At 54.9% G+C, this 142042-nt stretch overlaps 1 protein-coding gene across 1 annotated transcript; it reads right to left on the bottom strand.

Annotated features, from left to right (window-relative positions):
* Positions 1 to 53326: 53326 nt before the first annotated feature.
* Positions 53327 to 124843, bottom strand: BMP7 (bone morphogenetic protein 7; the record flags this gene model as incomplete). The annotated part of the gene is made up of 7 exons (XM_080716140.1): positions 53327 to 53476; positions 57033 to 57143; positions 59494 to 59570; positions 66385 to 66582; positions 78205 to 78353; positions 98307 to 98499; positions 124435 to 124843. The coding sequence occupies 7 exons, from the start codon at positions 124841 to 124843 to the stop codon at positions 53327 to 53329; spliced, it is 1287 nt and encodes a 428-aa protein (XP_080572266.1).
* Positions 124844 to 142042: the final 17199 nt, after the last annotated feature.

Here is a 142042-nt window from a genome sequence, read left to right as displayed (position 1 = left end):
GTATTTGTCTGGACAGCCCGCGGCCTCCTCAGCTGACCACGAAGGCACCATGTCAACGCGGGCCTGGCCTCACGAGGTGGCCAGATTTGGCGGGATGGTGCATGTGTAGAAAGCGGCTCAGAGCCCACCCACCAGCAGCAGCACTCATCCCCCGCGTGTTCCCGGGTCTCCCAGCATCGGCTCCCAGGGGGCCGGGGCACGCGGCCGAGGACTTCACCCTGCGGTCTGGAAGGACGCCGTCTAACCTGATAAGGCCGCTGCCTCGTTTGAACGTCTTACTCCAACAAAATTAATTCAAATTAAAAGGAAAAAAAAAAAAAAGAGCACTGTGGAAGACGAGGAGAGGGACGGAGACTTCGAGTCACGATAGCCCTCCTCGCCCACCCACCAGGGCCCCACCTGTCCTCACATTTGCCCTCACTTGGCCCAGATAGGGAGCGTGGATCTGGGAGTTAGGGTTTGCGCGGCGTCCCCTGAAGGGCGTGGGTATGGAGGCTCAGAGTGACGGCATTGAATCAGAGGGATCTAACCTCATGAGTGGTGAGCCCACTGAAATGGATTGACTGGGTGGTAACCCGGGGGTGTGGCTAGAGTCAGAGGGTCACCGGGGGTGTGACCTCGGGGATGCGGATGTGTCCATGGGCCTCCTTCTCACTAACGCTGCCTCCAGTCTCCATGACGTGAGCGGACCCCTTGTTCTTTCTCTCTCTCTCTCTTTCTCTTTCTCTCTCTCTCTCTCTGTCTCTCTCTCTCTTCCTTTCAAATCTCTTTCTTTCTCTGCTTCCCACACCATGCCCTGAGCGTCATCTGCCCTCACATGGACTGAATCCTCTGAAACCTCCAGAACTGTGAGCAAATAAATCTCCCTTCCTCTAAGATGTGGTCGTCAAGTCACAGCCATTTGAGAATGTGACTGAAGCGGGTGGCCACCCTGCAGGACAGGAACTGGGTTCCCTGGGGCACAGGCCACGTGTCCTCGAAGGCAAGACCGTGACAGCGTGGTCCCCCTCGTCCTGGACACCTGGCCTCCTCTCTCAGCACCGGGGAGCCTGCAGATCGGCCTCATCTCCTGCTTGAGCTGCCAGCCCAGTCCCCCTTTTCCTGAGCATAACGGGCTGTGGCCAGGGAAGCCCATCACCCCATCCAAGGTCTCAGACCCAGGTCAGGAGGTTGGGAGTCTAGGCCAGGGCAGGGGCAGGCTGGTGTTTGGGAAACCTTCTCCCAGATGCAATCAGTTGGCAGAAAAAAGACACATTTTGTTTAGTCTTTTCCTGGCCCGGAGGCCTGGTGTTTAATAAAGCCCGGAGCCAGCCCCGAGGGGGGCCGCCTTTTATGGGCCCCCGCCCCCCAGGTGGCGCTTGACCCAGGGCAGTCGATTTGAATTTCCTTCCCGGGCCTTTTCCATCAGAAGAGGAGATGCAGGACTTGGCCTCCTCCCCAGGACTCCTAAGCAATTTCCAGCTTGGTATCTCACCCTGGCAAGAGGAGAAGATGTTTGTCCACCCCACCAAACACACACACACACACACACACACACACACACACACACACACACACACCATTCACTGACAACTGCAGTCTGATTCCCGTCCCTTTGGGCCCCAGGTGAGCACGGGATTGAAGCCCAGCCAGTCAGATCTCTTCCCTGAAAAGCATCCTCTGGTACTCAGGGTAGAAGGCAGCCCCGAGAGGGGGCTGAGGCCTTACGAAGTCAAGGAAAGCCGTCATTCTAGAAAGAAAAGGAGGGCAGTGCGCAGAGAGGCATTGAGTCTGGGTGCCTTGGCCAGGCTAGCCCCATCTGCTGCCCAGGTCCACACAGCACCAGCCCCGTCCAGCTGGGGCTGCCAGGGGTCGAGGTCCGGCTCGGTGGCCTTTGCCGTGCTCTGGACACACAGGCCTCCGGCCCCGCAGCTCTCACGGGCTGGCCCTGGGTGCAGACCACTCACTCCCGCGCACCCACCACCTCTCCATCTTCAAGGCCGCTGAAGAGACTGGGTTCCAGCAGACCTGTGTCTCCCACAGCTCCACATGGCAAAACCTGAAGGGGCCAGGTTCCTCCTGCTGCCCCCAACTTCTGGAAACTTCAGGAAGGTGGCGCTCTTTTTAACCTCTCGCCTCTGGCTCCCCACCTCCCCAGGCAGGCCTCCCTCTTCTGCCGATGACTGCGGCACCAAGTCTGGAGTCAGTGTGGGAACTTGGTGATTCACCCATCCCCGGATGGCCCCGTCGCCGCTTATTAGCTTCACGGTCCCCTCCCAGAGCCAGCGCGGAGCCAGCCCCCCGCCACTCCCAATGACAGAGGGCCTGCAGCCCCAATGGCGCTGGGCACTGAACACCGACACATCCAACCCCTGAGCCACACACACACCCTTCCTTTTTATTTTGAAACAAGTCCTCTCTAAGTTGCTGAGGCTGGCTTCAAACCTGTGATCCTCCTATTTCAGCCTCCCAAGTACTGGGATTACAGGCATGTACCCCCACACTGGTGGTGTGTGCTAGTTTTTTTTTTTTTTTTTTTTTTTTTTGCAGTACTGGGGATGGAACCCAGGGCATTCTACCTCCAAGCAACACCCCCATATCAGGGTAGTGGCAGACCCAGGCCCACCGGGCCATGCAGTCAGAGCCCGCCTATCTTCAGATGGGGAATCTCCGGTGGGGTGGGGTGGGGGTCTGACAGGTTGGGTCCCTCCCCACAGGGGCGGGACCTTAGAAAAGGAGGAGGCTCTGCTGGGCGATATCTCCAGGCAGGTGATGTCAAGAGAGGGGCTGTGTTCCTATGCGTAGCCCCACCCACAAGACGTAAACCTTAAGAGGAAGGGTATTTCCTTTCCAGCGGCGGAGGGGCTGGCAGGTCTCCAGGAGCAGTCCAGCCCCTATCCCTGAGAGAAGACCACATTAAAATTATTTTCCGTACCGGTCTTTCTCGCCTTTTTCTGCGCCAAAACCTAACATCTGGTGCAAAACCCAGGACGATTACTTTATTTTATTTTAATTTAATATAATTTTTAATTTTTTAAAAAAAATTTCCTGCCGCCGCTGTCGGGGCATGCTCTGGGTGGCCTTGGCAGAAACCTCCTCCTGGATCTGCAGGGGTGCTCAATGGGCTGGGACCGCTCCCAGCGTCCCAGCGGGTGGTGGCCCCACCCGCTGCTCCAGGCCACCACTGCCGCCCCCTGCCTGCCAGACTGGAGACCATAAGCCACCTTCCCTGGCCCGCGCTCTCTGGCCATCTTCCCAGCCCTGTGCTCTCTTCCTGAGAGCCGGCGGCCATCTTCCCGGACCCAGCCCCACGCTCTCCGGGAGAGCCAGTGGCCATCTTCCTGGCCCCGAGCTCTGCCTGAGAGTGGTGGCCATCTTCCCCAGCCCCAGCCCCACGCTCTCCCTGAGAGCCGGCAGCCAGCTTCCCCCGACATACCCGACACACGCTCAGAGCCGGTGGCCATCTCACCACCTAGCCAAGCCCCGGTGGCCATCTCAAAGCACATCCAGCCCTGATTCCACCCAACGGCTCCACAGTGTGCCCCCCCCACCCCGCCCTCGGCTCAGCGCCTTGGTTCCAGTCAGCACTGGCTGATAACACTACACTGCGGTAAGCTTCCCCTTCCTTGGACAAGCAGGTTCCGGCTTTTAGCCTCTTCCGGACTTGGGCTCACGGCTGTTAAATAAACCCAAATATTTGGTGTCCAAGTTCTCCAAGGGTAGCCAGGCTGCCCTACGGCTGTGTAAAGGGAATGGAGACATCCTTCTCTAACACAACCACGCTGTTTCCGGACATTAGGCAGGATCTTGGGACGCCAAATTCCTGTTTTCGTGCTCACCCGCTAACCAGTCATGGGGGGAAGCCAGCCATTAAAAATAGACTCCCAATCCGCACTAGGGCATATTCTGATTAATCTCCAGACTCTAGGTTTATCCGGGGAACTGTGCCCCTAGCGGCTCATATTTTTCTGCACAAAAGTCTGGCCCACTTATGAGTTGGGTAATCGTTCTCGGTGGCCTGAGATGGGGACGTTAGATCTTAAAATGTTGACTGATCTCAGTAACTTTTGCAAATGGGCAGGTAAATGGTCAGAAGTTCTGTACGTACAGGCTTTTCTGTGCATGCGTTCCCGGCTTTCCCTTTCCACCCCTCCTGACTCTACTGCTTGAGTTATGCTGGCTGGAGATTCCCGTCAGCCGCAGCTGCCATCTTGGTCACCATGTGGCAACTCACAGGCGCCACCTGGTGCCCTTTCTGGGTCACAGGCCTGCTATTCTGCTAACTCAAGGTCCCCATTCTGTGATGACATGTGGATTCTGGAGTCTGACCTGGCCAAGTTGCAGGCCCCATTTCCTGATGACCCTGACCCACAAGATCTCTCCTTACCACCGTGGTCGTCATCTTATTCCAGGGCAGCCTCCCATTCTAACCCACTTCTTTCTCCCCCACCTTTCTCCCTTAAGGGACCAACCCTTACCTCCCCCTCGCCTACCCCCTTAGGTCACCCTACCCATTCTAGAGACCCCCACCTTCTCTCTCCGCCCCACTTCATGAGGTGGCTGGTGCAGAAGGCGTGGTCCGGGTCCATGTTCCTTTTTCCCTTCCTGACCTTGCTCCACTTCAAAAGAGACTGGGCTCTTTTTCTGCCAATCCCTCTGGTTTTATTAAGGAATTCCAACACATTGTACAAGCATATGATTTAACTTGGCGGGATCTTCATGGCATTTTAACCTCCTCTTTAACTGCAGACAAACGAGATCGTATTCTTAAGGCTGCCAGGGAACAGGCCGATCAGGCTCACCTGACCAATCCACAGCTCCCTACCGGAACAGCTGCAGTTCCTTTTGAGGATCCCCACTGGGATTATGATGACAGGGGTGAGGGAATAAAGAAGAAAAAATCACATGATACTATGTCTTCAAGCTGAGCCCAGGGTAACTCTCCAGGGAGCGGGTAAGCCAATCTCCTTCTTGATTGATACAAAAGCTACCTACTCTGTCCTCCCTTCCTTCTCAGGACCTAGTTTCCCTTCCCAAATCAAGGTTCAGGGGATTGACGGCATGCTCTCTTGCCCACAAACTACAGGCCCCCTTTTATGTGATTTAGAGACCTTTATGGTTAAACATCCATTCCTGATTATCCCTTCATGTTCTACCCCCCTTTTAGGTAGAGACTTTTTAACCAAAATTGGGGCTGAACTCCCATTTAATTTCCCCACAGCTTCTGTTTCCTTTAATATAATTTTAATGGCCGCAGCTACAGTTGATGACCGGGAGGCCAAACCTCCCCTCCCAATAGATTTGGTTGACCCTATAGTATGGGACACCAGCACCCCAGCTGTGGCAACCCACCACACCTTGGTCTGGACTGTCCTACGTGACCCCACTATTTTCCCTGCCTGCTCCCAGTTTCCCATATCCCTCCTTCACTGACGTGGGCTTAAACCCATTATTTCTCATCTCCGGGCCCAGGGACTGCTTATCCCTACTAACCCCCTTATAACACCCCCATTCTCTCAGTTAAAAAGCCTAATGGGACCTATAATGATGCAGTGGTCCCAATCCACCCAGGTGTCCCTAATCCCTGTACCCTCCTATCTCAGATTCCCCCAATACCACCCACTTTTCAGTTCTTGACTTAAAGGATGTGTTTTATACAATTTCTCTGCATCTTGAGTCGTTCCCCCTTTTTGCCTTCCCTTGGGAGGACCTCGATGCCCAGGTTGCTCAACATCTAGCCTGGACCGTCCTCCCCCAGGGTTTTTGAGTTAGCCCACACCTCTTTGGACAGGCTCTAGCACAGGACCTCCTCCAGTGCCCCTTGGAGCCTAGCTCTCTGTTACAATATGTAGATGACCTTTTACTTTTTAGTCCCTCCCTAGAAGTGTCCAAATGGCACACTGCCCGTCTCCTTAATTTTCTTTGAAGCAGGGGTTACAGGGTGGCCCCACATAAAGCCCAGTTATCAGTGCCTGAGGTGCGGTATCTAGGCCTACATCTCAGCTCAAACACCCGAGGACTAACTGTTGACCGGGTCAAGGCCTTACGAGACTTGCAGCTGCCCACCTCAGCTGACCAGATCCAAGAGCTGTGATAATTGTGGCCTGAACTCCTGCCACTAGCTCTGGCCTGTGTCAGGCCCACCCCTCGAAGCCCCTTTGAATTGCTGTATGGTTGCCCTTTCCTGCTTAATCGCGCTCTCCCTTCGGATCACCCTCCTTTGGCTTCCTATCTTCCTTACTTGTGTTTACTCAGGCACCTTCTTAGGGAACATGCTGACCGGTATCTTCCCCAACCCAGGACTGAAAAAGCAGCTCCACCCCCTACAGTCAAGGCCCTTAAGCCAGGGGATCAAGTCCTCCTCAAGTCGCTGCAACCAAAGCATCTCCAACCACGGTGGACTGGGCCCTTCACAGTGATCCTCACCACACCTACCGCAGCCAAACTGCTGGGGGACCCCAACTGGCATCATCTTACCCGGCTAAAAAGGGCTCCGTTACAACAGTCCCATGACACATTCTCTTGCACAGTGCTGTGGCCTTCTAAGCTTCGTTTTTCTCGGCATAATTCTCTTTGATGTTTTATTTTAGCAGATCCACTTGTTCACATACTATGGTGCTCTCCCTCTTTAGATGCCATACTGCCATAACTCCTCCTCTGCTAAAGTCTCCTCGAGCACACATCACCAAGCTGTCCAGGGTAACCTGTGACTCACGGCACAGCCATGCTCCCACCTGCCCACTTCTGGAGGACCCGACCTCTCCTGCCCGAGGGGCCCCCTCATAGCACCCCTTGACAGCAGGAAGTAGTTTAAGATTCAAATCTCTGCCCATTATCACCAAAAGGCCGGGATGACAGGTTGGGTCCCTCCCCACAGGGGCAGGACCTTAGAAAAGGAGGAGACTCTGCTGGGCGATATCGTGAGGCAGGCGACGTTGCGAGGGGGCGGCGTTCCTATGCATAGCCCCACCCACAAGACGTAAACCTTAAAAGGAAGGGCATTTCCTCTCCAGTGGCACAGGGGCTCGGAGGTATCCAGGAGCGGTCCAGCCCCTACCCCCGAGAGAAGACCGCATTAAGATTCTTTTCCGTGCCCAGTCTCTCTTGCCTTTTTCTGCACCAAAACCTAACAGGGTCCTCCCAGCAGAGGAGTGGGGGGCCACACTGAGGCTGTGTCAACATCCTCTGGACGCCCCAGCATTTATGTCTCTGTGGGTGCAGGGCAGGCGTAGGTGGCCCTGGTGTGGATGGGCAGGTCCTGCAAGGCTGGTGTCGGTGCAGGGGGAGATCTCACCCTCCCATCATGGGCACCTCACCTGGGAGCAATTTGTTAGGACCCTGAGGGCTCCCCCTCTGCACCGGGAGTAAGCAGGATGAGAGTGTGAGTGGGGGCAGAGGTGTGGGGGTATCTGCAGACCCTCAGCGGGGAGGTTTGCAGCAGGCTGGCTGCCCAAGGGCCGGAGCTCAGACAGAGGCCTCCAGGGGACACTGTCCTGGCCCCACAGAGCCTGGGCTCTGTTAGCATCTCGCAGCTGCATCTGGGACAGTCGGTGGCTTTAGGGAGGGCTCTTTCTCCCTTTAGTCTTCTTTGACTTATTTTGGTTTTAATTTGAGTAACAAAGGGACATAAAAGGCTGTTCTTTTGTATCCTACAGAAGGCGGTGGCAAATCTCCCACCCCCGGGGCGGCTGGGACACTTCATGGAAGAGTCTGGGTTAATTGTGAGCATCTGTCCCTCAAAGCCAGGAGGCCCAGGGCCGGGCACACGCCCTTCTCCCAGCCTGTCACCCAGGGTGGTGATGGCATCTTTTGAAAGATGGTCACAGGGGAACCTCACTTGTCTCTGGGGTGAGACCCCAGCATGGAGGGATACAGGTCAGTGGTCCTGCACAAAAGGGCTCAGAAGACAGACAACGGGGGGCTCGAATGGTTCAAAGGCACATCAAGAATGGGGGGTGTTCACTAAGCGTCTGCTACATGTATCCGTGCCTTCCTGGAAAGTCTTCTCTCTGGATACTCTGGGTTGCAAACAACAGCTACCTCTACGCCTATCAGCAGAGAATGATTTATCAGTATCATATAAACTCCAGCTGGGAAGCCACTCATGTCGCCCCTGGCCAGCTCCCATAGTTCTCTACGCGCTGGGCCCACTCACGGGACCTGGCTCATTTTCTTCTGGAATCAGATCAGATGGCTGGGTGTTCTTTTTAAAATTTTTTTTATCCTACTCAGCACCTTGTAAAATAAGTCTAGTTAGGCTAGAAGTCAATAATGAGTAGGCTTTTGGCTACAAAGAGAAGACCTTCCACTAGAGATGGTGTGTGTGTGTGTGTGTGTGTGTGTGTGTGTGTGTGTGTTACTGGGGATTGAACCCAGGGATGTTCTATCACTGAGCTACACTCCCAGCCCTATTCTACTTTTTTTTAATTATTTTGAGATAGGACTTCATTAAGTTGTTGAGGGCCTTGCTAAATTGCTGGTCTCAAACCTTCGATCCTCTTGTCTCAGCCTCCCAACTACTGGGATCACAGGCTTGCACCACCTTGGGCAGCTACAGATGTTTTAAGTATTGCAGAAGGCTTGGTCCTTGGAGGACAAGAGGCAGAGGCTGGAAGAGGATGTAGCGGGTCTCTATTCACCAGCGAGGCCCAGAGAGCGAAGCTGCAGGCCTGAGCCCTGAATGGCGTCATCATAAAGACCATGTACCCCAGCGGGACAGGTTTGGATCGGATCAGTAGCAGGCAGGGCTATGGCTACGGGGGCTCGGTCAGGTTTTATTTCTGCTTCCTGAGCTAGATTCCTGTACCAGCCTCCGCGTGGCCGGGGCTGGGCGGCACCATCTTGGGCTTGACGTGGCTGGGACCGGGTGGCGCCATCTTGGTGGACTTAGCTGCCGAGAGAGGCCCTGCGTTGCTCACCTTGGAGAGGGGCCGGATTCTCCTATCTTGTCCCCAGCCTTTTAGCCAAGAGTCATCTTCAAGGACACGGCCGGGCCACCTCACACCTCGCTTGTTAAACAGCCACATCATTGGCTTCAACGGCATCTAAACCCAAGACCAGGAGCCGAAATGACTTACTCCACGGTCCTTTACAGAAAAAGCTGGCCGAGCCTGGATTACAGCAATGGAGGCCGCCACACAGCTTCAGAGGAGGCCGCCCTGAGCGCCTGACCTGCCCAGGGAGAGGGGGATGAGGGCGGGGGGGCAGGGGTGCGGCACGGCTCCCCTGGCCACCCCGTCCGAAGCTCCTGGGCTCTGTGGCTCCCGCCTGCAGAGAGGCAAGACGTCACTGTGTCCAGGATTAAACCCGGCCACAGACCTCGAGTCCCTGGTACAAGGTGGCTCTCGGCTGCTCTGTCCCCTCCAGAACCTTCTAACGGCGTTGATGCCATTAGACCCCCCCAAAGAGACAGCCCCGGGGATTTGTGGTTTGCAATTAGAACCAATACAGTGGTCTGTGCTCACAAAAGACAAACAGCCGAGCTAGCACTGTGTGTGTGTGTGTGTGTGTGTGTGTGTGTGTGTGTGTGTGTGTGTAGGAGCTTCCTTAGAATTAAAGAGCCGTCAGAAGAGTCCAGCGGAGAGTTGAGCAACCCGGCGAGCGTGGGTGGCTTTTCTCGGAGGCGTTAGGATCTGGGGGCGTCCCGCTCGCTGAGGCCCCCGCTGTGGGCTGCAAGTTCAGGCGGGGGAGTGGACGGGCAGCGGTGCCCAGGACACCCATGGTGAGGAGCAGGGAAGGCTGGGCCCCCACCACGTGTCTCTGGGGCCTCTTTCAAGATCACGGCCACCCGTATTATGAAAGGAAATAGCTACCGGGCAAAAGGCTCTTTATTAAACCATTTATTTTCCAAACAGTCAAGAGTGCATGTATTGGAACGATCTGGACTCACTGCCGGGGCCAGAGAGCAAGCGACACACGGACAGCAGGAAGGTGGGTCCACAGGCCGCGCGGCCATCTGCCCGTCCTGCCTGCACTGGGGTGGGAGCCCGCCTCCCCCAGGCTCTGTTTCCCTCCCTGTGCGATGGGGTCAGAACAGCACTGCCTCCCAGGACTGTCGAGGACACCGGGGGACAGTGAAAGCTTGAGCTTGCAGTCTGGCCTGGTGGCGCACGCCCGTGATCCCAGTGTGCAGGGGGAGGCTGAGACAGGAGGACTGCAGATTCAAGGCTAGCCTCCGCAACTTAGAGAGAATCTCAGGACCTTAGCAACTCTGCTTCAAAATAAAATAAGAAGTAGGAGCCGGGCGTGGTGGCGCACACTTGTACTCCCAGCATTCGGGAGGATCACAGTTCAAGGCCAGCCTCAGCTACTCAGTGAGGCCCTCTGCAACTCAGTGAGACCCTGTTTCAAAATAAAGAATAAAAAATAGGGCTGGGGGTGTGGCTCGGAGGTCAAATGCCCCTGGGTTCCATCCCCAGCACTGCAAAAAAAAAAAAAACAAAAAAAAACAAAAACTAATAATAATGAGGAGGAGGAAGCCGGGCGCGGTGGCACACGCCTGTAATCTCCTCACTTGAGAGGCAGAGACAGGAGGATCGCGCAGGTTCAAAGCCATCTGCACTGGCTTAAGAGACCCTATTTCCAAATAAAAATATTTTAAAAAATAGGTCTGGGAGTGTAGCCCGGAGGTAGAAGAGCTTCCAGGAACCTTAGTACCACCAATAAAATAAAATAAAATAAAATAATAATAAGGAGGAGGGTGGGGAGGAGGAAGGACGGGAGGAGACTAAACACTGCTGCCCACCATGCGTCCAGTATAACCCAGCACCAGCACCTTCTCAGTGAGCGAACGATTCCACGTCTAGTATGGAAGCCCCAGCCCTCAAGGCTGGCGTCAATCTGTTTTTCAGCAAAGACCACGACTTAGAAAGGCGAAGTCGTTGTCCCGAGGCCCCACAGCGGGGCGGGGCGCTGCCTGGGTCTGTGGCCCTGGACAGCAGCCGCTGGACCCCAGGCCCCTTCGCCCGGACAGTGACCAGGGCCAGCGGGGCGTCTGAGGACAGAGGCGGCGCAGGGGACCCCGGGTCAGAGCGGGAAGAGGCGGCCAGCAGAGGGCAGCCCCCGCCTGCGAGGGAGGAGCCGGAGGGCGCCGGGACCGGGAGCGCAGACCAGGGCCCGGAGGGTGCCCACAGGGCCCGGAGCCCGCAAGGCAGGGCCCTCGGTCTGTCTCTGACTTCCTGGGTCTCTCCATGTGTCTCAACTTTTGTCTCTGTATCTCTCTCTCAATTTCTCTGTCTCCCCATATCTCTCCGCCTCAGTTCCTCCCTCTGTCCCTGTCCCCCCACCCCGCCTCTTCCCACGCGCATCTGTCCGGTCCCCACATCTCTGCACGGCCCCCCTACCCTGAACTCTACAATGAGCAGCGGAGACCCCGGCCGAGAACATCCACGGAGCCCAGCGCCGGCGGCCTCCACGCCAGCCCCGGTGGATGGTGTCGGGGCCCGCGGCGTCCACGAGGGCCCCACTCAGCTGCTGGGCCCGCCCTGCGCTCCCCCCCCCCAAGCCTCCTTTGCTTCTGATGGGGTGGGAGGGGGGCTGGAGTCCAGGGCTGTGCACCTGTGCCCTGGAATCCTCTGGAAGCAGAGAAGCCCCCTGAAAAGTCTCCTGTGCCATGTTTGTCTCCATAGGCCAGGCGTCTACCCGAGGAGCGCCAGGAGGGCAGCTCTGCACTCACCTGTCCCGTCGGTGGCAGGAGCAGCTCCGGGGCCTGAGCACTGAGCACTGAGCACCCCTTGGCTTGTGGCTGTGGGTGCTGAGGACCGTGAGCATGTGGAGACTGTCGTGGGAGGGCGGCTCCCCCAGCCGGGCCCCCGAAGTGGTCCCAAACTCAGAAGGGTAGAGTCACGCGGGCTCGCGTGACCACGCAGTGTCCCTCGTCAGGCTGGGCCAGACCCCGGGCGGGCCGCACGCCTCAGTCTCCTCCGCAGCAAGTCCACTCCACTCCAGGACCCCTCACCAGAATAAAAGTCCCTCCTGCTTGGAGCACCAGGGTAAACAGAAAGGGAGGCGGGGTGCAGGCAGGGGCTGGGGTCAGGCAGGGCGGGCTGTGCATCTGGGCTGCACGAAGGGGAGCCGCTCCGCGGACCTTCCCTCACCCACAAGGCGGCGTCATAATGCCCGCTCCATGGGCCACGTGGATCAATGGCTTGATCAGAACCGAGGCCAGCCCCCCCACCCGCTCCGCCTTCGCAGATGGGTGTGTGGCGGTTTGACACGTCCACCTGGTGAGGGCCCGGCCCAGGTTACTCGCCGGCACACCCAGGTGTTGTGGGGAAGCTGCTCTGTAGCTGTGATTCAAGCCCGCAATCAGCTGGCTTTAAGAAAAGGGGGTTGTCCTGGGTGAACGGCTGGGCCTGGCCCAATCAGGGGAAGGCCTTCACCACGGAGCTGAGGCTCCTTAAAGACACCCGCCCTGCTTAGAGCCCCAGGTTCCCGACCAGCCTTCCCAGGACCCCACAGTGGCCCAGGCCAATGGCTTACAATGAGTCCCTACCACAGACTCCGCCCTGCAGTTTCTCTGGTGATTCGAGGGTGTTGGGCAGGCTGTTGAGCCTCAGTTTCCCCAGCTGTGTAACAAAAGTAACAGTGTCACCTGCGTCTCACTGAAGACAGGTGCGCTCTTCAAACGCAGCGCGTGGTCAGTCCCCGGAACCCGGGCTCCTGTCTGACCCCGGCCGCAGCACTCCACCTGGACCCCCTCCACCTGCCTTCTGCACAATGGCCTCCATCTTTCAGAGCATTCCTCCCTGTCGCCTCCTCCCCTAACTGCTGCAGCGCCCGCCCGGATGCTCCACTATGCCGCCGCCTCCCTGGGTCCCTGTGCTTGGCACCAACAGTCACGTCCCAGCCGAAGGGGTGATTGGCTGGACCTGCGTAGAGACTGACGGGGTTCCTCGCTGATTGCCTCGTTCCCCCCCTCAACGGCTTCTCAACCTCTCTATCAGCACCTCGCAGCCTGTCCTCCTCCTCCTCCTCCTCCTCCTCCTCCTCCTCCTCCTCCTCCTCCTCTTCCTCCTCCTCCTCCTCCTCCTCCTCTTCCTCCTCTTCCTCCTCCTCCTCCTCCTCCTCCTCCTTCTCTTCTTCTTTTTCCTTTTTGCAGAACTGGGGACAGAACCCAGGGTTATTCTACCCTGAGCTACACCTTATTCTTATTCTTTAATTTGAAACCGGGTCTCACTAAGTTGCGGAGGGCCTCACTAAGCAGCTGAGGCTGGCCGCCAACCACGATCCTCCTGTCTCAGCCTCCCGAATGCTGGGATTACGAGCGTGTGCCCCCACGCCCGGCTAGCAGCATCTCCTCTTTCCTCTAGAGATTTGCTGCCACTCGGTTACAAAGGCCGCCGTGTCCCACGTGTCTGGTCCCTTCTGCGTGTCTGACCACGTCATCCAGAAAGAGGGCAGGTCTCCTCCTGCCCTGTAAGTGCCGTCCTTGTCCTTCTGTCCTTGCCCTGATTCTCACAGCCCGCTCCAGAACCCACAGCGCGGTACCCGCAGAGCTTGTTAGCTGATGGGGTCTCTGCCCCGCCGTGGCACGCTGGGCTCACCCTTTACCAGGCCCCGAGGCCCAAGCTGGGAGACCTAATGCAGGTGCGCAGTTCCTGTGTCCTTCCAGAGCCCTCCCATCTCCTCCCCACCCGGAGCGCCCGAGCCCCGGAGACAGAGGTCTGAACCATCCCGGCACGGCCCACCTGCCGCAGGTACGAGCGCAGAAGTGGGGCGCCCAGACCTTCCAGCCGGTCTCAGACAACCCTACAAAACAGTTCCCCAAACTCAGGACTAGTGGCCGCGACACCAAGTTCCCGAGTCAGGGCAGGACCTGCTCTCGGCATCACACGGGCGCCAGGCAAATTGGATTGGTTGCGTCTTGGCAAAGTGGCACACCCCTTTGGTGTTGGTACGTACCAAATACTGAAGGGCTACAGTGACTCTGACAATTACTCACTGTTTATCAGAAACGCGGCGTGAGCTAGGAATCCAGTGTCTTTACTTCGTGCTAAAAAAAAAAAAAAGTGCTTTGTTTATCTGGAAATGGAGTTGAATCCAAGGCCCATATTTTTATTTGCCAATCTGTCAGCTCTCAATGGGCCAGACCCGCTACACATGTATCAAGGATTATGGAGAGTTTGGGGAGAGTGTGAAAGCAGGCACGAGCCCGCGTGGCTGCCCTGGACACCTGCTCGGACTCTGTCCACTGCAGAGGAGGCGAAGGCAGCTGGGGAGTCACGCAGGCTGTCCTGTTGTAATTGAGAGATAGCCGGGCTGGTGGCGCACGCTCGTAATCCCAGCACTGGGGAGTTGAACAGGAGGACCGCCGGTCACGGCCAGCCTCAGCTACTTAGCGAGGGCCTTTGCAACTCAGTGAGACTCTGTTTCAAAACATAAAAAGACTAAAAAATAGAACTGAGGGTGTAGCTTGGAGGTAGAATGCTCCTGGGTTCCACCCCCAATACTGCAAAAAAAAATAATAATAATTGAGAGATAATCTGCATGCCGTAATGTTTATCCTAGTCCTATATTTTATTCTGTGTGCGTGTGTGTGTGTGTGTGTGTGTGTGTGTGTGTGTGTTACTGGGGATAGAACCCAGGGGCTTTCTACCTCCGGGCTACACTCCCAGACCTATTTTTATATTTTATTTAGAAACAGGGTCTCACTAAGTTGCTGAGAGCCTCACTAAGTAGCTGAGGTTGGCTTCGAACCTGTGCGATCCTCCTGTCTCAGCCTCCCAAGTGCGGGGATTACCAGCGTGCGCCACCATGCTTGGCTAACAAATGGCAATTTTAAGCCACAAAATTTACGGTCTCTTGTTACACAGTATTGAAAACGATGAACCCTCTGTAGCCTCAAGTTTGGGTGCCCTCTCTGCACGCCCCGCGTCCCCACCGTCCTGTGCCCCTTTAACAGACACCACCCCGAGCATATCTGAGGCGTCTCGGCCCCTGGCGCTGTCCTAGGCCCCTGGACACAGGGAGCCACTGACAGCAAGAGACCCTGGCCTGGGGGGAGTGAAGGGCCTCAGCTCTCAATGCGGCGCCAGCGGGAGCCGGAGGCAGGGCGGGCTGGCCCGGGTGCACCCGCCGCCGCCAGCCAGTGAACGAGGGCTTCAGGAACAGAACGCTCCCTTTGAGGATTAGGTGCCAACAGGAGGCCTTTGTGTCGAGGAACATTTAAGATTATTGCCGGGGCGAAAGGAGAGAAAGCGGTCGGACCCTGGCAGGACCGCGCTGTGGAAATCCGGATTATCTGAGACACTGTTGTGGCTTTTGTTTTAAAGTCGCTGGCAAATAAGGCCTCGTCGCCCTGACTCTGCGGAACGTCCACCCGATTTGTGAGGCGGCCCTCGGACTCTGGTTTCGGGGCAGGTGATCCTCCGGAGATACGCAGGGGCTGTTAGATCCTGGCTCGGGGAGGCTTAGCGCCCGGCTCCTCCAGGACAATACTCGGTGCTTTCAGACAGAGTGAAGCCCGGAAGCTCAGAAGCATCAGAAGCTCAGGGGTTCTCTTAGAAGCAGACCCCGTGCCGGGCGCGGTGGCGCACGCTTGTCATCATGGTACTTGTTTTTTGTGTGTGTGTATGGTACTGGGGGTGGAACCCAGAGGCTTTCTACCTCCGGGCTATACTCCCAGACCTTTCTTATATTTTATTTGGAAACAGGGTCTCGCTAAGTTGCTGAGATCCTCACTAAGTAGCTGAGGCTGGCTTCAAACCCGTGCGATCCTCCTGTCTCAGCCTCCCAAGCGCGGGGATTACAAGCGTGCGCCACCACGCCCGGCATATCATTACGGTACTTAAAAGGCCGAGACAGGAAGATCGCGGGTTCGCAGCCAGCCTCAGCTACTTAGGTCCTTTCACAACTTAGTGAGACCCCGTTTCAAAATAAAGAAGAAAAATAGGGCTGGAAATGTAGCTCAGAGGTACGATGCCCCTGGGTTCTATTCCCAGTGCTGCAAATAAATAAATAAATAAACAAACAAATAAATAAATAAAATGCTATTGAGCCCGATCTGGTGGTGCATGCTAGTAATCCCAGTACTTGGGAGGTTGAGATAGGAGGAGCGCAGGTTTGAGGACAACCTCAGCAAGTAGTGAGACTCTCATGAACCTAGGGGAACCCTGATGAGGCTGCGGATGTAACTCGGAGGTAAAACGCCCGAGTTCGACCCCCAGTAGCACACACGCATGTGCGCGCGCGTACACACACACACACACACAAGCTGCGGAGGCACATGCTCTTTATCTGGTACGTGGAAAGCTGAGACAGGAGGCCCACAGTTCCACAGACCCCCAGTACCACACACACAAAAGCAGCAGACCCCGTGGCCTGCTCTTCTCTTCCACAGCAGAGCTGGTACAGAGGCCTCCGCAGGGCCTGGCACACCCGAGCAAGCTCCTGCCGCCGCGCCGTTGCATGGCCGCCTCTGCAGGGCTTTGCTCCCCAGTGCCCACTTGGACTCGGTCGCTCTTTCTGACTTGTGCTCAAAACACATCTCCCAGAGAGGCCCCCGGACACTTCCGTGCCCGTCTTCCTCTCCTCCTCTCACGCTGGGGATAGAGTCCGGGGCATCCTACCTCTGAGCTATACCTCAAATACACCCTTTGTGTGTGTATACGTGTGCGCATGCACGCGTGCGCGCACGCGTGCACGCGCATGTGTGTGTGTGTATATATAATTTGTGTGTGTGGTACTAGGGATGGAACCCAGGGGCCTTCTATCTTTGGGTTATACTCCCAGACCTATTTTATATTTTATTTGGAAACAGGGTCTCACTAAGTTGCTGAGAGCCTCACTAAGTAGCTGAGGCTGGCTTCAAACCTGTGCGATTTTCCTGTCTCAGCCTCCCAAGTGCGGGGATTACAAGTGTGCACCACCACGCCCAGTGTTATTTATTTATTTATTGCGGTACTGGGGATGGAACCCAGGGACATCCTACTTCCGAGCTACCCTCCCAGCACTATTTTTCCCCTTCCTGTGGTCTGCAGGTGTCATTCTTCGCTCACCATAGACAAGAACCCGGTAAGGAAACGCCGAGTTTCTTCTCAAGAAACTCCGTTTCATCTTTGATGAAACACTGGGTTTCTTCTCAAGAACCCCCCCCCCCCCCCGTTTCAATAGGGTCTCACTGAGTTGCGAAGGGCCTTGCTACGAAGCTGAGGGTGATCCTCCTGTCTCCACCTCCCGAGTGCTGGGATGACAAGCATGCGCCACCACGCCTGGCTTGACGCCCACTTTACAGATAGGGAAACTGAGGCCTACAGAGAGAGCGTGGTTAAGCACCTCTTCCCCAACGTGCTCTTACCCAAGGGGCCACAGGCCAGCACAGGCTCCAGGGCGGAATGGGGCCCACCTACGGCTCAGAGAAGCAGCCTCGTTGCACCCCAAGAACGAGGCCGGGTGGAGAAATGAGCTTAGCTATTTTAACAAAAACCTTCCCCGGCGTGGCAGGGGCAGAATTCTGCTGGGTTCCTCTCTGCACACTGCTAGTCTGCAGGGATCCTCGGACTCTCCGACACCTCTCCCATCCCAGGTGTAACGGTGGAAATTCTCCCTCTGCTAACATATTCCTGCTTTATCTTCTCCAACTCCAGCCCTGGGCAGCTCTGCTGGGCAACCTACCGGCCGAGCACCACAGAGCTGAGAAGACCCCACGGTCCTGCGAGGCGCCTGCTGCCTGCCTCCAGGGAGCCGGCCCTTCTGCCCGCCTCGTTATTTCCAGGCACATGTCCTGAGAGCATCCATGGAAGGGGCTGGCAAAGTCCCTGTGGTTCTTTCGCGATGCTGGTTTTGGGGTTGGCCTGACCGCAAGGCTCCTTCTAGATTCGCAGTAAAATCTGACCTTTGGTTCAACTCGTGAGGCTCACAAGGGCCCGGGGCGGCCCGAGGCTGCTCAGGGTGAGGCCTCCAGTCCTGCCCTGTGATCTCAGTGCCCCCTCCCAGTCCCTGCGGAGCCGTGGTGGCAGCTGTGAGGCTGGAGTGGCTGAGGCTTCTCTACAAGGAGCAGACCCCAGCACGGGGAGGGGTACGCAGGGCCGTGGAGCTCCCGAGGCCAGTGGGGCTGGAGGTCCAGGCCCCAGTGCGCGGTAACAGGCGGGCTGGAGCTTTGGTCTGCCGGGGTCCTCTGCAGCCTGCCCCCGCTGGCTTCTAATTGGAGCAGCAGCTTGAGCTCTCTGAAGCACCTGCTGGCCTGCAAGGTGGGGTTAGGACCACCCACTCCAGGGTTTCTGTGAGGATGGAGAGTCAGGTGCTATCAGCTCAAATCATCCTGCGGGCGTGGACACGGGGAGAACCAGGCCCGGCCCAGCAAGGAGCGTGTGGGTCCCAGTTCTGGTACTAAGGACTCAGGGGAAACGCTCTGGAAAACAGGAGTCATATCCTCTACCCATGAGCAGCGCAGCTGGAGAGAGGCCTGGATCACTTAGCCAGGGGCGGGGCTCAGGTCATCCCCAATCCACCCAGGGCACCGCCAAGGACCAGTCAGGCCCGGATCCCTCCCCTGCTCACAGAAGATCAGGAAGCGCCCCTGGGGAGCAACTCCCCACCTGCTGGCCTCTGATGACGGACTCAACCAGGCCAGGATGTGCAGTTGTTTCCGGGGCAGATCTCAGGCTCCTTCCCTGGCTGCCAGGGCTGAAGTTCTTAGCTGATGGCCGGTCCAAGCTCTGCCCTGGGCCTCTCAGTGAATGTGGGGTCCAAATGTAATTGGGTGGCATGCATTATTACGTTTGTGTTTGTGTGTGGTACTGGGGGTTAAACTCAGGGGCATTCTACCTTCAAGCTACACCCCCAGCCCTATTTTTTTTTTAATTTTTGTTTTCAAACAGGGTCTTGGTTGATGAGAGTCTCACTACTTGCTGAGGCCGTCCTTGAACCTGCAATCCTCCTGTCTCAGCCTCCCAAGGACTGGGATAACAAGCGTGCACCATCACACCCGGATGACTGGGTGTCACATATTTTGACAGTCCCAGTCGGGTCGGGGTGCACAGACTAGGCGTCTCAGGTCCCAGCAGGCCTGTGGCTATGGCAGGCTTTTGAGCATTCCGTACCTAGGCCAGCTCACATTTCTCTTGTGAGAAATGCAACTCAAATGTGACCCTTTTGCTTAAAAGAATAGTGAAGGTTCCAGCTACCTTATGAAGAGAGCTAATTTTTTCCAGACGGTGTGCTAAGAATTTTAAAGCTGTTAACCCATCGTAAACCCATTTAGCCTTTTAACGTAAGCGCCTCAGTTCGGATCAAGTCCAATAAGAGCAACAGAAAAAACCACACTATCAAAAGAATTTAAAATTCAGAGGTGAGCCGGGTGTGGTGGCACACGCTTGTAATCCCCGTGCTTGAGAGGCTAACACAGGAGGATCGCACAGGTTCGAAGCCAGCCTCGGCTACTTAGTGAGGCTTTCGGCAACTAGTGAGACTGTTTCCAAATAAAATATAAAATAGGTCTAGGAGTATAGCCTGGAGGTAGAAAGCCCCTGGGTTCCGCCCCAGTACCACCAAAATAAATAAATAAATAAATAAATAAATAAATAAATAAATATAAAATTCAGAGGTGAACCCGGGCATGGGGGCGCACGCTTGTCATCCCAGCATTCAGGAGGCTGAGACCGGAGAATCGCGGTTCACGGCCAGTCTCAGCTAGTTAGTGAGGCCCTCTGCAACTCAGTGAGACCCGGTTTCAAAATAAAGAATAAAAAATAGGACAGGGGGTGTAGCTCGGAGGTCAAATGCCCCTGGGTTCCATCCCCAGACCCGCAAAAAAAAAAAAAAAGAAAAGAAATAAATAAATAAAATTCAGAGGTGATCCAGGTTGAGGCTGGGACTGGGGACCCACGCTTCCTCCTACCATACGTGCTCTCCACAATCATAGCCGCCCCTGTGGTCCGAGATGCCTGCCGGAGATCCAGCCATCGCAAAATCATCACGGCCAGCCAAATCAAAACGGCAGCGAAGAAAGACAGCTTCTCTCTCCTCTTTAAGGAAACTTCCTGCAAATTGCAAGTGCATATTTTTTTTGGGCCCCAGATAAAGTACACGTTGTCCAGTTAGATACGGACTTCACATCTAACACAAATCATACTCAGCATCCCCAAACGTGCGTGTGTGTGTGTGTGCGTGTGTGTGCGTGTGTGTGTGTGTGTGTTATTGGGGACTGAACTTGAGCATTCTACCTCTAAGCTACATCCTCAGCCCTATTTTATTTTTGTCTTGAAAGAGAGTCCCACTAGGTTGCTCAGAGTCTCACTACTTGCTGAGGCTGTCCTCGAACCTGTGATCCTCCTGTCTCAGCCTCCCAAGTACTGAAATTATAGGTGTGCGCCACCACGCCTGGCTTGCAACATAGTTTTTATTGTATTTGCTCATTAATTTAAAAAGATTCAGAGATTTTCCTGCGAAGGAAGAAGGGAGATGCTAATCGTAGGGAGTGATAATTAGCAGGTTGGCCTCATTTTAGACACATTTGAATACCTTAAGACTGAAGACCTTACCAAGGTCACTCAACTGACCGCTGCCCCTCCAGCCTGTACAATAGCGTCCATAGTAGATAATTTCTTTTTTACTTTCATTTTTTTTTTTGGTACTAAAGATTGAACCCAGGGTTATTCTACCTCCAAACTACACCCCAGCCCTTTTTATTTATTTTATTTTGAAATAGAATCTAAGTTGCTGAGGCTGGCCTTGAACCTGCGCCCCTCCTATCTCAGCTTACAGACATGCGCCGCCATGCCCGGCAGATAGTTCTATTTAATCAGACTTCATCAATGCCAATCAGATGATTAGGGTCTGATGATTGGCAAACCCAATTTTTTGAAAATCTAACATCCAGACAAATTGAGGGTTCTAACGTCAGCAGTGTGTAAAGCATGCTAATGATTGTATCAAATGTGGGAAAACACAGGCCAAAATTAAAAAAAAAAGTATAAACTACACAGACTCTGCCATCAACGAGAAGCAAGGCCCGTTTGTGCAGATCAGCAGTCGTACTGGAGAGGAAAAAAGCCCATGGCCTGTTCCGGAAGCCAACCTCACTCAGATGATCAAACAGGAAAATGGAGGGAGCGTACGAGAGTGGCTGAGGGGCCGCGGGGGCGCGGAGGGGATGCTGAAGTCAGTGAGAATACACGCGGAGGCGTCTGGGAGCCAAAAGCTGCGAGCTGGGGTCTGCGGGTCGAGGAGATCGGGCGCGACGCCACCCTGCCGTGTCCGTGAACCCTTGCATCGAGGGGGAATGGCCTTGGGAGTGAGAAAACCCTCCAAGAGAAATAGTATTTGTCTCCGTGGTTGTAAAAGTTAATAACCCTCTCCCCACGCCAAACCACGGCATCCTAAGCCAGAGGAAGGGAAATCGGAAACGTGTCATTTGGAAGCCGGGCTTCACTCCGACGACGACCGGGCTCCCCGGCAGAGCGGCCAGGGGCGGTCCTTGGGCAGGCCTGGGAGCCGAGGGCCCTGACTGCCCGGAGAAACTTTCTGAAACTCCACAGCACGCTCCGACTTCCTCCTGCTGGGACCGGCTGCTCACAAAGGCGTGACTTCATCTAATGCCAACAATGAAACAGAGCTGATAGACATCTAGGCCTCCATGGGACCGAGGAGTCAGCCAGATGTCAGGGGAACTGGACGAGCGGCTGGGGGAACCCCTTTCCGTGGGAACGGCCGCCAGGGTCACTGAACTGTGCAGGTGAAGAAAGCTGAAACCCGATCAGGTGGGAGGGGACGTCATGATTGACTAGTTATGTCTGCTGCGGGCAGAGAGGGTGTGGGGGAGCCTGCTGTCCCTCGTTTTCTGACCATGAACTTGGCTCGCAGCTGCTTTAGAGAGGAAGTAAAGGAGGCTGAGAAGTGAGCTGCCCTCGGTCTTGGGCAGCCAAGTGCGACAGAGCAGCCGGCAACCCCAATGTCTACCTCTGTCTTCCTGTGACCATCAGCATCCCAGGTTGGCAATTGGGGTTTTCACAAAAGTAATGGCCCACGGTCATTCACACTCCTCCCGGGAGGGGCCCCTGCCTATCCAAGAGGCTTTTCCCATTTTCTGGAGATCGGGGCGTGACAGATTAAAAGATGGAGGTGGCCAGGCGTGGCGATGCATGCCTATAATTCCAGCACTAGGGAGCCTAAGACAGGATGTTCACAGGGTAGAGGCCGGAGCATGGTAACTTAGTGAGACCCTGTTTCAAAATATAAAATAAAAAGGGCTGGGAGTAGAATGGCCCGGGATTAAATCAGTGTAACATGTGCATACACACACACACACACACACACACACACACACACACACACACACAGGTTCATGGTCTTGGCCAGTGGACAACAATAGTCAGTGCAAGCCTATATGCTCCTGAAACAACCCATAAAGCACTGTGGCTTCACACAGCCTGGCAGACTGAAGAACAGCTCCCAGAGGACCACATCCGAATTTTGGGACCCACGAATACAACACCCCACACAGCAAAGGGGACTTTGCAGCTATCAAGAGATTAAAGATTTTTAAATGGAAAGGTCTTCCAAACTCATCTGGACCTCTTATAAGGGTCTTGTAAGAGGGAGGAGGCAGGAGGGTCAGTGTCCAGGGACAGGGTGGTGGACGCAGAGGAAGACGGGAATGTGCAAGGGCTGTGCTCTGGCTCTGGAGCTGGGGAGGGAGCCGAGGAGCACAGGAGGCTTTTAGAACTGGGGAAGGCGAGGCTCTCTCCTTGAGCGTCTAGTGGGGAGGCCAGCCCTGCCCACCCCTGGACTTGGGACCTAAAGAACTATACGAGAATCCACGCGCCGTGTTAAGCCACCAAGCTTGTGATTTGTTGCAGCAGCTGCTGCATACTGATACTCACGGTACAAGCTGGCTCCTGGTTCACATGACGGTCTTGGGAAGGGAGGCTGTTTTCCATGTTGGGATCCTAGGGTTCTGCCGACCCAGGGCCTTCAGGCAGCGCATGTGTAGAAAAGAGGCCCTCAGGCGATTCCAGGTAGCCAGGTTTGGGCATGACTTCCTCTCTCCTCTGTATCCGGGAAGCCAGCCGCACACACCGTCAGGCAGCAAGGGTCTCCTGGGAGCCCAAGAGGAAAACCAAACACCTGCTCATCCACCCTGCCCACGCTCCATCTCCTTTCCCTACCTGGCCACCGCCCCCTTCCCTAATTCTTAAGCAAGCCTGGCTGGGGGTCCAGCTCGCCCTCCACCAGCTATGAGCAATTCTCTGGGCCTCTGTGACCCCTGGATCCTTGTCTATACAGTGGGGAGAGGGGCAACCAATTGTTGCGGTTGTGAGTATAGGATAGCATACCGCTGTTGCAGGCACACTAGTATATATAGGTCTGGATGTTTAAGCAGAGGGTGGGGTACAAAATTAAAAAAATATTTCCCAAAGGCTTTTAGCCTGGGCGGGTCCTCAGAATCACCCGCATGTGATTTCTGCACAGGGCATGATTCTGCAGTTGGGTCATTACTGCTCCGTGGGAAGCCATGCCCTGGGAATCCAACACCTGCTCCCAAGAAGGGACCCGGCCTCTGTCCTGTAAGACTCGGCATCTTTCCCACAAGCGTTTACAATGTCAGTCTGAGTGCAGGAAGCTAGTTACAAAGGGCCGTACACCGTATAATTCCATTCACAGTAGAAACTCAGAAGAGGAGCCCGGTGTGGTGGTGCACACCTGTAATCCCAGTACCTGAGAGGCTGAGGTGGGAAGGTCACAGGTTCAAGGGCAGCCTCTGCAACTTACCGAGACCTTTAGCCACTCAGTGAGACCTCGTTTCAAAATAAAAATAAAAAGGGCCAGGGTGTAGCTCAGAGGTAGAATGCCCCTGAGTTCAATCTCCAGTACCACCACCACCACAACAAAGGAAATTTAGAATTGGTAAATTCATTCAGGCACACAGCAGGGTAGAAGATGCCAGGGCTGGGGCAGAAGGGGGTTCTGCCCTGTAAGCACAGGTTTTCTACTGGATAATGAGAATATTTGGAGTTAGCAAGAGGTGGTGGCTGAAGCGGGGCGTGGTGGCGCACGCTTGTGATCCCAGTATTTGGGAGGCTGAGACAGGAGGGTCACAGGTTCACGGGCAGCCTCGGCTTCTTAGTACGTCCACAATTTAGTGAGACTCTGTTTCAAAATGAAAAATAAAATAGGGCTGGAGGTATAGCTGGGAGATAGAATGCCCCTGGGTTTAGTAGAATGTCCCATTATCTAAAAAAAATAAAAATAAAAATAAAGAAAGAAGGCATATTTGCATGTAAAATACGCATACCCTCCCAAAGAGGTAGTGTGTTCGTTTACGTGTTACTGGGATTGAACTCAGGGACATTCTATCTTTGAGCTATACCCCCACCTGTTTGATTTTTTATTTTGAAACACGCTCTCACTAAGTTGCTGAGGCTGGCCGCGAACATGTGATCCTCCTGTCTCAGCCTCCCAAGGGCTGGGATTACAAGAGTGCACCACCAGGGGGCGCTAACTCCCGCAGACTTTTCAAATCATGCATCAGCTAGATGAAGTGTTAATACATTGCCCCCCCATCGGTCCTCTAGTACCCGATACAATATTAGTGCTATACAAATAGTTGTTACACTGTATTGTTTAGGGAATAACCATAAGGAAAAAGGTCTTTACACATCCAGGACAGATGCAATTTCCCCCCCAGATCCTTTCAGTGGATGGGTTGGGATCTCAAAGATTTGGAATCCAGAGCCACAGCGGCCACTGTGCTTGGAGCGGGATGAATGAGGACTGTACTCTGAGGTCGGTCACCGCACATTCCGGCGACATCTGCTCAGAATGGGCGTCTTTCAGACCCCGTTTCGCGTCTCCCCGCCACCCGGGCCACAAGGCTTCCTGTCACTGGCCCTGCCACCAAGGCCCTCTCCTGCCCACCCTGCCCCCAAAGGCCCTGTTGGTGGGAGATCCAGCCCCAGCTCCTCGCGGCACGGCGCCTTTCCCGACTAGCCTAAAAAATCGTCATCCTCCCAGTTCTTTGTGACTACGCAGCCTGTACCATCGTGCAAAAATAAATAAATAAATTAAAAGTACCTTGTTTGCTCCGGTTTCTTTTCTGTCTTGCTATTTGGGAAGCCACCACCATGATGCAGGTCTTCCTGCGCCACACGCCTGCCCAGAGCTCAGCGCACAGTGGGTCTCAAATAATGAGTCAGCCGTTGGTAAAGGCAACAGAGCCGATCTGGCCCGCCAAACTGAAAAGAGATACTATCAGGCCCTTGTTTAAAAAATCAAAAACCAAAAAACTTGTTAGTCATGCATGGTGGTGGTAATCCCTCACTCGGGAGGCTGAGGCAGGAGGATCGTGGTTCGCGTACAGCCTCAGCTACTGAGTGAGGCCCTCCGCAACTTTGCAGGACCTTGTTTCAAAATGGAGAATAAAAAATAGGGCTGGGGGTACAGCTTGGAGGTAGAATGCCGCTGGGTTCAATCCCCAGTAGCACAAAAAAAAAAAAAAAAAAAAAGAAAAGAAAAAGAAACTAGACCCTAGAGCACACAAAACAGCCATTTCCCCCAACATGGAGTGCTCTAGACTCGGCTCCAATTAGCCAGGCCGCTGGGGTGGGGGGCACGGGGACCCCAGGATGCACACCCCCTCTGGCCTCGTGCCTCCCCTTCCTGCTGCTTGAATGTCTGCCCCCACCCTGGATATTCCCACCCTCACCTCTGCCCACGTTTCTCCAGAGAGGTCAAAATGGGACAAGAAGCGGAAATCGGCCGTGGCCAGTCTCCAGCCCGCGCCACCGAGGCCGGCAGAAAGCCGGTGTTTGTTCATCACAAGCCAATCTGCAACTGGAGGCTGGATACCAGCACCAAGTGGAAAAAAGCAGGCTGACCGCAAAAGTATTATTTTATAAATAAGACCCTTCAGTAGTGGCTAATTGGATGCACATTTTGAAGATCTGGCAAACATTAAAACTATCCTAACTCAACCGACCGGTTGGGTTCCTGTTACAACAGTGGCCATTTTGTTGTTGTTGTTGTTGTATTCTTGTTTTTATTTTTGTTTTTGTTTTCTGGCGACATCAGGCCCCGGTTTGAAAATGCTAGCTTGGAGACTTGCTTGATTTTTTTTTCCCTTAGGGAAGCCACTTCTCCAGTTCCATCTTCTTCTTCTTTTTTTTAAGCCTAAGGAAAAATTGATTGAGTGTATGTTTCATGACTCCATAAATCACTTGACAGACCCCAATCTCCGAATCACGCCAGACACGAGTCTGTGGATGCAAACGGCCCGTTTGAGCAACCAGTCAGCTGCTTCTATGTCTGCCAAAAGCCGCGTGCTCCTACTCTGCGTCGGCGCACACTGAGGGGGTTCCATCCAATCCGTGGTCCTACATCCCGGAGGAAGCTAAGCCCGCAAGAGCTGGAAGTAGAAGAGGATGTTCAAGACGACAGCATCCCTCCTCCGTCTCCATGGAGACGGGTCCCAGGACCTCCCCTCGGGTACCAAAACCAGAGGATGCACCACTGGCTTATATAGAGCAGACAACATTTGCATAGAGCAAACACATCCTTTCCCACATGGACATCACCTCCAGATGACTTATTGTGCTCACTGACAACGTAAATGCCGTGTAAGTAGTTGTTGTGATGTGTGGTTTAGAGGATAATGAGAAGAAACAACGTGTGCGCATCCTCAGAACAGATGCAACCGCTTCCCATTGTCTGACCCGCAGTTGGCCGCACCTGGGGACGGGACAGGCGGGTAGACCTCCCCGGGGAAGTGCAAAGCATGCTTCTAACGGACACACCTGTAAGTCCACACCTTTCTTGTCGATACACAATCCAAGACCAAACTGGAGGCTCCGGAGGCTTGTGCTCTGCAGTCTGAAGACAGAGGCAGGACCTTCCTATGCCTGCTACAGATGGGCGACTGGACGAAGGGGTTGCGGGTGTGGCCAGACTGTCAGGTGGGACAGAGGCTGGCTCCGGTGACGGCTTGTGGGTGGCCAGCAAGAGCCTTAGCTCCAAGCCTCCTGGACAGCCACCAATGCCGGGTGTTCCCAGGCAGGGCATTACAGGTGTTAACCACTCTTGCCCCAGGGAGAGCAAGGCTGGGGGGTGGGGAAGCCAGGGGCCCATTGGAGAGGAGAGGACCAGGCTGAGCCAGAGAGGCGGGCAGAATAAAGGAGAAGGTGTTCGTGCCCCCAGGTCATGGTTCTCGGGGGCTCGTGTCTTTGATTCCAAGGAATAAGGATAACCATGGTTAAAACGTGTGGAGGACTCTGTGCTACACATTAGGATCCCGCTGGCTGCACAGGACGCCCTGGGACGGAGTTACGGTGATTAAACCCAGCTCACAGCTAGGAAAACCAAATTTCTCCTGGTGCCTTCGACTTCTTCACCAATGAGCTTGAGAGAGTAGAAGAAGAAGAAAAAGACATTGGCCGGGGCCTCGGGGGTGGGAGGGGTTCCCTCAAGCTAGGGAGAAGCGTGCTTTCTTTGAAGTTTTATTTTCAGATTGATTTGTATTTTACACTCTGTTCTATATTATTTCCCAGTTTGTTTTTGCTGTAAACATGACGTTTAAGCCAGGCGTGGTGGCGCACGCTTGTAATCCCAGCACTCGGGAGGCTGAGACAGGACGATCGGGGGTCGTGGACAGCCTCAGCTGCTTAGTGAGGCCCTTTGGAACTCAGTGAGACCCTGTTTCAAAATAAAGAATAAAAAATAGGGCTGGGGGTGTAGCTCAGAGGTAGAATGCCCCTGGGTTCCATCCCCAGACACACACACACGCGCACACACACACACACACACACACACACACAATGACATTTACAGTCATCAGTAAAACTTCACAAACTTACCCCCAGAAAACTTGTAATCGAATTACTCCTCTCCCACCGGGCATGGTGGTGCATGCCTGTAATCCTAGTACTCAGGAGGCTGAGACAGAAGGATGTAGGTTCAAGGCTAGTCTCAGTAATTTAGGAAGACCTTCAGCAGCCTAGCAAGATCTTGATTCAAAATAAAAAGTAAAATAGGGCCAGGGGTTTAGCTCAGAGGTGGAACGCCTCTGGGTTCAACTTCCATTATCAAACAAACAAAAAACAAAACAACAAGCCAACTCCCCTCAGAGGATGAGACTTGTTTCTTCTGGGGCTTTGTCAACCACAGCCCACTGACTTGTGTTTGAAACTGAATGTGCTACAATTTAAGAGGTCTGATTGGAGAGTGGGCTTCCGAGCTGGTGGCTTTTGTCCCTCTGTTTTTTGTACTGTTAAGTTTACACACACAAAAACAGACTTTTAAGTTCTCTTAAACAATGGTTCCATCATGGCCACAGGCGGCGGCAGCGGCCCTTTTGGGCTCGGCACGAGTTCCACATAAAGTACTGCACTCCCCACCACTCCCTACTGTCTCCTACCCAGCCTGTGTTACCGGCTGAGTTATTCATCCGGACCCTGAACAGTGGAGTATGTACTGTACCTTGGAAGTATTGGTATTTGGAGTGCGAAATGCTGAAAAACCTGAGCGACTCCCCTGAGAAGACAGAGAGGCCCGACAGAAAAAAAATGTCCACTAACAAATAAGCCCACGGGGCTGTGTCCACGGGGAGGGAGAAAAGTTGTGCGCTGTTCACTGGAGACTTTTAATTTTCCCGTCCACCTCTGGTTCTGCTCAGAGTGATGTATTGGAGAAGCTCGTTTCCTTTGGTTAAAAAAAAAAAATCAGAAAGCAAAAGAAAACGGCGGTGCTCAGAAACACGCGGAGGGATGGCGGGTGCGAGGGGTCGGGAGCCTCGGAAGGGAACGGTTTAATTGCTTCCTTCCCCGGGACACTTGGATTCTAAGAAAGTATCCGCCCCCACCACTCTCCAAAACGATACAATACATCACTTGAAAGCGACCGGGGATCAACACGTTGTTAACTGTTTGATCTTGCAAGTCAGAATTAATGATAGGTATTTTGCACAATGGGGGAAAACCGAATGTTAAGAGCCCATTTACACTAACTGAAGACATCCCTGCACCGGGCGGCTTGCGTCGGCGGTGTTTCCTGCGGCACAGCTGGTCCACGTTTGCTAGTCTGCGGGTGGGTGGCAGCAACCGGTAATCGGAGCCAGACCGAGGGTGTGGGGAGCTGAGGGGCCGGGGGGTCAGGAACCCTCCAATAGAAAACCCCACGGAACGACTAGAAGGGGTCCCGGCTGCACGCCCGCAGAGCTTCGGGGAGAGCTGGGCGTGGTTCCTTTCTCTGCAAACTGGACGTCATTTCTTCATTCATTCATTCATTGTAAAGATGCATACAGACCCTGGGCTCAGAGACTCATTCAGAGGAGACCATATGGATGGAGTTCCCACACTCGGGAATCCTACATTCTGGGCAAAACAAACAAACAAACAAACAAAAACAAACAACAAAACCTTTAACCAGTAAGGAGACAGATTAACACATAGGAAAAGTCAGATGGCAATATCACCGAGATATTTAGACGGGGGTCAGGGAAAGCCAGGCATGGTGGCTTGTAATCCCAGTACTTGGGCGGCTGAGACAGGATCGCAGGTTCATGGCCAGCCTCAGCAATTGTGTGAGGCCCTCCGCCACTTAGTGAGACCCTGTTTCAAAATAAAGAGTAAAAATTTGAAAATTGGGCTGGGGGGTATAGCTTGGAGGTAGACTGCCTCTGGGTTCCATCCCCAGTACCATAAAAACACAAACAAACAAACAAACAAACAAACAAAACATTTCTTTTTGTTCTGGATGGAGAATCAGTGGTAGACACCAGCGGGGGCTGTGAGGCCAGGCACAGGATCCTGCATCGGCCGGGCTGGGGGAGGACTAGCTGGGACCAGGCGGGTGGCCAGGGCCAGCAGCAGTGGCTGAGGGTTGGGACCAGGCTGAGGCTGAGGGTCACATAAGCCTCAAGTTGAAGGTGGAAGGAAGGGCTGCTCTTGACTCGGAATCGACACGAAGACCCGCCCACCATTACTGATGGCTCCTTTGACCTCAGGATCCGGCGCGCCTGGCTTTTGAAAACATTGCATTGGAATGAGCGGTGTCTTTAGATTCGTTTTAGTCTGGAGTCTGCGGGTAACAAAATTCGCCCCCGCCAAGCTCAGTCAATCCTGGGGAGATGTCCAGAGAGGAGCTTGAAGAATTCTGCGGCACCTCTACCCACAAGTTCTGGTTTCTTCCGGTCAAATTCTCAGAGGAGTCTCTGATTGGCCCAGCACAGGTCACATGTCTCCCCTGAGCCAATCAGCTGTAGCAGTAAGGCACCAATGTGGCTGCCCAGGGGCCACCCTCCTGGGGCGACAGTTCTCCCAGGAGAGGCATGGGCTGGGAAGGGCGTGCTCCAAATGCCCTCTCTTCTTATAGCAGAAGCCTCTGCTTACAAGCGCTTAGGAAGGGCCGGCATGGCGCACCCCTGGTTCTTAGGCATCAGGTTCACTCTGCCTGCCCCCCAACCAAAGCAGTTTTCTGGAGAGAATGGGGGCTTCTTGTCCAGCTCAGCTTCCCAAGCTGAGCGCCCGGACTGTGCAGGGCAGCCCTCACCACAGAGCCCGGCTCCAGAGGTCAGTGTGCTCACATGGACAGATGCTGGTCTGGAATCACCAGGCCTCATCTCACTTGGACCGAAGACCCAGAAATCTGTCTCCCTGTTGTATTCCTGAAGTTTACCCACAAATCAGCATTTTACTAGATAAGAAAGAGGGACTGCTGAAATAGTCGGGTGTGGTGGTGCATGCCTGTAATCCTAGCATTTGGGAGGCTGAGACAGGAGGATTGTGGTTCAAGGACAGCCTCAGCTACTACTTAGTGAGGCCCTTGCAACTCAGTGAGACCCATTTTTTAAAAAAATAGAGCTGAGGGTGTAGCTCGAAGGTAGAATGCCCCTGGGTTCCAACCCTAGTACTGAAAAAAAAAAAAAAAAAAGAAAAAAAAAGAAAAAGAAAAGAAATAAGGACTGTCTTCTTACAAAGAGAGGTTATAGTAAAAATATCTTAAATAAGACCTACATCTATAGGGCCTTCATGTTGTGCCGGACATGGGGCCCCAAAATACGGCACGCCATCCTCACGCCTATCCGGTCCGGACAGAGGATGAGGAAAACCAGGCTGAGAGAGGTCGCACCACTTGCCCAAGGCCGCGCAGCCTCTGTTTGGGGGCAGGACTGGATCCCAGGCAATCTGGCTCCCACCCCTGAGCTGTTACTCAAAACAATATGAAGTCTAAAGTTATAAGATTATATTTATATTTTCTCTGGGACACACTTTAATGACCTTCATTATTAAGTAGGAAGAAGAATGTGCCACGTAAGTTTTTTACTTTGCCCGAGTTGACGTGAGTAAAGGACTCCCCGCTCCTCTGGCCCTTCTTCCGTCTCCAGGCCTTCATTTCCTCTTAGCTCTCCAGCGCCCTATAAACCAGGACGGGGTTCACGGCGGGGCTCCTGCTCAGCCTCGCAGGCGGGGAGCCGCGTGCATCCCGAGGGCCTGCCCTGTCCCCGACCCCACGTGCCGAGCTCCAAGGAGGCCAGGCCGGACGCAGTGGGGTCCTGAGCAGCTGTGGACAGGCGCAAGGGACATGGGAGGGTGGGGCCCAGGTGCAGGCCAGATGCGGCCAGGGAGCCCGCACCACATCAAAGTGGCCGAGGCCAGGCCGGAGTGGAAGAGCACGGATTAGTGACCAAAACCTCCGCTCTGCAGAGCCAGCAGGGGACGCGCACGGTGAGCAGCCTGGCCTGGCGCGATGCTGAGGGCTTGGGGGGCCTCCGGCCTCCGGTGTGTCTGAGCCGAGGCCCGGGGCGCGTTGCAACAGACTTAGGAGTGTGGCCTGGACCAACACTCCAGGGCTCAAACAGCAGCTCCCCGATCCCTGGGCTCTGTCGCCTCTCTGAGCCTCAGTTTGCCTCTGTCTAAAATGGGGCTGGTAAGCCGGGCATGGTGGCGCACGCTTGTAATCCCAGTACTTGGGAGGCTGAGACAGGAGGATCGCACAGGTTCGAAGCCAGCTTCAGCTACTTAGTGAGGCTCTCAGCAACTTAATGAGACCCTGTTTCCAAATGAAATATAAATTAGGTCTGGGAGTATGGCCTGGAGGTAGAAAGCCCTGGGTTCCATGCCCAGTACCACAATAAAATTAAATTAAATTAAATTAAATGGGGCTAGTAATATCTACGTTACAAATATTGGAGCATAGAATGTGTTTATCACACCATGTGGTACACAGCAAGCGCTCCATAAATGCTCTCCGAGTGCCCATATATCCCAGCCTCTGCCCTGCCCTGAACCTACATTCTGCCCCTTCCAGCATCCCCATGGCCATGACGGGCCCCCAAGCACAACCTGCATGGCTGTCTCCTCTCCCACGCACCCGGCCTGGCATGCATCTCGGTCGAGGGGCAGCTGCACCTCACCCTGGTTCGGGCCGCCCCCATGGGCACCAGCTCCCTGCAGCCGAGCGGACCCTGGCCCCATCCCACTCTGACCTCTGCACTTGGGCCTGGGCAGGGGATGCGCCCTCCCCACACCCCTGCACCTGTATCAGGTAAATAGCAGAGACAGACACTGGTGGAGCAGGTAAAGACTCGATACGTTCTGCAGGTCCAGGGCCAGCGCGGAGCAGAGCCGGCCACCTCCGCCCAGGCCAGGGGCAGCTGGGGGGCAGATACACCTGCTGCTGTCTTGGGAGGCTGAGATCACAGGTTGCCGCCAGCCTCAGCAACTTAGTGAAACCCTGTTTCCAAATAAAAAATAAAATAGGTCTAGGGGCTGGGGGTGTAGCTCAAAAGTAGAATGTCCCTGGGTTTGATTCCCGATGAGAGAGAGAGAGAGAGAGAGAGAGAGAGGAAGGAGAGGAGAGAGACTGAAATGAATTCTTGATTTTATTTTCTGTGGTACTGGGGATGGGACTCAGGGGCATTCTACCTCCGAGCTATCCCCCTAGACTTATTTTTTATTTTTTATTTTGAAACAGGGTCTCACTGAGTTGCAGAGGGCCTCACCAAGTAGCTGAGGCTGTCCACGAACTGTGATCCTCCTGTCTCAGCCTCCTAAATGCTGGGATTACAAGCGTGCGCCACCACACCCAGCTCCTATTTTGTTTTTTATTTTGAAACAGAGTCTTACCGCCGGGTGTGGTGGCGCACACTTGTAATCCCCGCACTTGGGAGGCAGAGGCAAGAGGATCGCGCTAGTTCGAAGCCAGCCATGCTGGCTTAAGAGACCCTGTTTCCAAATAAACATATAAAAATAGGTCTGGGAGTGTAACCCGGAGGTAGAAGGGTTATACTCCCAGACCAAAAAAAAAAAAAAAAAAAAAAAAAGAAACAGGGTCTTACTAAGTTGAACAGGGCCTCACTACATTGCTGAGGCTAGCCTTGAACTTGCTATCCTCCTGTCTCAGCCTTCCACAGACTGTAGGGATTACAGGCATGCGGCACCATACTTGGCTAAGAATTTATTTTTAAGTGTAAGTGGTTGCTAAGCCAAATTCAACTCTTTCTAAAGATTGTGTGTGTGTGTGTGTGTGTGGTACTGGGGGTGGAACCCAGGGGTTTTCTACCTCCGGGCTATACTCCCAGACCTATTTTATATTTTATTTGGAAACAGGGTCTCACTAGATTGCTGAGAGCCTCACTAAGTAGCTGAGGCTGGCTTCGAACCTGCGCCATCCTCCTGTCTCAGCCTCCCAAGCGCAGGGATTACAACCGTGTACCACCACGCCTGGCTAAAGATTTTTTTTTTAAGTGGTAGTTTTCTGGGTGTAGTGGCACACTTTATTTATTTATTTATTTATTTATTTATTTATTTATTTATTGTGGTACTGGGGATGGAACCCTTCTACCTCCGGGCTACACTCCCAGACCTATTTTAAATTTTATTTGGAAACAGGGTCTCTTAAGCCAGAAAGGCTGGCTTCGAACCTGAGCGATCCTCCTATCTCCGCCTCCTAAGTGTGGGGATTACAACCGTGTGCCGCCACGCCCGACAAGTGGCACATATTTGTAATCCCGGCATTTGGAAGTCTGAGACAGGAGGAGCACTGCGGTTTGCGGGCAGCCTCAGCTACTTAGTGAGGCCCTTTGCAACTCAGTGAGACCCTGTTTCCAAATAAAGAATAAAATATAGAGCTGGGGGTATAGCTCAGAGGTAGAATGCCCCTGGGTTCCATCTCTAGTAACACACACACACACACACACACACACACACACACACACACAGAATAAAAAAAATAGAACTGTGGGGTGTAGCTCGGAGGTAGAAGGCCCCTGGGTTCCATCCCCAGAACTTAAATAAATAAATAAATAAATAAATAAATAAATAAAGTGCTAGTTCAACTAAATGCATATTAATTGTGGGGAGGTGGGGAGCATCCGTTACATAAAAGGCCTCTCCCGTGTGCGGTGCCCGAGGGGTAGACTGTGGTGCAGGAGCCCCTTCCACCCACAAATCCCAAGGCAGGCGAGGTGGTGCCCGGCCTTCGCTCTCCCACTCCTCACCCCAGCCCCACCGGCCAGCCTTCCTTCCATGCTCCCTTCCAGGTCTTGTTTGGACTGGACCCATTTAAAGCGCTGTCTTATAATTACAGAGGTCGCGCGGGCGGGGGCCGCACCGCCAGGAGGCTGCTGGACTCGCACGTCTCCGCTGCAGCCAGCAATTTCAGTAATGATAGTCATGCGCACCGTTTATCTTTGGGGTTTCCAGAAATACAGGGATTTTTCCAGACACTCGCAAGAGTCTGCCATGAGCCATCCAGTCTGCGTGGTTCCCGGCGGTCGCGGCGAGCCGGCTGCTTTGGGGGACTCCCTGCATGGCAGGCACCGGAGGAACTTTTTGAAACTTCCAATCTGAGAGAGAGGGAAGGTTGACAGGTTCAGACAACCCAAGGAGCTGGGAGCTGGGACATAACGGCTGGAGAAAGTCTCCCCAGAGGGGATTTCCCACGCGGTGGGCTTGCGGTTTTAAAACCAGTCAGTCCCAGGCTAAATCGGGATCCTGGGTCATCCTATTCCTGAGACCCTAGGGGAGAAAACCCCGCACTGTCTTTGCTCTGCCTTCAAAGTTAACTCATGACTTCCTAAGTAAAGGTAGAACTCTAAAGAACAGAATAGAAGCAGGAATAAAGAATGAAGGAATAGAGAAGTAGAGGAGAAATAAAGGCCAATAAAGGGACTTGCGAAGGGTTAGAAGGTAAAAAGAAAATCGGGGAGAAGCTGCACAGCCCAGAGGGAAAGCGCCCCCTAAGACGCTTGGCGGGAGCCAGGCGCGGTGGCGCAGCCCTGTAATCCAGACTCAGGAGGCTGAGACAGAAGGATCACAGGTTTAGACCAATCTCAGCAGCTTAGTGAGGCCCTGTTTCAAAATAAAAAGTGCTAGGAGTGTATCTTAGAGGTAGCGTTCCCTGGGCTCCATTCCCAGGAGGAGGAGGAGGAGGAGGAGGAGGAGGAGGAGGAGGAGGAGGAGGAGGAGGAGGAGGAGAAGAAGAAGAAGAAGAAGAAGAAGAAGAAGAAGAAGAAGAAGAAGAAGAAGAAGAAGAAGAAGAAGAAGAAGAAGACGACGACGACGGCGGCGGCCCAGGAGACTGGAGTCCTTAAGTCCTTAATCTTACCCTCCTAGGAGGCAGAAAAGTAAGGGTACACGATAAGTAAAATTAGAGGCTGCACTCCGGAGCCCAGCTCTCAACTAGTAGAAGTTTTGGAAAAAGAAAACCGAGTGGAGGGAGAACTCACCATGACATTACAATTTTCAGAAAACAGACCAGCAGGGCAGGCAGACATGATGGCATACGACTATAATTCTACGACTTGGGAGGCTGAGACAGGAGGATTGCAGGTTTGTGGCCAGCCTCAGCAACTGAGCTGGGCTCTCTGCAACTTAGCTGAGACTCTGTTTAAAAACAACAACAACAAAAAATTAAACAGGAGGCTAAGAAGATGGTCCAATTTTTCTAAGAGAAAGAAGAGTTCAATTGTGAACCAAGAGCCCCCAGGATCGCCTGCGCCTCTTAGCAGCAATAGACAAAGCGATTCCGCAGCCTTCACACGGTGAGAAGGAAACTATCCCGAGGAGAGCTGGGCCAGCGGGGTGAGGAATACACGATGGTGGTTCTGATTTTAAAAGTTCCTCCGTGCACCTCGCCCGGCCACACCGCCAAAGAGGAGGGCGCGGGAGCCGTCAGCCACAGGCTTTGGGTCTGTGATGTTTAGGAACAGGCCGACAGGCCATAGAGGGGTGGGCGTTGGGGTATTAAAGTTTCTCTTAAGCCAAGGGACGAGGGAAGAGAGAAAATCTCCCACATACGGCGGGGAGAGTAACCATTGAGATCGTAACCTTGACGTCCTCCGGAGGAAGGGCTTTTATTCTTTTTTTTGGTGGTGGAACCCAGGGGCTTTATACCTCCGGGCTATACTCCCAGACTTATTTATATTTTATTTGGAAACAGGGTCTCACTAAGTCACGGAGAGCCTCACTACGTAGCTGAGGCTGGCTTCGAGCCTGTGCGATCCTCCTGTCTCAGCCTCCCAACAATGGGGGAAGACAAGCTTGCGCCACCACGCCCGGCAAGAGTTTTTTAATCTATCGTGTGGTTTGCCAATCTGGTTTCTTGTGATTGGTCTGTTCTGGATCCTGGGGACCCAAGATTGGTAGTTCATTTCCCCTTTCTACTTTGTTTTTTGTTTGTTTGGGGATTGAGCCCAGGGACATTCTACCCCTGAGCTTCCCCCTCTGCCCTGTTCTGTTTTTATTCTGAAACAGTCTCCCTAGGTTGATGAGTCTCACTACTTGCTGAGACCATCCTCAAACCTGCATCCTCCTGTCTCAGCCTCCCAAGTACTGGGATGGCAGGCGCCCACCACCGCGCCGGCATCAATCCCTGGTTCGGAGCTTTGCCTTGCAGGTTGATGGGCTCCTCTGACCGCCCGGAGTCCCTCGCCCGTGTCCCCGGTCGTGGGCCCCTTCCTCGGTTGCGGTCACAGTATGGGGCCCACGGAAGGGCTGAAATGCGGTATTAACTTGCACTGTCCTCCCTGTTATCTATTAACCTTCCCTGCTCCTGTTCTCTCCAAAGACGGTTTCTTTCTATCCTTCCTGTTCCCAGGCTGGGCATAACCATCTTGAGAGTAACCGCTGAAGTCCTTGGGAGAAGAAAGCTTTTATTCTAGCGTGTGGGTCCCCAGCTGGTTTTCTTGTGATTGGTCTGTTCTGGGTCCTGGGATCCAGCATCGCTGGTCTATTTTCAATCCCTACTTTGTTTATTGTTTCTTTGTTTTGACACTGGGGATTGAACCCAGGGGCATTCTGCCTCTGAGCCACACCCCATCCCTATTCTGTTTTATTCTGAAACAGAGTCTCACAGCCCTGAAGAGGACGGAACAGGCGCAAGAGGTCCCTGGTGGGAGGGGAGCGGCAGCGGGCAGGGAGCTCCTGGGAGAGGGGGTTTCGGCCTGAGTCACTGGCCGGCTTGTCCAGAGCGGCCAGTGAGCAGCAACCCGCCAGGCCTCCTCACTGTGCCGAGATTGGCCATGACCAGGAATGTCCTTGCTTATATTTTAAATCATGCACGGGCAGGTTCGGGCAAGAAACTTTCCCCTGAATTCCCGGTCGGGTTCTCAGACCTGGGCCCCGTGTTGTGCTATTTAGGACCTGGATAGGTGCCAAGAGGAGCAAGAAATCCTCACCGGTCTAGGGCCAGGGTTTATTTCAATGGCAGAAAAGCACTGTGTGGGGTGTGGGGGGATGAAGCTGGGTTCACCGCGGCGCTGCTGACTGTGTGAATCAAGAAGTCACCCACCCTCTCTGGCCTCATGTCCTTTCCCCTGTGCATCTCTGCACCCGTGTGGGTAGGGAGGTGGCGGCCCGCGTGCGTAGCTGTGGACCCTAAGCTCTGCGTGGAGTCGGGCTGGACATCAGCCCCCCACCCCGGTGTTAACAGAGCCAAGAGCCAGAGTCCTCTGTGCAGACTGGGCAGGAAGGTTGGAGGCGCCCAGAGCCCCAGAGCGCGCAGTAAGGACTGAGTGTGTCCCTTGTCTGTCCCTGGTTCCAACGGTGCCCTTCGTCACCATGTATAATTGTGACCCCTTCCCCGCCTCACACACTGACTCAATCAGTACATTGAAAATTGAGAGAGTGGGGCTGGGACACAGCGCATAGGCAGAGGGCTCGCCTGGCACGGGTGAGGACCTGGGTTCGAGCCCCAGCACTGACGTTAAAGAAAGCAAAATTCGACAGGCCGATTTGCCAGAAGAGGTGAACTCAGAGACGACCTCTGATGCGGGCAGGAAGGGGAGCAACGTGCTGCTGGGACGGGAGGAGGCTGCCCGCCCCTGAACCCTGCAGACCGGCCCCCATCTTCCGACCTAGCGAGCTGTTCTTTTCCTTGGTGTAGACCCGACAAGCACACACATTCCCCAACAGACAGGCAGGCAGGATGCTCTCGGCAGCTTCTTCTCATCTGTCAAAAGCTAGAAACTGCCAGACACCTGTGACCAGTAGCATGGAGAAACGAACTCACCACAGCTCCTTGGTGGAATAGTACACAGGCATAAAAATGAACAAAGGCGATCCGGCAACAGCATGTGTAAGCCTCCCACACAGAATGTTGAGACGGGGTCAGGACCACAAAAGTGCATATTACGTGTCTTCTTAACATAAACTTCTTTCTTTTCTTTTTTTTGGAGGCAGGGGCATTCTACCTCTGAGTTACACCATCGGTCCCCATTAATTTTTTTTTTTTAATTTCTCTTATGAGACAGGGTTTCACTAAGTTGCTGAGGGCCTTGCTAAGTTGCTGAGGCTGTCCTGGAACCTGTGATCTCCTGTCTCAGCTTCGCGAGAGTCGTGCGGCACCACATGCAGCTTAACTCTGTGCAGTAGGCAAAGCCCGTCTGCAGTGTGAGAAGCCGGGGGCCGTCCTGGCGGGGTGGGGGAAACGGGGGCCAGAAAGGGGCAGAGATGGTCTATCAGGCTCAGGACGCTGCCGCCACGTCTATTCTAGGGCGTTCACCTTCCAAATATACATGCTTTGAGTTTTGAGCCCTTTCTGCGTGGGCTGCACCCCCAGCCCATTTTTTAATTTTCCCTTTTGAGACAGGGTGCGGCTGAGTTGTCCAAGCTAGCCTCACATTCACAGCCATCTGCTTCAGCCTCCGGAGTCTCTGGGATGACAGGCACGGCCGAGCACGCCTCTGATCTCTTCCAGGTGTTCTTTTACACAAAACGCAGGTGTGAGGAGGTTGTGGGTCACAGGCGTCTCTGCAGGACGGCATCTGTGCAGGTGCACCTGGGCAGAGGCTGGCCGCGGGCAGGGCAGAGCCGGGCCTCAGGAAGAGGCTGGAGCCAGGCGTGGTGGTGGACGTCTGTAATCCCAAGTCTTGGAGGAGGATCACAGGTTTAAGGACAGCTTCAGCAAGTGGTGAGACGCTCGGTAACCTAGTGAGACCCTGTTTCAAATCAAAATAAAAAATAGGGCTGGGTGTATAGCTCAGGGGTAGAATGTCCCTGGGTTTAGTCCTGAGCACCAAAGAAGAGGAAGGAGGAGAAGGAGAAGGAGAAGGAGGAAGGAGGGAGAGAGGGGAGGAGGAGGAGAAGGAAGGAGGGAGAGGGGGGAGGAGGAGGAGGAGAAGGAGGAAGAAGAGAAGGGGGAAGGAGGAAGAGGAGGAGAAGGAGGAAGAGGAGGAGGAGGAGAAGGGAAGGAGAGAGGGAGGAGGAGGAGAAGGAGGAGGAAGAAGAAGGAAGAGGAGGAAAGGGAGGAAGGAGGAGGAGGCAGAGGCAACTGGGTGGGAGCTAGACTGGAGGAGGGTCTACTGGGTCCTCCTGAGGTCAGGGAGCTGAGTGGACGGGTTGGGCTGGGCTGAAGAGAGCGCCCATCGCTCACAATTCTGCCCCAATGGCCACAGGTGAGCGCTGTGCTCCCAGGTGGGGTGCACTGGCAGGGAGACACGGCCTGCTGAGGGGCCTTCGCAGGGCCAGAGCAGGTGGAAGGGGCTTCAGAGGGACCGGAAGTGGGGCACAGAAGAGGCTAAGCTGCAAGCACCGAGTGCCCAGAGCCTCCAGTGACGGCGGGAAGGGAGACTCCGTCCCCACATGCACAGGGCCCACCCGGGGCTCCAGGAGGGAGCTCAGCTGCGTGGGTGTGAGCGGCTGGGACAGGAGGAACAGAACGTCGGCATCCTGTGTAGCTGCGGGAAACGACACCCACGTGCCCCCACCCAGAGCAGAGCATCTGCTGGTTGCAGATGACTAAAACGTGCTAATAAATAACCCCACGCGGCAGCAGCCTCATGACATCAGCCCCGCGCCCCACAGGCTTCCTGGAGACCGCCAGCCCGGGGTGGGCGAGGCCCCGCCCTGCCCAGCTGCCTCGCACTGCAGCCGCGGGTCCTGGCATTGCTCGTCCCTCCTGGCCCCAGGCTCCCATGTGCGGCACGGCCGTGTGTAAACAAGTGTTAGCACAGCGTCGTGAGGGCAGAACCCTCCAGGTCCCAGCAGCTCAGCTGGCACGGCCGAGTTTCCAGGCCTCTCTCCAGCAGCCAGGCGTGGGGGGCTGCTGCCAGCCACCCACTGTTCAAGGACCTGCACACTGGCTGGCCTCACTTGGTCCCCTGGTGGTGACACTCTCCTCCCCGAAGCCTCCTAACGTTGGCACGTGTATAGGGAACCATGGCAAAGGGAAGCAGGGGGTGGTGATGGTGATGATGGCGGTGATGGTGATGATGGTGGTGGTGGTGGTGGTGGTGGTGGTGGTGATGGTGGTAGTTGTAACGGTGATGGTGGTGGTGGTGGTGGTGGTGGTGGTGATGGTGGTAGTTGTAACGGTGATGGTGGTGGTGGTGGTGGTGGTGGTGATGGTGGTGGTTGTAATGGTGGTGATGGTGATGGTGTTGGTGATGGTGGTGGTGGTGATGGTGGTGGTTGTAATGGTGGTGATGGTGGTGGTGGTGGTGATGGTGGTGGTTGTAATGGTGGTGATGGTGATGGTGTTGGTGTTGGTGGTGATGGTGGTGATGGTAGTTGTAATGGTGATGGTGATGGTGGTGGTGGTGGTGATCGTGGTGGTTGTAATGGTGGTGATGGTGATGGTGTTGGTGATGGTGGTAGTGGTGATGGTGGTGGTTGTAACGGTGGTGATGGTGGTGATGGTGATGGTGTTGGTGATGGTGGTGGTGGTGATGGTGGTGGTTGTAACGGTGGTGATGGTGGTGATGGTGATGGTGTTGGTGATGGTGGTGATGGTGACGGTGATGACAGTGATGGTGGTGGTGATGACAGTGACAGCTGTTGCTGACTGGACATTTGATCCATGCTCATTTGACCTAGGCACGCTTCCAAGCGCTCTACATATTAACTCTTCATAACATTAAGTCTTCATAACATTCTTGCGAGGTTAAAAATGGTATAAACCCCACTTCACAAGTGAGAGAGTAGAAACAGACCAAGCAGCCAGCCGGTCGCAGCTCGCCAGTGATGGTGTGGATGAACCCCAGGCATCGTGGTGCTGAGGTGCGCGCTCTGTTCCCTGGGAGGAGCCATCAGAGATGGCGCTGGAATGAGGACTGCGGGCCGGGGCACTGTGACCTAACAAGTGTGGGAGCAGGGGTGGGAGCGGGATGCAGCGCTGCGAGCCGACACTCCCTCTCATAGGACCCCTGAGAGGCTGTGCCTGCCGTGTGTATTTATAGAAGAGGGCGCTACAAGAGAGGAGAATATACAATAGAGCATAATCCTTTTTGTATCACAGCATCTCCACAAAATGCGATAAGTAGGGATAGAAAAATAATCCGGAAATAAGTATAGCAAATATTCATACAACCAAGTAAGAAAACGAGGTTGGCTACGGGCAATGTTCACCTGCTCCTCATCTCCAAATCTAGATCATAGTGATAAATACGCGTAAGGGGACACTCTGACGAGGAGCTGTCAGCCGCCAGAGAGGGGCCCGGGCGCCGTACCGAAGGTGAGCTTGGCAGCTGACACGGATGAGAAAGTCCCGGCGGGCAGAAGCTGGAGGATGAGTCCATCCAGAGTCCCCTGAGCTCACAGGTCCCCACGCTGGCCAAGCCTGTGTCTGGACAGGTGACTCTCGGTGGATTCACACACAGGTGTGCCAGCCTGTGTCACCAACTGCTCTGTAACGAGGGCTGCTGACTGCCCACTGCTGATGGCCCTGAGAACGTCATCAGGCCACTGACAGCAAGGACTGTGGCCCCTCACCCCAGGCCCCTCGCCATGCCCCATCTGGGCCTGGGCTGCTGCAAGAACCCCACTCAGCCTTATCAGCAGCCCTGCTCCTCAGATAAGGAGCTCAGGCTCAGCCCTGCTAATGGTATTATTTTAGGGACCACTCAGAGGACAGGCTGGGATGAAGGCCCAGCTCATCTGTCATCCTTTCCATCACTGACACCCTACACAAGGGTCCCACAAAGGTCAGCACTCGATTGGAGTCTGGAGAGGCTCCGTAGAGCCGAACATCATGGTCTCCAAAGGCCGCTGGGAAAAGAATTTGTTCAAAGTGACAATTTCTGCCCCCCCCCAAAGCACTTCTGCACAACTCCCACACCCATAGCTGATCTTGCAGGGTGACGGGCAAAGTCATTATGTCTCCCTCCAGGCCAGGGGGAATGTGTTAGGTGACCTGCGACAGCCTCCTGAAACTGAGATCCGGCTCTGGATCCAGTTAGACAGGACCAGCACTGCAATATGTGATTTCTCAGCTGGTTTCAGCATCGCAGCCTTCTCCCCCCACCCCCAGCATGCACCGTTGAAGGTCACACGCAACGGCGCTGACCCCTGAGCTCATGGTGGCCAGGACTCCACCCTCCGGCCACCTCCACCTTCGCCCCCACAGACCCCCCACGCTCACATAAACTTTTCTCCGGGGATTATTTAGTCTGCGACTCAGTGGCTTGCTGTGGCCTTAAACAATGACGTGAGTCTGGGCAAACAGGAATCTAAGGTCAGATGCATCACTCCTAACTCCCCCCAGCCAGTTCCTTTCCTAGAACGAAAACAGCCGTAACCACATGGTTTGAGAGGGAGGTCAGCGGGCGAGGTCAAGGCACCTTGGACACCCCCCACTCCGGTAGGTTCTAGGCCATTCCAGAGTCACCTAATTTGCATAAACTCAGGTATGATCAAAAGGGGATTGTTATGCACGATAAATACACTCTGTCCTCCCTATATGACACCCCAAAGGCTTTAGAGGCTCGCTGCCCAGGACAAAGACCAAGCCTATGTGTATATATATATATATATATTATATATATATATATATAATATATATATGTGTGTATAATATATAATATATGTGTGTATATATATAATATATATATAATATATATATTGAATGCCAGAAAAGACTTTGCAACTGCCATGAAGTTAAGGATCTCTCCAGGCGATGGTCTGAATTCTGTGGCTGAGCCCAGCATAAGCCCAGAGGTCCCAGGAAGCGGGATCAGGAGGTTGGCCGAAGCAGGAATCTGAGCGAAGGGTTGAAGGATGCCCTGCTGATGGCCTCGAGGGTGGAGGAAGGGCCCACAAGCCGAGGACTGCAGGAACCTTCAGAAGGAACAAACTCTTTTTAGACTTTTCATCAAGAAAGGCTAAGTCTGTGATGTTCTGAGGGGTTCGGATTGGGGTTCTTTGCGACCGCTGCCCTAGGAAGCCATGCAGGGTGGGGGGTAGAGATGGCCAGCAGGGACTGGGCAGACGCTGTGGGGTCTTCCTGGTTCTTTTGCTCTGGGTGGGGTGGGAGCGGGGTGCAGCGCTGCGAGCCGACACTCCCTCTCATAGGACCCCCGAGAGGCTGTGCCTGCCGTGTGCATTATAGAAGAGGGCCCTACAGCTTCAAGGACTACGTGTGCCTGGGCAGCTCAGCTCGCAAGGTGATCTGGATTCTTCCTTTAATCAACATACAGGGTCCTCTGCCCACTGGCCCTACTTGCTGTGGGCATTTCTTTAAACTCACCCCTAAAATAAGGTCCAGCGCCCCCTCCCTCACTGCCTCCCTCAGACCCCCAGGGTCTTGGTGAGGTTGCCAGCCCAACAGCTGCCCAAGTCACTGGGGTTCCCAGGAACAGCAAAGGGAGCACCTAGCTCCTCATTTACTCACCCAGAGCCCTCTCCACTCTTCTCATGGGGACATGAGCGGTCGTCACAGCTGGGGGTACTTCTGACATCTGGTAGGTAAAGGCCAGAGATACTGCTAAATGTCTCACAACACACAGGGTGGCCCATCCCCAAAGTCACTGGTACCGGGTCAGAGGAGCCCCTTCCGCTCCAGACATCTGGTCTACCACCATCCCTGCAGGCTTGGGGGCTTGGGATGGCCAGATCTCTTCTACCCAATCTCGATCATTTCGTGTCATCTGAGGCCATGGGCCTGTGTCCGTGTCGTCCACAATGTGTCCTCTGTCCTGGGACCTTGCCTGGGGCTCGTCAGTGCTTAAAATGAACTCACTGACTGGCAACTGGCCCCTGAGACCTGGCTCAATCCACAGAAGCTGGAGGGAGGGCCTTCAGCGGAGTCTACACAGCCCAGGGCAAAATACAAATGCAGGGCCCTCATCCAGAGGTTACTAATACGTTCAAGATGGCAAGAGCAGAACATGAAACTGCACTCGGGGGCTTCCAAGAGCGGCGCCCCAGTCCCGGCCGGCAGATCATCAGCCTGTCTTGCAGCTTCGTGCACAGGGTTGGGCGGGGGGTGTGGACGCACCTACGTCCTCGTGCCTGCCTCCAAGCTGCCTTAAAGGAGGCTGGCTCTGGGCTCCCCATCACAGAGATGGGGCTTGACTTGCCCCGTCTGAAGTAGCCAGGGGAGCACCGGCTCCCAGGGCCCCGTTCACACCACCCCCAGCCAGGCAGCTGTCGAAACTCCGAAGACTTTGGAGAGCTGTGTGTTTTCTCTGCTATTTTTATTTCCTCAAATCTAGGACCAAGAGAGGCCACAGCCAGAGTTCTGGAGGGGCCTGAGCCAGGAGGAAGGGATCCACAGTCAAGAGGGAAGATGTCCAGCGAGGTCACTGTGAGTATGCTTGACAGGGAGGGATGGACAGGGAGGGTGGGGACGGATAGACTCCGAGCCCTGGAGGCCCTGGGAGGCAGGGTCCAGGGGGCCATCATTGCTGCAGCCTGGGCTGGTCAGGGCTGCCCTGCACCCTCTGGTGATAGTGTGAACAGTGTCTCTGGAGTCCAGCAGGGCCCAGTCCATGCAGGACCACCAATACTTGGCTGAGCTCTGGGGCATCACTTCTACCTCCCAGGGCGCGATCTGAAATGCAAAAACCAAACAATACCTGGAGGACAGAAGTGCTGGGGGGGGGGGGTGAGAGAACTCACTGCCAAGTGCTCCTGGGCCTCGGGCAGTTCCCCGCCCAGAGCGGGTGGTGAGACGCACATCCCAACAGGCCATTTCAGCATCCTTCCCAGGACAGGTGGGAGGGGCTGGACCACAGGTCAGGGTCCTAGGCATGACACTTAGGCCTCCACTCAAGTCAGTTGGAGATGTGCGGGGACTCTTAGTGTGCGGACCCGTGGGCCCAGCTGTAGCCCCTGTTATTTTAGGGTGTGCCTCTACTGTAGCCTGGCCCCCTCCCCAGCTCCTGCAGCTCCCCACAGCATGCATCGGGACTTGGCTGTAAACTGCTCACATTGGCTTCTCTAAGAAGCACAGCAGACCCAGTGCCCCGGGCCACGGTGCTTTCAGGGGCCCACAAAAACATTTTAACATCTTTTAAAATCAGAAGGAAGGAAATGAATATAATTCAGCCTGGTTTATATTCACCTTTCTGCTGGCATGGTCATAAAAGAGAATTTTTATTTTGTTTTTTACAGAGGGACGGGCCAAAATGAGGCAGGGAGCGGCGCTGCTCACTGGTTCCCCCAAAACTGAGCTCACCAAGTGTGGATGCTTCGCTCTGTCCCTGTACCCACTGCCCACGACATGCCTGGTACAGAGCAGACACCAGGAGCCACTGAGGGTGCCACCAAGTCGCAGACAAAAGGAAGCCCTCAGCAACCCAGTGAGACCCTGTTTCAAAAAACAAAATCATAGCCGGGCGTGGTGGTGCACGCTTGTAATCCCTGTGCTTGGGAGGTGGAGACAGGAGGATCACACAGGTTCAAAGCCAGCCTCAGCTACTTAGTGAGGCTCTCAGCAACTTAGTGAGACCCTGTTTCCAAATAAAATATAAAATAGGTCTGGGAGTATAACCCAGAAGTAGAAAGCCTCTGGGTTCCACCCCCAGTACCACCACCAAAAATATGTAAATAAATAAAATAAATAAAATAAAATAGGGCTGGGGATGTAGCTCAGAGGTAGAATGCCCCCGGGTTCAATCCCTGGTACCACAGCACAAAAAAACCTCACACTGTCCTTTGCCTAAGAAAAGGCCACCAGCGGCTGGGCTCCTCATTTAGCGCCTGGCTGCAGGAGCCGGGGTGGGAGGGGTCAGAAGTGGGTTGAATCTGGGATGGGACGAGGCTCCAGGAGAGTGACATGTAGCTTCGCTGCTCTGGGTTAAATGGTGTCTCTAAAAAGGCCTGTCCCCCCAACGCCTGGAACCTGTGGTACGACCTTGCTTGGGAAAATCACCTAGCGAGGCCACCTGCGGTTATCTGGGTGGATACTAATCCCAGCGACAAGTGTCCTACCAGGACTCACCAAGGGAAGTTGAGGGCCAGGTGAAGTCAAGGCAGAGAGTGGGTGGTGTGGCCACGAGCCAGGGGCGCGGGAGCGTGGGGAGGCTGCAGAGGCCACGTCCCCGGAGCCTGTGCAAGGAGTGCGGCCGGGGATACCTGGGTTTAGAACTTCTGGCCTCTGGAACGGCGGGATAAGCTTTTGTTCCTGTGCTTGCGGTGAAGCCTCCAGCAACTTGGAAGCAGGAGGGAGTCCTGAGCATGTGGTCCAGGGTCTCGGCCTGGATTCTGGGACTTACAGGACCTTTAAAGGGTTCGACCAGGGGCCCAGGAATCCCCACGTTTCCGGAGCAGCCCCAGGAGATCCCAAATCAGTGAAGTTGGCAGTTGAGCCCAGGTTTTGGGGCTCAACTTCCAGGCCGGTGATTAATAGCTGGGCAGAGGGAGGCTGTGGACTAATCCCATCACTGCTGTGCCCAGCAGGACTGGGTGGAGAGGCTACCAGAAAGAACTCCAGGTGCAGATGTGCCAGGCAGGTAGAAGGCAGGAGTGGGGCAGGGTAAGGCAGAGGGAGGCTCACCAGGCGCAGGGTGCCCGCCTGCAACCCCAGCTACTCGGGAGGCTGAGGCAGGAGGGCTGACCACAAGTTCAAGGCCAGCCTCAGCTACTAAGGGAGTCACTGTCATAAAATAAAAAGACAGGGGGACAGGGGTGGAGCTCGGTGGTACAGTGCCCCTGGGTTCAATCCCTAGAAGCAGGAAAAACAAAAAAAAATGCAGGGCTATTTGTGATGGTGTCGCCGTGGCAAGGCCACCAGGGCCTGCCCAGGCCAGGGAGGTGGCCAGCAGGAACAGGGCCCAGACATCCTGCCAGTTTGGCTTTGACTTTTCTACTCTTGGGGGCAGGTATAGGTTCAAATAGCTATGTATTTACTGCTTGAAAAATGGCAATTGGCATGGTAACCCCAGTACTTGGGAGGCTGAGACAGGAGTATCACAGAGTGGAGACCCAGCCTCAGCAATGATCAAGACCCTGTTTTAACAACTCAGGGGAAGGCCTGGAGCTGGGCTGGGAGTGGGCAGCCCTACCCGCTCCCGGGAAGGCCCGGAGCCAGGCTGGGGGCAGGCGGCCCGGCCTGGTCCTGGGAAGGCCCAGTGCTGGGCGGGAGGCCTAGCCGCGGGTACCGAGGAACTCAGGGCTGCTGTGCTGCGCTGGACCGTGATGCGCTTAGAACAGGAGATCCTGTTCTATGCGGTGAGGCTGTAGGACTCCGCTCTTGGAAGGGAGAAAAAATTCATTGGTACGGAGTGCCTGATCCCACAACCTCTTCAAACCACATATACGGTCTTCTCCTATTCAAAAAGAAGAAAAGAAAGAAAGAAAGAAAGAAAGAAAGAAAGAAAGAAAGAAAGAGGAAAAAAAAAGAAAGAAAGAAAGAAAGAAAGAAAGAAAGAAAGAAAGAAAGAAAGAAGAAAAGTAAAAACATTGGAGAGGGGTTATGATGGCCGCGGTGGCAGCCAGGATTCTGGAGATGCAGACAAAACATATCCAACTGGCCTGGAACTTTTGGAAAAATTCCCCGCGAAGGGGGCCTGCTTCTTCCTTACATGCTTAAGAATCCTGGACATCACCTGTAAGGAGGGAGCTCAGCGGAGACCTAGGAGGAAGGCGGTGGTGTCAGCGGCAGCTGCGGTGGCGGTGAAGGCTTGTATTTGGGAGACACAGAGATCTGATCCAACCCACCCTGATCTTCTGAAGAAATTGCCCCAAAGGTGGAATGCTATCGTCGCGCATGCTCAGGAATACTGGACAACATGTGGTGTGGGAAGAGTTTGGGAGAGAATTGAGATGGTGGAGGCAGTGGCAATGGCAGCGGCCAGTACTTAGGAGAGGCAGAGATCTGATGCAACACACCTGGATCTTTTGAAGAAAGAACCCCAGAGGCAGAACGCTACCACCGTGCACGCTTGGGAACCTGGGACAACATGCTGTGTGAAGAGGGTGCTCGGATCAGAGCCTGCCAAGGAGTTAGGCCTGTGCTGGGACCAGCGAGGCCGGGATTGGAGCCTGCCGTGATGCTAGGCCGGTGCTGGGGCCTCTCAGGCTGGAATCGGAGCCTGCTGAGTGGTTAGACCGGTGCCGGGACCAGCAAGGCCGTGATTGGAGCCTGCTGAGGGGTTAGGCTGGTGCCAGGTCCAGCGAGGCTGGGATCGGAGCCTGTCATGAGGCAAGGCCGGTGCCGGGGCCTCCGAGGCCGGGATCTGAGCCTGCTGTGAGGCAAGGCCAGTGCCAGGACCAGTGACACTGGGATCGGAGACCACCATGAGGCAAGGCTGGTGCTTCCAAGGCTGGGATTGGAGCCTGCCGAGGGGTTAGGCCGGTGCCGGGGCCAGTGAGGCCAGGATCGAAGCATGCCGTGAGGCTAGGCTGGTGCTGGGGCCTCTGAGGCCAGGATTGGAGCCTACGGAGGGGTTAGGCCTGTGCCGGGGCCAGTGAGGCTGGGATCAGAGCCTACCATGAGGGTAGTCTGGTGCTGGGGCCTCCAAGGCCTGGATTGGGGCCTGCCAAGGGGTTAAGCCAGTGCTGGAACCAGCAAGGCTGGGATCAGAGCCTACCATGAGGCAAGGCCAGTGCTGGGGCCTCTAAGGCTGGGATCTGAGTCTGCCAAGGGGTTAGGCTGGTACCAAGGCCAGTGAGGCCAAATCGGAGCCTGCCGAGGGGTTAGGCCGGTGCCGGGGCCAGTGGGGCCGGGATTGGAGACTGCCTTGAAGCAAGGCCGGTGCTGGGGCCTCCGAGGCCGGGATTGGAGCCTGCCAAGAGGTGAGGCTGGTGCCGGGGCCAGCGAGGCTGGGATTGGGTCCTGCCATGAGGCAAGCCTGGTGCTGGAGCCAGTGAGGCCGGCATCAGTCTCCTGGGTGGCCAGGACAGTGCCAGGGCCGTCAAGAGTGGGATCGGAACTTGCAAAGCAGCATACACAGAGAAATATCACAGAAAATAAAAAACCAGATGCTTTCCCTAATGTGTAAAAACTAGGAAGAAACGGGTAATAGGAGGAGATCTAGTTGAAAAAAGGGCCCTATAGAGGAGCAATTAAGGTGACCAATCAGAGGGGATGGGATGGGGGAGGATTGAATCTCCTTAAAACTCATGATGTACAGCCGGGCGCGGTGGCGCACACTTGTCATCCCAGCATTCGGGAAGCTGAGACCGGAGGATCGCAGTTCATGGACAGCGTCAGCTACTCAGCGAGGCCCTCTACAACTCAGTGAGACCCAGTTTCAAAATAAAGAATAAAAAATCGGGCAGGAGGTGTAGCTCGGAGATTGAATGCCCCTGGGTTCCATCCCCAGACCCACACACACACAAAATAAATAAATAAAAGAAAAACTCATGATGCACGTAAACAAATGTATCAAAGTTAATCACCAATCAAGCTTGGGATCGAGGGAGGGGGAGGGAATGGGATGGGATTGGATAAAGGCTAATTGGATGATGTGTGCTTGTATACCCTCACAAGTCTTGTATTCCATTGTGATGTATGACTACAATACACCATATATATCAGCCAGGCATGGTGGTGCATTATTTGTAATCCCAGCGTTTGGGAGGCTAAGACAGGACGATCGTGGTTCAAGGACAGCCTCAGCTACTATTTAGTGAGGTCCTTTGCAACTCAGTGAGACCTGTTTCAAAATAAAGAATAAAAAATAGGGCTAGGGGTATAGCTTGGAGGTAGACTGCCCCTGGGTTCCATCCCCAGTAGCACAAAAATTTTAAAAAAGAAAAAAATATATATAAACTAAAAAGGGCTGGAGGTGTAGCACTGAGGTAGAGTACTCCTGGGTTCAAACCCCAGTACCCAAAACAAAACAAAACAAAACAGGCACCTAGCACTTGTCCCTCTGTGAGAGACAACAGGGAGTGGTGGAGACTGCGGCACCAGCTGCCCCTGTGTCCAGTCAGGAGCGGCCAGGCAGGGAGGGGGCTCCAATGATCAGACCTGATTTCTCAAGAAAATCCATATCAGGGGATATATTTTCACCCCAATCTTCTGATTTTCAAAAACTCATTGGCAGTGAATTCAAGTTTTAAAAACGAGTCAAGAAGCTGGGCGTGGTGGCGCACACTTGTGATCCCAACATTCGGGAGGCTGAGACTGGAGGATTGAGGTTCATGGCCAGCCTCAGCTACTTAGTGAGGCCTTTTGCAACTCAGTGAGACCCTGTTTCAAAATAAAGAATAAAAAATTGGGCAGGGGATGTAGCTCAGAGGTCAAATGCCTCTGGGCTCCAGCCCCAGCCCCGCAAAATAAATACATAAATAAATAATATAATAATAAAAAAAAAAACGAGTCAAGGCCGTGAGGGGAAGGCTGTATCTGGACCTCCCTCCTATGGCTCTAGGCTCCGGTCTGGAAAAGAGAACAGAAGCCCAGCTGCACATCAGGACAGTGTCAAGAGGGTTTGGAAATCGCAGGGTCTGGAACTTGTTAGAGGAACGGGAGAGCATGGCTCCTCCAACATCAGGCCGAGTCTAACGTCCATCAGGTGGCCCGTACTTCAAAGACAAAAACGCGGTTCCTCACGGAGCTTGGCGCAGCGGGTGCGGGGCACGTCACCTCCCCCCGGGCCCGCGGCAGCCGCCCTTGGCTCCGCACAGCCCCGGGCCGCCCGGGCAATGTGCACCGGCCACGCCGTGGGCTGCGGGGGCCAGCGGTGCTTTCAAGTTTTGGGTGTCCACCCCCAGTTTCTCTCTTCTGCCTCTTTTATTGGGATGACTCAATCTTCCAACTATGTGTGCAGTAAACACAGCTAATTTACCCCCTGCCTCTCAGAACAGCTGCTGACAGCTGGACTGTAATTCGATCGAAGATCTTTGTAGTGGAGCCTACCAGAGTCACATTTGTAGTTTGGTTCCAACGCTCCTGCCCGGGGCCCACACAGCTGTACTGAGTATCGATGAGACAGACGCCTGCTTCCCCCCGGGCCTGGATGATAAACAGCGTGTTCGCGGAGGAGGCCAGAGCACACGGCTGCAGATGAGGGAGAGAGAACCCCGCTGTCCAGCGGTGCAGAGAACACAACACAGAGACACGCGCAGGCCCAAGGCCAGGATCGAAGGTCTCCTTTTATTGCAAAGTCAAAACCCCCTTTTATTTAAAAAAAAAAAAATGTAGTCTTTATACAGAATTTTCACTAAGGACTGGATGTGCGACAGCGGTGGGTACATTGGTCCGACCGTTAATAAATAGTCTTAAATAAGAACGCATACCGGTACAAGGAAAGCAAGCCTGTATGAGGGGCAAGAGGAGGGCTTCCAAGGCGCTGTGGCTGGAAATAAATAATTTCTTTGTCTCGTCACGCTATTTACAGGTTTAAATACAGAGGATGCTAACCAGACGCTGGCTGGGGCGGAAGCGGAAGAAACCTGTCCCCAGAGGGAGTCACACACAAAGTCCCCATCTGCCAACAAAACGCAACAAATTTTGTAACAAAAAATTACCCTTTCCCCCAGGGACCAACTGCTGTAGCCCAAGCTACTGAAGAAGAAAAAAGAAAAGAAAAGCAGGCCCGGAGTTTCCCGGAAGCCACTTGACAGGGACGGAGGACCGTCCTGCCTGCCGGACGGGGTTCTGCGGGGCTTGGAGTCCTGCCTGCACAATAACCTTGTTCTGTGTGTAGATACCAGAAACGTGGGTGGACAGCCTAGCCCCCCACCTGCCGGCCTTGCGTCTGCGGCAGGGCGCACCCCCAATTATGAGACCCGCCGGCCAGGCAAGAGGGCTTTGCTGTAAGGGCCACATGTGAAATGCCCCCTGCAAGTCAGGACCCTCTCGTGCGCAATCCAACCCAGCAACCCTGCCCCTCTCGGCGCCCCCCACACTGCCTCACTCTGCTCCCAGGAGCCAGGCTTGTGCGTAGGGGCCTCTAATGAGGGGCCTGAAGGAACAGAGGTATCGGATGGTCCTGGCCACACCCAGAGAGGAGATACCGAGGACATCTCAGAGCCCTGCTCACCCCGGCCCATAAAAACTAGTTCCCTCCAGCGGTTCTTAACATCAGGGTGACTGGCGAGTCACTCCCCTTCTCTGCAATTTAGATTTCCTCCTGTGCAGAGGAGCCGGAAAGCCAGCCCCAATGCGCGCCACACGCCAGCTCCCGCTCCTGCGGCCGCGGGGGACATGCTTCTCCCTCAACGCCCCTTTCTGAGCGGAGCATCCTTCCCCTCTCCGCCGTATCCTGGGTTTGGGCAGGTCTGGGTAAACACAGGGCCGCTCCACTCTCCGCCTCCGCGGCAGGGTCCTGCTGACAAGTCAGAGCCAACCAGGAGATGAGGGGAGACTATTTAGGTAAATACAGCTGTACCATCCTACCCATTTTGATCCATTGGCTTTATTGTGACATTTATAACAGAACTTGAGCTCAGCCCCAAGCGCCCACCCCGGCCACACCCGTCCTCCCGTGTGGCCTGCGGGAGGGGCCTCCTTGTCACCTGGGAGCCCAGCCAAGAAGTCGGACTGGGCGCTTTTGGTGGTGGCTGTGATTTCCCTGCCGGGTTTTGCCTGCACCGGCTTGTAGGCTTCTTGTCCACAGGATTCGGCTGGTGCAAAACGATCGAAAGCCACTGGGCCCTAGAAACCTTAGTCCTCTTCCGCCTTGGGAGCTGGGGACGGAGGGAGAGAGGCCTCACGGAAGGCGGCTGGTCCTCTGGCTCCTTGCTGAGGACGGCGGCGGAGGTGATGGCAGGACAACCCACCGTGAGGCCCGGGGGCGCCTCCAGCTGGGCTAGTGGCAGCCACAGGCGCGGACCACCATGTTTCTGTATTTCTTCAGGATGACGTTGGAACTGTCATCGAAGTAGAGCACAGAGATGGCGTTGAGCTGCGTGGGGGCACAGCAGGGCTTGGGCACCGTGTCCGGGTTGATGAAGTGGACCTGACACACAGACAACAGACCACAGTGAGGGGCCAAGTCCTTCCTCGTCCGCCCGCACGTTTTGTGCCGGGGCGGAAGGACCCAGGCTCCAGGCACCCACGGGTCCCCGTCCCAGGGGCCTCAGCTCTGGGACCGTCCCAGGCCGCAGAGAGGGACACGGCCCCCAGCAGCGGTGCAAGTCAGCCGCATCAGATCTGGGGCCAGGGAGTTCTTTGTTGTGGAGGCTGTCTTGCGGTTGGGTTGTAAGCTGCTGAACAGAGCCCCTAAGTTCTGCCCCCTAAAACCACTAGCTACACCTCAGCCCTTTTTATTTATGTATTTTTTAAACTTTGAAGCAGAGTCTCGCTAAGTTGTTGAGAGTCTCACTAAGTTACTGAGACTGACCTCGAACCTGCAATCCTCCCGTCTCAGCCTCCAGAGTCCTGGGTTTACAGGCATGTGTCACTATGCCCAGCTAAAGGCGCTGTTTCGCTCGTGGGCTTCCGTGCCCCATAGAGAGCGTGGGTTGGAGCAGGAGCAAAGAAACTCCCGTGGCTACAGGTACATGCGTGTCACCGAGCAGCAAAGCAGGCCAGGAGCAACCTCAGGGCAGAGTGGGGACTGAGGCAAGGAGAGGGAAAAGGCCACCCCTCAGCCCAGGCTGACCGTGACCCAGAGGGAACTCAAGCTGCACCCACCACGTAACGACGCCGGCCTGGGGGTGCCTCGGGAGCTTTGCAAAATGTCACTAAGAATGTTTTTTATTTTTCCCTCTTCCTGTTTTGTTATTTTCTGTGGCTCTGTAAGTCCAGTTTTGCAATGTCAATCAATTTTTTTTGTGTGTGTGGTACTAGAGCTGGAACCCAGGGGCATTCTACCTCCAAGCTACACCCCAGCCCTATTTTTTAATTAATTAATTATTTATTTATTTATTTTGGTAGTACTGGGGATGGAACCCTTCTACCTCCGGGCTACACTCCCAGACCTATTTTATATTTTTTATTTGGAAACAGGGTCTCTTAAGCCAGCGCGGCTGGCTTCGAACCTACGCGATCCTCCTATCTCTTGCCTCCCAAGCGCGGGGATTAAAAGTGTGCGCCACCACACCCGGCTTTATTCTTTATTTTGAAACAGGGTCTCACTGAGTTGCAGAGGGCCTCCCTAAGTAGCTGAGGCTGTCCTCGAATCGCGATCCTCCTGTCTCGGCCTCCCAAATGCTGGAAGTAAAAGCGTGTGCCACCACGCCCGGCTTCAATCAATATTTTTGTGAATAAAAACTGAAACTGTTTCAAAAACCAAAGAAGCCCCCCACCTACCCCCAGCGAGTCAGCCATTCTGGTCTGGGTCGGAGCCCCGTGAGTGCCTAGCAAGGCCGGCCGCCCCCTCTCTGCCCTCGGCCGCCACGCCATGACCTCTGACCCAATTCTCACAGGATGGTAAATGTCCGGTTCCTCCGGACCGTGAACCTCCTCCACCTTGAGTAATGTTAGGGTGAATCCCAGAGGTCAAGACATTTCCCCTGTGAGCACTCCGCCAGCCCCCTGGATGGCGAGTCACCCCTCTTAAACACAACCACAAACATCCCGTGTCACCACGACAGGGAGTCCCTTTGATCCCGGGATCTGGGGAGAGGCTGAGTGGGGCTCACAGGGCCAGCAGGATCCTGTCCCTTGGGCCGTAAAAGAAGGGATGGAGGAGGCCACAGATTGCCCAAGGCGGCTGGGGGACAGGCCGCGCACGCTCCAGGGGCCTCGGAGCAGGTCCTAAGTGGGATGCCAGGCTGGAGAGGACCATCCTGTTTCTAGCAAAGGACCTCCAATCCTAAAGAGGGCTTTGGAGTTTACAATCCACTTGAAGAAAAGGCTTAAAAATAAGCCCGCGCCCCCAAATCGACCAAACAAAAGAAACAGATGAGCTTTCCCCCAGGATTTAAGGCACAGGACAGGGCCAGGGAAGAGACGCAGGTTATTAAACAAAGGGGCACAAGGCCCGGGAATGCGCAGAACTGTGAGACCGACGGAGTGGCCCTGGGCAGTGAGTTCTCTGTCACCGGGAGCACTCAAGCCAGGAGAGGTTGTCAGGAAAAAACCAGGTAACACTCAAGGACTTTGAACCTGGGACTCTAAGCTAAAGAACACAGTCCCTAAACTCGCCACTACTGTTATTTTGGGAGATAATAATAGCATCCACGGGGTGTCTCCATGTGCCGGGCACTGGGTTAAGAGTTTTCCCCTCAGCTGGGCGTGGTGGTGCACGCCTGTCATCCCAGTACTTGGGAGGCCGAGAGAGGAGGCCCGCAGGTTCAAAGACAGCCTCAGCCAGTAGTGAGCCTCTCAGCAACCTAGCAAGACCCTGTTTCCAAATGAAAATAAAAAGGGGCTGGAGTGTCACTTGGAGGTAGAGTGCGTGGGAGTTCAACCCCCAGTACCAAATAAATAAATAGTTTCCCCTTCACAGTTACCCTGGTCTTCCCAGAGTCCTCACAGAGGAACTTAAACCCAGCCCTAAGGCTTCACCGCTCCACCCCGTGTCCTGCCCTCCCTCCTCCCGGCACCTTCTCCCTCTCTGAAATTTCCTCTTCCATTGACCTGACCAGTTTTCTCCACTGGGAAATTCAGCTGGGAGTCCTGGCGTACTTGGGGCTCTTCCTGGGACTGTCCCTGGCTCTTGACTCAGGATTTGGACGCAGCCGACCGCCGACAACACAAGACAGACCCTTGGATGGCTGAGCCTCAGAGGAAGAGCCTGAGCCGGCAGAGGAAGGCTAAGCCGTACAGAGGCCGGGACCCTGACACCCAGGGGATGCCAGAGCTTGGGGGTACCGGGGAGCCTGCAGAAAGGACGCCTCCGCGTATCAAAGGCACCTGCTACCCAAGAGCATGGTCCCAGTTCTTGGTTAGACCTGGTGACCAGTGCATGATACCTTAGGAGCGCAGAAAACTGTCGCAATTTTTTTTTTTTTGCGGTAATGGGGGTTGAACCCAGGGACATTCTACCTCTGAGCTACACTCCCAGCCCTATTTTATTCTTTATTTTAAAACAGGGTTTCACCAAGTTGCGGAGGGTCTCACAAGTTGCTGAGGCCGGCCGCGAACCCGCGATCCTCCTGTCTCAGCCTCCCGAGTGCTGAGATTACAAGCGCGCGCCACCACGCCCGCTCACTGTGGTACTTTTTAAATTAGAAGAAACAAAGGCACTTGGGAGCCCAAGCCTACACTCATCTTCACAGCAATGTGCTCAGAAAATGTCATTTTCTTTCTTTTATGGGCGGGATGGGGTGGGAATATTAACTACTGAACCCAGGTGCATTCTACCTCTGAGCTATACCCTAGCCCTTTTTATTTATCTATTTATTTTGAAACAGAGTCTATGCTGTAGAGGCTGGCTTCAAACCTGCCATCCTCCTGCCTCAGCCTCCAAGTACATACAATAGTATTTTCAATATCTTCATGGAGCAAGGGGCCCACAGATGTGGCCTTGGGCGGACACACGTCACATGCCCCTCGGGCTCCAGCCTGAAGGAGCACTGGCCAGATATGGTGGCCCCGCGGCCTGTACCCCCGCTGCCCACACCCACCAGCGTCTGCACTATGGCGTGGTTGGTCGCGTTCATATAGGAGTTCAGAGGGAAGGCGCACTCGCCCTCGCAGTAGTAGGCGGCGTAGCCTTCGGGTGCGATGATCCAGTCCTGCGGGAGAGAAGCCGGTCACTTCCAGAACCTCATGGGAATCCCCAGCAGCAGGGTCCCCCTGCCATGTGGACACCCTCCTCCCCGTGGGCCACGTCCAAGGCAGAGGCTCCGCCATACCCTCCCCAGCGGCAGGGTCCAGACAGACAGAGCAACCAGCCCGGCCCTGCAGCCCCGGCAGAGAGAAAAACCAGGGCAAGTCGCCCCGGGGCTGGGCGAGCCCAGGCGGCGTGGGGCCGTATCTTCAGGACCAAAGCAGGCACCTCAAAAAGTTCCTGATGTTAGAGAGACCGCACCCGGGACCAACTGCACCCCACTGGGTGGTGGGGTGCTGCAGTTTGCTGAAATCAGACCTCTGCGCCCGGGGCCGCCGCCCGGGAGAGACTAAAGACCAGGAAGCCCGGTGGGAATTCCCAACAGCACAGGAGGGCACAGAGTGGGTCCACATGTCACTGCTCCGTGAGTGAGACACGGGCCACACCGGCCTCTAGGGTCCGGCTGGCACAGAAACACGTCCAGGCAGTGGGACACGTCTCATGACCCCACACACGCCCCCAAACTCAGTGGAGTTTTTTTGGGGGGAGGGGGTACTGGGGGTAGAACCCAGGGGCTTTCTACCTCTAGGCTACACCCCCAACCTATTTTATACTTCTATTTGGAAACAGGGTCTCACTAAGTTGTTGAGAGCCTCACTAAGTAGCTGAGGCTGGCTTTGAACGTGCACCATCCTCGGGCCTCAGCCTCCCAAGTGCTGGGATGACAAGTGTGCGTCACCACGCCGGCTCTTTATTCTTTATTTTGAAACAGAGTCTCACTAAGTTGCTGAGAGCCTAAGTAGCCAAGGCTGGCTTCGATCCTGCGCCATTCTCCTGTCTCAGTTTTCCAAGTTCTGGGATTATAAGCGTGCGCCACCACTCCCAGCTCCAAAACTCAGTGTTTAACAGTGAATAAAGAAAAACTGCAAAGCTGCCATGCAGGGGCAAGGTCTCGAACAGAGTTGTCCCTCATTGACTTTTTTTTCTTTTTTTGAAACAGTCTCTCCAGATTGCTGAGGGCCTCACTACTTGCTGAGTCTGTCCTCGAACCTGCAATCCTCCTGTCTCAGCCTCCCAAGTACTGGGATTACAGGCCTGTGCCACCGCGCCCGGCTCCCCGTTGACTCTTCATACATGGAATCTGCCAGCCGAGGCCCCTGGAGTTTGCCTCTGGGGTGTGGGCCCTGTCATCAGTCCTGAGGACTGACCCTCAGGAAGGCTCCAGGCTGGCTGTGCACCCCTGTGCCCTGCGGGATTGTGGGATAGTCCTCAGAAAGCATCTGACCCTCCCACTGAACTCCCTGCTCCCCAAGAGCAAATCAACAGTGCCAGCTGTCCCCATGATCTTTTGACAGTGCCCTGTCCAGGGCCTGGGAGGCTGCAGACGCCCGGATGTTGGAGGACCTTCAGTGAACACCTGCTATCTTGCAGGACCCCCACTCTTTGTCCAGGATTTATCCTTTGCCCGTCACCCCCACTCCATCTGATTGGTTGTAGAAGGAGCGACCATGTTCCCATCGTAGGATGGGACCCCGGGAACCGCTGACTGGCTTGGGAAAAGCTCCCGCCCTAAGCTGGGCCCATCAGTCCCTCCCATGGGGATCTGAATCATGTCAGAGGAGGGAACCAGCTGGGTGAGGGGTGAATTCCAGAAAGTGAGATTCTAAGTCAGGGGCCAGCCCTGCGTGAGAATCAGTTACCACAAGATGGGAATGAGGAGCTAGCTGGGTGTGATGGCGCACACTTGTAATCCCAGCATTCGGGAGGCTGAGAAAGGAGGATTGCCATTTGAGGCCAGCCTCAGCTACTTAGTGAGTCCCTTTGCAACTCAGTGAGACCCTGTTTCAAAATAAAGCGTAATAAGTTGGGCAGAGTGGTGCACACTTGCAACCCCAGCGCTTGGGAGGCAGAGACAGGAGAATCACACAGGTTTGAAGCCAGCCTCAGCAACTTAGTGAGACCCTGTTTCCAAATAAAGTATAAAATAGGTCTGGGAATATAGCCCAGATGTAGAGAAGCCCCTGGGTTCCACCCTCAGTTACCACACTCACACACAAAAAAGCATAATAAAAAATAGAGCTGGAAGTGTAGCCCGGAGGTAGAATGACCCTGGGTTCCATCTCCAGTACCAAAAAAAAAAAAAAAAAAAAAAAGGACTGAGGCTCTGTGTTCCAAGTGATGGGCTCCCTGGCTCTGGCTCGAGTCTCCGAGCAGTCAGCTCTTGGGTCTGATGGACGCCCCGTGCTAAGCCCTCGCTGTCTTCCTTTGTTGGGCCACGGGGCACCTGGGGTCCGGGCAGCCCGGCCAGCCCTCACCTGCCAGCCGAGGTCGCGGAAGCTGACGTACAGTTCGTGCTTCTTGCAAGCCTGCCTCTGGTCGCCGCTGCTGTTCTCTGAGTGGACGAGGGAGCAGAGGAGAGAGAACAGTCACGGTCAGTTCCCTTCATCCCAGGCGAGTGGCGGGCAGTGATCGCGCTCGGCGTCGGGAGGGCGCACCTCCCGACACCAGGGCCACCCTCAGATCTGCAGCCATAGACCCGCTTCTACCCCAGCAGAGGGGCTGTGGGGTGCCGGCACCCCATCTCTCTCCGACACCTCTCAGCTCAGAGCATTTTCGGGACCCTTTGTGGACACTGGTTTTCTTTACACACGTTTTTACTTTTCATTTATTTACTTATTTTTTGTGGTGCTGTGGATGGAACCGATTTTACCTCTGAGCTACACCCCCAGTCTGATTTTTCCTTTATTTTGAAACAGGGTCTCACTAAGTTACAGAGGGCCTCACTAAGTAGCTGAGGCTGGCCTTGAACCCAGATCCTCCCATCTCAGCCTCCCAAGTACTGAGATTACAAGCGTGCGCCACTACGCCCAGTTTTATACACGTTTTAAAAATGCTTGCATTTCCCGGGCGTGGTGGCGCACGCTTGTAATCCCCGTGCTTGGGAGGCAGAGACAGGAGGATCGCGCAGGTTCGAAACCAGCCACGTGCTGGCTTAGGAGACTGGGAGTGTAGCCGGAGGTAGAAGGGCTTCCAGGAACCCCAGTACCACCAAAAAAAAAAAAAAAAAAGCTTGCATTTGCCTGGATTCCGTGAGGGCATCAAACCCCATCCACAGCCCACGCCTGGCTGCTGGATTCTGCTCGGAGGGTCTGCTTTGAACGACTCTGCCCATGAGTGCAGACTTCACCCCAACTCTCATCCACCTGGAGGGGCAGGAGGTGCACAGAAGGGCCCGGGACCAGCCGTCTCTCCACAGCACCAGGACGGCACTCGGTCAACGTAAAACCCACCACCGAGGCCCCCGAGGCCCAGGGATGGTGCGGTGGGGGTTTCCAGAAGTAGGTGAGCTCGTAAGCATGTCAGGTCTGAGCACCTGGAAACGCTGCGAAAACTCCATCTCCACCAGTCTGTCCCCTCCACGCAAACGCAAAAACGACCCCGTGGCTGGAGAGGCTGTTTATTTCTTTTTAACCAGGACCTCTCTTTCCTGCGCTTGAAAGTTCCCAGGGCTTTCTACCACCCTCAGCAGCATCCAAACTCCTGTCCCTGCTCCTACGGCCCGGTCTAGTCCTGCATCCTAGAGCATGAGCCACAGTGCCAGGCTCAGCCGCCTCTCCCCGTGCGGAGCCGCGGCCAGGCCCTCGACACCTCCGTGCCGCTGCACGCGGTCCCCACAGACTGGAGGCTCCTTCCCATATTCTATGTTCCTGGCTCCTATGTTCATTCAAAACTCGCCTCCAGGGTCACCTCTCCAGAGAGGCCTTGTGAGGTCATGGCTGGGCCCCAGAGCCAGTGCCCACCAGTATTTGCGGAATGCGCCCAACCTACAGTTAGGGGACCCCAGGCTCCTGTTTTCTGTGGCCCTTCAGAGGCACCTGGGTATCTGGCACAAGCCCCTCACGGCCAGCTTGCCCTTCCTAGAGACCGGTTTGGAGACCCAGGCCTGAGCTCGTAGGTACCCATCCCACCACCAGGGTCAGACGCTGGTTCAGGGAAGGGCAAGCACCTCGTTCAATCTTCGGGATGTGGGGGCTTCTAGAAAGAGCTCCCGCCTTCCTCGGGAAGCCCTGCGGGAAGGAGGCTCACTCTCTTTCTCTTTTAGTCTAGCATAAAAAAAATAACAAAGCAAGCCAGGTGTGGGGCGCATGCTTGTAATCCCCGCGCTTGGGAGGCGGAGACAGGAGGATCTCACAGGTTCGAAGCCAGCCTCAGCTACTTAGTGAGGCTCTCGGCAACTTAGTGAGACCCTGTTTCCAAATAAAGTATAAAATAGGTCTGGGAGTGTAGCCCGGAGGTAGAAAAGCCCCTGGGTTCCATCCCCAGTACCGCAAAATAATAATAAATAAATAAAGCAGCAGATGTTCTGTGCTGCCATATCTTGGTGATGAAGACGCAGGCGGGGGCGGCCAGAGCCGGCTCCTATCCATCCGCCAAGCCTCTGGGCCAACAACCCAGTGGCCAACTCCCCCGGTTCTGTGGCTCAAGGGTCCTGGACTCGGGCTCGGCACCCTCCAGCACAGGAATAGGGATCTGCTAGAGCCCAGCAGATACACACTCCTCACACCATGAGCCTCTAGATGGGGTCTGATCGCAAGTCAGGATGGGGTCAGGGCTGCCCTGGCCAATCTGTTTGGGGGTTGGAGACCCCCATACCCGCACACCCTTCAACCCTGGGAACCATGGCTGGGTCACCTGAACCCCACTAACATGTCTCTGGGGTGTCTCACAAGAGCCACGTCCCCCAGTTCACAGGAATTCCACCCGCATGGCTTCTAGGCCAGCAAGGAGAGCCCAGGGCCAGGCCGTCCCTAACATGCAGAGATCAGACTGTGCGGGCCCTCGGGGACTCGTGGTGGCTGAGTGGGGTGACTGGAGGCACCGTGGGCGCAGCAGTGCCGGGCTGCAGGCACACCGTCCCCCACGGCCTCTTCTCCTTCCTCCCCACAGAGGCAGCAGCCGGGCACCGCACAGCCCAGAGAGGTTGGGAGAAGCAGCCTGAAATAGATGGAGGCCTGAGCAGAGGAGGATCCTAAACCACTCAAAGGATGGGTGCTGATAGATTAGTAATGTCTGCCGTGGGCAGAGGCGGGGTGCGCCGAGGTCTGCGGCCCACTCCCTGGCCTGGTCGCAAAGCCAAGCAATGATATTTGGGTCAACGCACAAACCCACGGCCAGATAGACCGAGGTGAGAATAGTTCAGGTTGCTGGCTGTGGGCACGAGCTGGGGTGGGCACTGGCCCTGCTGTCATAGCTGAGGTCTCCTGTATCTCCTGGTTTCTGGGGACTGTGGCTGCAACGCCTATAAATAGTGCTAGGGCCTCTTTTCTTCCTTCCTTCCTTCCTTCCTTCCTTCCTTCCTATTCCTTCTCTCCTTCCTTCCTTCTTTCCCTCCTTCCCTCCTCCCTCCTTCCTATACTAGAGTGAACCCAGGGGCATTTTACCTCTTGGCTACCTCCCGACTCTTTTTATTATTTGTTTTTTTGTTTGTTTGTTTGTTTGTTTTTGGTGGTACTGGGGTTCCTGGAAGCCCTTCTTCCTCTGGGCTACACTCCCAGACCTATTTTATATATTTTTTTATTTGGAAACAGGGTCTCCTAAGCCAGCACACGTGGCTGGCTTCGAACCTGCGTAATCCTCCTGTCTCTGCCTCCCAAGCGCGGGGATTACAAGCGTGCGCCACCACGCCCGGCTTATTATTTGTTTTGAAACAGGGTCTTGCTAAGCCCAGAGACTGCCTTGGACCTGCAACCCTCCGGTCTCAGCCTCCCAAGTACTGGGATCACAAGCTTGCGCCACCACACCCAGTTACCTCTTCTCAGCAGATCGGCAAGGCCGGGAGCAGCGAGGCTGGGGCTCCCTGGCTCTCCCGTCCTGCGCCACGCACCTGCGCAGCACAGAGCAGATGTGAGCAGTTGGCAGCTCAGCACCTCACTTCCCTCCAGAAAGCCCTGCCCGGGCAGCCAGCAAGTCAGAACAGTGCTCGGGCTCAGCCGCTGCCCCACAGCCATCTGGTGGAGGCGGCTAATTACCAGGGTGTGAGGGGCCGTTCCCCACCCAGGTGGCCATCTGAGGAGCCGTTGAAGCCCCGGGGCCAGGGAGGGGGAGACATCGGAGGCAGCTGGTGGCATGCTCAGGCCTGCGTCCCCCCTGCCACACAAAGGGCTGCGTGCGAGAGAGGCTCGCCCTGTGTGGCCCTCCCGCAGGACTCCTGCCTGGCACGGAGGCATGGCACTTCAAACGGCACGAGGGCACGCACGTGCGCAGATTGCGGATCGCAGAGCCCAGGGTAGAGCTCGGGCATTGCTGGGTTGTTTTTTTGTTTTTGTTTTTGGTACTGGGGATGGAACCCAGGGACATTCTACCTCCGAGCTACACCCCCAGCCCTATTTTTCATTCTTTATTTTGAAACAAGGTCTCGCTGAGTTGCGAAGGGCCTCGCTAAGTAGCTGAGGCTGTACGCGAACCTGCGATCCCCCTGTCTCAGCCTCCCGAATGCTGAGATTACCAGCGTGCGCCACCGTGCCCGGCTGGTAGGTTGTTTTTAGATGAAACTCCCAAGGTAAGGCTTGGAGGAGCTTAAGGCTGGGGACGTGAGGTTCTCGGGAAGGAGCTAGGGAGAGCTGTCACGGGAGCTGTGAGGCTGTCCTGGGGGTGTGTAAATGGACGCGTGGTGAGGGTCTGAGGAGGAGGCCGTGGGAGTCACAGCGGGGAGTTCTAAGGCCCGGAGGCCTCGCCCACTCATTCCGGAGCTCCAAGGCAGAGTTTTTGCTGGGATGGAACCCTCCAGCAATTCTAGCTGGGTGGATTTACAAAAAGCCTCTAGCTGGTCTCCAGGCTGTGCGCTGGGGCCCCCAGTACGCGCCCTGCTCAGCCTTCTCTGAGCGGGCTGCATGGGGTCCACGCCGCACCCACAGCTTCAAACGGCAAACCTTCTCCATGCTCATGGGACGAATGCCGAATTCAAGAGGTGGCTTGAGAGAGAACAAGCGACCCCAGGCTTCCCTCCTACCACGGCTGCCTGGTCTCAGAGGTGCCAGGAACCTCGCACCAGGAGCCTCTGCGCCTGCGGGTCCCCCCGCCTGCAGCGCCCCTGGGGCCAGCCTGGCCTCGCTCGGGGCTTTTCGTGGGGAAGCTGCACCCAACAGGCCCGGGTCCTAATCACTGCTCCCGACACTGGGTCCTTTACAACAAACACATGAGAATGGCGGCTACCGCCCCCATCCCACGCCACCTCGCGGGGTGCCCAGGCCTGAGATCTCAGCGCCAAGCCCAGCCCGAGACCCCGCACGAGGGAGGCCCTAACCAGGAAGGAGCGGGGCAGCTGGTTTTTAATTGGGGGATCACAGATCCCACGGAGGACCCTAAAAAAGGTTCTGCATGCTAGAAACCAGGCAAAATTCCTGCACGCTCCTAAAGGGAGCGTGAAGGGGCCCTGGGGTTGCGGGTTCAGAGGGCTGGACACTCCCGGCAGCACCCGGGGAGGGTGCTGCTCCAGCCTTTGACTTGGTGATTCCATCCACCATCATCGTCATCTCCAAAGAGAGAAGACATGTTCTCAGCAAAAACAGAAGAGGCAGCCAGGCATGGTGGCGCACACCTGCAATCCCAGTACTTGGGAGGCTGGGACAGGAGGACGGCAGGCTTGTGACCAGCCTCAACAGTATAGCAAGACCATCAGCAAGTCAGCAAGACCCTGTTTCAGCGTAAAAATAAAATGTGGGTGGGGTGTAGCCCAGAAGTAAAAAGCCCCTGGGTTTAATCTCCAGTACCAAACACACACACACACACACACACACACACACACACACACACACACTTTGGAGGCACACAGACCAGGGGCCCTGGGGACTCCCAGGGGCCAGGGAGCACTGCTCTCTCCACCACATCTGGCCACCTTGGCCCTCAAAAAGAAATGAACATAGCCGGGCGAGGTAGCGCATGCCTGTAATCCCCGCACTTGGGAGGCTGAGACAGGAGGATCACACAAATTCAAAGCCAGCCTCAGCTACTTAGTGAGGCTCTCAGCAACTTAGTGAGACCCTGTTTCCAAATAAAGTATAAAGTAGGTGCGGGAGGATAGCCCAAGGTAGAAAGCCCCTGGGTTCTACCCCTAGTACCACAAAAAAGTAAAAATAAAAAAGGAAACAGGCTCTCCCTAAATTGCTTAGGTCTTGCCAACTTGCTGAGGCTGGCCTTGAACCTGCAATCCTCCTGACTCAGCCTCCCAAGTACTGGGACCTACAGGCATGCTGGCTGGGAACACCTCATGTTTCGTACTTGTGTTGGAAGTACTTGTGGTGCTGAAGTGGTGTGGTGGAAATGTTACCTCTACTTAATGAGACTTTTCAAACAAACCTAAAAGCGTACCAAATACACAAAAGCACCTTCCACCCATATCTGAAAAGTATTCAAGCTGGCCATGTGTTTCAAACATTTTTCTTTTTCTTCTTGCGGGTCTGGGGATGGAACCCAGGGGCATTCGATCTCCGAGTTACACCCCCTGCCCTATTTTTTATTCTTTATTTTGAAACAGTCTCACTGAGTTGCGGAGGGCCTCGCTAAGTAGCTGAGGCTGTCCGCGAACCGCGATCCTCCTGTCTCAGCCTCCCGGATGCTGAGATGACAAGTGTGCGCCGCCACGCCCGGCTTCAAACGTTTTTCGTTTTAGGGAAGGAAATGAAAGATTCAGTAACTGTCTCCCTCTACTTCCTCTTCCTCCCTCCCCAAGGGGCTCCAACAGGCCTTTGGTCTTCCTTCCCAGGCACAAAGGTAGCTATCTCGTGTCTATTTAGAGATCTTTGCGATTGGTACCTTATGGTACCCTAATGTTTTTCGACTTGCATTTCCAAATTAGTAATTTTTAACTTATATTTTGTGGTGCTGGGGATTGAACCAAGGAACATTCTATCTCTGAGCTATACCCCCAATCCTTTTTCTTCTTCGCTTTTGAAACTATGTTGCTGAGGTCACTAAGCCGGCCTTGACCTGTGATCCTCCCGTCTCAGTCTTCCAAGTCCTGGGATGACAGGTGTGCGCCACCACATCTGGCCAGTTCATTGCTGTTAGAGAATTCAGGTGGATGGGCAGCTCTAGCGGGAAGCGGCGTGAGCTTGGCTGCCTGCTGTGGTTCTTCCAGAACCTTTTGCTGAACACCTATGCTAATTTCAAGCGGCTCCCTCCCGGCCCCTCGGGGCTCCTCGGCGTACCTGCCACGGTGGCCATCCGCAGGGCCTCCTGGTTCTTGGGCGTCTTGGACCGATTCTGGCTGCGCTGCTTGCTGCCCGTGGACCGGATGCTACGGAGGTGGACCTCGGTGGCTTTAAAGAAGGCCACCATGAAAGGCTGCTTGTTCTGGGGCCCGTGCCGCCCGATCAGGCCCGCCAGCTTGGGGTTGATGCTCTGCCCTGGAGAGGAAGCAGCAGGGACACAGAGCGGTGAGTAGGGGACGGGCAGCCACGCGGGCCCAGGGCACCGCCACCCGCTCACACCCCCGGTCTCGCCTGCTCATCCCCAGGTACACCTGGAGCTTGGCCCCTGGCCAGGCAGCTCTCAGCAGCTGGGAGAAAATGGCCATCAACGAGATAAAGAAAATGCCCAGTTCTCTGAGTGTCTGTGCTGGTGAGGGAGGGATGCTGAACCATGGCCACCAGGACACCCCCAAGCCAGGCCAGAGGGGTCAAGGCTGGCAAAAGCCACAGCCTGAGAGCCCGGGCCCATCGCATCTGGACCTCTACCTGGAGTCCCCTCGATGGGCTGGAGTGGAGGAGTGCAGCACCCCACCACGCCCACAGCAGCGGGGGGCTTTGGTTCCTTTTTTGTTTTTTGTGGTACCAGGGATGGAACCCAGATTCTACCTCTGAACTACATCCCCAGCCGTATTTTTTGGTCTTTTTAATTTATTTTTTGGTGGTACTGGGGGTGGAACCCAGGGGCTTTTCTACCTCCGGGCTATACTCCCAGACCTATATTTTATTTGGAAACAGGGTCTCACTAAGTTGCTGAGAGCCTCACTAAGTAGTTGAGGCTGGCTTCGAACCTGCGCAATCCTCCTGTCTCAGCCTCCCAAGCACAGGGATTACAATTGTGTGCTACCACACCCAGCTGGTCTTTTCTATTTTTGAAACAGGGTCTCTCTCACTGAGTTGCCGGGGGCCTCGCTAAGTAGCTGAGGCTGTCGGTGAACCGCAATCCTCCGGTCTCTGCCTCCCGAATGCTGGGATGACAAGCGTGCGCCACCACGCGGGGCTGGGGCTTTGGCTCTTAAACAGCCCCCGCCCCCTGCCGTCGCCTTCACCCCTCAGCCTTTCCGCATTCTTGAGCAGGGTTCCCTTAAGTTCATCTACCTATAATTTGAGCGATTCTATAAAAGAAACCATAAAAGCTGAGCCCCTAAGAATTGTTTACCCCCTGGAAGGCTTTTAGGGCAAAATAAAAAAATAAAAATGCCCGGTTGGAAACCTGAAATCCAAGCACTGGAGCACTCTCCGCACCGCTACGCAGGGACAGCTGTCAGGACAAGGACACAGGGGAGCCAACGCAGGAGCTTCCAACCCAGGCCGCCACTGACCGGCCCGCGCGGGCGGAGGGCCGCGAGCTCCAGCCCCGTGGACCTCCTCGTCTGTAAAATGGGGCTGAAGCCAGTGACCTCATCCACCTGGTTCCCTGGTCACCGGTCCAGTCTCCATGTCGGCTGGTGTGCCATAAACGGACTTCTCTGGGCCGCAGGGTGGGGTATCGGGTTAAAATGGGGCAATGAACCCCCCCTGGATGGTTGCCGGCTAAGGGATAAGCATGTGACCCAATTCAGTTAGCCAACAAAGATGTGGATGTTTCTAGAAAAGAGGCTTCCCACTCTGACTTCTGGTAGGAAACTTCCCTCCCTCTCTCCAGGCAGGATTGAGGGAAGGGATGGCTGGACGTCCAGAGTCAGCCGCCATTTAGCAATGGCGGGGAGACCAGGCTTTCAAAGAAGGCTGAGCAGGCAGAAGCAGCAACAGTGAGACAACGCCAAACTGCTGGATCAAACCAGACCTGCAGCTTGCGTTCTCAGGCCCGTCGGCAGGACGTCCTCTCCCCTGGATTGTCGGGTCTAAGCTGGGATCCTCGGTTACTCTCGCCCTTTCTGAGCAGCGAAGTACAGGGGCGTGTGTGCACGCCGCCTGGGGCCTAGCCGCGCGGGCAGGTCACCAAGCTTGGGATAAGATTCAAGTTTCTAACCTAATGGCTAAAAGATACCATGACAGGCGTTGTTTCACCTTCAACCAAAAAACAGATGCAGAAATCGGCTGGGGATTTCTGGGGACGGTTAAATGTGTGGTTACCACGTTCTCACGGATTCCACTCCCCGTCATGAACTAAGGGAGACTGGACACGGCTTTATAGGACAACGTGTACATCAGTGCTCACACACACACACACACACACACACACACACACACGCACGCACTACACACACGCACGCACCCAAGGATTGAATCAGGCATTGATATTCTACTTCTTTCTGAGATATACCCCCACCATATTTATCTGTCTGTCTGTCTGTCTGTCTGTCTTTTCTTTTTTGCAGTACTGGGGATTGAACCGAGTGGCATTCTACCTCTGAGCTACGCCCCCAGCAGAACAGGGTCTCACTAAGTTGCGGATGGCCTCACTAAGTAGCTGAGGCTGGTGGTGAACCTGCGATCCTCCTGTCTCAGCCTCCCACATGTACTGGGATTACAAACCTGCACCAACAAGCCCAGCTATATATTTTTTATTTGGAAACAGGGTCTTGCTAAGTTGCTGAGGCTGGCCCCAAATATTCGATCCTCCTGTCTCAGCTTCCCACGTACTAGGATTACAGGCATGCACCACCACACCCCGCCAAATTTGTAAGAGTTCGTGTGTATTAGGTCTATGCAGCCGCCGCCTGCGCCCTCGGGGACGCAGAGCAGCTCCGCCAAGCTTCTCCATGCTGCCTTCGACCTCGGGGCTCTCCCAAAGGGGGCTGCAGGTCCCAGGGGGTGTGCAGTCACATCTAGAGACGTCCTTGCTGTTGTAGCTGGGCGGGTGCCCCGGGCATCGTGAGGGTGGAGGCCAGGGCAGCCGCTGTGCACCTAGAGCACCCACGTGGCCCCACACCGAGTTGTCCCTTCTCGGCGCTGAGAGACTACAGTTCAGCCCCAGCCACTAGATACTGCTCTGTCCACCTCCTCATCGCTCTGCATGTTCCGGATGGTTCGTACACATGGACGCACTCTGTGTCGCCTCATTCCAATCCACATTGACTTCCGGATTCATCCCCGTGTCCCCCGGGTCCACGGTCTCCGTTGCTGAAGTGTCCACGCCGTGCACAGGCCCCGGCTTGCTCATCCCTTGTCCGCCGGGGCTCAGGGTTCCTCCCAGTTCCCCTGATTATGAGCACACTCCGCAGCAGCGGGCTCGGTTCCTCCTCTGATGCGTCCCCCATACCACCTGCTCTCTTTGGCTCAGTGTGTGCTCTGGGTGTGCCCGAACCTCTGCACCTGTGCTCCACAGGGCCAGGGAAGCTGTCTGCCGGGCGCCTGCCCTGAGGCGCGAGGCCGGGAGGAGAGGCTTGATCCAAGGAGAGGAAGACGAGGTGGAAGCAGCTGAGGCCCCACAGCCACGCGCAGCCGGGTCCCTGGGAGGCTTCAAGTCAGACCTTTCCTGCCTGGCTTACAGCTCCTTCTGAACAGGGCTCCTCAGAGTGTCTTCCTCCCAGGAGAGGCAGGTATAAGAAGAGAGAGACACTCCTGGTCCTGCCCACGGGATCCTTCTTCCTACATTCTTGGGGACGCAGAGGTGGCCCTCTTGCAATATGATATGATGCCCCCAGGACAAAGTACCCACAGCTCGAGATGACAAGCCAGGGCGGAAACGTCTCCACTACTGCCCACCGTCCACCGTCCAGCCCAGGCATCGGCAACCTGCAAACCATATCCGGCCCGCCGCCTGCTTTCCCAAATAAAGTTTTATTGAACACAGCCAATGCACACCATGCACGCATGGTCTGTGGCTGTTCTCACAGGGCACGGCACCACTGTGAAAGCAGACACCTGACCCTCCACACCTAAAGCCTCTACCCTGCAGTGAGCTACAGAAAATGCTTGCTGACCCCACTCTAACCAACCCTGGAGCAGCTTACTTCCAGACCTATTAAAAAAATAACACCACAGATGTCGCCATGAGATAAGACGCCCTATGTTCTACTATGCGCCGATGTGAGCCTTCCTGGGACTTCAGTCTCAGCCGTGATTGGCCTTCAACAATAAGAAAAGACAAAACCTTCATTTACAAAGAACTTGCTTCATGCTGGGCACCTAGCTAAGCTCCTGGGGCCCACGGCTCCAGAGGGCGGAGATGGAGTCCACACCCGGTGCAGCCACTGGAGACTAAACGCTGCAGCACCATCTGCTAACGCGGCCAGGCAGATGCTGGTAGCCTAAGATTCAGAAAGGATGCCAGGCCCGCATGTGAGGTACCTCAGGGGACTCCAGAGGCAAAGGAAGGTCTTCCAAGAGGTGAGCCAGGTGGCCGCAGGTCCCCGGGGTGAGCTGAGGCCCCGCCGGCCTACGACAATGGCGTGCACAGAAGCTGCAAGCCCGGCCCAGCGCTCAACAAGGTCCTGAGAAACATCCTGGCCTCTGGGGGGCAGCGGTGCAGGAAGAGATGCAACCCACCCGCAGAGCCCGCAGAGTCCCGGCTTTCTTGCGGTTTTCCAGGCCGAGGGCCGCCAGCTGCCCCTCCGAGGCCCGCAGCCAAAGAAAGTTCCTCGTTAGCCATGGAAAGCATGCGAATTCCAGATGCTTCTCCTGGTGCAGCAAGACCCAAGCGACAAGTGGGAAGACAGCGGACACGCGTGACATCCGTCAGCCCCAAGGACCTGCTTTGCGGGCACCGCCTGCCTGCCTGGCCCTGGAAGGGTCCATTCCAGGCGCTGAGTCAATGGGAATGTTCTTCCCTCTCTTTTTCCAGCTTCTGGACAAACAGGAAATGAACCAATGTCCAGGGGCAGAAGCACCCCGGGGCCAGCTGCGCCGTGGGCGGGGCCGCTCTCCTGTCCTGTCCAGCTTTAGGGCTCCGGGCCGCAGCGCTGTCGCGAGCGGCTGCCTCCACTTCCTCCCCAGCTGCACTTGGAGGGCACACGCCCTCCCGTCCTCAACACCCCGCGTCCTATACCACCCCATCTGGGCGGCCGAGCGGCGGGACACGTGTGCTCGCGTGCCAGAGGAGCCGGCTTGGCTCCGCGCACACACATCTGACCGGCAGCGATGGGGCGGGAAGGAGAAGGGGCCCCGTGGCCTCGGAGGTCCGGAGATGAAGGCCATGTGGCAGGAGGCGCTGGAGAAACGGTCCCCGAGGAAGGACGAGGGGGGCAGATGAGGCCAGCGGCCGCCGCCTTTGATCTGAGGCGCTGATGGATGTCCCCCTCCGGCGACCCCGAGGGATGTCCTCTGTGAGCAGGGGGAGAGAGGAGAGGAGCCCATGAAGCGGGACAGGATGTTGGAGTCCTCATCTTAGGAACGAAGGACCAGGCGCTTCCCCCATGCAAGAATGAGGGCCTGACTAGCCCAGAGCGGTCTTCTCCCAGCCGGCAAGAGCAGAAGGCGGGCGTGTGGGTTTGTAGAGTGGCAAGAAGCCTTCTGAACTCTCCCGGGAACCCAAGGGCTCCCCTGGATGCCCGGCCTTTGTTCACCGTCCGCTTTCTCCGGGAATGTGAGCACACTGACAGCAAAACCTCTGTCTCGTGCGGGCTGTTTGAGTGAATATATATGATTCCAGCTGGGTGAAGAGGCTGCCGGCCGTAGGAAGCAGGTGACGACAGGCAGGTGTGGGCAGGGGGAGCGATCGGCCCCTTTCATCCTACGGTTGCTACGTCCTAGGAAATGGCACCTGTCAGGGCCTGTGGGAATGCTTTAACGTCTCTTAAGGGGTAAGACAAGATGTGAACTTTAGCGCCGATAGGATTATATTCACCTTTACACTAAGATGGTTAAACAATGCACTGTTTGTTTGGTGGTTTTGTGTGCGTGTGTGTGTGGTTTTTTTCTTTTTTCTTTTTGCGGTACTGGGGATGGAGTCTAGGGGCATTGCACCTCGGAGCTACACCCCCAGCCCTATTTTTTTATCTTTATTTTGAAACAAGGTCTCACTGAGTTGCAAAGGGCCTCACTAAGTAGCTGAGGCCGGCTGCGAACTGAGATCCTCCTGTCTCAGCCACCCGGATACTGGGATGACAAGTGTGCGCCACCACGCTTGGTTTATTATTATTACTATTTTTTTTTTATGGAGTAGGAACCCATGAGCGCTGCATTCATCCTGGCCACTGGCAGAAGGCTTCCTGAGTGGGTCTTGCAAGGAGCCCACCTGCATGGCAGTTCTTTTAGGAGGGAGAGAGCGCTGAGGCAGGACGCTCACGGGCAGGGCCAGGCCTGGGTGTCTGCGTGGCCCCCTCAGGCCTTGTCGAGTCCAGTCCCAGGTGGCCCCACTCCCTGGAAGCTTTCCTGGCAAGCACGAGGGGGCTGAAGTCCAGTCCTGGCATCTCTCGAGCCAGGGAGCCGGGCGACTCTGGTCAGCTTCCTCAGCCTCTTTCCTTGTCTGTAAAATGTCGGAGGCAACCACTGGGCGCCCTGGGCGGGGTCACTGTGAGAACTACATCAACAGTAATCACGACAGCACAGTAATTTCCAACACCCCTGAGCACAGACCAGCGCTGGGCCCCAGCTCTGCGATCCCCAGGAATCCACCCCACCGCACTAAACAGAAGGAGGGGCAGGACTGCGTTCGGAGGCCCGAGGGTCTGTAAAGTAGGCCCGAGGGCCCATCCGCCACCAGGAGCTCAGGGCCAGGCCGCGGTGAAGGCCCCGGGGCCTCCATGTTCACCAACGGCACCCTGGGAGAACCGGCAGCTGCAGAAGCCCCTCCGCTCAAAGCGTCCTCTGTCCCACAGCACCCAGCCCTTGCACCAGCCTGGGGTGTGGCCTGGTCCTTCTGTACAGAGGGAGAGACAGACAGAAAGCAGCCCCGACTCCAGCTCTGGCAGCGCCACCCTCCCCGGGAGCTGAGGCCTTGCTGCCCGGCTGTCTCCCGAGGAGCTGCAGGTGCCCAGAGCTTTCTGGGCTTGCTTCCCACACAGGCTTGCCGGCCGAGAGGAGCGCAGCTGCGCTGCTGCCGTGGCTAACAGGAGGGCCACAGCTGGGGAGGGGAGTCGCAGGCCTCGGCTTGGCCTGCTTCCTGGGTGGTCTCGGAGGGCACCTCTGGCCCGAGACCACCCCAGAGGCCAGAAGGGAAGGAAGGGGTGCGCTCTAGGGCTCTGTCCCGGCAGACATCAGGCTGTTCTGGAATCAAAGCCCTCGCCTCATGGGGACAGAGCGAGTTGGCTGGGATTCCTACTGCCTATAAACCTATGGTATCAGGAGAAAACCAGGCCCGAGAGGAAACTCCCTCCAGGAAGAGCAGCCGGTGGCCACGGGATGCCACCTAGAATCGGGCCACAGTTCGTGTGGCCCTCCTTCCCCCCTGTGTGGGGACTGGGCCATGCCATCGCAGGCAGGGAGGCCCCCAGAGTCAATGCCAGGAAGAGGTCCCCAGGGCAAGCACCAGGGACTCTGCTTCCCGCTCAGTACCCGGCACACAGTAGGTGTCCAACAAACTGAATCCCAGCAGACCCCACAGGGCTTCTCCTGTGTAGGTGTCTGACCAGAAAAATCCTGAATCCAAGGTCCAAGTGGAGCCTGGCAGCCAGGTGCCCTCCAATGAACAGGGAACCCCAGACACTGGGCACAGCTTCACCAGAGCGCAGCCGCCCAGCCAGGCCCCTGGCTGCCTAAGGGGTCCCGGACACAGGCATGGTCCTGGCCCGTCCTCAGAGACCCACCATCGGTGGGTGTGGGATGGCGCCCAGGAATCTTGCCCTGTGTATCCCCAGGTATCCTGCCGGGAGCTGGGTCTCAGAAACACTGGGCTTCCATGCTTCTTCACGCATCCCGTGAAGGTCCAGGCTTCTGTGCATTTTGCCCCTGGTGGTCTGAGGGAGTAGTCCAGGGCAGCCACAGCAAACCCACCCCCTGATATGCTCTACCCCTGGGCAGGTGTCCACTCCCAGTGTCCTGCCGGGGAGGTGGGGCAGAGCATCTGACCCTGGCCCTGCCAGGGATGGAGAAGGGTCTGGAGATGGCCGAGCTCTGGGGCAGCTCTCAGGAGCCTCAGCTCCCCACGCCACGAGCTCGTTAGCAGCGGCCTTACTGCTTGGCGCCCTGCACATCACCAGTGTCCACAGGACAAGCCCCGCCACATGGCTGTCCTGCAGCCGGCTTGGCGGTCTGAGATCACCCACCCCTCGCAGATGCCCTCGGAGGCGGAAACTATTAACAGCCCCACTTCCTACACAAGGGCCATTCATTGAGTCACCACGGGCCACAGGGCTGGGGTGGAGCAGCGGCCCGGAGATGCAGGCCTGTCTCATCCTCAGTCAGGGGCGGAGCAGAGCAAACGTGGCGTGTGGACTCGGCTTCCAAGGAGAAGGGAGGGCGGGCTGACTCAAGGAGCTGGCTGTGGGGTGCCGTCTCTTAGGAGAAAAAATTGAATCTGGGTCCCAGGAGCCAGCAGGGCAGGCAGGACAGACCCACAGGCCCACTGGGTCAAGGCGGAAGGTCTAGCCAGTGTCCATGAGGCAAGGAAATGGTCCCTGTGAAAACAGGGATCTTTGTGTCAACCCACCCCCTAGACATTCCATTAAGGGGCCATTAAGGGGAAAGAAGAATCGAGTCATTCTGTGGCCAGATAAATTTGGAATTCCGCTGTGCAGCAGACCCCATCTCAATAGTGAGGGAGAGCCCAGGTGGTAATAAGCAGGCTGCAGGCTTCGTGGGAGTCCGGGCGGAGTGTAACAAAGGAAAACTCCAGTGCTTTCTAGAACCTTCTTTAAATCTCAGCAGTATAGAAAGGGGTGAAGAGCAGGGAGAGAAGGGTGAGGGAACCTTCAGGAGAGTGAAGATTAACCTGGACGGCAGGGCAGGAGTGTGCTCCTAACTGTGGCCCGCATGTGGCCTGGAGGATTTTTTTTTTCCTTTTTTTTTGTTACTGGGGGTGGAACTCAGGGGCTTTTCTACCTCCGGGCTACACTCCCAGACCTATTTTATACTTTATTTGGAAACAGGGTCTCGCTGAGTTGCTGAGAGCCTCACTAAGTAGCTGAAGCTCCTCCTGTCTCAACCTCCCAGGCACTGGGATTACAAGCGTGCGCCACCACGCCCTGCTGGAGGATTGTTCTCATGTGGAGGGGGTACACTGGGTGCTCAGGGTGCAGGGTGGGGAGGAGCCTTCCTCTTTCACTCAGACCCTTAGAGGCCTTGGAGAACAGAGATGGTTCCTGCTCTCGCATCCTTCTGCCAGGTCCCTGAGTTGGAGCAAAAGAGATGAGAAGGGGCTCCTACTCCAGACCCCCATTATCACCCCCAGGATTCTGGCCAGTTTTTTTCACTAAACACCAGGCCAGAGACCCCAGCTCTGATTGGAAGGAAAAGCCCAGAAGCCAGAAAGGAGAAGGTGATGAAGTCCTCAGCTACACTGCTGGAATCCATCGGGTAAAACCTGACATCATCGGAATCCAAAGAAAGCTAAAAGCTGGAGAACTATCCGCTGCTTAAGCCGCAAAGAAACACAATTGAGAAGAAAACGGCCAATGACGATGGACGAGAGCCATCACTGGGCAACGGCTATGAACGTAATGCTGGGGAAGAAACCATGCAGGGCGTGTGCAGGAAAGCGCCCCTCCTCACACACGTGGGGGAACAAGCAAAGTCAAACGCAAGGTGCCCGCTGGCCCCCACCAGGTTAGCAAGGATGAACGAGTCTGAGAACTTGAACCGATGAGGAAGAGGAAACGGCCTCCTCACGTGCTGACAGCATCGTGCAAACGATCGGCCTCTCGAGGGCAAGCTGATGCGTTCTACAACTCCAACAGGCGAGGCTGCTTTGAGTAATTAATCCTAAATCCACGCTCACTCAGCTGAAAAATACCTGTGTGTCAACGTTTGCCGCTGAAGCCCTGTTTGTAAGAGCAAAAGACTAGAAAACACCCTGAGGTCCATCTCACAAGGTAACAATAACAACAGCTCGTATTTAGGTGCGGGTCCTACAGTCAGGTTTCTAAGCCCTCAATAGTCAAAGCATGGTCCAGTAGCCTCACAATCCCCAAGGAGCTGTCTGGAAAGGCCCTCCATCCTTGACCTGCTCAGTAAGAATCTGCATTCTACCAAGATCCCTGGGGGTTCCTATGCACATTTAAAAACTGGGTCTTTACGCCGGGGCGTGGTGGTGTACGCTTGCTTGTAATCCCCGCCCTTGGGAGGCAGAGACAGGAGGATCGCGCAGGTTCGAAGCCAGCTGTGCTGGCTTAAGAGACCCAGTTTCCAAATACAAAGTAAAAAATAGGTCTGGGAGTGTAGTCTGGAGGTAGAAGGGCTTCCAGGAACCCCAGTACCACAAAAATAAATAAATAAATAAAAATAAATGAAAACTGGGTTTTTTGCCTATTTTTTTTTTTTTGTGTGTGTGTGTGTGTGGTACTGGGGATGTACCCAGGAACATCCTACCTCCGAGCTATAATCCCAGTCCTATTTTATTTTTATTTTGAAGCAGGGTCTCACCAGGTTGGTAAGAGTCTTACTACTGCTGAAGCTAATCGTGAACCTACAATCTTCCTGACTCAGCCTCCCAGGTACTGAGATTACAGGTGTGCACCACCATGCCCAGTTTAAGGAACCGTTTTCAAACCTCTTTTCACGTTAACTTATGAAATCTCCTAACAAGGGGATGGATGGCCCCAGCCCTCTTAGCAGCTCCGTGTTGGAGATGAGGAAGTCGAGGCTCTGAGAGGTCAGAGAAGCTGTCCAAAGGCACACAGTGAGGAAGGGCAGGCCCGCCTACATTCACACTGTGTGGACACAAAACAAGCCTTAAGACAGACTGGAAAGCCCTTTAATGGCAAACAGGACCAAGCTCCAAATTGTCAAATGAAGAATATTGAATAACTGTTCCATCGTTTGCAAGAAAATAATAAAAAGAAAACAGAATTTATATATAAGCATCTAAATACCCAGATCGCATCTCTGAAGAGATACCCAATAACACAAAAACAGGAGTAGACCCTGGGAAGTGGAACTTGGTAGCTGGGGAAAGGAAGCTGGAGGGAAACTATTTACTGTTGCACATTTCCATAATGTCTGACTATGGAGCCATGGGCATGTATTTCCTATTCCAAAATAACTATAAACAATTTTTTTTTCCCTTAAAACTGGTAGAAGAAGCTACACACCCAGAAGAAACCACTCCCATTTAACTAAAAACACACCTTGAAGGACAGAGAAATTGATACCACCAGCTCCCCACACATCTTCCTGTCTGCCCTTCTTAACAGAGGTGGGTTGTGGTGGAGACGCAAGAGGCCGGGAGGTCCAGCTGACCATGGATTCCCCTGGAGTTCAGGAATCAGAACCACTAATGTAGAAAGGACTAATAATGCTTTGGCCAGTGCAGTGGTCCTCAACTCCCACAAAGGACATCTGACCATGTCTAAAGAAATTTTGGGGAGTTAGAACCGGGAGACACTGCGGATATCTAGTGGGTAAGAGGCCGGCGAAGACACTAAACATGATCTGGTGCCCAGGACAGCCCAAAATGCTTTGAGACCAGAACCTGCACCAGCACCTCTCAGACTTCTTTGGGTACGGGAGTCAAAGTACGGTTCTGATACAGCAGGTCTGAGATGGCCTGAAATTCTACATTTCTACCATGAGGACTGGCACTCCGATCACGTGAAACTATTCTTGAGCAGCCAGGACTTGCCCAGCCTCGCTACAGGCAGCTCCCTTTCTTCTCCTACAAAGGGGAGGAGACAACTTTGCATCTGGATCAAAGCCAGGCACCGAGCTCGAGAGGAGATCAAAACAAGCTTGTGCTCCCTGGGAACCCCAGGAGCACAGGCCGTACTTGAACGAGTGGTGGGCATCGCCGGGGGGACTCACCATCCAGAGTGTCCACCGAGAGCTGCAGGCCCAGGTTGTGTCGAGGGTTGACAACCCAGTGGTTGCTGGTGGCTGTGATGTCGAACACCAGCCAGCCCTCCTCGGAGGCCCAGAGGGTGCGGCTATCCAGCAGGAAGAGGTCAGAGTCCCTGTGAAAGAGGGGGAGAGACACGGGCTCCAGTTAGCTGGGTCACAGCTCGGCCACCCTGACGGCTAAGTGCTAAGAGGAGGGCCTGGTGGGACGGGCAGTCAAGAGGGGACCACCGGCTTCCCCCAGAGTGGGTTCGCCAGACCAAGGCTCAGGCACAAGGAACCCTCCATGCTCATGGTGGGGAAGAGGAGCACAGAATGATTATGAAGAGACAGGCACACAGGGTCACGGAGCTGCTGAGACGTAATCTCATTCTACCAAATGTTAGGGGGTCCCAGCAGGACAGAGTGGAGGCATACAGCCCAGGGGTTGCTGGGCGTCTCAGGTGGCAGAAGGTGACATTGATTGCCCTGTTCAGCACGTGCCTGGTACTACCCAAGGGCTCAACACAGCATCTCCGTCAACTCTCACCACCCTACGTGCGGGAATGTCATCTCCACTCCACACATGGGAAAACCAGGGCCTGCTCAAGCTCGTTTAGCCAGGAAGTTGCCGAGCTGGGGGCCTGGGGCTGGGCCCAGGTGACTGAGCACCATGCAGAGACGCTCCCTCCCTCCCTGCTGCACAGCTTCTCCATGAGCTGGGCTCCTGGACCAACACTATGAATAGAAGATACCCCCTAATTATCTCTTTCTTAATTTTTGCAATAGCAAAATGAGTAAAACCAAAATTCATCCTGCGGGAGGTGGATGGATGGATGGATGGATGGATGGATGGATGGATGAGTGGGTGGATACATGGGCAGGTGGATGGATGGATGATGGATGGATGTGTGAGTGGGTGGATGGATGGATGAAGAGATGGATAAATAGATGGATGAAGAGATGGATAAATGGATTTGTGGATGGATGGATGGGTAGGTGGATAGATGGATGTATAGATAGATGGATGTGTGGGTGGGTGAAGAGATGGATGGTTAGATAAGTGGATAAATGGATGAATGAGTAGGTGGATGGATGGACTGATAGACGGACAGATGTGAATAGATAGATGGCTGTGTGGGTGGGTGAATGAATGGGTGGGTGGATGGATGTGTGAGTGGGTGGGTGGGTGGGTGGGTGGATGGATGGGTGGGTGGGTGGATAGATGAATGGATAGATGGGGTGCATGGATGGATAGATGGATGAATATTTGGGTGGGTGGATGTATTCTGGCATACAAGGTCTGCATAGTATCTCTGCACTTTGAATTATAAGTATCAGTTTCAGTACTTTGGGTTCTTCAATACTCAGTTAAAATATCAGAAACCGTAGATTGTGCCAGGCATCGGGGCATTAATGATAAACAACCGCACATGGGCCTCTGTCCCAGGGCATTAATGTTCTATCATACCTAGAGTTACCTAACTTTCCTGGGAGTTTTCTCTGCTCACACCTAAAGCCGTGAGATGTCGCAACTATTTGTGGGGCGCTCGCCGTGTGCGAAGATATGGCTCGAAACGCCCAGCCAGCATCACATCACTGAACTCTTAGAGTTTGTGGAAATACTGCCTATGACATTGTGCAGCTCTCAAATTGAGGTCCAGGAAGGTGGAGTTGTTTGCCCAGGGTCACACCACTAGGACACGATCCAGGGAGGTGGAGCCCAACAGGCCGCCTGCAAGCCTGAGCTTCCAGCCTCGGACTGTCTTTGCTCTGGTTCAGCCGCCACCATTTCAGATCCGTGGACAAGTCAGACTCATCACAACATAACCCACGAGGCCATGGCCCTGGTCCCTCTCCTCACTACACACCTGCCAACCATCCCCATACATCCTTCCTGTCTGCCCTGGAGACCTTGAAGTCTGCAAGGGCGGCTGGATTATCATTCTGCAGCTTGCCACAGGGCGTGAGACATCTGCCGGCCATCCACATGTTCAATGCAGGAAATAAATCTGCGATATCAGCAGCCATCTTGAGTTTATTTTAACTCTGAATCCAGCAGCAATGTGTTAGAAAACTATCAGGTCACTCAGGGAAGCCCAAACCCAGGCAGAGGGAGGAGAACAAAGCTTAGAATGAGGGTGGACCCATCTAGCACAAACACAGAAGGAACAAGTGTAAGCTGCCTATCTATCTATCTATCTATCTATCTATCTACCTACCTATCTATCTACCTATCTATTTACCTATCTACTTATCTATCATCTATCTATCTATCTCTCCATCCAAAAGTCTAGGGATGCAGAGATCTAGTTGACCCGGTCAAGTCACACACGGCCCTTGGCTATGATAGGGCGGGGCACTCCCCAGAGACCATGAGGTAAAGGCAGAGGTCATCCTTGCCCCAGGCCCCTATAATCACACTTCTTAAGAAACACCCAACATCCCTCGGAACTCCATTTGGAAAATAATGAATTGTATTGTTGCTTTGGTCTGACTGTGTCCCTCTGAGAGCTCATATTGTAAATTTTTTTTTGGGGGGGGGGGTACTGGGGATGGAACCCAGGGGCATTTTACCTCTGAGCAACACCCCCAGCCCTATTTTTTATTCTTTATTTTGAAACAGGGTCTCGCTGAGTTGCAAAGGGCCTCACTAAGTGGCTGAGGCTGGCCACGAACCGCGAGCCTCCTGTCTCAGCCTCCCGAATGCCGGGATGACAAGTGTGCATCCCCACAGCTGGCTTCATACTGAAATTTAACCCCTGATTTGGCAAGCCTAAAAAGTGAGACCTCACCAAGCGCCGTGTGCATGTACGTCCCCGTCTCTCCGCACCACATTACGATGTGCAACTACAAGTAACCAAGGGACGTATCCTAAAACACACAACGTAAAGAAGTGAGACTCGGCTGGGCAACTTGGCCAGGGGGGGCCTGCCCTCGGGAAGGGGTCAGCCCTTGGTAGAGGCTCGAGGGAGGGAGTTTGGTCCCTGTGCGATTCTTCCTGTCGCCACACGAGGACACAGCAACAGGGCACCCTCTTGAAGCAACCCTCCCCAGACGCTGACCCTCTCCAACCTTGACCACAATCTTCCCCATCTCCAACTATGAGCCACAAATTTCGATTCCTTACAAATGACCCAGTCTCAGGCATTTTGTTATAGCAACACAAGCCGACTAAGATGGTCCTGCAACGTGCGTGAACGCTCCATGACGTCTGTTCTTACAACCAACAAAACAGCCACCACACGGAACATGTCGCGCCCTAGCCAGGCATCCGAGTCCCTTGAGATCTGTGAAAGGCCCGTTCACTCTTGTCCAGAACAGGGCTGACAGCAGTAATGCCGTCCTTTTAGAGCCACGCGGCACTCTAAGACCTTATGTGTGAGTTTCATTGGCAAACTGGATTCAAATGAATCGGCTTTTCATGACCCATTTACTTCTGTTTCCTGCAACGTTCTGTTCGACGCTACTTTAGAATTTGCTCGGGGGAGCCAGGCGTGGTGGCGCACCTTGTGATCCCCGCGCCTGGGAGGCGGAGACAGGAGGACCGCGCAGGTTCGAAGCCAGCCTCAGCTGGCTTAAGAGACCCTGTTTCCAAACAAAATATAAAATAGGTCTGGGAGTGTAGCCCGGAGGTAGAAGGCCCCTGGGTTCCATCCCCAGTACCACCAAAAATAAAATAAAACAAAATAACTTGCTGGGGAAGTCCACGCAGCTTTCAAACTCACAGATAAGAATTTGTCTTCCTCTTTAGTTTGCCTCAATGCCTCTCCTAACCCTGGAGAGCACCCAAGCCCCTCAGTGAGCCGGTCAGCTGCTCTGGACACTTAGCAGACGGGGCAGAAACACCACTCCAAGTCAAAACACTACCTCCTGCTGAGCCAGGGTCCCTGCGGGAAACCCCCCACGACTGCACAGAAGCCACAGCCGGGCGGAGATCACTCTGCAAACTTGTTACTCGAAGGAAACATGACCAGGTATCTGGACAGGCCTCGTGGCCGGGGAAAAAAAGATGCATCATGGCAGTCGAGGGAACCGAACTGGGCCTTTAAACAGAGGACGCCCGCCTAACGACCCGGGACGTTCTCTCATTGCCAGGCAGGATGCCGGAGCCTGGCGCTGACTCACCTCTGAATCAAGAAAGCAAAGCCTCTCCCCCTCGGGCCTGGTGTACGGTTTGTCCCCTGCCACTTGGAAGAGCCAGGCCTTTGTCTAAAGGCACCAGAAGGCCTTGCTGGGGCGGGCAGAGTGCGCTGATAACACAGACTTCACTTTGAGACGGCCAGCCAGGCTGGACCCCAGAAGGGCCATGGAGATCACTCGGCCGATCGAGCTGGGAACTTCCGGTTACCACCTGTAGTATCCCTGAAGCTCAGCGGCTCTTATGACCAAGAGCACTGAATGGGCCCTTTGTGGTGCTTTTACTTACCTTGAATACAATGTCTTCCATAACCCACCCACATGGAGTAGAGGCAGGGAGGCTCTGGGTGAAGGACCCCACGGACCAAAGGCATTTTTCAGTACTGGAGATTGAACTCAGGAGCAGGCTACCTCTGATCTGCAACCCCAGCCCTATTTTACTTTTCTCTTTTATTCTGAAACAGGGTCTAAGTTGCTGAACACTTCACGAAGTTGCTGAGGCTGGCCTCAAACCTGTGATCCTCCTGTCTTAGACTCCCAAGTACTACTGAGATTACAGGTGTGTGTTACCATGCCTGGCTATGAAGAACGTGTTAAGGGCTGCACAGCTCTGTGCCAAAAGCCCACGGCACAGAGTTCTCCAGTGTGGGTGACTCTCCTGGAACCCTGATGCACACCCCATTTCCCAAACACCTCAACTGTGTGGAGCGGCAGCTCCCCAGGTCCTGCTTGATGGTCTACAATCCCACAGGTGACCAACCTCGCTCTCACCCCGAGGGGGTGCGTGGGGGCACAAATCACGTGAGTTTCTCCTCCACCCTCACACAGAGGCAAGAGCTGGTGCACGTCTAGTGTCTTAGAAAGTCGAGGACGTCCCTACCACTTTCTCATGCTTTTTTTTTTTGCATGTGTGTGTGTAGTGTTGAGGATTGAACCAGGGTCATTCTACCTCCAAGCTACACCCCCAGGCCGATTTTTTATTCCTTATTTTGAAACAGGGTCTCACACTAAGTTGCAGGGGGCCTCACTAAGTAGCCGAGGCTGGCCGTGAACCTGGATCCTCCTGTCTCAGCCTCCCAAATGCTGGGAGGGATGACAAGTGTGCTCTACCTCGCCCAGACTCATGCTGCTTCTGAAGAAATGGTGCCAAGACACAGAAGGTCAACTTACCCTTCCCGAAAGCCAGGTTCTCCCAAAGCCCTGTTCTGAACAGCACAAACCACCAGTGACCCCAACGCCCCGTGTGGGGATGTTCATATTTAACCACTGGTCTGAGATGTTGTGTTACGGGAGCCGGGGCGCCTCTTCCCAGGGACACCGGCGCTACCAGCTGGAACCTAACCCTGGAGGGCGGCCAGAAAGCCACACACCGTGGGTTCATCTCCAGCGTCTGTTGGCCCACCTTCCCTGGAAAGTTCTACTCCAGTGGAAAGTGGGTATTTTAGAATCTCAAGCGTGGGAGGGTGGAAAGTCCCTTTTTTTGTGTTGTCTGGTGACTTAGAGGCTATTTAGAGACTGTGATGTCCAAGGATGACCTCCTCTCGGGGGAGAGACTCCCCTGAAGGATCAGGATGTGATTCCACGAGTCTGGAATGTTGCTAATGTTGAGGGGAAATGCGGCTCTGGGGAAGGTAACCCTGAAACCATCTCCCCCAAAACCAGGCCAAGTGCTGAGTCCTGGGACGTCTCTGGTCCTGGGCACTCTAGCTATAAGTAAAGGCTGCAGGAAACATGGATTTCAACTGGGTCACGCAGCAGCCGCTGCCCTGTCCCCAGGACAGTCCATGTCCCATCTTAGGGACCTGGTTTCAAGGCCCTGGGGAATATGCCTTCTTCTACCTTCTGCAGTGATCCCAGTGTCCAGGGCCTTACAAGCTGGATGGGATCCTAGAGAATGGGCATTTCCCACTGTTTAGAAAATTAGAACCCAGCTCTGGGCTTTCATCCTAGGAGGTACAATAAAACCCTTCACCTAGGGACCCTCAGAGTATACACCTGCAGAGGGCAGACACAAGCTGGGGCTTGGAAGGCCACCCATGGTATTGTCCAGAATCTCCCCAGGATATCTGGCTGGGCCCAGAAACCTCAGCACCCCCAACCTCAGCACCACATCCTGGGGACCTACTGTGTGCAGGTTTTGGATGTCGCCCTCTCATGCCCACCCCAACAAAGCAGGAGGGGAATCCTCAGCTGGCACAAGGGCCCGGCCGGGAGTTACAGGACCCACAAGCCAACTTACACACTGGCCACCTTAGCTGGGAATCCCACCCCAGTGCTAGCAAAGGCAGGGCGGAGGAGATGTGTCCCAGTCCCCAAAGAAAGGAAAAGGAGCTTCAGATTTGGAGGCGAGCAACATACCATCAAGCGCCCATCCAGAGCCTCAGACCCTCGAGTACTTCCGCGCTACCTGCATGGCCAAGGGGGTGGCTGGGGCGATTACACAAGGGGCTCTGAGCTGGGAAGAAGATCCTGGATCACCCAGCAGGGTCCAGTGTCATGCTGACGGTCCTCATACTCAGGAAAGGCCAGGGACGGAGATGAGGTGGTGTTAGCAGAGGTCAAGGGGATGCTACTTCTGTAGCCTCCAAAGCCAGGGCAGGCCAGAAAGGGGATTCTCCCCCGTTCCCCCAGAGTTTCCAGAAGAAACCAGCCTGTTACCCCTGCAGGGTGGTTATCTCGAGTCTAGCCTAGAGACAGACTTCAGAGCACCAAGTCTCTAAGAGAATACACACGCATGTTGTTTTAAGCCCACTAAACTGGGGCTCACTTGTTAAAGCAACCAAGGAGTGCTCTGGAGATCTGCGCAGAACCGCTGCTTGCCTTTGGCACTCAGGTAGAGCTGAAGAGGCACCCACAGCCCAAGGCGGAGCCCTGGCCCAGCCGCTCGGAGCACACCACACACCGGGGAAGACTCTCAACCCCAACGCGTGGCAGATGAGGAGTCCTGAGCAAGACAGAACAAGCATCAGAAGGATCTGCGGGTCTGATGCCGCCAAGAGCATCCGCACCGGCCAAGGCACAGGCTGCAGAAAGCGCCATCGGAGACCAGCAAGGAGAGGGCGCGGTGGGCACAGATCGGGGGGATCCGGCCACCAGCAAGGAGAGGGCGCGGTGGGCACAGATCGGGGGGATCCGGCCACCAGCAAGGAGAGGGCGCGGTGGGCACAGATCGGGGAATCCGGCCCCAGCAAGTCAGGGCCTGAGAGTGGGGAGGGGAGGTTCCAGCAGGGTGCAGACCCTCGCCTTCTCTCCCTACCCGGCCCCATCCCACTCTGGAAAAGCTTCAAGGCTTCGGGACTGTGAGAGCCAGTCTCAGGCTAGGATGATGTGAGGACAGCCGGTAAGCAGCTGCAGAGGGGGGGTCAGGCTGGGGACCCGGGAAGCCTCTGTGACCCTGGAGCCAGGCAGTGCAGGGACACCGCCTGCGAGGAGGAAGCCGGCTCTGCTTGCCTCAGCAGAGGCCCCAGGCGTCCAGGCTGCCCCTCCTGTGCCCGGGCTGGAAGGACCCAGACTAGACCCCGGCTCCCCAGCTCGGCTTCAAGGAATACCTTGCTTTTCCAACACCCACCCAAATAGTTCCTGGCGCCCCTGAGACGGGTAGACAAAGTCAGGTAGGTCCAAGGTTGTTTTTCTTTTTTTGTTTGTTTGTTTTTTAAATAGACCTTCTTGAGGCTACACATAACCAGGAAGACTAAAATTAAGTCACTTGGGAGAAAGGTAGAAAAATACACAAAGAAGCAGAATATCTCCCCACCACAGGCGGAGCTGGGCCAGCCCACGGGTTTCCCACTGGCCCCAAGAGCAGGCAGCCGGCCGCAAAGGGAGCCCAGGGATATTCAGGGCGGCCTGGACTCTGCAAGCCCAGGAAGCCTGTTGGCAGCCACTAAGTTCTGGGCCTCAGTTGCTCCAACTGCAATATGAAGGGTTGGGGATTTATTGGTTTATCGGGATCTCGACAAATGCACCTCATAGCCAGGCGTGGTGGCGCACGCTTGTAATTCCTGCGCTTGGAAGGCTGAAACAGGAGGATCGCACAGGTTCGAAGCCAGCCTCAGCTACTTAGTGAGGCTCTCAGCAACTTAGTGAGACCCTGTTTCCAAATAAAATATAAAATAGGTCTGGGAGGATAGCCCGGAGGTAGAAGGCCCCTGGGTTTCATCCCCAGCACCACACACGCACACACGCATGCACAGGCACCTCGTTAACAGAGGGCCAAAAGCCAAAAGAAGACTCTGTAGTTAAACCCAGCCAGGAAGCCCCACGAGGAACACGGCTCTTTAGAGATTTCCCACTGCACCCCAGCACTTCAAGGCTCTGAGAAGTCCTGCTACAAAGCAGTCCAGCGACAGAGGCGGGTGGAGAAGCTCCCCAGGCTGTGTACGCAGCTATCAGCAGAGCCGAGCAGAGGCCGCTAGCACCAGTCCCTTCAGGTGAGGAGTGAGCAGGGTGGTCTCTGGATCACACGCTGGGTGGGCCATCAGAAACAAGCTCTAGGCGGAGAAGTTGGAAGTTGGAAATGAATCCCAGTGGAGACCCTGGGCCACTGGACCTCTGTCTTGCAGACTCTTTTATTTATAAAGTGGGAATAACAAGGATTGTTCTGGGGTGTATTCATGGGATAATGTGGTCAAGATGCCAGAGCTGAGCCAGGGGTGGGGCGGGGGGGGGAGGGGCAGCGCAGAATTCAACGCGAACCTTCTGAGGCTGGAGGAGCCAGCCCCAGCCCTAGGCAAGCTCTAGGCCACATCCTTTTGACCTGGACTCCAGAAACTTAGATCCTAGAACAGGGCCGGCATCTAGGAGCCGCTGAACCCGGTGCCTAAGAGGCAGGAGCTGTTTCCCTCCCACAGGGGAGCCTCCCGGCGGGATGTGCCTGCAGGTGGAGAGGGAGGACGCGCAGGGTTGAGATGTGGGGGCTGTGCTGCTGGACGGAGTCCTACCTGGACCCTCTCCGTCCACATCCCCACCCCCAGCAGCTTGCCTGGGCGGAAAAATGAACCACCCTGCCTTGAACCCCCTGCTAGCTCTTAGGATCCAAAGCGAATCTCCCTTCTGTGCTCCAGAATTAGGGAGATTGTGTAACTGACCGAGAAGCGCTGGATAGCTCCAGATGGGCTCTGGCCACCCTCCCTAGGGGTGGGGGGGACTGTCCCTCTCAACACTCTCCCACCCCCCCAATGCCCTTCAGACCCTCATTTGAGCTGGACTCTAGCCCAACACGGGCTTCACACCTGTTCACGTGGCCCTCCTCGCCGCTCCGTGGCCCTCCTCACCGCTCCCTCTTCGCCGCCGTGGTCCTCCTGCGCATCCTTCAGCTCCCCACAGAAGTTTTCTGAGGCTGGGTGGCAATCCTCCTAGGCACGCTCAAAGCCCCAGTCGGCCCATACAGCCCTGAGGCTGGACTCTGCCATCCCATGATTTCAATCTCCCGATTGGCAAGACCCCCATCCTACTCTGCTCAACACCGCACAGACCCCAGCACCCAGAGGAGCACACAGTAGGACCTCAGGGAGCGCTGACAGATGCTCCAGTTGCCTCTGGAATTCTCAAAGCCCGGGCTGCCGTCGCTCGCGGGAGTTTATGTTGTCGCGGAGAACAGTCGATGTCCACTCCAATCAGGCTCCAGAAATGCATTTGACTCCGGGGCCCCAGCCTCCCCCAGGAGCACACTCCCAGGTCACAGGCGGTCACACACTGGCTGAGGAGGGGCCCTGGATCTGGGGACCATGGGTTCTGGGATGTCAAATGACCCCACGCTGACCCCCAGCCGGAAACGGCCAGGTCCGGTGGGCTTCCCACCCTCTCCTCTGTTCCCTGTCCCGCCGCCCTCGCGCCACCCCGTCCCCACATGTCAAGGGAAATGACTAAAAGAACACAGGTCCCCTAGTTACACATGGACCCAGCTCTTGTTCTCCCAGGTTCAAAAATCCAGGATTTGGGCCCCAGGATTTCCAGAAAGCAGGAGGCCTTGTCATTCCGTTCTATCCAGATGTGGTCCAAGCAGGGACAACGGCCCCGACACGCCGGACGTAGTCACATCAAGACCAACCGTGGGAGTCGCCCCCTCCCAGCCAGGCCCTGCGGGGAGCTCTGCGGAGCTTCCGGAACAGGCCAGGGGCGCCCCACACAGACGGGCAACTGGCATCACAGAGGCGGATCTTTCTAGACTTTCCCTGGTTGCCCCATTACCTCAAGCCCCCAGCTCAGACCAAAAATAGAAGAAGGTGAGCTCAGCCTGTTTGCCAACACTCAAGGAATCAACAAACCCACGCGGAGGGTTTTCGCGCTGCGTCATCTCTCTCCGACATTTAGAGAAAAAAAAACCCAACAAAAAAACAAAGGAGCCACAGGCTGTCTTCAGATTCCAAATCCGGGCACCAAAACGTGAAGGGTGAGAAGGAAAATGAACCGGGCGGGACCACGCAGAGAGGGTGATGAGGTGGTGAGCGCTTAGTAGGTGCTCGTGGGGAGCCCGGAGCTGGGCCAGGCGCCAGGCGGGCCTGCAGTTCCCCTAGCTGCTGTGCAGAGATGCCCTCGTCCTCTCCCTGTTCCAGAGGCCCCCCCAGATGCACGTTCCCAGGCAAGGCCTTGAACGCGAGGGGTCTGTCCAGAGAGGAGACCTTACGAGCCACCTAGAGGGGACCCTGAGGGAGACAGGAAAACAATCGGCGGGAACAGCTCTGCGGGCATCCGGGGCTCAAACCCACGGAGAGCTCGGGGCAACTGTGCCACCCAAGGACCCACCTCCCCAGCTCCTGCGCGTAGATATCAAGAGACACGCCTCCAGCGAGTCTGCGGAGCTCACATCAAAGAACATGATGAGCCGGAGCAGGCCCCCCAGGGTGCAGGGCTCGGGCTCGGCTGCTGCCATCTTGAAACCCATAATTCCCATTTATTTATTTTTATTTTTTATATTTATTTATTTATTTATTTATTTATTTATTTATTTATTTATTTATTGTGGTACTGGGGATGGAACCCAGGGGCATTCTACCTCTGAGCTATGCCTCAACCCTATTTTTTTATTCTTTTTTTTTTTTTTTGGTGGTACTGGGGTTCCTGGAAGCCCTTCTACCTCCAGGCTACACTCCCAGACCTATTTTTACATTTTTATTTGGAAACAGGGTCTCCTAAGCCAGCGCGCGCAGCTGGCTTCAAACCTGCGCGATCCTCCTGTCTCTACCTCCCAAGCACGGGGATTACAAGCGTGCGCCACCACGCCTGGCTTATTCTTTATTTTGAAGCAGGGTCTCACTGAGTTGCAGAGGGCCTAAGCAGCTGAGGCTGTCCTCGAACAGCAATCCTCCTGTCTCAGCCTCCCAAAGGCTGGGATTACAAGCATGCGCCACCACGCCCAGTTCCCATAATACTTTTTTTTAACAAGGGCTCCATATTTCCACTTTGTACTGGGCCCCGCAAGTCACGTGGCCAGTGCCCGGAGCTCACTTTAAACACTGGTAACAGTGGCTTCTTCGAGTCCCGCATCAGATCAGTCGGGCTTAGACACGTGGTCTCCCTTTGCCCTTAGCCTTCCGGGTGGTGCCGCCATCTCACTCCGGAGCCTGTGGGCAGTGGGGGCTGAGAGGGGCGGAAAGCACAGGCCGGCAGACGCAGGGAGGGAAGGAGGAAGAGGTGCTTCCTACTCCAAGCTGGCAGCCTCACCTGGGGACCACGGGCGCCCAGCAGCACACCTGAGCCCACAATCAGCATCTCGCCACCTTCCTACCCGGGCGGGCACCGAGGCTCCAGGGCCCCCTCCCAGGTGCCTGGACAATCCAGTGTGGACATTCCTGGAAACTGGCATGCCCCTCGACCCCTGCTTCTCCATCAGGGGCCATTCTGCACCCTGGGGACACAGCACAGTTTGCAAGCGTTTCTGGTCACACACCTACACGTGGAGAGGATGACTGGCATCTGGTGGGTACCGGTCATAGGTGCCACCCTGCGCCTTCCATGCACTGGACACCCCACCAAAGAGAAAGGCCAGAGCCGAGAAACTGCCTCCAGAGGTGGCTGATAGAGACACATACTTCAGTATCACAACCACTGCCAGAGGTAAGGGGTACAACTTTGTCTCCAGGACCCCCTGGAGGAGTGCTTCTGTGTCCTCACCTGGCCTCCTGGGAACACTTTGTGTACGTACACACACACACACACACACACACAGTCCTTGTTGCAGACTGGGCTTCAGGTTTCGCTCCATGTCAGCAGTGCTCCATTAGCGATGGCTGCCTCACTCAGAGGAACTGCCAGGGCAGGGGGAATGAATGCTGCGATCCATTGGCAATGCCTGTCTTGGCTCCAGAGGAGAAAGGTGGCTGGCGTGCTGGACTGCTGCAGGCCAGGTGTTGCTCTATTTCCTCTATCCTTGCAGTGGCAAATGAAAAGCCACGGGCTTTGTTAAGGAAGAAGAAGAAAACTGCGCCGACGGGGATGGCCGTGGGGAGACAAGGAAAGACCAGTGCTTGGAAGAGCCGTAGGCATTTACTCCGATGCTTGCTTCTAACTTGAAGCAACCAAGCTCTTCCCTGACTGTTGCTGACTCTTTAAGACGTCTTCCCAGGGTGCCCGTGTTTCCCATCTTCATGGAGTTAACATCAGGCCAGGCACTTTTCTCCCCAGCTACAGATGACCGCTTATGACCAAATTGAAAAATATTAATTCTCTTTGTCTCCTGCCAAAAAGGCTAAAGCAATTACAGGCCCTGATATGAAACACAGATGTTCATACATTTGGAAAAATAGGCTCCTATAGGCAAGCTGAGGTCCTGGTCCAAGTCTGAAGTGTTTTTGGAATTAAAGTGCCAGATCGAGTTATCCAGACAGCCTGGATCCTGAACCCCCCCCCCCAATGCATTCCAGCCTCAGAAGCCCAGGCCACAGTGCACACCCTGACCTCTCACGGCCTTGCCAATGAGAGCCAGCCTCCACTGGATGCCCACCGGCCCACTGGCTCTAAATAATATAATTATAATCATCACAGGGGAACTTGCATAGGTTCGAAAGTAGTATAATTACAGGCAATTTTCACTTTTTGGAAATTGAGCTCAGATGCTGAAGGGAGATTGCAAACAAGGCATTCTCGAGTTTCAGTTCTGGGAGAGAGAGCAGGCTGGAAAGTTGGTTGGGGTGGACTAGCCGGAGGGCCGAGGCGCTGGGAGGCGCTGGCTCGTGGGCAGGTATGTGGCGTGCGGGTCCATGTGCTAGAGGATGCCTGCGCCCTCAAGCACTCCAGGAAGCCTGTATCCTAAAGCAGAGGCCGCAGACCCTTCCTATGGGCGTTCACACAACAGATGTTTTACTGAGCGCCTACCATGTGCTGGGTACCAGGTATAATGAACCTGACAACAAGAAAAGTAAACTGTGCGTGTGCAGAGCCCGTCGCTGCTGCAGGGTCACCATAGCAACCACTGTGGTGCCCACGTGCGTCTGCACTAGCAAGCCCAAGGAGGCCGCGAGACCGCAGCTACTCGAAACCATGCAGCTTCAACTGGCAGAAACAAGGCACTCCAGGTGCCTGGTCCCCAGCTCCTCACTCCAACGCTGCAGGGACTCGCCGAGCAGGTCAGCCGTCTTCTCTGCCTCAGTCTCCTTGTGGGGAAACACAACTTGCTCCACCACCACCCGATGCATGGGGTTGGAGCAGGAGGAAGAGAAGTGTGTCTGCAGCCGCCCGGGAGAGAGCGGGCGTGCCGTGGGTCGGATGCGCCCTGCTTTTGCTCAGCTGCGCTCTGCGGAGCCTCGGCTTCCTCACTGCGATGGGGGGTAAGCACCTCCACTGGAGAAGCTCTCACGGGAAGTACACAGTTAGGTCTTGTCCTTGTTACTGCGAGCCCCTCCTCTCCCAACGAGAGCCGTCACCACCACCAACAACAAAAAGGATGCTGATGCTGGTGAATTACATTGTGGATTGGGCACAATCCACCCAGTGGTTAAGGGAGTGGCCCTTCCCAGGGCAGGTTAACATGGAGACCGACTACCTTGCAGGGACATCCGTCCAACCTGCATCCAGGCGACTGGACACCTGATGAGAGTCTGTGCCCCTGCTGAGGCCCCCAGACCCACAGCGGGTGCTGAATAGACAGACGGGGCCTGTGACAGCTGACTTCCTAACCATCACCCACCCCATCCTCAAGAAGCCAGGCTCCACATGAATTGTGGGAGGAAATAGAAGGCACGGAGATCAAAAAAGCCGCCGAGGCCCAGCAGATGGCCTCAGACCACAGGACAGGAAACCAGCGGGCGTCTGGCCCCGCGCTGCAGAGCAGGGCAGGCCACACACGCCCCCGACGCCCGCTGGATGCCGCCGAAGGCAGGCTTCTTCCAGAATAATCCCTGCTCACCAGTGAGAGGACCCCAAGGGGAACCCAGATCAAAGGGGCGAAGGGCGTCACCCTCACCCACGCAGCTCCGCGCTGGGACTTGGGAGTGCAACTCAGACAGAGACCAAGGAAAAGCGCCAAGGCCTCTCGGCCGCCCTCCTCGGCCCTGCAGGACGTCCAGGGTGCCCCAGCGGCTGCCGCTCCCACCTCACTCTCTGAAGAGGCTCCCGGGAGACTGAACCGGCACATCCGGAGAAGGCAGTAGTGCCACACCAGCACGCACGCCCTGGGGCTGAGGTGTAGTGGCAAGGACTGGGCGCCAGGAGACGGGGAAGCCGGCACGTAGGCCTTAGGGAGCGGCGAGGAGGTTCCGGAAGCCTCCAGAGCCAGAGCCAGAGCTGGAAGGGATCTCCACCCCCAGCCAGCACTTTCCTGTGCTACTGAGACTGACAACAGGGTCTGGACCACGAACTGGGCTCCAGCCGGTGGAAAGAAAGATAGTCTTGGAGGAAGGCAAAGATAGCAGGGGCCCGGACCAGAAGAAATCTCTCCCTTTCTGTCCAGGAGCCTGGATGTGGTTCAGATGTGGGACACAGAGAGACCTCAGCTGCCCGTTCTCAGCCTGGACACAGGGAATCACCAGGGACCTTGTGAAAAAAAAATCCTTAAGCTGGCCAGGTGCAGTGGCACACGCCTATAATCCTAGTAGTTGGGAGGCTGAGACAGGAGGATCGCAGGTTCGACGCCTGCCTCTGCAACTCAGTGAGGCCCTCAGCAACTAGTGAGATCCTGTTTCCAAAAAAAATTAAAATTAGGGATGGGGATATGGTTCAGAGACAGAATGAAGGATGCACCTGGGTTTACTCTCCAATACCACCACCACCAATAAAAACCCAGTCCCCAGACTCAGTTCAGTGCACCATCCTGTCCCATGCGTTCTAGTGCACAGCACAGTTGAGATCCAGAGCTCAGTGTCATCGGCTGACCCACGGGAGCCCAGGTAGGGGAAGAGCACCAACAGGGCGCCACCTGCTTGTACAGCAGATCCGAGCACAAGCGCTGCAGTCTAGGAGACCCAGGTCCAGCCACCGGGGCCGCTTTCTAGCCGCGTGACCTCAGGGAAGCTACTCCCATCTCTGAGCAGCCTCTGCGCCTGTCAAATGGGGACCACGCGTCTCCGGGGGTCATCTCCAAGGCACTTACATGACAAAGGTGCCGTGAACGGTACACAGCTACAAAAAGGTGACACACAGCCGGGCGTGGTGGCGCACGCTTGTAATCCCCGCGCTTGGGAGGCGGAGACAGAAGGACCGCGCAGGTTCGAAGCCAGCCGTGCTGGCTTAGGAGACCCTGTTTCCAAATAAAAATGTAAAAATAGGTCTGGGAGTGTGGCCCGGAGGTAGAAGGGCTTCCAGGAACCCCAGTACCACCACCAAAAAAAAAAAAAAAAACACGAAAAGACAAAAAACAAAAAGGTGAAACACCTGGAGCAGGAGCCTCGAGCCTGGGGTGGGGATGCACTGTGGGGCATGACTGTGTCCCTCTGCCCAAACACGCTCCCGGCAACTACAGTCAGATGGAAACCTGTCCAGATCTTGTCACCACATCCTGACCCCACACACAACGTGATCCCCAACCCAAATCCCCAGGGAAAGACGAGACACGGTGAGGAGCCATTGACCCCCCACCCCGCAGCCACCCTGGGGCTCGGGGACTACAGACCTCCTCCTCCCGCATCTGCAACCAAAAACTTTCTCGCGTGTGGCATCCAAAGACATGGGCCGGCGCCGCCCCTGTAAGCTGCTCAGAAAGGCAGAAGCTGGGGCCTGCGGGCGGACAGCAGGGTCAGGGCCGCACTTTTCCCAGAAGCCCACTGAGCAGGGAGCAGGTCCAAGGTAGCACAGGAACACGAGCCTGACCCGGGCTGCTGGGGGCTGGTGAGCCACATTCCAGCCTCCTCTGCCGACCCCGCTCCCACAGGGATGAGGGTGGAGAACGGCCCCTTCTATCCTCAGAGTGACCCAGTGGTGCTGATCCAAGTCTTGGCACCGAAATCCATGCTGAGGTCACCATCCTGGCAGCCGAAGCCCCTGACAGGGACCCAGGGACATTTTTCATCCAGCTGTTGACATCGTCTCGACCTTGGTGGTAACTGGGGCTCTGGCCTGGCCTCCCCAGGGTCTGGAGGCAGTTCTCAGTGGGCAAATGTGTCCTACAGCTGTGGCGGCGCCTCAGGGAAAGGGGGTGCCTCAGGCAGGCGGGGGGGGGGGGCTGGGATGGGGGCTGGGATGGGGTGCTCAGACCCGGCTGCCCCGTTCCAGTATTGTGAATAAAAGGGTTGCCCAGCGTGACCCCCGATCCCATCACCCTCTGCTCCAGCTGGAGTCAAAGTTTAAGCCGACAGGCACAGAGTAAGTCCAGCTCCTGGAAGCCGGGGCCCAGATGGTTCAGCACAGGCCTGGGATTCGGAAAGGAAGACTAAGATGGATCCCTTGGCCACCCCCACCCCCCGCCCAGCAAGCACGGCCACCATCCCTGGGCCTGCGGCTGGCCCCACCTGCCCCTCAGCCCGCCAAGGGCGGTTCCTGCACCTCTATCCAGCTGTCTGGGGCCGAGCTTAAAGCAGGGCCCGAGGGCCATGGAAGGCCTCCAGCTCGGCTCATTATCGGAATTTAATCTGGATTCCAGAGATCAAGAGGACTTGGTGCAAAGTGACTTCCACGAGGGGAGAGACAGCTGAGGCCGGCAAAGCCGGCTAATCCCCGGCACCCCCGGAGCTTTCCTGGAGCTCAGGCAGGGCTTGTCAGAGAGCCAGATGGCCCAGCCCACACAGCTGGGCGGCCACGGGCAGCAGGACCAAGCTCCCCTAGCACAAAGGCCAGGGCGGCTCCACGGCCGGCCAGGTGCTGGGAACAGGATCTGGGGGGGTTGGCGGCTGGCTGGTCAGGAGACCTTCAGCTGGAAAGCGCATGGTCCTCTTTGCCGAGGTGAGACGCCAGCATCATAAAACGCTCAAACAGCATTTTCGAGCTCAGACCTCTTCCCCATCGAAAGGTCGCAGAATGTAGGGACTTAGCCCAGTCAAAGCGGAGGGGCCAAAGCCTGGCACTCCCGGTTCTCTAAGGACTCGGGCTCCCTGAGATGCGGAGGAGGACACGGCCGCGGGGCTTTTATTGAGCAATTACTGTGTGTCGGACACTGCCCTCCGTACGGCTCCCTTCGCCCGCGGCCTGTGAGGGAGACCCCGCTATCAGCCACTTAACACATAAGACGGCTCTCCTCGGGCTCCCCGCCCGAGGCCACCCTGGTACCTGGCGGTGACATTCCAACCCATGCTTCCCACAGGGGGCTCACCCCACCTGGGGAACACCTAACAGTGCTATCTAGACTAGACCCAAAAACAAAAACTGCCCGGAAAATAAATAAGTTTAGATTTTTTAAACTTTTTTTCCTTTCCTTTTTTTTTTTTTTTTTGATACTAGGAATGGAATGCAGGGAGGCTTTCTCCCGCTGAGCACTTCATATTTATTTATTTTCTCAACACTATTTCTTTATTTGGACAGGGTCTTGCTAAGTTGCTGAGGCTGGCCTCAGGAGAACCTGGGATCCTCCTGTCTCTGCCTCTCAAGTACTGGGATTATAAGCGCCCAGCTCAAAGTATAACTTTAAACTCCCCAAGAAGGGGAGCTTGGCTTCCTTCTCTCAGGTACAAAAACGAAACTTAGAAATTCAGTTCAAGGGCCTTCCTGCCGGCCCACTCACCTTGACCCTGCCCTGTACCTCCCGCCCACGAGGACCTTGGTGTGCAGTGCGTCATCTCTGCTCACACAGGAGCGCCCAGAGGGCAGGGCCGGGCACCAGCTCTGCTTTGGTTGGTGCCCCGTGCCCAGCACCTGGCAGGAGCTCAAGACAACTGCTGACTAAGGGCTTGGCCTCTCAGCCCATAGGAGCTGAGGACACCTGTAACCCAGCCCACGGCTGACGACTCTCCTCTGAGCATCCAGGACGCTCCCCAGGGTCTCAGATGGGGCAGAGGAGGCGGCCATCTTACAGGGTGGCAAGACTGGATGGCCCATGAGGTCAGCGGTGGACACAGGCAGGGAATCCAGACGAGGGCTTCACACAAGGCTCCGTCTCATCCCCAGCAAGGACCGGGCTGTCATCCTGTCCCTGCGCCATCATCCTCCCTCCCTCTGTCCTTGTTGTACAACCTTGGGACCCCGGTTCCCAGGGACATTCTTCCCCCGGCCCCTGTTGCCAGAGCCTTTCCGTTATTCAGACTTCAGCTCCACGAGACCCCCAGTGGCCGCCGTCTAAGGTACACCTGTACCTCGGCCGTGCGGCCACCTTGTCTTATGTGCTACTGTGTTTACTTTGTATCTGCACCCTGCTATGAGCTGAACTGTGCCCCCAAAAGAGACACAGCCAAGCCGGGCATGGTGGTGTGCACTTATAAGCTCAGGACTCGTGAGGCTGAGACAAGAAGACTGCACATCAGAGGGCCACCTTAGCAACATAGACACTTAGTGCGCTAACTGGGTCTCAGCAACTGAGTGAGACCAGTTTCAAAGTAAAAAATGAAATAGGACTCCGCGTGTAGCTAAGAGGTAGAATGCCATGCCTCTGGGTTCAATCTCCAGTACCCAAAAGAGAGGGGGAGGAGAGAGAGAAAGAGAGAGAGAGAGAGAGAGAGAGAGAGAGAGAGAGAGAGAGAGAGAGAGAGAGAGATATCCCGAACCAGGTCATCCCCGGCAGCCGTTGATGTAAACGTACTTGGAAATATGGTCCCTGCAGTTGTAACTGCTGAAGGCCTCAGGGGAGTGGGGGCCACCCTGAGCCCCGGGGGAGAAGAGGAAGGGGCCCCGCAAGGCTGAGGCAGGAGGATCACAGGTTGGAGGACGGCCTCAACACGGACTGAGACTCTCACCAACCTAATGAGACCCTGTTTCAAAATAAAACAGGATTGGGGGTGTGGCTCGGCGGTAGAATGCCCCTGGGGTTTAGTCCCCAGTACCACACAATGCATAGATAAACAAACAAATATATAAATAAACACATACATACATGCATGCATACATAAATAAATAGATAAACAGATGAATGCTCTCCAGAAGTTTAGTTTTTCAACGCCAACTTTTGGTTCCTGACCTAGTGGTCCTCAGGAGACAGAATTCTCCAGCTACTCATTTTTGGTTTTCTTTTTCTCCCCCACTTTCCCACAGCATTTTATTTATTACAAGTGGCCACTTCCATCGGCTGCTTGACATCCCCGGGGCCTTCAGAGCGCAGACGAGTGAGGGACCATCAGTACGAATTCTGCCCCTTCCTCCTCTCCTCCACACCCCAGAGCCCACACCATGAATCTCGCACAAGGCCACATGTACCGGGTACCCTGGCCTCCCGCGTGTCCTGCCCAGATCCACCGAGGGCCACGGTTTTAGGGTCAGTGACGGCATCATCCCACACTTTGTTTTTAAAAAGATGCTTAGTCCCGGGCCGGTACACAGTCGGTGCCCCACGTGGAGGCGTGTGGCTCTCCCTGACCCTGTCGGGCCCTATCCCCAGCCATCATCTCCTTCCTCTAGCTGGAGGAGCTTGGCATCAGCCCCGGCACCCCCGTGGCACTCACCTGCCCAAGTGCTCCTGCAGCACCTGGTAGACGCTGATCCGGAAGGTCTCGTTATCGAAGCGTTCCCGGACGTAGTCCTTGTAGATGCGGAATTCGGCGGCGGTCACTGCTTCCCCCTCGGGGATCTTAGAAAGATCAAACCGGAATTCCCGATGGTGGTATCGCGGGTGGAAGAACTCCTTGTCGTGCTCCACTGGAAGGGAGAGAGCACACACCAGCATCAAGACCCGTTAGTCTCCGGCTCGTGCTCTGCCTGGGTGGAGACTCGCTCAGACACCCCCACTGATGTGCTCAGACGGGAGAGTCCTGAGCTCCAACCCCAGTTGTCTCCAACAAGAAGAATGTGCCCTGCATCCAATCTCTGGGGACAGCAGGGCACTGCCACAGCCGTCCAGGAGGCCGGGGCCGGACTCCAATCCCAGCACCTCAAGTCCGGATGATTCAAGACCACTCTCAGCCACTAATAGCGTGGCCCTGGTCACCTATCTGGACTCAATTTACCATTTGAGAAATACATGAAGATCCTCCTTCGTGGAATGCTGGGAACGGGAAGCAAGCTAGTTCATATACATAACTCATCTTCTGTTGGGGCTAGATGACCATTCACTATTGCTTGGAAACAGATACTGTGTCTATCCTGGGACGCTCTCGGTTCTCAGCCCTGCTGGACATAAGAATCACTGTAGATGCTTTCAAAAGAGAAAGATACCCTGGCCCGGGGTGGGCTAGTAAATGTGTAATAATCGGCACTCTGGGACCCGATCTGAGGTATCTGCCTCTTTCTGTGGTGTGAATGCTGACATCTCAGCAGACTGCAAGCTACCAAGGTGAAGAGCCTGCACGCGGAGCTGTAAAGAGAACCACACAGGCGCTCAGGTACCAAGCTGCTCCAACCCCAGCCTGAGATGGGAACCAGCAGCCCTGGGGAGGGCTTCTGCTGGGGTTCCATTGTTTAAAGCACCGCCGGGTATTTCTAACAGGCAGGATACAACACAGCCTTAGACTAACAGCAGCAGAGGAGGTGAACGGCAGGGACGAGGGAGCGTCTAGAAATGATGCCAGGGAAAAGGAGATGAAGGGCCTCAGCCCTCCCTTCTGATAGCAGAGACATCAGACAGCGGGGCCATCTTGTACAGGATGAACAGGAAAATGGCGGCACATCCAGGAACAGGTTCCTAGCAGCAGATGTGCTCCCGCGGCCCCGCGCCCTCTGGGCCCCTGGCTGGGGGGTGTCCAGCGCCGGGAGGGGCGGCAGGGCCAAGCGTGGCTGGCTCGAGCCTCTCCAGCACCTTTCACCTGCTCAAGACAAAGCTGCTGCTTCTGCTTCCTGCAGGGGAGAGAGAACCCAGCAACAGGGAGAGAACATGGGGCTGGCGTGGCCAGAAAAAATAAAGACGTATGAGCAGCGGGCTTCTACTAAAAATAAAGACGTATGAGCAGCGGGCTTCTACTTAAGCTCGGGGAGCTCTCGGGCTGGGGTAGGGCTGCCTCTGAGGGACTCAGCCCTCTCCCTGAGCCTCAGGTTTTGTTCTGGTTTTTGGTACTAGGGATGGAACCCAGGGGCTGAGTTCCTCGGCCACGGCCCCAAGTTAAGTAAATGCCAAAGCGAAGCCCACGCCCTTGACCTCATGCTCTGAGCCGGCGGCCCCCAGAGGCTCCGCTGGGACATTTGTCTGCCCATGACTGGGGCCCAGGCACGAGCTCTCGTCCTGACCATCCTGGAGGGCCACTGCCACGGCCCGCTCTCTCCATCGTGGGAGCTGGCGAGTGGTAACAGAGCGTACCCGCCATTGGCACAGGGTGTCTACACTGTAAGCCACACAGGACGGCGCGCAGGAGAGGCACACACGGTGGCCGCGGGCCTCGGGCATGTCAAGTTCACTTGCAAAAGAAAAACAGGACTGCGGCAGAACCGACAGGAAAAGAATGTTTGAGCAAGAGCAAGCATGACATAAACGCAGGTGCGCTCAGCAGGCACGCCCCACAGGGCAGGACACCCGGCATCACAGCAGCGGCTAGATGCAACTTTTTTATTTTTGGTGGGGGGACCTTCAGGGTTGAAGCCAAGGATGCTCCCCACACTGAGCTCTACCCCTAGCCCTTTTTATCTTTTTTTATTTATGTTGGCACTGTTGATTAAATCTGGGGGCATTCTACCTCCAAGATACACCACTGAGCTTTTTAACTTTTATTCATTTGATTTGGTACTAAGGATTGAAACCAGGAGCATTTGACTTTTGAGCTATAACCCCAGCCCTATTTATTATTTTATTTTGAAACTGGATCTCACTAAAGTTGCTGGGAATTTCTCGCCTCAAACCTGTGATCCTCATGTCAGCCTCCAGAGTCACTGAGATTATAGATGTATGTCACAGTGCCCAGCTTATATACAGTTTTTTAAATGTATAAGATATGCTATTTATACAATTAAACTATCAGAGTTTTGAATTTCGGGGTTTTTTTAGTAATGAGAATTGAACCCAAGGGCATTCTACCTCTGAGGTACAACCCTTACCCCCTATTTTAATTTTTATTTTAAAATAGGGTTTAAATTGCTAAGGCTAACCTCAAACCTGAGATCTTCCTGTCTCAGCCTTCCAAATACTGGGACTAGAGGTGTGTGCTACCACAGCCAGCAAAGAAAGACCTGGTTTTTCTTTTTTTAAGAACATTCATTTTTTGGTTTTTTGTTTGTTTTTGGTATTGACTAAGTTTTGAACCCAGGGGCTAGAAGCATTCTGTCTCTGAGCTACATCTCCAGCCCTATTTTTACTTTTTTATTATTATACTTATTTAGTATGGGGAGGTACTGGGAATTGAACCCAAAGGCATTCTACATTCACGCTACGCCCCCAGACCAATTTTATTTATTTGAAAACAGGGTCTTGCTAGGTTGATGAGAGTCTCACAATTTGCTGAAGCTGTCCTTTGCGATCCTCCTGTCTCAGCCTCCCAAGCACTGGGATTACAGGTGTGTACCACCATACCCAGCTTTACTTTATTTTTTTATTTATTATTATTATTATTATTATTATTATTATTATTATTATTATTATTTGGTGGTGGTACTGGGGTTCCTGGAAGCCCTTCTACCTCCGGGCTACACTCCCAGACCTATTTTATATTTTTTGAAACAGGGTCTCTTAAGCCAGCGCAGCTGGCTATGAACCTGCGCGATCCTCCTGTCTCTGCCACCCAAGCTTGGGGATTACAAGCGTGCACCACCACGCCTGGCTTTACTTTTTTATTTTGAAACAGGATTTTGCTACATTCCTGAGGCTGGCTACAAACCGCAATCCTCCCAAGTACTGGGATTACATGCGGACAGCACCATGCCTGTCTAGTTTTTTTTTTTTTTTTTATTAAAGAAATTCATGGAGCTGGGCATGGTGGTGCGAACTTGTAATCCCTGCGCTTGGGAGGCGGAGACAGAAGGATTGTGCAAGTTCGAAGCCAGCCTTGCTGGCTTAAGAGACCCTGTTTCAAAAAAAAAAAAAAAGTATAAAATAGGTCTGAGGGCATAGCCCAGAGGTAGAAGAGCTTCCAGGAACCCCAGTACCACCAAAAGAAAAAAAAAAAAAGAAAAAGAAAAAAAGAAATTCATGGATAAAATGGCCAACTAAATTTCTTGGAGAACTTTGAAGGCCCTTCGGAATGGCTTTCTGAGAAAATTCCTCACAGTACCATTTGAAGACAAGGAGAGGGGCGAACACAGATGTTGCCCTGTTCTTTCTAAAAGCCACACACCACATGTCCTGAAAACCACTTTGTATGAATTATCAAAGAAAGAGTCACACACACACACACACACACACACACACACACACACACACAAAATAACAAAATAAAGAATAAAGAATAAAGAATACAGTAAGTGTCTAGAGTTGACCGTTTGTGAACTCGGGGGCCTCGGGGCTTTTTTTCCCAGCGCCTCTAGTTCCGGTGCCGCCCGGGTAAGAGAGCACACGGGCTCCGAGGATGGACAGTCACCTGCCAAAGATTAAGAGGGCCCAAGACCCCTGAAGCCACAGAGAAGTCCAAAGACCTCTGAAAACCACCCGGCTACAGCACCTGCCCCGACCATCCCAGAGCCAATCCCAGCGTCTTCCCTTTACAAAGGCCGGAACCGGAGCCCTCGACGCCGCTGGGAGGGGAACCCCTGGGCTAGAAGTCATCAGGAAAGGCTGGCCGCCACCTGCAGCCCCCCTCGTGACCTTCTGATGCGTCGGGAGGGCTCGGTCCCAGACCCAAGTCACACCACCCGGGAACACGCTGCCTTTCCCCAGCACCCGGGGACCGCGCTCCCACCAACACTGCAGCGCCATCTCGCACCCCTGGCCTCAGCTCTAGAAACATCGCTGGGTGCCATCAGGACCAGCGAGTCCCCCTCAGGCCTCATGAGACTCAGCCTCCCGGAGGCAGGTGGGGGAGACCCAGGCGTCCCTGGGGTTGGCCATCCAGGTGTGAGCCCAGGCTCACGGCACCCCGGCTCTGCCGTTGGTAAAGGAATGAACTTGGTTCCCCTGAAGTCCTTTTTCTGCCATATTCCACCAGGGCTGACATAGCCGCGGGTCTGCCCCACGCCTTGATGGCGGGGGCCGTCTCTCCCTGGCCACGAGGCAGCCACAAGCCCCGTGCGGCTCTGAAGCCCTTCCAGAGCGGCCGGCGTGGCTGGGCACCCGATCGATGCCCGCGTCTTCCCACTGTAATTACTCCAAGCAGCCACCAGCCGTCATGGCTGGACGGCGTGCAGAGCGATGATAGGATTTGCCCGCGGCGTCCCGAACGGGGGTCCCAATGTGTGCTTTGAGACACATCTGTGGAAGGGTCTGTGGAACCAGGGAGAGCCTCTTTCTGGGGATGTGTGTTTGAACTTGGGATCGTCATGGCGGCTGTGGCTAGTACCCCCGTGCTCTCAGTTCTGTAAACAGGTGGGACAAGCCCTGCTCCAGCCCTGGAGAGGGACGTTCCCTACTAAGCACGGGGTGAGGGACAGCCTGCGGATGATGGTCACACACCCCAAGCGCACGGTGCGGAGCCAGGACGCCGCCCAGGGCTCCCCTCCACTCCTGCCGCGCTCCCCTCGGACTCTGCCACGTGGTTGTTTTCCTGGACCTGCGTGAGCACTGATAACCCGCTGTCCTCGTTTCCAGATTTGAGCTCTAAGAAAGTAAGAACTGACAGAGGAAGAGAACACGGACATCTCCGCGTGGAGCTAGGCTGGACAGTGAGTCCGCTGTCACCCGGCCGTCTGAAGGGGAGCAGCAGGACCCACTTCTGTGGGGCATCCTGGGGTTAAGATGGACCGGGGACTAGCTGGGCGCTGTGGCGCACGCCTATAATCCCAGTACCTGGGTCCTCGTTTCCAGATTTGAGCTCTAAGAAAGTAAGAACTGACAGAGGAAGAGAACACGGACATCTCCGCGTGGAGCTAGGCTGGACAGTGAGTCCGCTGTCACCCGGCCGTCTGAAGGGGAGCAGCAGGACCCACTTCTGTGGGGCATCCTGGGGTTAAGATGGACCGGGGACTAGCTGGGCGCTGTGGCGCACGCCTATAATCCCAGTACCTGGGAGGCTGAGGCAGGAGGATGGCAGGTTCAAGGCCAGCCCCAGCAACTTAATGAAACCCTGTTTGAAAATATAAGAAGGACAGCCAGGCGTGGTGGTGCACGCTTGTAATCCCAGCATACAGGAGGCTGAGACTGAAGCTGAGACAAGGACAGCTTCAGCTACTTAGTGAGGCCCTCCACATCTCAGTGAGACCCTGTCTCAAACTAAAGAATAAAAACTAGGGCTGGGGGTGTCGCTCGGAGGTACAACGCCCCTGGGTTCTATTTCCAGTACCACAAAAAACATATATAATGGTCTTCGAGTGTAGGTCAGAAGTAGAGTGGCCCTGGGCTCGATCCCCAGTATCCCCCCAAAAATAAAATAGACAAGGGATCCCCAAACCTCAGCGTGCTCCAGGACGAACACATGGATTGCTAAAACCCCCTCCCTTAATCCGGAGGGCCTGCCTAGGAGGCCACAGGGCTGAGCATGTGATTTGGGGCCCCTTGGTGTGGGCGGAACCCAGGCTCTGCCAACCACACGCAGGGATTCAGGACAAGTTAATCCATCTCTAGCAGGGACCCAAGACAAGTTAACTCATCTCGGGGAAAATCAACGTCCCCCGTATAAAACTGAGGCCATACAGAGGCCCCTGGTTATGGGGTTTCTGTGGAAACTCAAGAAGGCAGACGCTGGCGATCACAGAGGGCGGCAGAGGCGTGACCCCGCCTTCTCCACCAACCCAGAGCGGGCTGGGGCCGGGGTGGGAGCAGAGCTGCAGCCGCCCTCCCTTCCCCCTGAAAGACCCTCCCCCAAAGCGGCCAGCTGCCTGGGTCAGCTGGGCAGGCACAGCTGGTTTAAGGTATCTTAGAAGCAAATCAAATCAAATGAGAATTTATAATCTTTCCTGAGGTCTGGGTCCCATCAACCTGAACGCATTAGGCCTGGGGGGCGCAGGTGCAGCAGAAGTCGTGCCCGCCACTCCCCCACCCCAGCTCCTTTTCAAAATAAGAGTCTGCTTTAAATCTGCGCTCCTTCTCCGGACCAACACACTGTGGTCGGCTTGGTCTGTGGAAACGGGAGACGCGCCGGGGTTTGGGGGCCACCGGGAATCCCCGAGAGCCTGGCTCATTTCAGGTTGTCATCCTAACAAACCAAGCTTAAATTCCTAAACGACCAAAGCACCAGTAAAACTGCACTGATGCCCTGTGAGCCTGTGCTGGGATGAGGAGGAGGATGTGAGGGGCATCTAAGGAACAGCTTCTCAGTGGCATCCGTGTCCTTCAGGGCGAGAGGCTGAGCCACTGACAGACCCCAGGGGTTCTTGTCCCCTGGCTACTTCAATGATTCTAGTAGCCAGGGATGTAGCCCCAGAATGTGGGAGGCTGAGACAGGAGGGTTGCAAGTTCAAGGCCAGCCTCAGCAACTTAATGAAAATCTCAGCAACCTAATAAGACCTTGTGTCAAAACAAAACGTGTGTGTGTGTGTGTGTGTGTGTGTGTGTGTGTGTGTGTGTGTTAATGGGGTTGGAACCCAGGGGCTTTCTACCTCCAGGTTATACTCCCAATTCTATTTTATATGTTTTATTTGGAAACAGGGTCTCACTTCTACGTTGCTAAGAGCCTCACTAAGTAGCTGAGGCTGACTCCGAACCCGCACCATCCTCCTGTCTCAAACTCTCAAGTACCGGGATTAAGTTGGTGCCACCACACCCGACTAAATCAAAACATTTTAAGAGGGGCTGGAGGTGTAGCTCAGAGATAGAATGCCCCTGGGTTCAACGCCTAGTACCATAAAAAAATAAGTAAATAAACAAGGATTCTTGTACAGTTAAATAAATATGTATACATATGAAGGGGCGGTTTAATCCGTACCATTAGAAGGCAGGGCAGAGGCTCACGCCGGATGCAGGTTCAGGGGCCCTGGGAAGCCGGTACATCGCGGCTCCAGCGGGCTGGTTCCTTGGGTGCGCCTGTGTCTCCAAACACACAAGTGTTCTTGATTTGCGAGCTCCTCTGTACACATGTTACACTTCCATAAACAGTTTTATTAACAATAAGTGCCGTGGCTCAGCCATCCCCAGCCCCACTGGATACATATGCATCACCGCAGATCATCTGTGCTAAGGGGCACCACTGGTTTAAAGGCAGCCTCAAACCATGTGAAGACATCTGGTTTGGGGACATGAATAGCTGGGGATGTGGGATATTAGGCCCAAAGCACATGGCTGTAAGAGCCTGCTGTGGCTTCCTCCTGCCTTGAGAGGCTCCCATCAGCGAACCTGGTTCCGGGCCAGCCCGGGATGCAACCTGTCCTCCGAGCCAGAAAACACAGGACAGGATCGAGTTGGGCAGAAAATGCTCCGATATGGAACCTCCCAGTGCAACTACGTGCACTGGCCACGCAGCCCTGGGCCGCAGCCCCCCTCTGCGCTCAGTCTTGAGATGATGGGGCCGGCACTGGCGGGGCACACCTGTCGCCCCAGTGCTTGGGGGGCTGAGACGGGAGGATCGCAGGTTTAAGGCCAGCCTCAGCAATTTAGTGAGGACCTCTGCAACTTAGTGAGACCTTGTTTCCAAAGTTAAAAAAAAAAAAAAAAAAATGAAATAGAGCTGGGAGGGTAGCTCAGAGGGAAAATGCCCCAGAGTTCAATCCCCAGAACCACACACACTCACAAAAAAAGCAATAATACTAATAATACTAATACTAATATAATAATAAAAACAGGGATGAGCTCAGCAATCAACAAGACCCTGTTGCAAAACAATAGATTAAAAAAAGGGTTGGAAGCCAGGTGCGGTGGCCCACATCTGTAATCCCAGTACTTGGAAGGCTGAGACAGGAGGATCACAGATTTGAGGACAGCCTCAGCAATGTGGTAAGATTCTCAGCAACCGAGCAAGATCCTGTTTCAAAACAAAAACTCAAAAAAGGGGCTGGGGGTGCCGCTTGGAGGTAGAACATCCTTCAGTTCCGTGCCCAGAAACACACACCCACACAGGGTGATAATAATAAAAGGCTTGCAATGGTCGTTAGGAAAAATAAATTGATACCAACCGAGGATGAAGCGTGCTCGGCACAGGGAGGGAGATTATTATCATAATGACTAACACCATGTGATCAGAGAGCAGACACCCCAACGCCCCGGCGCACCACAGGGCACAGACACTGAGCCCTGACAAACACTGACACTGAGCCCTGTATATGGGGCATGATCTACCTGCCGGGCCCACTGACTCATGCGTGGACACGTGACCCAAGATGCCCAGGAGTCTCTCCCCCAGAACTCGGGTCGGCTGCTCAACCGTGTCACCGAGAACTCGAGCTTAGCCGGGCGTGGTGGTGCACGCTTGTGATTCCAGTACTTGGGAGGCTGAGACAGGAGGATTGCGCAGGTTCGCAGCTGGCCTCAGCTACTGAGGAAGACCCTCAATGAGACCCTGTTTCCAAATGTTTGCTCAGCTATCACTCAAAATATTTTGCAGAACCCCTCCGAGCTCACCCTCCCACCAGAAGGTGTCCTCTTATCGCTACTGACGGAACAGTACCCCACAGCCATCTAGACTTGCCGCAAAGGAAGCCGGGTAGTCGTGATCTCAGATGGCCGTGAGCGGCCATTTCTCCAAAAGGCCCCACAGCAGAGGAATTCGCCTGGCAGACAGCAAAGAGGGATGCCATTCGGCAACAGAGATGGGAGTCGTGGAAGGGCTCACCCCGGCCCCCTCTCCTCCTGTGTCCTTCCTTAAGGCTCGGGAAGCCTCGATTCCCCCCTCCTCGCCGCCACCATGGAAGCGGAATAGATTTCATAGGGTTCCAAAACACTGGACTTTCCTTCTCGACAGACACAATAACCAAGAACTCCAGAGAGCAGCGTCGGCCTCCCTCTCCCCTCTGGTCTCTTCCGACCAGAGCCTAAGGAGACACCCAGACCGGTGCCCTCGGGCGCCAGACCTGCCTGCTAGACAGCACCACCAGGCTCCCTTCCCCCCGGCCCAGCCAGCCCTAGCGCTGGCTACACCTGACCCAATCGTAAAATGCCTCGGGGGAGTATGGCCTGTCCATCTTCTGCCCAGAGCCACCTGTCCCCGAGCAGGGCAAGCCCCACCCCAGCCTCGGCTTCCTCCAGGAGACAATAATTCCAACCTTCAGGCTCATTCTCGGGAAATTCTGCCTTTCTTGTCTAAGGAAACAGGAAGGGAGAAGGTGATAAAGTTTGTATTCAGGGAGAGAGTCCTGCAGAGTCTTTGAAGTTAGAGGTGAGGCTGTGCCTACTTCTAGGGTAAGTTTAAAGAAAAACTAAATGACATCTCTGTACGGAGCCGGGCGTGGTGGTGCAGGCTTGCAATCCCAGCATTTGGGAGGCTGAGACAGGAGGATCGTGGGTTTTTCCAACAGCCTCAGCTACTTAGTGAAGCTCTCTGCAACTTAGTGACACCGTGTTTCAAAATAGAGAATAAAAAATAGGGAGCTGAGCGCTGGATGTGGTGGCTCACGCTTGTAATCCCCGCGCTTGGGAGGCAGAGACAGGAGGATCACACAGGTTCGAAGCCAGCCGCTTGCTCTGGCTTAAGAGACCCTGTTTCCAAATAAAAATATAAAAATAGGTCTGGGAGTGTAGCCCAGGAACCCCAGTACCACCAAAAAAAAAAAAAAAAAAATAGAGAGCTGAGCGTGGTGGCACATGCTTGTAATCCCAGCATTTGGGAGGCTGAGACAGGAGGATCATGGTTCAAGGACAGCTTCAGCTGCTTAGTGAGGCCCTTTGCAACTCAGTGAGACCCTGCTTCAAAATAAAGAATAATAATAATAATAAAATAGGGCTGGGGTGTAGCTCGGAGGTAGAATGCTCCTGGGTTCCATTCCCAGTACCTAAAAAATAAATAAATAAAAGGTACGGAGGCACACCAAACGCTTTTCAGAGGGACAGAAAGAAAACTGGTACAACTTTACCATGAAATTTCTAATTGCTGAGTCTTTTGAAGAGCGAGCAGCCCAGCCGGGCTTGGTGGTACACACCTGTCATCCCAGTAACTTAGGAGGCTGAAGCAGGAGGATGTACATTTGAGGCCAATCTGGGCCACTTAGCCAGACCATATCTCAATTTTTTTTTTTCCTGTTTTTGGGGGTGAGTTTGCTACTGAGGATTGAACCCAGGGGCATTCTACCTCCAAGCTACACACCCCCAGCCTTTTTTATTTTTATTTTATTTTATATATTTTTTTTTTTTTTTTGGTGGTGGTACTGGGGATGGAACCCTTCTAACTCCGGGCTACACTCCCAGACCTATTTTATATTTTTATTTGGAAACAGGGTTTCCTAAGCCAGCACGGCTGGCTTCGAACCTACATGATCCTCCTGTCTCTGCCTCCCAAGCGCGGGGATTACAAGCGTGCACTACCACGCCCAGCTTTATTTTTTATTTTAAAATACGATTTCACTGTGATTTCACTAAATCACAGAGTCCTCAAGCCCATATCCTCCTATCTCAGTCTCCCAAGTGCCGGGACTACAGGCGTGCAGCACCATGCCCAGCTCAAAATCAAATGTTTAGATGGGCCGGGGACGCGGCTCGGAGGCAGAATCCTCGGGCTCAGTGGCTCCGGCCTCCCTGAAGTCCTGCAGCAACAGCAGACCTCAGTCAGCAAGGCCGCTTGTTAGCGCACCGGGATTTTTCTAGTGCACCGCGATAGCGCCGGCTTCTGGCTTTGCCTGCCAATCCAGAGAGAAGCCGCTCCTCGCTCGCTCACGGCCGGCATCGCAAGCCGGGGAGGCTCACCCAGCAGGCTCGGGCCGATGCTCAGGGCCCACTGAGGCCCAGAAGTCGGGGCCCTGTTTCCTGCTCGGTACCTGGGGAGATGCGCAGAGCCACGGCAGCAGCCCTGTGCCCTGCTGCCTGCAACACACAACACACACACACACACACACACACACACACACACACACTCCCCATCTGGGATCCTCACTGTGCTCCTGACACACACACCAAAGAACCCAGAGGAGGAAGCCAGGACGTGCACGCACCAGGTTCAAAGTGGCAGAGATGGGACTCCACCCAAGCGGCCGACCCAGAGCCCACGTCCTGACCACCACCCGGGCTGCACGGGGAGAAATTCTTCAAAAATGGGGCACAGGAAGGGTTGCTGGGATCGAGTGAGTGCCGGAAGCCGAGCGGTGCAGGACGCTGTCCTCTGGGGTATGCGTGAGCCTCTGCGGGGGGAACCCTCCAGATCAGACAGGGACCAGGGCCCGGGGACGCAGTGGGAGGCTCTCCCCAAGCAGGACACAGGGCAGACAGAACTCACGGCCGCAGGTCAAAAGGGACCATCCAGCCGGGCGTGGTGGAGCACCCTTGTCATCCCAGTTCTTTGGGGGGCTAGAACAGGAGGATCTTGGTTCGCAAACAGCCTCAGCTACCTAATGAGGCCCTCAGCAACTTAGTAAGACCCTGCCTCAAATAAAAGAATAAGCCGGGCGTGGTGGCGCACGCTTGTAATCCCCGCACTTGGGAGGCTGAGACAGGAGGATCACGCAGGTTCGAAGCCAGCCTCAGCTACTTAGTGAGGCTCTCAGCAACTTAGTGAGACCCTGTCTCCAAATAAAGTATAAAATAGGTCTGGGAGTGTAGCCTGGAGGTAGAAAGCCCCTGGGTTCCACCCCCAGTACCACACACAAAAAAATAAAAATAAAAAATAGAGCTGGGGGTGTCACTCGGAGGTAGAGTGCCCCTGGGTTCCACCCGCAGCACTGCAATAAATGAATATGAAATAAGAATCAAAAGCAGGGAGGCCGGCCAGGAAGCCCTGCAGGCCTTGGCCACTCTGTCCTCAGAGCAGCATGTGCCAATAAAACTTTATTTAGAGATCCTGCCATTTGGCTTCCAGATAATTTTCACTTCTTCTTTTAATTACCAACCACTCATTTTTAAAAGGTATAAGCCAGCCGGGCTCAGTGGGACATGCCAGTAATCCCAGTACTTGGGAAGCTGAGCCAGGAGGCCCGCAGGGTCAAAGCCAGCCTCAGCAACTGAGGCCCTCAGCAACTTAGCAAAGACCTTGTTTCAAAATAAAAAAAATAAAACAAGGCTGGGGGTATAGCTCAACGGTTGAATGACCCTGGGTTCAATGCCCAGAATCACATATAAATAAATAAAATTTCCAAAGCCGTCTGAGTTCAGCACAAAAGCAGACTGTGGCTGGACTTGGCCCATGGACTTAGCCATAGACAAAAGCAAGCTCCGGACAGCTGGGCTCTCAGCTGGGAGCTCTCGGGAGACCACGGCCTCTCCCCAGCCTCCAGAAGCCTGCGGAGAGAGGATGGGTGAGAGGGGAGCCCCTGCTCCCCTCTGGACAGCCGAGAGGGAAGGGTAAAGGGGAGAGTCCTGAGCGGCCTGGACACCTCAGTACCCCGGGACGAAGGTGCGCTGAAGGTGCGTTACAATATCTTTGCTCACAAGAAGGTGGCGCGGCTCCAGCTCCAGGCAGGTTTAGATTGCGATCTCCCTTCCTTTCAGTAAAGGAAAAATAATCCGCTCACCGTCACAGGCCAGTGGATTAGGGGCAGAGGCTCCCAAAGAATTCCCAACTGGAGAAAAATTCTCCTAAGTCGGCTAGAGGCGACTTTGTTCCTAGGGACATTTGGTGGGGTCTGTGGATAAACAAGGCTGTCATAGCTTGGGGTAGGGGTGCTACTGCCCTCTGGAGACCAGAGAACACCCTTCTCCTCTCCCCCCCCCCAAGGATAACTTGGCTAAAATGTCTACAATGAGCTTGGCACAGTGGCACAGGCCTGTAATCCCAGTACTTGGGAGGCTGACACAGGAGGGTCACAGGTTTGAGGCCAGCCTCAGCAACGCAATGAGGCCCTCAGCAACCTAGTGAGAGCCTGTTTCGAAACAAAACAAAGCAAAAAAAAAGGGCAGGGGAGATAGCATGGAGGTAGAATGCCCCTGGGTTCAATCTCCAATACCACAATAAATAAGTGAATAAAATGTCTACAGTATCCAGGCCGGAAAACCCTGCCCTAAATTTACCTAAAAGCCACCTCCAAGCCAGGCACGGTGACACACGCTTGTCATCCCAGAACCTGAGAGGCTGAGACAGGAGGATGCAGGTTCGCAGCCAGCCTCGGCTACTTGGTGAGGCCCTCTGCAACTTAGCGAGACCCTGTTTCAAAATAAAGAATAAAATATAGGGCTGAGGGTGTAGCTCGTAGATAGAATGCCTCTGAGTTCAATTCCCAGTACCGCAAAAAACAAAGTTAGTTCCTGGGTCCCCTTCCACTGCCCCCCAGTCTCTGCACACTTCCCGCCAAGACACCAAGACAATTAGGAGCTCAGCTCTGCAGGGCAGGAGGCAAGTCGCTCCATTTATGGTTTCCTCCTGAAGGAAATGACCGACCAGCGCCTCCATCCTATAAACATTTACTAGCCCTGAAAGGCTCCGAGGCTCCGCTGCCATTTTTTTTATTAACGGCTCCTCCCACCACAAACGTGAGGTGAGTCGGTCAAAAAGTGGAACTTGAGAAGAGGATGATGGTGGAAGCTTTGGACAAAGTTCAGGACCAGGAAGAAAACTAAAAGAGCTGAGGCCACCCCACCCGCTTTCTCACCCATAAATAAATGGCTGCTTTATATCGGGCATCTGACCAACAGCCGAGCGTTTTAAAGGTCTCTGGGCGCCGCTGCGCAGGAGTTTTCGTTTGTCCAACCAGAGTCCCCTTCATTCTAAGGGATCTGAAGATTGATTAGCTACTGGCCCGTGGGCAGGATGCCCACCTACCCTGGGAACGGCCATCCTGGTCCCCGGCTTTGGAAACACCAGCGCCCCAGAGCACCCCAGGACTGGGTGCAAATACACTCACTGGTCTCCTGCAGGGGAGATTTCTGGTTTGCTGGGGCTTAGAAAAAAACTAACCACAAGCCGGGCGTGGTGGTGCACACTTGTAATTCCAGCATTTGGGAGGCTGAAACAGAAGGATCCAGGTTCGGGGACAGCCTCAGCTACTGCTTGGCGAGGCCCTCTGCGGCTCAGTGAGACCCTGATTCCAAATAAAGAATGGAAAATGGGCTAGGGGTGTAGCTCAGAGGTAGAATGCCCCTGGATTCCATCCCCAGTACCACAAAACAAAAAAAACAAAAACAAAAAAACTTTCAAAACGTTTTAAGCCGGGCGTGGTAGAGCAAGCTTTTAATCCCAGTCCTTAGGAGGCTGAGACAGGAGGATCGCAGCCAGCCTCCGCAGCTTAGTGAGGCTCTCAGCAACTTAGTGAGACCCTGTTTCCAAAAAAAACATAAAATAGGTCTGGAAGTGTAGCATGGAGGTAGAAGGGCCCTGCGTTCCATCCCCAGTACCCCCCCCCCCACACACACACAGAAGTGCACAGAAAACTATCACAAACATCCATGTACCTATGATGAGAGTTAATATCTTGGTTGCTTTTTAAAAATTATAATAAATTCGTCATTGTAGAATATCATTAGGTTTACAAGAAAATTGCAAAGCTGGGAAACAGGTACGGCTTTGTAGCCCCATCACCCAGTTTCCTGCATGGACTTCTTCAGAGATGCGGGACATTTGTCCAAACTGGGAAACGGGGCCAGGCCTGGCGGCACTCTCCTGTAATCCCAGTAGTTGGGAGGCTGAGACAGAAGGATCATAGGTTAGAAGACGGCCTCGGCAACTTAGCAAAACCACATATCAAATTAAAAAAAAAAATAGAACAAGGCTGGAGGCACTGCTCAGAGGTAGAAGGCCTATGGGTTCAACCTCTAGTACAAAAAAAAAAGTCTAAGAAATGAACACCAATGTGTTCAATTCACGAAACTCAGGGCTTTTTCACACACACTGCACCAGTTTTTCCACCGATGTCCCAGTTCTGTTCCACAATCCAATCCAGGATCCTGCACTGCACCTCCTTATTATTATATTTGAGCCGGGCGTGGTGGCACACCCTTGTAATCCCCACGCTTGGGAGGCTGCCACAAGAGGATCACACAGGTTCGAAGCCAGCCTCAGCTACTTACTGAGGCTCTCAGCAACTTAGTGAGACCCTGTTTCCAAATAAAGTACAAAAATAGGTCTGGGAGTAGAAAAGCCCCTGGGTTCCACCCCCAGTACTGCAAAGAAAACCTTCTCTCTTGCGCGCGCTCTCGCGCTCCGTGTGTCTGTCTGTGTCTGTCTGTCTGTCTGTCTGTCTGTCTGTCTCTCTCTCTCTCTCTCTCTCTCTCTTCTCTCTCTCTCTCTCTCTCTCTCTCTCTGTACTGGGGATGGAACCCAGGGGCATTCTACCTCTGAGAGACATCCCCAGCCCTATTTTTTATTCTTTATTTGGAAACAGGGTCTCACTAAGTTGAGGATGGTCTCACTAAGTAGCTGAGGCTGTCTGCAAACTACAATCCTCCGGTCTCAGCCTCCCAAATGCCGGGATTACACGCGTGGCCCCCACGCCCGGCTCCCATTATTAAAAGAAAGAAAAGTTGCTCCCCACCCCTTCCCTGGCCCGCCTCTGCAGGGGCAGCCGTCACCCCCAAACTGCGGGTCCTTCTAAGCCATACTTCATGGTCTGCTACACTACGCGGTAGCCCACAAACAACAGAGGGGGTGCCCATGCCTCGCGTGCACGCGCATTTAACCAACGGATGGGTACTTCCTAAGCATCCAGGACTATTTGCTTTTTCACAAAAATTCTGTTTTGAGTCTACCTTAGAACATAGAGAGGCATCTGTACTTTTTTTTTTGGTGGTACTGGGGTTCCTGGAAACCCTTCTACCACCGTGTAACACTCCCAGACCTATATTTTTTATATATTTTTTTTTATTTGGAAACAGTCTCTTAAGCCAGCAAGGCTGGCTTCGAACATGCACAATCCTCCTGTCCGGAGGCGGAGGGGGAGGATTACAAGCGTGCACCACCACACCCAGCTTTTTTTTTTTTTTTTTTTTTTTTTGCGGTACTGGGGATGGAGCCCAGGAGCATTGGACCTCTGAGCTACACCCCCAGTTCTATTTTTTAGTATTTTAATTTTTTGAAACAGGATCTCACCGAGTTGCGTAGGGTCTTACTAAGTAGCTGAAGCTGGCCGCGAACCGTGATCCTTAGGTCTCTGCCTCCCGAATCCTGGGGTGACAAGTGTGCACCACCATGCCCAGAGTTCCTTTCCAGATCTCCACCAGTTATTTCTCCAGTGTCCAGCTCACAGAGGTTTAGACCGCTGGGCACTTTACAATGTTACCAACTCCAGAGCAGCGGCTCGGCTGGGGAGTGGTGTAGACAGCTTCTGTGATCTTTCCTGTACGGCTTCCTAAGGCCTTGCTAATAAAATACTGACCTGTGGCTGCCTCTGGAATGTCCTGTCAGAGTGCAGGGTGCATGTAGCTACACACATGTACACATGCACACACACGTACACTCGTACACAGGCACACACACATATACACACGGGCGCAGACCCTGTGCCCTGATGTTTAGCTTCAAGCTATAAAGACAATGGAGACAGGAGCTATTAGGAGCAGGATGGATGGCCAGGAGGGCTGTGTGCCTGCTTATCTTTATGTTGCTCATCCACAGGACCCCAAGGTCAAGGGCACGGGCTGGCTCCTGTGTTCCTGGACCAGACACCCTCCCTCCCGATGCCCACAATCCCTCCCAAAGCCCACAATCCCTCCCGACTCCCACAATCCCTCCTGACTCCCACAATCCCTCTGGATTCCCACAATCCCTCGACTCCCTCAATCCCTCCGGATTCCCACAATCCCTCCCGACTCCCACAATGTGGGAGGCTCCTGGAAGGGAGAATGAAGCGCTTTGCACTCAGCAAAGTCCGGGTGCTCCCTGGCCGGATGAGAAGGCCGCCCCTTAGCTGGCAGCAGGTCGGAGGATTAACAAAGGGCCGCGCAGGTGGCCTTGCAAGTGCTCTGAATCTATGGAAGGCTCTGGGCCTTCCATGGCACCAGCATGGCTTATCTCGGGAGCCCATTTAGATGAGGGAGTTTCTCAGCCAGCTGTGGTGATCCCGACCTGTCATCCCAGTACTTGGGAGGCTGAGACAGGAGGATCACAGGTTCAAGACCAGCCTCAACAACTTAGCAAGACCCTCACCCACTTAGCCAGGCTCAGCATCTGAGCACAGCCCTGTTTCAAAAGAAAAAATAAAGAGCCGGGCGTGGTGGCGCACGCTTGTAATCCCCGCGCTTGAGAGGCTGAGACAGGAGGATCGCGCAGGTTCGAAGCCAGCCTCAGCTACTTAGTGAGGCTCTCGGCAACTTAGTGAGACCCTGTTCCCAAATAAAATATAAAATAGGTCTGGGAGTGTAGCCCGGAGGTAGAAAGCCCCTGGGTTCTATCCCCCGCACCACCAAATAAATAAAAAGACCACCGAAAGCTGCAGTACTCGTGTTAAGTCGCCCGCAGATGAACACTTGGGCCACGGGCTGCAGACCGTCATGCCAAGTGCTCGGATGGGTTTTTATTTGTGGATGTTGTAGTTGTTTTTCCCCAAAACACACTAGACAAGAAGAAGTGCCAGGCTGGAGAAGCAAGACGGTACAGGCCTCGGCCGAACGCTGCAGGAGCACGCCAGCCCTCGGTGTGGGACACGCTGCAAGTTTTTATTTGCAGCCAAATTTAATTAAGCCCAACAACAAAAGACTGCGACTTGAAAGCCACTCTGGGGAGATAAAGATGTGCCGCCACACGTGACCTCAGAGGTGCAGGGAAACTTAATACTCGCTAAGTCGGATTTTGCAAAGAGCTGGAGAGGAGGCTGGAGTGCGAAGCCGCCCAGCACCGCCCCGGAGTCTCCCGGGCCCTGGAGACCGACGCACTGGCCGAGCCGCCGCTTTGTCCAGCCTGGACCCAGCTGCGGGGAAGGGGGCGCCGCGCACCTGCTCCAATAAAAAGCAGGCCGTCGCCATGTCAATGAACGGTGCCGGCCCCGTCACTCCCTTGAAGAGGAAGACGATTTGTACTTTGACCGACTTCCAGAAAGAGAGGGGAAGGGACAACTCCAGCCCTGTGATCTGTAAAAATTAAACTTTTTTATTTTCATTTTGGAATAATATTTTACTTCAAGTTGCAGAGACAGCGCAGGGAGTCCCTGACACAGCCCCTTACTCAGGGCCGGCTGCTCCAGCCGTGAAGCGTTTGAAGAGTCACAGACGCTAAAACAGAGACTGAGTATGACACTGTTCACCTCCAAAGACCTCCGGAAGCCGGGCTCGGTGCCGCACGCTTGTCATCCCAGAACCTGGGAGGCTGAGACAGGAGGACTGCAGTTTGCGGACAGCCTCAGCTACTTAGTGAGGCCCTTCACAACCTAGTGAGACCCTGTTTCAAAATAAATAAAAATAGGGCTGGAGTGTGGCTTGGAGGTCAAATGCCCCTGGGTTCCATCCCCAGTACCACACACATACACACACAAAAAAAAAAAATTTGGAAAATAAGGGTGTATGCACGCCCTAGAAGCCACCTTCTTAACATCTTTGTTTTATTCATTTATTTATTTATTTGTGTGTGGAAAATGGATTTCAGGGGTGTAAGCTCTACCACTGAGCTACATCCTCATTCCTATCTATTTATTTATTTTAGTACTAGGGATTGAATTCAGGGCACATTACCTCCAAACTCCATCCATCCTCATCCCTAATTTTATTTATTTATTTATTTATTTATTAGCAGGGTTTTGCTAGTTGTCAAGGCTGGCCTCAAATCTGAGATTCTCCTGTTTCAGCCTCACAAGTACTGAGATTACAGGTGTGTGTCATCAGGCCCAGCAATTTTTTTTATTTGAAATAAGGTCTCACCAAGTTATGCTGGCCTTGAACATTTGATGTTCCTGTTTCCGCCTCCTGGGTACTGGATTACATGTGTGTACTGCCACTCCCAGCTTCTTGACATCTTTTATTTTTAAATAAGAGCTGCTTAATCTCAGCTTCCCCCACCCCCCCTTCGGTACTGGGGATGGAACCCAGGGGCATTCTATCTCCAAGCTAAACCCCCGGTCCTATATATATATACATATATATTTTTTTTTTTTTTGAAACACGGTCTCACTGAGTTGCAAAGGGCCTCCCTAAGTAGCTTGAAGCTGTCAGAGAACCGTGATCCTCCTGTCTCTGCCTCCCAAATGCTGGGATTACAAGCATGCACCACCACGCCTGGCTCAGCATTTTAAGATTAAGAACTTAAAAACTAAAATCTGAGTTAATAGCTGAAAATGAATCTTGATCCCACCACCCCATTAAAACACAAGAGCTGAGCTGGGCGTGGTGGTGCACACTTGTAATCTCAGTACTTGGGAGGCTGAGACAGGAGGATAGCAGGCTCGAAGCTAGCCTCTGTCATTTAGCAGAACCTCAGCGATTTAGTGAGACCCTGTTTCAAAACAAAACATGAAAAGGTCTGAGCGTAGAGGCTCAGAGGCAGAATGCCCCTGAGTTCAATCGCCAGCACCAAATAATTAAATATCAAACGCCAGATTTGTCATTTATGGTGCACCGACTATGCGCCGGTCTCTACACGTGGCTGGTGGTACCTGTTTCGTGCGATTGTTGAGCACAGGATTCTTATCCAGCCTTTATTAAGAGGATGACACACGCTCAGAGATGGCGAGTAACTTGCCCAAGGTTACAAAGCTAATAGACAGCCGTAGTGAAAAGAGGCACATGGCTTGGAACAGTGTCTAAAGAGAATGACTGTGGAGGCCGGTCACTTCTCCTCTGCCAAGCCACACCTACCGCTGTCACCAAGAACTTCCGTTCCTCCGCGACGAAGCCCCCCAGCCCCCAACTCCATACATCACCCAGAATTAGCTGCAAAGTGTCAGGAAACTTGGCCAGGCAGCTCCGAGCCGGCGAGGGCTGGAAGCCTTCACTGTGAAGCAGGCCTTTATAGAGAGCCGCGGTTGGCAGCCCCCGCTCCTGCCTGGGAACAAATTAACATTGGCATTCCAAACACAGGAAAGAAAGGAAATTGGAAACACAGTTTATACTTGGCCAGCCCTTTGAAATACGGTACCATGCTACCAACATCAATTAATGAAAAGCAGGGGTGTGCTGAGAGGCCCTGGTTTAGAAACGCATTAACACACATTAAACATGTTTGCACAGGAATCGGATCACAGGCGCCCTGACTCCAAGACATAAAGGAATTAACCCAAAACGGCGCGCTCCGGGCTGCCTTAAAGACCCCTCCACTCGGGCTTCGGGGGCTCCCCACACCGCCTTCCTTGTGGGGCGGTGAGGGCGACCCGGGGAATGCTCATCGGGACGGTGGGGCCCCTGGCGCGCCCCACGCCCCCCACCCCGGGGTCCTGAGCGCTCCGCTCTGGCGGGCGGGGCGCACGCGGCCTGTGCTTCGCTTTAGGTTCCAGTGATTTTTCACGGGGCAAGGTCGCCACTCACGTATCTGTTCTTCATTAAGAAATACCGAGTCGCATTTTTGTCAAATAGTACTTGTCAAATGCCATTTGCTGCAAAACCCGGAATTCCACCCGGCTGAACAGGCAGTGATACCGACCGGCTCATATAATAGCCGTGGTCGGACGCGGGCTCATTTGCAGGGAGCAAGCCCTCCTGCCTGTATAAAAGGCTGCAGGAATAGGAGAAGGAAGCGCTGTCGTAAATAAAGCCCTGGACCTCCCCTCCCACTGCCAGGCACAGGGGACGCGCCTTCCCTCCAGCCTGAGTGAAGCGTTTGGTGTCCACAAGGATGCTTGTAGGAAAGGATTTTAGACTTGCCAGGAAATCTCAGTATCTCTGACCTGCTGTAGAAAAAAAAAAAAAAAATCGGGCCCCTGTCTCCAAAGGCCAGGCTCCCCAGCCCCCAGCCCCTGCCTCCTGAGACTCACCCACCTGGTCCAAGTTCCCCGCTCCCCATTGCCACAGAGGAGATCATCCCTCAACTCCTCACCCACCTGCCTGGATCCCTCAGGCCGAGGCGCTGGCGTGTGCAAAGCCAACGTGTTATCATTTTCTCCACACATTAACAGTTTCTGTGTAAATATTGGCATTTCCTCGCCCTCGGAGGCAAGAGGCGGGAACATGGCACTGGGTTCACTTGATCTGAGCTAATTAAAAGCAGAGGGTTGCGCAACCCAATATATTGATTTTACCAGTGGGACTTCGGTCTTTTAGAATAAGTGTACACAGCTGCGGCGCTCCCCGCCACCCTGCTCGAAGGCTAATCCTCACATTCCTCTGACAGTGACTTGACAGGTCCCACACATCCCTGACCCTGCAACACTGCCAGGCTCTGCCGCCGTGCCAAGAAGGCAGTGTTGACAGCCCCAGACAAGCCTGAAGACTGAACTCCAAAAAAAAAATAATAATAATAATACCAGCAGCCGGCCGCTGGAGGCACTGGGTTCTCCATTCAGAAAGATCGGAACAGAAAAGGGTGGAGGCCCTCGGCAGGGGGACATTCTGACTTTGCGCCATGGACCAAATATGACCTTACCAAACAGGGTGGGCGCGCTGTTAGAGCCGTCGGGGTTGGTCAACCCACTTTGCTGGGACTCCCACCAGGATGAAGTCACGGCTTGTCTGGGCGCTGGGCGGACGACGCGTGATCTGGGCTCACGTTGTAGGCAGGCGTCAGCCAGGGGATGGCCCGCCAGCAGCTGCGTCTACCTGGGCAAAGCTTTGGTAGCCTGGCCTGCCGGGGTGAGAGGTGAGCCCAGCTCCTGCGAGCTGAGTTCCAGAGCAACATGTTTTTCTCTGTGCATTCAAACAATCGTTCCCCTTTGCTGCCCCGAAACCAGTTTTTATCTGGAGTACCTCCCTTAGACCAGGACCACGTCAGAACCAAATGATAACCCTGGGATACAAACACTCCAAACAGCCTACCCACGCCGGCATCCAGGGGGTCGGCCTTGCCCTGCCTCGGATCCGGAAGGGAAACATACAGATGATCCCCAAAGTTCAAATCGGGGTCACCTATATCCTTGGGAAAAGGGGAGGGGAGATCTTTGATTTATGTAAGCAGGAGGGTGAGGTTTAAAAGAAGTGATTTTGAAAGGGTTACTAAAAACACAGCTGTTAGTACACTCCCGTGGCGAGGCGCTCCGAGAAAGAGGAGAGAGCACAGAAGAGGGAGCCCGTGACATCGTATTAACCTCTGCCTGCTCACCAGGGAGGGCGGAGGCCCTGGAATGCGGAGCAGCCCCTTCCAGAGTGGAGCACAGGCCAGGTTACAGCTGCAGATGCCTGCGGTCACGCTCAGCGGAGCTCCGCGAAGGACATCTTAAACTGTAACAGAATCTTTTTCTAATACTCTACAGTGGTAGGGCCTGTTCCGAAGGGGCAAGAGGGGAGCTCTTAATGCCAAACACTTGTCAACAAAAAGAATAGCCAGATGGTAGAAAGCAAAAATCAAACTACAAGGCCTTCTTCCAATCTCGGGCTCAAAACAAAAGCCAAGTCAATAACACACACACACACACACACACACACACACACACTCTCTCTCTCTCTCTCTCTCTCTCTCTCTCAATTTAGCTTCAAAGATGAAACACACCTCATTCCTTCCTAACCTGGTCCGGAGATAAGTCTCAAGTCACACACACCCCAAGCCTGCCGGCTTCCTTAGACGATTCCAGAGCAAGGAGTTTTGCAAAGAGAGTGAGTGGCCCTGTCTGGATGGGGTCTGATAGAGAGCCATTACCTGGGAACTATTTAAGAGAGGGGAGCCTGTTTTGAATTCCAAAATTAAGTCTGCGCAGAGGAGTCAGGGACTTGTTAATCCAAACCAGTTTACAAATCTTGCCGTTGAATTTAGGGGCCCGGGCGGGCGGGGAGGTGTGAGCCCCTCCCAACAGCTCTGCGGCCTTGCTGGGGCTAGACAGGTCTTTGTCAGGAGACGGCTGACATCTTCACTCCCCAGCACCTGGTTTTGTCGTAAAGCCGGCCTTCCCCTCTAGTTTAGATCCCACCTCGCCTGGCAGAAAGCTCGAATTCCAAACAGAACGACTTATGGGAACAAAAACCCAGTTGGCTGCAAAAGTCCTCAGGCCTTAGGCAGGGGTCCCCCGCAGGCAGGCCTGCAGGCTGAGGCCTTAAGCAGGGGTCCCCCGCAGGCAGGCCTGCAGGCCCTGAGGTATTTGGGAGGGGGAGGGGCGCGGGAGGAAGCCAGCCTCCCCCCCAGATCCGCACCAGAGCCCCGGCCCCCCCCATAGCCACCGGCAGTGGTTTTGCCATGAAGGAGCGCTCATCTCTCTGGCTCCTAGCTAAAGCGTGAGGAGCCACTGTAGAGCACGTCACTGGACAAGCAACAGAAAACACTGTCCAAGGGAAAGCCGTGCCAGTTCTCTGCACACTCGGATGCAGGACAGTCTCCCGCCCAGCCCCACCCGCCCCCCAAGGGCCACCCTCAGGTGTCTCCTATGGAGAAATCTCAAGCCATTCCGCCAGAGGGGTGCGGGAAGTTCATTCCCAAGCAGGAATGAAAGCCACCCTTTGCAGGAAGTTCCCGCCAAACTGCAGCCTGGGTCTTCCCCGAACTAATTCTAATTACCGTGAGTTTAGGGGCAGGGGAAAAGAAAACAAGGTCCGCGTGCTCTGTTAAAAGCCACTCTGCCATCTAATTTGGAGCGATGTTCCAGAAAGCCAGACCTGAGAAAGTCAGAGCTGTCCCACAAAAAAAAAAAAAAAAAAAAAAAGCCCAAAGCTGGCGGCTGATTAAGAGGCTCAGACAAGCCGGCCTTTGTCCTTCGAGATGAAAGGAATGGGTTCCAAGGTGTGTGTACAGCCAGAGGAGAAAAACCGCCCAGCTGTGACCTCCCCCAGCAAGCCCCAGCCAGTCCCCAAAGCCAAAGGGGGGAGCAGCCCGCCCGGCCCCAAGTTCCACCCAGTTACCAACTGCCTCTTCCCTGGGGTGCAGGAGCCCCGGTCTGGCCACCTTGCCCGTCCAGAATGCTGTTTGGACTGACTTCACACGGCCTGCTACAGAAGCCAGAATTACAAATACCTTTTTAATGACCCCAGCCAGGCTCAATCGCATCCGCCGGGACCTGCTGCATTCAGAGGGAGTCGCGGGAGGAAAGAGAACTGGAGATGCCCTAAATCCCCCACCAGGGAAAGGACCCTGCTAAACCCAGGCTTGAGGAGGTCTACAGAGTCTTAGGGTCATTCGTGAATGGAGATATACGTTTATGTATGTGTGTGTGTATATATATATATAGATAGATAGATAGATATAATTTTTTTAATTTTCTGCTATAGGTAACAAATACGTGTGCAAAAAAAAAAAATCATACACAAAAGTATAACAACAAAAGCTCAAGACCCCAGCTCCTACTACCCTAAGCCCTGCCCTGTTAAATATCTCCACAACCCAGGGCGGGCTCTCCTCCTCTTTCCTGGGACAAGGGGGACGGGCGCAGGCGAGCCGGCCCTGACCCTCACCTTTCTCCGCTCTCCTGCGTCTTGGAAGACTGCTCTAAACCAGGACGTCCAGGGAGCTGCCTCATTAACCGGCGGCTTCGGGACAATTGAAACTTTAAGTTATTCTGGCCTCAAATCACCCACCCGCTGCTCACCGAGCCGACTTGGTTTTGACTATTATTAAGGACAGACAATGGCCTCCCAGGAAGCCCGGGGACCTTATCTGCCGCGGGAAGCTTCCCCAGCGCCCCCGCCGCCCCGGTGCCCCGGGAGGCTTGGCGGCATCATTATTTCCAAGTTGACACAGGGCCCGTGGGCGTGTTTGCCGTCTTGACTCGGTTGGAGTTTTCGCAGCAAGTTACCAAGTCCAATGAAAGCGGCTCAGGAAACAGCACTAATCCGGGCGTGTTATCTCGGAAACCAAATATTTGAGATCAGCCCTGCAGCGCGCTGCCGGGGGTCAGTTTGAGATGGGGGGGGGGCTGCCGGGGCCTCGCCGCCGCCCCCGCCTCGCTCCCCCGGGGTCGCGCGGCTCCAGCCGGGGGACCCGGTCCCCAGACGCCCCCGGGCAGCGGCGTCTGGACCCCGCGCCCGCCACCCAATCGCTAAAAACCCGCGGTTTGCGCGCCACACGTGATAAACGCTGAAAATGGATTCTGCCCGCCCGGGACCTATCATTAAATATTTAAAATAGAAAGCTCCCAATGGCAACGTTTCTTCCCCAGCTCCGGCCGACAGAGGCGAGAGATGGGCGCCCGGCGGCGGGGCGAGGGCCGGGGGCGCCGGGCGCGCTGCACCCAAAGGCGCGCGCACCGCGGGGAGCAGGTAGGACCGGCCCGGGCGGGGAAGGGGAGCGACGCCCGCCATGCCGGGGCCCCGGGGCCGAGGGGCGGCAGCTTCGCCCTTTAAAGAGGGGCCTCTAACTCCAGGTAGCGCGGCCCCGCGGCCGGGACGACGCACACGTCCCCACCCGGCGCTGGGACCTGGGGAGACTTCGCACCGGTCCCTCCCTCCCTCCCACTGCCTGGGGGGCGCGCCGCTCGGACTGCCCGGGGACCGGGAGGGGGGACCCTCGGGCTGGCCCCGGGGATGTGCCAACTCCAGGAACGGAAGGACGGCGGCTGGATGCGCCCAGCGACCCCTCCCGGCCCCAGAGCGCCCCAGCCAGGGACGCACGCCTCCCTCCCCCCGGCGCGGCTCACCGAGGTTGACGAAGCTCATGACCATGTCGGCGTCGGTGAGGAAGTGGCTGTCTTGCAGGCTGGCCAGCGGGGGGCCCTGGGTGCTGAAGACGGCCTTGTAGGGGTAGGAGAAGCCCTGGCCGTCGGGCCCGCCGCCCTCCTCCACCGCCATGGCGTTGTACAGGTCCAGCATGAACATGGGCGCGGAGTTGTGCTTCCCCTGGAGGTGGGGGCGCGGGCGGTGCGGCAGGCCCAAGATGGAGAGGATCTCCCGCTGCATCTCCCGCCGCTCCTGGCTGCGGAGGCGCCGGTGGATGAAGCTCGAGTGCACCTCGTTGTCCAGGCTGAAGTCGGCCAGCGCCGAGCGCAGCAGGAGCAGCGGCGCCCAGAGCGCCACCAGGCTCCGCGGCGCGGGCGGGCGCACGTGCATCGCGCCGGCTGGGGGGCCGGGGCCGCCCCGGGGGGCAGAGGGGGCAGCGGCCGTCCACGCCGCGCGGTCACTCGCGGCGCACGGGCCCCGCCGCGCCCGCGCCGGGCATGGCCACTCCCCGGCCCGCCGCGCTCGGCCCGACCCCCGCCCAGCTGCGCGCCGCCCGGAAAGCGGCCCCCGCGGGCGGGCGAGGACCCGGCGGGGCGGGCGCGCGTGGGGGGAGCAGCCCGCGCCCCGGGGCGGCGGCGAGAGGACCGGCGGGCGAGCGCTCCGGGCCCTCCACCTCGGGCCCCCGCCGCCCTCGCTCCGGCGCGCAGAGCAGGATCCCGGGGTCGCCCTCCGGCCCCCGCGCCCCGGATCGCTCGAGAGGCCACCTCGGGAGCCCGGAGTGGTACGCGCTGGAGCCGGGAGGAGGAGGAGGAGGCGGAGGAGGAGGAGGAGGAGGACGGGCTTCCAGCGCCCCTCCCGCACCCGCAGCCTCCCACCTGCCCTCGGCCCCGCCCTCCTCCAGCTGCGCCCAATGTGTTCCTTCTGGCCTTAGCGTGGGCTCCACAGATATTTGCAAAGATTTACCCAGTGCCCACCGGGTCCCCGGTACCGGAACGGGCGCCGCGGGGATGCGGAGAGAGAAATCCCGAGTCCACCCGGCTCTCTCGGGACAGGCAGCTGGGGTGGGAAACGAGGTCTGAGCCTCCTCACCATGGGGTTCGGGACGCTCAGGAAGCCCCGGGATAGGAGGGGGCTTCGCGGAGGGGTACCCCAAGCGTGTCTAGTCGCCCTGCACCCAGCCTGCCCCTTACCCCAACATTGGGGCCCTTCCCGCCCCCGCAAACTGCTGCCCCAGGGCTCTGGGCTTACATTCCCTCTGCCTTCCCTGGCCCCTGCTCCTCCTGCAGTGCCTCTCCAGACCCCCCAGACCTGCAGGACTAAGGTCACACCCCCCTCAGCCCTGCACTGTCTGCAACCCTGGTGGTGACTGTCTCCTGACCCCACTGCAAGCCAGGCCACCTGGTGCTCACCGTGACTCCCAAGCTCCCACAGCTGCACAGTACCCTTTACCCAGCACAGCAGTGGACTCCGGGCCCAGGGGGGCTTCCCCGGCTCCTCTTCTTTTGGCCACGCAATCCTGCCCCCCAACACACCCAAGGCGGGTACTAGACGCGCCTTTGTGGACCTTTCCCTTGGCTCTGTAGTTCCTGAGCAGGGCTGGCTGGCTCGCCTGGAAGCGCACCCCACGTCTGAGACCTCACCTGGTCTCTTTCCTTCCCTCTGGGCGTCTGTCCGTCTCACAAAGCAGGAGAGCACAAAATGGCTCCTGCCCGCCAGCGGCAGTGCCCCCGGGTCCTGGTTGGGCCTTGTACCTCCCCTCCTGGGGCTGGGCTTGAGAGCTTGGGCGATGAGGTCTGGCTGGGCAGTCTCCCGCTAAGCTTTACATGGGGACTGGAGCTCCCGGAGCAGGAAATCTGGGGAGGAACATTCTGGTCTTTTACAGTTTCCTGGAGCACAGTGGACTATATGAGGCTCACGGGGTCTCCCTCTGGGGGCCTGGAAGCCCACACAGGCAGAAAAAGGAGAGGCGGGAGACCAGGCCCGGGGCAGCACCCTGGAAGCCTGCGATCCTGGCCTGCCTGTGTCCGCCTGCTGTGGGAGCCACCACACAGCCAGCCACGGCCCGGGGCCCAGCAGGATGGCCGCCCGGACCTGCAACCTGGGCGGCCACTCTTGGTCTCCGGTTCTGCAGATGCCGCACTGCAGTTTTTAATAATCAATGAACACCCAGCCCCTTGTTCTCATTTTGCACCAACCCCCAAACATTGTGAGGACCCCCAGTGCCGGGCACCCAGCCCCAGTGGCAACTCTGGGAAGAAACGGCCTTTGGCCTGGGACCACAGTGGGAATCTCCGTATGATTTCAAGACTGGAGGGGAGGCGGGGCCTGTCCAGCAGCTCTCTCTGGGAGGAGTGCCGGAGCCAGCCAGAGGGTGAGGGAGAGACACCCCAATGGCACCAGGGAACGACAGGTCCAACCCAGAGGCCACGGGGTTGATGGCAGAGTACCACTGGCGCCCAGTGTCTAACAGAGGGCATGCAACTCAAAAGCCAGGTCACTGGAGCCAGGCCTGAGTGCTGCACAGGACTTGCAGACAGGAAATGGAAGCCAAGCTCGGTGCCCGTACCACCTGCCTGGGCTAAAACCACTGCAGCTGCTGCGCTGCCTCCAGACCACAGGAGATGACTTCCTTCCAGAGTCTAGAATCCAAATGAGTCTAGAGATGCTGCCCACCTCAGCCTCCCCTGCCTCTTAACCCACCCTCCCATCCTTGGGGAATCTCAGTGGTCACTAAGGCTGCCCACTGGCCAGCAACTGGGCTGGGTGCTGCGAAAGCATAAGAAAACCACTGAGTTAGCCAGGCGTGGTGGTGCACACCCGTAATCCCAGTGGAGGCTGACAAGAGGATCACAGGTTTGAGGCTAGCCTTGACAACTTACTGAGACCCTGCTTCAAAATGAAAAAATAAAAGGGCTGAGAGTGTAGCTCTGAGGTAGAATGCCCCTGGGTTCAATCCCCAATAATAATTAAAAAAAAAAAAGAGGGAAGGAATTGCCAGCGGCTCCTCCTGCCCTCCCTCAGCCACCAGAAGTCCTTGAAGCAGGGCTCAGCTGCCCCCTCTTGCAGCGCCCCACCTGAGCCTGGTGCAGCTCCAGTGGTGGAGAGGTTCACAGAGCCCCCTTGGGGCTCCAGGAGCCTCCGGGGCCCTCCCCAGCCATCCCCCTTTGGAGAAGCTTCTCCTGAGAGTGGAACTGCCAACACTCTTCCTAAATCTCCAAGATCTTAAGAGATAAGTAACTCTCTGAATGCCCCCCATTTAGCCTTATCTCTCCGCAGCTGCCTGGGGGAGGGGAGGCTCTCGCTTTTCTCTGTTCCCTCCCCCAGAGAAGTCCCCAAGATGCACGGAGTCCTCCGGGAATGCAGACCTGCAAGAAAGAGTTTCCCATCCCCCGCCGGCACGCCGGGAAAGGGGACGCCTGTCTCCGGAGGGAGGGCGCAGCCCGGGCTCTGGAGCTGCCCACCTGCTCTCAGGGCTCTCCCAGCTGTGCAGGGCCAGGGACTTCAGCTCTCAGCCCCCTCTGCTCCCCATCTGTGAACCTGGGGGGCCGGTGGCACCTGGCTCCCGGAGTTGCCGCAGGAATCCAGAAGTTAATTCAGCTGTGGAAGGGGCTTTGCTCCAAGCCTGGGGCGCAGAGAGCACCTTGGTAAATGTTGATTGCCATGCTGATAACAGGAACAAGACTTTCCCTGGCTGGCTGTGTGGGGGCCGAGCCGAGAAGAAGCAAAGCCGTTCAGACTCAGAGAGCCAGAAGGGGACGGACAGGGAGATCTGCGCAGTGCTGCTAGAGACGAAGGGGCAATTCCTGCGTCCCGGTTTCTTCCCGGGCCCTCGGGCCAGCCCTAGACCAGCCAGGGACTCCCCTGGGACCTATCTCATTTCCCAGCAACCAGCCCTCCCTGTGCACGCGCGCACACACCTGCGTGCACACACACGCATATACACACGCGCGCATGCACACCAGTTGCGGTTCCCCACACCAGAGCACCAGAGCTGGGCTGCAGGGCCGTAATCCGATCTGCCCGTCTGCTCCACACCTGGGGCCTGCCTCTGCCGGGATGAAAGACAGCCCCGGCTGCTGAGAGGTGTTATTGTGTCCGGCCCAGGCTCCGCTCCGCACCCCTCGCTGCTTGCTGGGAGCCCTGGGCAAGGAGCTTCCGTTTCCTACATCATCAGCCAGTGTCTTGCTGAAGCAATTTCAACTAAGTCGGCATATGTCTCTGAGATTAAAAAAAAAGAAGAATTCTGCTGACGCACGCATTGTTCTGCGAGGTGGGACCTCATCTTCATCTGTGAACCGCTTCTCCCATCTGCCGGGGAAGAAGCTCAGCCGGCCTGGGGGCTCCCTGGGGGGCTGGGGGCTGCTCCCTCCACCCACCCCGCCTGACCGAGGCCCCAGCAGGGAATGGAGCGCCAAGAGCCCGCACCACACTCTTGAAAATCCTGCAGTTGTGAAAATCCTCTGATCAGTCAAAAAGTCCACCCTGCAGAGGACATTATCCCAGCACACCTGTGAAGTTCCCCCGGCCGTGCAAACCGCTCCTGACCCCGGGCCCGGGATCCTTCCTTGCTCCTGCGGGATGCTCTGAGCACAATCTTTTAAACAGTGAACAGAAACTCCACACCTTCCATTTTTTTTATCTTCAGCACATGTGGCAGTGGCCACCGTTCCAAATGGAGAACACAGAATGACAGACAGACAGACAGACAGACGACAGTCCAGAGAAAGCAGAGGTTGCCACAGATTCCCAGGGGCTCGCAAACTGGGGGAGCGGGAAGCTGCAGTTTTGTTCACAGAAGGGCTCTGCTCTCTCCCTCTGTTGGAGAAAGCCTGGGTTGGTTTTGAAGATTCCACTGTCCTTGGTCCAGCGTTCGAGGGAACCCTGGCCTCTACTCCTCGCTGAGAGGTCACGCTGGGCCCCGGGCCCTAGGAAGCATCTGCGCCCGGCCTCTGCCCACACCTGCCTTCTCAGGGAGCTCACAAAGAAGAACCAGACTGAGACAGAGACTTGGCCAAAGCCCCGCAGCTTAGCCACCGCAGAGCCAGGCTCCCAAGCCGCATCTGGTCTGTCTGCGCGGCCCAGGGGCTCAGCTACTTAGAGTGACTTGGGAGCACCCCCTGGGGAGCACTCCTGCCATTTCTCCTGACTGTGCCTGCTAGGCTGCCGCAGGGCCAGCTGTCTGGGGGGCCCAGGGCTCCACCAGCTCCCAGGGCTGCCCTTCACCTTGTATGTTGGGGAGCAAAGCTTTACATACCTGAAGTCACACCCAGCAACTTGTCAGGGACTTCAAACTGCAAATTAAATACCTGCCAACTGAGCTTTAAATGCACGTGGGTGTGGGTGTGTGTGTGTGTGTGTGTGTGGGTGTGTGTTACTAGGGATTGAACCCAGTGGCATTCTATCTCTGAGCCACACCCCCAGCTCTATTTTTTTTTTTTTTTTTTTTTGGTGGTACTGGGGTTCCTGGAAGCCCTTCTACCTCCGGGCTACACTCCCAGACCTATTTTTACGTTTTTATTTGGAAACAGGATCTCCTAAACCAGCGCGCGCGGCTGGCTTCGAACCTGCGCGATCCTCCTGTCTCAGCTTCCCAGGTGCTGGGATTCCAGGCATGTGCTACCATGCCCGGCTCTGAATGCTTTTGTATTTATTTGTTATTTATTTATTTATTTATTTATTTATTTATTTATTTGCAGTACTAGGGATGGAACCTAGGTGCATTCTACCTCTGAGCTCCACCCTCAGCCCTACTTTTTATTCTTTATTTTGAAACAGAGTCTCACTGAGTTGCAGAGGGCATAAGTAGCTGAGGCTGGCCGCGAACCACGGTCCTCAAGTTTCAGCCTCCCACACGCTGGGATGACGAGCGCGCGCCACCGCGCCCGGCTGTCTAACTGCTTTTAAAAATAAATGTTTGCTCCTTCCAACTACCTTACAAGAAACTCATGAGTATTCATCCCTCCATGTTAGAGATGAGAGGAAGCGCGCAGAAACCTCCCAAAGCTACACTGATGGCGAGTGAGTGGGATCGAGCTCCCAGACCGGGTCCTTAGACCTGGACCTCTCCAAGACCAAGCTGTGTGCTGCGCCTCTCGGCGCCAGCAGAGGCCGTGGCACACAGATGTCCTGTCTCAGAGCACCCTCTGAGCCCCTACTCCAGGGAGCATTCTGCCTTGAAGCTACAACCCCAGCTTCTCCTCCCCCCTTCTTTTTGGTTTGGAAACAGGGCCTCACCTGGTTGCTGAGAGTGTCCCTATATTGCTGAGGCTGGTCTCGAACCTGGGATCTTCCTGTCTCAGCCTCCCAAGAACTGGTATGGCTTGGGTGCATTTACCACACCCAGCTCGCCTCACCTTGAAGGCAGAAGTCACATGCCTAAACGCCCACAGGCACCAGCCAGGTGACTAGTAAACAGAGAGACAGGGCCCATAATATGGAAACCAAGGAATTTTTTTCCCTTATAACACACTGAAGGAAACCAGGGGCTCAGATATGATGATAAGTGGTCACGGACCCCAGACTCCAGGCAGTGAAGAGGGCGGGACCAGGGCAAACTGGAGACCCTGCTGTTCCCAGCATCAAAGGGCTCCCAAAGATGGCGGCGGCCTGGGACCCAGGCCCTGTCCTGCGGCTGCCGCTCGGACACCAAGCCCAGGGATGTTCCTGCCGGGCTCCCAGGAAGGGTGGAAGCTTCCGAGCCGCCAGCCGCCGCTTGCCCAGCCCAGCCGCGACCGGAGGCTCCGTGTCCCAGCCGGGCCTCTGGCTTTGTTCCTATGGGGTAAAATTCTTGGAGTCCTCAATGCCATAGACCAATTTGCTGGGGGCGGGGTGGGATCCAGAGCAACAGAAGACGACTCACAGGGTTCAAAAGCCTCCTTATAACCAGAAAATTTAATTTGCAGACATTTGGTTCTTTTGTTTCCACTTTTGTAGAAGGAAAAAAAAAATCAATGGAGCCTGGCCCTGCTGGTCCCCTGGCCGGGAGGTTAGTTCAAGGAACCTGAGACTTCAGGGAGCTTTCTTTTTTTTCTTTTCTTCTTTTTCTTCTCTTTCTTTCTTTCTCTTTTTTATTTTTATTTTTATTTTTTTGCGGGTCTGGGGATGGAACCCAGGGGCATATGACCCCCAAGCCACACCCCCTGCCCTGTTTTTTTTCATTCTTTATTTTGAAACCGGGTCTCACTGAGTTGCAAAGGGCCTCACTAAGTAGCTGAGGCTGGCCTTTCTTGACATCCCGCAATAAACAGGCTGAGTAGATAGAACTATCTTGTGTTCAAAAAGCAAGCCCACCACGAGAATTGTGTTAATGGTATTGGGGATAGGACAGGAAAACTCTACCTTTTCCGAGCTACACCACCCGCCCCCAGCCCTTTTTATTTTGAAGCAGGGTCTCACTACATTGCCGAGGGTCTTGTTAAGTTGCTGAGGCTGGCCTCGACCTATGCTGTGCTTCTCAGCCTCCCAAGGACTGGGATTACAGGCGTACCCTACCACTCCTGGCTCAAAGGCAGATTTTTTTTTTTTTTTTTTTTTTTTTTTTTGGTGGTACTGGGGTTCCTGGAAACCCTTCTACCTCCGGGCTACACTCCCAGACCTATTTTCTATTTTTATTTGGAAACAGGGTCTCTTAAGCCAGCACAGCTGACTTCGAACCTCCGCGATCCTCCTGTCTCCGCCTCCCAAGCGCGGGGATTCCAAGTGATTCCAAGCGTGTGCCACCACACTTATTTTGTCTTTTTGGACTGGGGATCAAACCCAGGGCGTTGCTACATCCCAGCCCTTCTAGGCAGGTATATATATATACACAAAAACAATGTAACTCAGAGAAATGATGCTGTTAACCTGGTCCTGTGCAGAACCAAATTTATCATTCGGCAGCTAAGCCCTCTGGCAGCAGAAGGCTTGGAGGACCACAGAGGAACCTCCTCAAGTCCTGAAGCGTTCTCCCCAAGAGTTTTAAATTGAAGATGTGCCGTAGCCAGAGCTCCCCTGGAAGGCCCCCACCCTCACAAAGTGTGTCCGCTGAAGGACTTCTCAGCAGGAAGGCTCCATGTTTAATTGGGGGGGAGAGGACACAGCGTTTCTTTGCTGCTCTGATTTCTGTTTGCCTGTTTCGATGTGTCTTTGCTGGTTTCTCTTGTGTCTGTTTCTTTTTCCAAGCTGGGGATGGAACCCATCTCAGGCAGGCTGGACAAGAGCTCGACCCTTGAGCCACAGCCGCCCCCCCTCCCCGCTGCGAGCTCTCAGTGGTCGGAAGTCGAGCTAGTGCAAGTGGCAGGAACCCAAGCCAAACCGAAGCCCTGTCCCTAACACCGAAGTCCTGCTGGGCGCAGAGGCCGGGGTGACCTCCGTCTCCACGGTTCTGTTTCTCTGTGTCTCTCTGGCTTCGTCCTGCCATCCAACTTGGGCCTGAACGTTGGCTTCGTGGTGTCCTGCAGACAGGCTCCCTCTGCACGCCAGGGCCCCCTCGGGTGGTGACAGATGTCCAGTGCTGGACACAGCCCTAGGGACCCACCGCTAGCCACGTCCCGCTGGCCTACGCTACCCAACAAATCAATCACTGATGAGATGACAACCTTGTGACAGCCCTGAGCACTGATACAAGAGCTCTTCAGGGGAGAGTCTATCTACCCATAACCGCTTGGTCCTGACAATACTTTCAAATTCCAACCTCCTTCTCCTTCCATGACCCTCACTGGACCAAACAGCACTGGCCCCCACCCACTTGCGGGGGCTTCAGACCTCAGCACCTTCCTGGGGAGTTTTGGCAATCTACCTTCAAAAGCACTCCAAATGCAAGTTCTCTCCAATCCACACCCCACCAGGCCTAGCCCCACCCTGCACACCCTGGGGGCCTCCCAAAGGGCCCCCTGCCCTCGGGCTAGCACGAGGTCTGGGCTCTGTGTGGCCACCTAGCGAACCGTGATGTGGGCACTCTGACCTGTCCCTGCTCTGCTCAAACCCTCCAATTCCTTGCAGCCTTGAGTCCAGAGCCTGTGCCGGTGCGACCACCAGGCCATGTTACACTCTTGTCGCAACCCTGGGGACTTAAGGCCGCCCACCCTGGGATCGCGCGGTCTCTATGCCCGGTGCTGAATGCTGGCTTCAGCTGAGGGGTCCACAGTCCATCTGGTCAGTCTGGGAAAAGGAGTGAGACACCAGGAGAATGAGATGTGCCTTTGAGCCAGCTGCGGCTGCTGAAATCAGAGGCGTCGCCTGCTCTACTCAGTGGAGGCTGGCTGAGTACCAGAGGTCCCGCAAGAGTCCGCCCAGGACTTCACGGTGGGCAACCCCGACCCAGTTTAGATCAGAGCACAACAAAGGTGGCAGCTAGCTGGGACAATGTGAGGTCTTCAGGGACACAGATACTCTCTTCTTCCCTTTCTTTTCTTTTCTTTCTTTCTTTCTTTCTTTCTTTCTTTCTTTCTCTCTTGATTTTTTGTACTAGGGATTTTAGGTACTAGGGATTGAACCTAGAGTCATTCTACCTCCAAGCTACACCACCTGCCCTATTTTTTTTTTTTTTTCATTTATAGAAACAAAAGTCGCCGGGCGTGGTGGCGCACACTTGTAATCCCCGTGCTTGGGAGGCTGAGACAGGAGGATCGCACGGGTTCGAAGCCAGCCTCAGCTACTTAGTGAGGCTCTCAGCAACTTAGTGAGACCCTGTTTCCAAACAAAATATAAAATAGGTCTGGGAGTATAGCCCAGAAGTATAAACCCTCTGGGTTCCATCCCCAGTACCACCAAAAAAAAAAAAAAAAAAAAAAAAAAAAAGAAACAAAAGTCAAGCCAGGCGTGGTGGCGCACACTTGTAATGCCAGCATTCGGGAGGCTGAGACAGGAGGATTGAGGATTGAGGTTCGCGGACAGCCTCAGCTACTTAGTGAGGCCCTCTGCAACTCAGTGAGACCCTGCTTCAAAATAAAGAATAAAAAATAGGGCTGAGGGTGTAGCTCGGAAGTAGAATGCCCTTGTGTTCAATCCATAGTACTACAAAGAAATTTAAATAAATAAATAAATAAATAATAGATTGGGAGTATAAAAAAAAGAAACAAGTCATTTTGCTACACAAGTATGAAAGGCATAATTCTCCATGAAAAACAATTCTGCAACTGTATATACCTAATAATATATTTTCCAAAACACATAAAAGAGCATTATAACTCTACAGGGATTAAAACGCAAATACCATTAAGAATATACCATTTTATAGAACTTAGTTAATTACTGATAAGGAAAAAACTCAACAATCATGAAACAACCCAATACACATTTGCCTTAGTTGACAAATTTTATTTTTATTTTGAAACAGGGTCTCACCAGGTCGATGAGTCTCACTATTTGCTGAGGCTGCCCTCGAACCTGCCATCCTCCTGTCTCAGCCTCCCATGTGTAGGGTGCTCCATCCTTCCTCTGCCTCTCTCTCTTTTTATTGAGAATGAAACTCCCAGATGCGTAGGAGACCTCCTCTTGCATTCCATTGGTCAGAGCAGGTCATGTGCCCATCCCTACCTGCGAGGGAGGCTGGGAAAGAAAGTTCTAAGGGGTTTGTTTTGTTTGGGTACTGAGGATTGAACCCAGGGATGTTCTACCTTCAAGCTACACCTCCAGCACTTTTATTTTAAAACAGGTTCTCCCCAAGTTGCAGAGGGTCTCGTTAAGTTGCTGTGGCTGTCCTGAAACCTGCAATTCTCCTGTCTCTGCCTCCCAAGTCCTGGAATTACAGGTGTGCTCCTCCACACCCAGCTAGGAAGGCCATGTTTAGGTCAGCTGCTGTTGTGATAGGCACTGGGAACCCCTCCTCACATCCCATTGGTCAGAACAGGTCACACGGCCATCCCTACCTGCAAGGGAGGCTGGGAAAGCAAGTTCCTGTTGAGCTCAGCTGCCCTTAGAGGTGATTCTGCTGGCGAGAGACAGCAGGCAGAGAGTGGGCACTAATGCAACGGTGACTCCAAACCACAGCAAGCCGTGGCGGGCGGCTTCTAGGTATGCGTGCCCGCAGGAAGCGGCCACAGTTTTGACAAGTGTGAAATACTTAGCCAAAGAGCTGCTCGCAGGGATGAAGGAGAGAAGTGTGAAAACTAGCCCCATGCCCAAACACATCACCTTCCTCCCTCCCTATCATTCAGGATGCCCAAGAGGGCCAGCGATTTCCCTTCTGACGTCACCAGCACCGGGTAATGACCACTTACCCAGTACTGGCCTGGCTCAGTATTTGAATTAGGAGGATGGCGTTTGGCTGTCACAGACACCTGGCTCTGGTGCCCTAGCGCAACCATGACGCAACCATGTTTATTGACTTATGTTTTCCAGATAGTAATTCTACAAGAAGGAAGCCCAAGGTAAATGCAGCTCTGCAGAAAGGATTGTGGGTATTCTTCTCTTGTCCTTTCTGGTTGGTTTTGCTTGACCTGTGGTTTGCAGTGTGGCTGCTCAGGCTCCAGGTATCACATCACCCTTCCAGGAAGAATGAACGAAAGGAGACACAAGGGGCCCCTGCCAGCTGGGTGTGTCCCAGTTTTTACGAAAGTAGTAGCCTTTCCTGATATCATCACATCTCAGCCAGCACGGGACCGCACAGGCACACGGATTTGCAAGGAAGGCTGACCAGAAGGAAAAGAGGACGATGTGTACTGGGTCAGCCGCCGGCTGTGGGCTCCACACACCACGAGCTAGCTCGCTCCATCCCCGCACAGCCGTGCAGCGGGACTGTGCACAGCACTAGATCGGCGGCCAGCAGACCCGCCTGAGGACCCACTCTACTCCAAAGTTGTATTGGAGCCGGGCGTCGTGGCTCATGCCGGTAATCCCAGTACTTGGGAGGCTGAGACAGGGGGGTTACGGGTTCAAAGCCGACCTCTGCAATCTAGAGAGGCACTCAGCAACCTAGTGAGACCCTGTTTCAAAATAAAAATAAAATAGGGCTGGGGTGTAGCTTGGAAGAATGCCCCTGGGTTCCATCTTGAGAGAGGAAGAAGAAGGACAAGAGGAAGAGGAGGAGGAAGAGGAGGAGGAGGAGGAAAGAAAGAAGGATGAAGTGGAAAGGGAGGGAGGAAGGGAGAGCACTGGAACACAGTTATGGCCCTTCACACACACACATTATCGATGGCTGCTTTTGTTGTTGTTTTTTCTGTCACGGCAGGTGAGAAGTTGGGAGAGAGGCCGCATGGTCCACAGAATCAACACACATGGACAGTCTGACCCTCCTCAGGAAATGCCTGTCCGACCGGCAAATCCCTGCTGCTCAAAGTGTGGCTGGTGATAGCGGCGTCAGCCACCCAGGCCTGCCGAGTCAGACCTGCCCCCGGCGCGGCCCTGGATGGATACCCACAGATCATTCTGCATCTCCGCGTTCTTACCTGTCAAATGGGCAGACTTAGTTCTCTGATTATCTTCGTCCCGGTGTTGAACCAAAGAATCCCTGATAACCCGGGGAGAGAGAGAGAAAGAGAGAGACAGTCTCTAGAGATTAAACCCAGAAGCACTGTACCACTGAGCTATACCCCCAGCCCTATTTTTATTTATTTAATTTGAAACAGGGTCTCACTAAGTTGCTAAGGGCCTCATTAAATTGCTTGTTTTTACAAACCTGCGATCCTCCTGTCTCAGCCTCCCAAGTAAAGGAATTACAGGCTGAAAATGTACTTAACTAATTCGGGTGGCCCGCTCCCGGGGCCACTGAAATCCCCGGACGTCCCAGAAAGCTGGCCCCGGGAGCTCCCGGCCCCACAGCACACAGGCAGCTCCCCTTTGGGGCAAGTCTCCTGTGGCCAGAGGCTCTGGAGGTTTGCCACTAAGGCCCCGGCCTTCGGTGGTCTCCACAGCAGAACGTCACCGACCACGGCTCCCAGGGCTTCACGGGAACCCAGAGTCCTCACCCTCCCACAAGCCTCAGCCCTGAGGGTTCTCCCTGGTCCCATCTTTCTCCAAGATGGGAATAGGAAATAGACCAGAAAATCTTCCAAGCTCTTCTAGACACACAGATGACCACCGTGAGCTCGAGAGGGGAGGCGAGCCCAGCGTCCGGAGGCTTCCGAAGGTTTTTAATAGAAAACATTTGTGCCGAATAAAAAGGCCTCTCCCTCCCTCCCTGTGTTTTTCCTTGAGCCGTAAATTATCTGCTCGGGGATCAGTCCAGACATCTCCGCTGAGGCCGGGGACTCCAAGACCGACTCAGCTGTATCCAGATTTGCTGCTTGGTCGAGATAGATTTTCAGCTGCCGCTTCCAAGTGCAACCAGGGGGACAATAAGAACAGAACTTCTTTTGTTCTGATTAAACTGTGTTTAATGGTCCCTTCCAGACCCGGCCTCAGTGGGAGTCTCAACAAGGCGGCTCATTGAGTCTCTCTGAAAGCAGAGTGGGGCAGCGCCGGGGAGCCTGGGGAGGGGCCGGCGGGTCTTTGCTTAGCCTTGGTGGTCCCGCCGCAGAGGAGAACGGGCCCTTTTATTTGTCTAAGATGCAGAAGGGGAGGGTTTCGGTGAAACGTGAACTGTCCCGCAGTTTCCATAATGGGAGCCTGCGAAGCGTCAGGGACCGCCATGCACACGCTCTGTGACGACGTCGACGTAGGTCTTCCTGCGGGGACCCAGAAGCCGGAGCAACGGGCACCTGGAAATCACATTCCTGACCCACAGCTTTTCACACAGTAGAACCTGGAACCCAGAACGGAGGAGACCGCTCTGGGGCCAGAACTGGCTGATTGTTCCACGTGGTCTTGCTGTTTATTTTTTTATTTTTATTTTTATTTTTTTGCTTTGTTTTGTTTTTGCAGTACTGGGGATGGAACCCAGGGGTATTCTACCTCCAAGCTACACTCTCAGCCCTATTTTTATTCTTTATTTTGAACCAGGGTCTCACTGAGTTGCAGAGGGCCTCACTGAGTTGTTGAGACTGGCTTTGAACCTGTGATCCTCCTGTCTCAGCCGCCCAGGTGCTGGGATTACAAGGGTGCGCCACCACGCCCGCTCCCTTGTGGTTTTAAAACCCTGGTCCACAGGTTCTGTCCTTGGGAGGTCCCCAGGTGGCACCTGAGGGCTGAAAGAAACATGGCACCCACCCCTTTGAATTTTAAGTGTGTCCAGAAAGAGCATGCTGGTCCAGGCACGGTGGTGCACCCCTGTCGTCCTGGCACAGTGGGAGGTTGAGACAGGAGGATCGCGGGTTCGAGGACAGCCTTAGCAATTTAGCAAGACCCTGTTTCCAAATAAAAAATAAAATAGGGCTGGGGGTGTAGCTAGGAGGTAGAATGCCCTGGATTCCATTCCCAGCACCAAAAAAAAAAGAAAAAAGCATACTGATCCCACACATTAGAGAAGTTTAGGCCAATGGTTCTCAGCAGGGGGTGACTGCGCTCCCAAGAGGACACCTGGCAACATCTGGGGCCGTTTCTGGGTGTCAGAGCAAGAGGAGGTGTGTTAGTGGCACCGAACAGGTCAGCGTGGGGATGCTGCCCAGCACCCCAGGAAGTGAGGGCAGTTCCCAACGACGAGGCTCTCCCCAAATGCCCGTGGTGCTGGGCTGAGAACCCCCGGCTACAGGAGGCGCCAGACTCCAACCAAGTGCTCGCCTGCCGCCAGGTTCAAGGGATCTGGACCCCACTTACTTGAAGGTCAGGGAAGGTCAGATTGCTGTCTGACCAGCAGATCTGCAGAAGCACCCCTACACACTCATACACACACACACACACACACAAACACACGCGCGCGCGCAGGGAGCCTGTGGCTCTTTGAAGACAAGGCTTTTGGAGTTCGTCTTTATTTGACACTAAAGCATCTTAAATCATGTGGGGAAATGGAATACAATTCAAGTTACATTCCTAATCAGTCTTGGGGAGGAGTAATTCACACGGAGTGATACCGTATTGAATCTGTTAGTGATTAAAGATGACTTGGACGTGGAGGGGCCCGCTCTGGACATCCCTGGAGTTCCCCGCACGCTCCCCCTGCCCAGGCACACCTGTTTCGACCACCAGGGACTGTCTGGAAACAGAACATGCTTATTATCTGACATATTGATTTATTAGTCACATCTCTTTTCCTCCAAGAAGTACCGGGAAGGGTCGACATCTGAGGACGCTGGAGAGAGGCGGGGATGAAACTTGGAACCCAAGTCCTGAGGCTTGGGCCCCGGCTCCGCTGCGTGTGATTTGGGGACACTGCGGCCCCCGCCCCCGCCCCGCCTTCTCTCATTTGTCAAAAGAGAATAAAGATAGCCCCTCCCTCCCTCTTAGGGATGAAGATGAGGTCATGGATGTAGACCGCTCAGCACACTCCCGAGCCCCTGGGAAGTGAGCCGAAGGTGTTGGCTGTATTTATGGTGCAGCCTCCTCACTGCGGGCTCTGGGAAGCCCAGGCCGACGGGCCGCTTCCCACTGTGTGTGGCTAGGGCACCCCGCTTGGCCACAGCCATGGAATCACATGGTACTGACAACCCTGGTGTGTGTGGAGAGCAGAAGAGTTCTGAGCGTACCGGGTACACAGTAGCGCTCAATAGTGGCTGGTGAAAGGCCTGCTAGCTCCATGTCAGAGCCTGCCTGGGCTTCTAGAGCTTTCTCGACACCTTCCTCGCTGTGGACTTGGGAGCAGAGAGATAACAGCCTTCTCTGGCTCCACCAGCAGGTCCTGCTGTCTGGATCTTCAGGGGAGAGCTGACTCTGCCCACGTCCTGCACCTGCTGGAGTCCCGGCCACCTCTGCCTGGACCAGGGCTGGGCAGCCTCCTGGCCCTCCTAGTCTAGGGAGGTCCACAGCTGCCCAGGTTTTTTTTTGACTGTCGGCCCTTTGTTGCTCCAAGCACCTCAGCTCCTCCTCTAGCATCCTGGGCTGCCCGGATCCACAATGGAAATAGCCCCCACTCCCACTCTCTCCTCCCTCCAGGCCAGCCCCGCTCTGTAACACCCACGCCGACCTGCTGCACCTCCTGTCTCTCCCCAGAGAGCCAAGGGTCTTGCTCCGCCCCCTATTCCCGACAAAACAGAAACCTCCAAAAACATTTTGCGAGCAAACAAGTAGTTTAGATAATTGGTGATCTACCAAGGGCCCAGGATCTGCAGCCAGACTGCCTGGATGGAATCCCAGCCGCTCCGCCTCCTCATCGAACGAGGGCCTTGGCTTGCACAACCACAATGGGGCGCAGCCTCGTCCACCCTTGGGGTGCCACGGGGGTTAAGCAGTGTCCGCGGTAAGTGCCAGCGGACCCGGTGCTGGCCTCTTGGACACTCAGCAGGACTGCAGTTTGTGGGGCCCTCGCCCATTCCAAAGCCCCGCCTGCTTTCCCTCTGGCCGGCTCAGGTGGAATTGTGTGGAATTGCTGACAGTTGAACGCTCCAACCTACCAATATGGCAGATCTGCAGGTTGTTGCCTAAAAGGCAGGGGCATGGATTTTCCTGATCTCCTCTCGCAGAGGAATAAAACCAGCCAAACACACACCCAGGACTGTGCCCACAGCCACACGGCTGGGGATGCTTAGAGCCACCCTCCAGGCTTGCTCAGGCTCTCACTGAGTCCCTCTGCCCCCTTAGAGGTGGACACACGGTGCCCGGAGGCCCTCCGACTCGCTCCATCTGCCTCTGGGGGCCGGAGAGGGGCATTCTGCAGTCAGCACCAGCTGCACCTGCCCTGGGTGAGCCGCTGGCCCAGGCAGGGCACCTGCTGCCCAGGGGACACGGCCCCTTCCTCCTTTCCCTCCTCCAACTCCCTCTCCTCTGCTCTCTCTTCCCTTCCCTCCTTCTTTCTCTCCTTCTTTGCTTTCTTCACCTTTTCCCCTTTCATTTTTTTAATTAAACAACAGGATTCCTTCCTAGCGTTTGCACAGGGGGTGAAATCACTTGGCAACCTGAGTTATTTTCAACTCAATGGCTCACAGGGCGGGGGCCCCAGCCCAGTGGGGAATGCGCTATGAGCGCTCGAGAGAGTGAGGGTCCCACCAAATGCTTCTCATATTTTTCCTCTCCCTGGTAAGGGCTTTTGTGTGGAACCCACCTTCTTTTCTCCCCTGATAAACATGAGCACTGCCCTTGGCTGCCCTGTTTTCAGCTGGCTATAGCTTCAAAGGGTTGAGGAGATTGAATTCCAAGCCTTAAATTCCTTTCCTCCTCCTCCTCCTCCTCCTCCTCCTCCTCCTCCTCCTCCTCCTCCTCCTCCTCCTCCTTCTGGTTGTTGTTGTTGTTTTCAGACACACCTGCAGAAGATAGTAGAAATATTACCTTCATCTTCACATGAGAAAGAAATAGCGAGGTATGTTGCTGGGAGCCGTTACCCATGGGGTCAGATTGCTGTGGGCGGATTCCAGCCGGTGGAAACCTCCCAGATCACTGGGACCCACAAGGCAGGGGCAGGAAAGCCAGCCCCCCACTGCCAAGTAGCCTCAGAGATCAGGATCCAGCCTGGCCATGGGCAGTCACTGGGCAGATGGCTCCCTTGAGATACAGGCTCACTGAGCCACAGACCACCCTAGAAGGTCATGCCAAGGCAACCAGTGGGTAAACTGAGGCACAGAGTGGTCAGGCACCTTCCCCTGGGTGGTGGAAGCCTGCCTGCCTCCCCTGCGAGTTCGCTCCTTGCACCTGAGGACCCACGGCTCT

Source organism: Muscardinus avellanarius (genome assembly GCF_963383645.1).
Source record: "Muscardinus avellanarius genome assembly, chromosome: 19".
Taxonomy (NCBI): domain Eukaryota; kingdom Metazoa; phylum Chordata; class Mammalia; order Rodentia; family Gliridae; genus Muscardinus; species Muscardinus avellanarius.
The sequence above is the reverse complement of the archived record's forward strand: the minus strand, read 5'-3'. Positions and strand labels throughout refer to the sequence as shown.